Source organism: Liolophura sinensis, chromosome 6, assembly GCF_032854445.1.
Source record: "Liolophura sinensis isolate JHLJ2023 chromosome 6, CUHK_Ljap_v2, whole genome shotgun sequence".
NCBI lineage: Eukaryota > Metazoa > Mollusca > Polyplacophora > Chitonida > Chitonidae > Liolophura > Liolophura sinensis.
Window position 1 is genome coordinate 31,303,994 of NC_088300.1, and position 144,179 is coordinate 31,448,172.

Sequence of the window (144,179 nt, forward strand, 5' to 3'; positions counted from 1 at the left end):
TTTTGCATAATTGCAAGGTGTTCATTCAGTCTTAAAATTAATGATAAAATTAATCTTTTTGTGCAGCCCTGAAACTGACCAATCCAGCCAATGTAATTTTGTCTCCAAAATCAAACGGCACATATTCATAATTTGCAATGAAAGTTGCTCTTTCGTAAGTGAAATGGTTGAGGAATTACAGTACCTTTACAACTTCATGAATTAAGAGTTTCAAGGTTTATGAATGATCAGGTGGAGGGTAAGAGAGCCAGACGGCCACCAAGAAAGAACCAAAACAAACAAAAATAAATGTTCCCATGAATGCTGGGCGCCATCAAAATGTAACTTATGCCCCTGTACAGACAGGAAGGTTAACCAACAACACATATTGAAGAACTGCTCTGTATCATATCACACATCACTCAGCTATAGCTATTAAACAAACCCTAGTGTACCCCAAGAGGAAGGGTTATCCCCCATGTCTAGCTACGGACAACATCTGGTCATCTTCCTGCAGATTTGGCCTCGTCATCAGAGCTGGATGAACTGGATTCACTACTCTTGGGTGAAGAATCTTTCTGCTGGACAAATGCCAACTGTTAACAAAGGGAAATTCTAAATTACAAGCAAGAAACAAGGATTCCATGATTATGTCTTGATGTCCATTCCACAGCATTATAGTCATAGTGTAGCAAAACAAAAGAATCCAATGAGATTATCAAATTAAGTTTTGCTGTGTTTCACCTAAAGTTGTGCATTATTGATGGGACACATTTTGCTTAATTCTAACTGATTCACCTACATTATGAGGCCACTTAAGCAAATTTTTGAATTTTGATTTCTATTCAGAAAGACTTAAAAAGTGTTGCATCAAAAGTATTATTTTAAGGTCTTGCTTTTTTTTTTGAATTTTGATTTCTATTCAGAAAGACTTAAAAAGTGTTGCATCCAAAGTATTATTTTAAGGTCATGCTTCCGAAAGATACCATACATAAGGTGAAATAAGATAATGCCTAAATGTATAACGAAATAAGGTCATGCTTAAATGTATAATGAAATAAGGTAATGCTTAAATGTATAATGAAATAAGATAATGCCTAAATGTATAATGTAATAAGGTAATGCCTAAATGTATAATGTAATAAGGTAATGCTTAAATGTATAATGAAATAAGGTAATGCTTAAATGTATAATGAAATAAGGTAATGTCTAAATGTATAATGAAAATACATGTAGCCGAGATGTAGAGTGTTTATCAGCTTATTGCTTAACACCAGTGTCAAAGCTTGACATGAACCACTGTTGTAAGCACTCATTTAAATAAAGTATGGATTTCTGAGAAAAGAGTAAGTGCACCAACAAGGGACTGTATTGATGAATCAGTAATCAATATCTTCACATGTAACATTGTATTACAGTTTGTGTTTTTTTTTATGGGGGGGAAGCGGGGGGGACTCTGAATGGTTTGTTTCTTCAAAACAATATACAGACCTAATACCCTATTGCCAACTCACCCTATTTTCAGCTAAAGAGCATGGGGGGTAATGACAACATCACCCCCAAGTCCAAGCCAGAATGACCATCGTTCTCTTGTAATACATGATATACCAGGTTGGACCAGAAATTACCATTCCAAATATGCAGGATTGAACAATACTACACAGTTGTGGCCTGAATGACCTCAGTCAGAAAAGGTTCCCTATCATTATATGTGGATAAGTAGTAATTTTCATGGATAAGTGGTAGTCAAAATTTTGCATATACGAAATTTTCAGGTATGGTTAACATCAAGTTTAGCCCTATCTGAGTTTTATGAGCCCAACGAATGCTCAAGACAGGAGAACTGTCTCGACTGTCCGAATACTGACCTGACTTGGGATTGGTTTGTTCTGAGACTGGAAGACTTCAATCAACTTGTTCCGGTTCTTCACATTTAGGATGTCGGTTGTGAGTTTCTCTTCCGCTAGCTTCTCTATCACTTTCAGAATACCATCAGCATTATCATTATAACCTGAAAATGCAATTCATACAGGTGATGTACCTGGCATGCCTTGTACCAATTATGAGCTAACCCACTCACCATTCTCCTAGCTGTAGCAGTCTACTAGCCTTTGTCTGCCGAAGGTTTTAGGTAGCTGTGGATACTGTGACCAGTCAATCAAAACTTTCCAATCGGCAATCGACATAAAAAAAAAAGAACCACTACCATACTACAAACACACTACAAGAAGGCTAGTAGCACACTGCTGGTACACCCCACAAATACTTTTATCCAGGTTCATCGTAATGTATATTTTCAATTCATGGGTCTGTAAGCTAAAGAGGCTATATCAAAAATTTTCAGTAAAATATCATTTGCGCATCATATCAAAATTTCTTCATCAATGAGGAACAGCTCAATTTAATGTCTTTCAGAAAATATCCCACTTGTACCTGTACTATTTATAGTGTTAAAATAATTCTAAAATTTGAACAGTTATAAAGCATCATACATTATAAAATCTGACAAACATTACTGCACAGGCTTACTGGGTTATTCTAAAACAGTCAAAAATTATTTGGAATTGCGCTGATTGATCTCTAGTACATGTATTTAAGAAGAGAAATTTCTGGAACAACCAGTTTGAACTGGTAAAAAGTGGCAGTGGGGAAATCAATTCCACCCGAACATTTGTTTTAATTTAATTCACATAGCCTAATTCTACGCTAAACCTTTTCAATCACCTCTCCAACAAAAACTTCGAAACATTCTGAGAGAGTGTGAAGTGTACAGAAATAATATACACAGTTTCATAAAGCTTGTATCTTTCATGACACAAGCAAATCATTTTAGTGTCATATTCATAATAATTGTATGTATAAATTCCACTGGAAAAAGTGCACTAATGGTTGATGATTAACACAATGTGGTAAGATATATCTGCACAGAAAAATATATGTTTGATGATTTGGCTGGCATACAAACTTACTGTGTAACATAAGCAGATTCCTATATACAATTTTCAGGGCTCCCTCGTTCCCTTTGACAATATCTGCCACCTGAAGCAATTTCTCCTCCTAAGGAACAAGAATCAATAGATTTATTTATTTGATAGGTGTTCTACGCCGTACTCAAGAATATTTCACTCATACGACAGCGGACCCGGGGGAAACCCACAACCATCCGCAGGTTGCTGCCAGACCTTTCCACATACGACCGAAAAGGAAGCCAACATGAGCTGGACTTAAACTCACAGTGATCGCATTGGTGAGAGGCTCCTGGGTCATTAAGCTGCGCGAGCGCACTAACCAACGGAGGCCCCGGAATCAATCGAAGACACATGGATGAAAGCCATGCATGGACAAAGTCACATACAAATCATGTACAAAATTACTGTACAGCTACAATCAACTTAAATGTTCATAAAGTCAGTCAACTGGGTTGGGAACAAATGCTCAAAACAGGAAAGAGCCAACTCTAGCTATCATTCAGACGATTAAACATTACGGCAATAGGATTGGCAAAAGATGAGGGTTGATACATATACATTCTATGCATAGGGTGATTATTTGAAAACTTGATTTTGACTTTGTTACTGGAAACAAGAAAGCCCTGTTTTCAACAAGCAGCAACCAATATATGATGTTTAAAATAATAAACAATATCTTTGAGCTGTCTTTTCCTTTATGTATGGTCTATGAAAACAGTTGCCTACTGCATTACCAAATTATCTCAAAAATCAATATATACATACATCTTTGGTTCTCATGGCATGGCTGCACACATTAGCGACCCGTAACGTTTCCAACATCTCCGGATGTTTCTGTCATGACAAGAACATTGATACTGGTTGGCTGAAGTAAGAGTTTCATTTAAACAAGCAACCTCAAGGGTCAGTGTCTCTTAAGCTACATGTACATTAACAATAACTGGATCTCTTGAGTTATACAACATCATGCTCTCTACATGTGCTAAATTACACCTAATAAAATAGATAGGTACAGATGTCATTTTAGAAAGTGGATTAAGTAACAGTATTATCATTAATAGGGATTACACTTTCTGAATACAGCACAGATTCTAGTACTGAAATTTGGTTGGGACACTGCGGGTTTCGAACCAGCGACCTCAGAGTCAGGCACCAAATTGCCAGCAATATATGTCAACCATCTAGATCATTTGTGATCATCAGAGGGGTAATGCATGTTCGCTGTAAAGTCTACTGGTCAACTAAATGTACCTTCTATTTTTGTGGAAGGCCTGTTCTGTGCTATATTCAGAAAGTGTAATCCCTAGTAACGATAATACTGTTCAAAAACAAAGTAGCTCCCGAGGAATCTGAAAAGCTGACGAAAGTATTGTGGGTCCCATTTCGTCACCTTGTCAGTGATAACAATTCTGATTGCTGAGAAAATGCTGATTAGATACTCAATATTATTCCACTTTCTAAGAATAGTCAGATCCTTTCACAAACCTTTAAGATGGCCTCAGCTTTACTGGTATCATCCTGACAGAAGTATTGGCTCCACAGTAGATTGGTCAGTTTGAATGACTTCTGCTCTGCTGTTAGCTCAGCTAGCTTTTCAACTGTAACAAGAGATACATGGTGAAATCTGCATGAATGCATATACAGTAGTGAATGATAGTAAAAATGTTTCAGCCTTTAGTATGTTTGAATTAAATGTACTCAGGTGCAGTTTTGATCATAATGAAGTTTTGATCAACACAATGAGAGTGGAAGACATTCTGAGAGTGACAGACAGACATATAGAGTGACAGGCATACTGACAGTGACAGACAGAAGTGTAGCATTGCACACGTACATGTAGTGTGACAGAAATAAGTGTAGTGTGACAAACATACTGACAGTCACAGACAGACATGTAGCATTGCACACATACATGTAGTGTGACAGAAATAAGTATAGTGTGGCAGGCACACTGAGAGTGACAGGCATACATGTATTGATAGTTACAGATGTACCATGATAGACATCGCAACAGGGACAGATTGAGACTGACCGGCCCCACTAGCACAGCTCGTAAAAGCGTCCGCTTCGGGAGCGGTAGATCCAGGGTCAATCCTGGGTCAGGTCACACCTAAGACCTTAAAAGAGGAAGTTGTAGCTTCCTTGTGGGCGTTCAGCATTAAGGGGATAGTGCAACGACTGGTTGACCCATATCAGTATTATGGCTCAAGCGGGGAGCCTTCGGTAAGTCGTCACAGTGAAGCAGCACAAGATAAAAAGAGCGGTGGAAATCCGTCCTACAACAAGGCGGCACATTACATGCACTCTAAGGACTCCATCATCATCATCATGACTGAAATATTATTAAGTACAACGCTCAACCCCAAGCACTCACTCGCTCATACTGAGACTGACAGACTTTCAGAGACTGATAGACTTTCCTGAAATGACAGACATACACGTACTGAGAGTGACAGAAGTAGAAAAGCAGACATACCAAGAGTGACAGACATACCTCTTTCCATCAGTTGTGGGTAGTTCTCAGTCAGGTTTTGTATGCCAACCCAGGAGAAGTACATATCCACCTCGGACGGATTAGATTCTAAGTAGGACAAGATCTCCTCCCCACGGTTACTGAAAACATCAAAAACAATATAAATACCAATATTAACCAACTGATAAGCTGAGTCAAATAGGAGGTTACCTCCATTGCACCTTCTCATATACATGTTAATACATCATCACACTTCTTAACAGCCTGTTATAAAATCTGTCATGAAAAGTCACATCCCTACCTTATAGTAAACCTTGTAATTAATGTATAAGAATCTTTATTTACTTATTTATTTATTTCATTGGTGTTTTACGCCGTACTCAAGAATATTTCACTCATATGACGGTCGCCAGCATTATGCTGGGAGGAGACCGGGCAGAGCCCGAGGGAAACAAACGACCATCTGCAGGTTGCTGCCAGACCTCCTAGGAATCTTTAGGACTAGGAACTATCACTCCTGTAACATATAGGGGCAAAAACTCACCTGTCAACATAAGTATGGAGTAGTCTCCTTTGTATACCTCGAATCACTTCTTCAGGGTAACTGTGAGTTTTCAGTTCTTCCAAAGTCTCTATTTCACCAGCTTTAGACAATTCCAGGATAAGCTTTCCGATATCTACAATAACACATAAAGTTTTACTTACTGACAAACATACGGATGTGGTGCCTGTTGAAGAAATCTGCCTCATGGTGTAATTGCCAATGCCTCTACTCCACATAGTATTCACTTCACATCTAAAGGAAGCAAAATCTTTGCCTACACTGCATCCGTAATTTTTCGACAATCAACAATGTACTTCCTTGGATTTTCTCATGAAAGCTTGTAAAAATCAACAGACTGACATACTGTACGTACAGAAATTCCTTCCATTATAATCAAATGTACCCTTCTGAATTGGTAAATTATGCTGTCATAAACAGTTAAAGCCTTGTTCTACGTGGAACATGAATTCACCATGAATTGCTACAACCCTTTTAAGTCCTCAACATTTTCGCACATGAAAGAGCAATGTTCAGCGCGAGTCATGCACCTTTTACATATGATTTTGCCACGAAAACCACATTAATTGGGTTGTCCAATTCCAGGGCCTCACAAAAAGCCATATCTTCATCAGCTCACATAAAACAATTCAGAATATGCTTGAATTAATATCTTAATACAAACATACAGGGCGCCTGAGGACTTATCTAGATTCTACTGTACTTGTACCATTATGACAATGAAAACAATGCAGTGGGGCACCTGCTCAGTACTCACAGCCAGTAACAGGAACAGGACATTTATGAACTTTGTGCCAGTGTACAGCAGCTGCACAGTACTTTGTGCTATTGTACACCAGCTGCACAGTACTTTGTGCCAGTGTACAGCAGCTGCACAGTACTTTGTGCTAGTGTACAACAGCTGCACAGTACTTTGTGCTAGTGTACAGCAGCTGCACAGTACTTTGTGCCAGTGTACAGTAGCTGCACAGTACTTTGTGCTATTGTACACCAGCTGTACAGTACTTTGTGCTAGTGTACACCAGCTGCACAGTACTTTGTGCCAGTGTACACCAGCTGCACAGTACTTTGTGCTAGTGTACAACAGCTGCACAGTACTTTGTGCTAGTGTACAGCAGCTGCACAGTACTTTGTGCCAGTGGACACCAGCTACACAGTACAGTGTGTCAGTGTACACCAGCTGCACAGTACTTTGTGGCAGTGGACAGCAGATGCACAGTACTTTGTGTCAGTGTACACCAACTGCACAGTACTTTGTGCCAGTGTACACCAGCTGCACAGTACTTTGTGCCAGTGGACATCTGCTGCACAGTACTTTGTGCCAGTGGACGCCAGCTGCACAGTACTTTGTCCCAGTGTACATCTGCTGCACAGTACTTTGTGCCAGTGTACATCAGCTACACAGTACAGCGTGCCAGTGTACAGTATCTGCACAGTACTTCGTGCTAGTGTACAACAGCTGCACAGTACTTTGTGGCAATTGTACAGCAGCTGCTTTAATTTTATACAGTCATTAGCCCATTGCTGTATAGCTGTCGCAGTGCTGTATGGGTTGTTGCATATACTGTATTATTGCACTGTACTGTATTACTATTGCACAGTACTGTTTGGTTGTCACACAGTACTGTGTGACTGCTGTACAGTACCACAATCTTTAAAGCTGTATGGTATTGTGAAAGGACATTTCTGCTTAGTTCTGTAAATTGTCTACATATAAACAGTACTGTGTTGTGCAAGTTTTGCTGTGTCGTCGGCTTTGATCGCTTTTTTTTGTCTCACTTTGTTTTTCAATATTTTGCTTTCCTGATACAACAACTGCTTCTGCTCACATCTGTTTTGGAAAATCCTTACCCCGGAAATGTTTTTTATCCACCAGAGCAGAAATTAAGGTGGGTATGAATTTCTTTGCTTGTTTCTTATCATCAGATTGGTCCAAACTGGAAAACAAAGGGTAAAATGAAAGGTATTTAATAGTTAACAACTCCTAACTGCATGCGTCATCCCAACGATAGATATGCTAGCCATTTTTTAATGATGCATGTGTGCAAACAATGATACACAGTCCTGTCCCATTCTTCATTAAACACACACTTTGGTCAGTTCACATTACATGAGTGTTATTTATTTATTGACACAAACAGGGACATGAGCGTCATCGCCCATGTATTGTCACCAAGGCCCCACCAGCAGTGAGAGTGGAGAAATCAACAAATTCCCTGACCAAGGCTGGAAATAAATGTTACAGTGACATGGAAAATTTATTATTTAACCCTTCCAATATTAAAATTTAAACACATACACACACGTGTGCTTGTGTGTGTGTGTGTGCGTGTATATATATAAATATATATAAATTACTAATAGGATGTGTGTGTGTGTGTGTGTGTGTGTGTGTAAATTATAAATTTTATATTATATATAAAAGTTAATATATATATAAATTACTAATAGGATGAGTGCACAAAGTACATTTATGCTGAACTTTATTTATTTGATTGGTATTTTCCAGCATACTAAAGAATATTTCACTTATACAACGTTAGAGCCCATGGGGAACCCATGACAATCCACAGGTTGCTGACAGGCCTTGCCACGTATGACTAGAGAGCAAGCCGGCTTTACATCAAATGAATAATGTTTGAGCAGTAATTAATACAGAAAAGTTAAAACCAACTAACTCTTTTTTTATGTCAATGACTGCTGTGCATCCTCCATTCTTTATCAGAGCCAAGGCTTTCTGCTCCACAGTGCTAAAAGGAAACCTTTCCGCCTCATCAAACTCCTGTAACATACAATGCCATAATAATTATTTTATTCAACAATCTGAATTGCAAAGTATGAAAAAAAACACTTTCGTACCTGTCTCTTTCAAATGTTCACAGAAATTGTAAATATTCTCATCCAGTAATACTTCCCCGTTCAAATATGCATACAAACCGTACACATGTCAGTGCACCACTTTAAACCTTTGTTTAATGGACAGACTGAATCTTTTTTTTTTTTTTTTGAGGGTTTAAAAACAAGGATGGAGCTGAGAAATCCATTATCTGAGGGAAATGTGGAGCATCCCTGCAATTATTACTGCTGAAGACATATTCACGTGATCAGAAAGCCTGTTAACAGCAGGGAAATTATAAAACATATCAAGACTGGTGGGTTTTCAAAGTAAATCATAAACCATTTTTGGATTCTTGTTGGTTTGATTGTAAAACACAAAATGAAAATGGTGTCGCCTAGCTATGAATATGCACACAGGTGGAGCAATACCCTAATGCTTGAACCTTTTCAACTCCCTCTGCAACCAATTTTTAGTGTCATTTTCATAATATTTGTATGCATAAATTCCACTGTAAAAAGTATTTTGAAAATGTTGAAGCTTTACAGTACATATTTTACAAAGCTGGTATTCAGTGATTTACTATTGGTGCTTTACTTGGAGTACATGGACTTGGTCAAGATGAACTGACAAAGTTAACTCAGTTACTCCGTGATTGATTTAGTGATGGTTGATGATTTCATCATGCCTGGAGCTCAAGATTGTTTTCTGCCATGGGTTTTTTTTTTGCATGAAGACAACACTTATGCTACCTTTTAAAAAATCTTTTCATTGGGCATAAGACGACCTGATCAGAAAGTATAGTTTCGCGAATCTCTCTCAGAGGTAGGGATTTTCAAAAATGTAACATGGAGAGAGAAGTGAAAAAAATAATAATAATAAAAACCTGTGTACGTTTAATTTTCAACCTTACGCTGTGTTGCCACGTACATGCGACGGTTTGGGGTAATTTGTTCGTTAATTCTCCCGAGAATGGGAATTACATAATTGTGCTGGAGTGTTTACATGCCATTCTTTAATGCACATTTTAACACAGAGCAAATGGAACATGTCCCATCAGATGAAGGCATATTGCTGGGGTGGACTGACAGTTTAGCAGAATTGATGTTGTCAATGCATGGGGTCAAGGAAACACTATCTTAGATGAATGCGTCAGGTAACGCAAATGCAATCGCATGTCTATGGAAACACAGCATTAGCAGAGTTGTATTTTCGTTGTTTCTTTAATCAGCAAATTCCTGACCTCTGTGGTCACCTCTTGTGCTTTCTCTGCACTCATGTGCTGGGGGATGTCAAAGGGCACAGGCTGTCCATCCCCCTCAAGTGCCTTAGCCAGGTAGCGGAGAGTACGAGCCCTGGGCTGTATACCCTCTTCTTCATAGTCTATCAAAACATTCAGGGCTTTAGACCAGTCCTTCTCCAGGGCTGAAATACACATGTATACAAAGGTGTATTTAACTACAAATACAGGTATATTGGGGTTCTGTGATTGATTGCATATAGATTTTAATTGATTTCTTATTTTTCTCTGCTTAACACCATACTCAACAATTTTTCACATAATGATGGCCGTTAGCTGGATCAAAACAGGAGTGCCAAGGTAAAACCACCAGCCATGGATAAGTTACTGACAAACTTTCAGACTTATGACATACAGGCTTGGTGGAAGACAAGTGGTCTTCAGTGAATGTAGGCCTGCATGAATAACCCCACGAGGGAGGTCAACAGCTTACTGTCGTGAAGTTGCCACACACAATGCGAACAGGGAACTGAGTGATCGAGTGTCAGATTTTGTTTTCTATACTACCCAAATTCTTCAACCTTTACAGTTCAATTTATGCACACTTTTAAGTTGATTTTGAAGAACTACAAAAATTCTTTAAAACTAGATTGGACAATTTCAAGGCTTCACAAAAAGTACAATTTTATCAGTCTACTCAGAATACTGCCTTCAGAATATGCTTGAATAAAAACCTTGCAGACATGCCAAAATTTTGAAAAATTACAGTATATATATACCACTTGCAATACATATTCTTTCAACAACGGCTAAACGTCCCATTGGTTAATTACCATGGTAACGCAGTTTTTGGAACAGCATCTCATCTCTGTCAACAGCAAACAGATTCTTAGTGACCGATACCAAATCTTCTAATTCCTTCAGCTGAAACAGAAGGTTACAGAATGACATCATGTAGTGCAGCTCAAATACATGCTAGACAATTAAAGATCCAATAAAAATGATGACTACACAGAATCATTACACATTCATGAACCTGCACAGAAGGCAGTCATTTGAAAATTATCATTTCCATCTACAATATGCTAGCATGCTTTCATTTCTCTGTACAAGGGGCGATGCTGCTTTCTTTTCTCTATGCGAGTTCCTTCCAGGCCTTCATTTCTCTCTGCATTTTGCTATCAGGGTTTCATTTCTATCTGAATGCTGCTATCATTTCTGATCTATGAGCTGCTATCATGTTTTCACTTCTACGAGTTGCTATCATTTCTGTCTGAGCTGTTATTGTACTTTCATTTTTCAGAGCTACTATCATGCTTTCACTTCTACCTCTGAGTTGCTATCATTTCTCTCTGCGAGTTGCCATCATGTTTTCATTTCTCTTCACAAGTTGCCATCATGTTTTCATTTCACTTTACAAGTTGCCATCATGATTTCATTTCACTTTACAAGTTGCCATCATGATTTCATTTCACTTTACAAGTTGCCATCATGATTTCACTACTCTCTCAAGCTGCCAATGCCATGCATTCTGCACCTCCTTACCCGTCTTTCGTGAACAAACTGTCCGCAGGCTAACACCAAAACGTTCATCACAGCTCTCAGGCCAGGTGTCTGTGGGGGAGAGGGTAGACACCTAACAGTTAACACAGTTACACAGGTAACAGTACCAATGCAAGATCAGAAGTCTGATTTACATAATGCCTACTTTTAATCGTAACACATCAATCATGACAAACCATTATATAAACGTGACTAATCAATATCTTTAACCAACGCAATGAGCTCTGTGTTGATAAACTGTGTACATAATACTTATTTTGAGTCTTTGAGTTGAAAGAATCAAATGCAAAAAAGTATTACAAAACCATTAATTTATTAATGTAATTATTGTGCAACATAATGAAGACTTTTCCACACCCACACATTCGTGATCATATTCAAGTCTTTGGTTGATTTTTTAACACACCTTAAAGGGATTAACTTTAGAAATTACTAGACATAAATTACAGTACACTTACTTCAACAATCTTTCGAGCCTTTTTGATATGGCCACATTCAACAAAGGAAATCATCAGCTGATGTAAAACATTCATCTCTCCTCTAAGTGGGGTCAAAAGGTCAACCACTAAAAAAAATCAACATGGGTCAAAGTAAAACAACATTTTCATCATGCATTTGCCACAACAGTATCCAGTAAGATCCACAAGTGGTACACTGCTACCTCGTTACTGCTACGTCAGTTCAGCATACAGCTGGTTTGCTCACATCAAAATCAACATGGTTTTTTCATGTGTACACATTAACATCGAAACAATTCCATACTATTATTGTAAAATAACTGACCTTTTTGAAGGCGCTCCGGGTCTTCCTTCTGAATCAGCATCTTCATGAGTTCATTTGAAGGCACAGTTTTGGTGTACGTGGTGGTGATGAAGTCAAGGGCTTCTATAGCACCATCCATATCATCACTGTAACAGAAGCACGGGTAACAGAAGCACACGTTATAGAAGAACAGGTAACAGAAACACAGATAACAGAAGTACATGTAACAGGAACACAGGTAACAGAAGCACAGGTGACAGAAGTACAGGTAACAGAAGCACAGGTAACAGACATACAGGTAACAGAAGCACAGGTAACAGAAGCACAGGTAACAAAACTGCCCTCTTCATGTTTACAATATATCAGGGGTCAACATGTTTGATCACTCATTCGTGTTTAAGACCTCCAAATAAAAATGTCAATGTAGCATTAAGCCCTGATCATAAATCCATCTATTAAAAATGTTGAACCACAATTGGGTCTGGGTCATCACAAAGACGACTGAATCATTAAAATATTCATAACTACAGATGCATAAATGGTTCTTTGTTGTAAATCAAACACCTTTATGCTGTGTTGCAATGTTTCTAAATGCCGACTCAATTATGTACACTGAATACATTTCAGACCTTTAAATCATACAGGATGATCTTTTAATCAATGTCATGACTCCGAAGAACTCAAAATATCAAACATTTTGACCTCTGTTATCACATCAAAATTACAATTGATGACAAAAAGATGGATTAGAGGAAATTCAAAAATATTAGATCACCCTGTTATCTCCGGGGTGCTCAGTGTAAAATGAAGGGTTCGATCTGATTTGATGGACTGGTGTGAAGAATTGAACTCAGGAATATCAGAAAACTCTGTGATTGACGCATTCTGCATATTGCCCGGATTCCAGAGGTCGAATATGATGACACTATACCGTTTATATCAACCATTTTCTAAAGGACATGAACCACACTGATCATGAAAAGGACTCCTGGTATAAGCAAGCCTAAAAATTAGCAACAGAACAAGGACAATGGTATTTTGACAGGAACCAACTACTTGGTGCAGTAAAAAAACTGCCATATAAACAAAATAGTAACTTCTTAATTAAGCGGGATAGCTGGAACGTTTGTCAGTTATGTCCTCCAACAATTCCAAAATTATTTCCAGGCTTGTATGCCTTGAACATATTTTCCACAAGGAAAAATAAAACCCATAAAATAATATATTAAAAGTCTTAATAATATGTAATAAGGCTTTTTTTTATTACCAGTTATATGAAATTGCTCCTACTTTTTAATAAAAATGTCCAGGTACGTCCTCAATATAGAGGCAGTTCCACTCCTGACAAGTCCACCATCGAAAAACAGCTTGAGAAACGACCTGGCCAAGTCTGTTTGCTTTGATTCGCTCAGTGCATTCAGGATGCGAATGCAGTCATCTTGTAACATATAGCTCTCACTGAACTTCTGCTCGGCAATAGAGCTGGTGTTTTTTTCGCAATACTCTTGTAAATCAGTCAATGCTTCTGTGTACAAAACAAACAAAAAAAAAGATGTATTCACATAAAGAATGTAGAAGATACTCTAACAGGGCAAACCTTGCATACAGCTGTATAAATCCCCAGCAACCAGAGCAAAGACAAATGTTGTTCTGAATAAAGCACATGTAATTTCAATTAACTTATTTGTTTGCTTTTCTCAGTTTCTACTTGGTTAAGATCAAAAATTTAAACACACTCAACAAACAATAGAACCCTCTATGACCTTTATTTATTTGATTGATGTTTTATACAATACTCAAAAACACTTCATTTACCACATATAATACAACAGGAGCCAACATAATGGTGGGAGAATGAGCCAGATAGCGCCCAGGTGAAACCCATAACCATCTGTCTCAATGAGGCAAAATCTGAGATGGTTGACAAGCTGACAGATTTATTGATTGTTGCTTATCGTCATACTCAAGAATTAGACCAATGGCGCCAGGAGTGCATGTGATATCCACTGTCTGCCAGAGTACCTTCTGATTTTGGTTGGAGGATAACAAACGCTTTGAACCTTTGACAACCACATGTTGCCCCACTTTAGGCCAAAGAAGAATTCTTCAAACAATGCCAAAATAAAACAGTGTTAAGTTCACCTTCTGCTCTTAGATCCTTTATCTTCAGTGCAGACACATTTATTAGAGCCCGGATGTAATTTGAGTACTCCGGAAACTGGGTTTTTCTGAAAGGGAAAGTCACACGAGGAACTTATTTACCCATTTATTAAACAAAAAAATCCTATTTGCAAACTTGTGATATTGAAGTATTAAAACTGTTTGTAACTGATTGCCATAGTCAAGAATATTTCACTTGTTTGACTAAATTTTCAGTTCACTTTTTTGTTTTAAGAGAAAAAAAAAGGGAGGGGAATGTTCTGAGAAGTACAGAATGAATGTTGGCCTATGCCATGGAGTCACAAAACCATCTCAGATGAAAGTCAAAATTTCAACTGACTTTAAAATTGTAATTTCATACATAACAAGGTCAAAATATTGCTCGATAAAGTACACTCTGGGTAATGTATCGTAAAACAAATTTCAGATAAAATAACTCAAAGGAACATACCAAGTTTAATGATTTAAATTTTGACTCAAGTCTAAGAATGCTTCGTGAACACAGGGCCAGGAACACACATATTAAAGAGGCTATTTGTAAAGTGGACAAAAAATCAGACATAGTTTGACAAAAAAGTCACATTCACTGATCCAATCAAATTTTCTCTGTTTATCACGCATAGCTCAAATTAATGCCCTTCAGAAAATATCAGGCTCTTAACTTAAAAACGAATTCCGAGCAGTCAAACATGCGCAGATAAGGCTAATAGTTTGTGACAGGTAAATTATTTGGGCTATGCTAAAATATTTATATTTATTTTTTTTATTTAAATGGTGTTTATTATATTATTGATTTCTAAAGAATATTTCACTTACATGCCAGTAGCCAGCATTATGGTGGGAGGTAACCAGGCAAAACCTACTATTGCCTTGGTCAGAGTGTGGATGGAGGAAACTAAAGTAACTAGAGTTAACCACTGCCCTTTGCAGGGACAAATCTCCTGACAAAGCCACAGCTAAAGCAGCAAGAGGTTGATTTGAGGCTGTCACCTGAGTGGTCAGAAACAAATCAGGGTATACAAAAAGAACTTACAGTTGTGTGAGGTATGACTCTGCGGCCTGGAGATTCTCACTGTGAACAGATTCCATGAATGACAACTGTCTCAGCTGATAGTCAGAGTAGACAAAACCTGTGGCATCTAATGACGCTTTCAGCTCTGCGGCCTTCTCTGTATCCTTTGACAGAATGAAAATTACAAATAAAATGTTCAGACAAATGTATTAACAAATATGAATATCTCTATAACATAGTGTTTGGTCAATCATACATATACCATGAAATAAAGCTTCTGTTTTATTCCTACCTTTGTAAGTATAACCAGTCTAATATTAACTGTATTGAATGTCATCAAACTTCACTGAGGAAAAAAAATTTAAAAACAATGCATTTTTCAGCATAAAATATTTGACAATATTTTGCAGACGTAATTTCAGACATACCCCATCCTGACAATATTTTACAGACGTAACTTCAGAGATACTTCATCCTGACAGTATTTTGCAGACATAACTTCAGACATACCCCATCCTGACAGTATTTTGCAGACGTAATCTCAAACATACCCCATCCTGACAGTACTTTGCAGACGTAACTTCAGACATACCCCATCCTGACAGTATTTTGCGGACATCACCTCAGAAATACCCTATCCTAACAGTATTTTGCAGACATAACTTCAGACATACCCCATCCTGACAGTATTTTGCAGACACAACCTCAGACATACCCCATCCTGACAGTATTTTGCAGGTACAACCTCAGACATACCCCATCCTGACAGTATTTTCCCAGCAGGTATTTTTGCACAGCCTTGTTACCAGGGTACTTCTGCAACAAGTCCTCCAGATGTTTTTTCGATTTATCGCCCAGCTAAAACATATAACAGTACAGCACCAAATAAGACAGAGAAACAATCCATGCTAAAAAGCTATTTTAATAATCTTTAATGATCTTTATCATTGTTTACAAAACAATTTTCATCTTAATATCAAACAATAAATGTCACAACTGTTTGGAAGAGAAAGAAATAAGTTAAAATGAATGCCCAATTGGCCTGTCAAATGAGCAATCTTCATGTAAATATCAAACAATAAATCATCATCCTTAGTTACATTTGCACGGTAAAACCACAAAGTTTGTCCATCATGGAATTTCTTAACAACTCAATTCAATGCATTTGATTGATTGTTTTTACCTGCATGAGACTGCCTTGTTGCCGTGTTCTGGTTGACTGGGTAGCCAGGTCACTTCCAAGACTGTTCAATGCCTGTGTCATAAAGGGCAGTCATTTAATAACAAAGATAGATTTTTCTGATAAGTATATTGTGACAATACATCTACACACCAGAGAAGAGAATGCAAAAATCAAGGTTTTCAGTGAGAAGATTTTGACAGTTCGATCTAAAACACGAATACTCTTTGCCTATTTCAAAGCAGATTTTATCTGTTGAAAATAGAACAAAACTGAGGGCATGAACAAAAAGGCACATTCAAATTTTAGTGATGAGAATGAATGAAAGGATAATTATACCCTTCGCACAATATTACAGCCATACCTTGATGATGGTTTTGCATTGTGAGACAGAGCAGTGACAGACAGACACTTCTAAATCACATAAACTTAGCCAATAAAAACAGGGCTAGTGCTCTTATGTAACTCCACCTACCTCTGAGGCCTCTGGTGATAACTCGATGTTCAGACGCTTACACAGAGATTTCACTTCTTCAACATCAGTCTTGGGAATTTTCAATCCCTATTAACGTAATGAGCAAACAACACTCTGTTACTTTTCACCTTCATAGGAATATTTATTGATTTATTTATTCATTGGTGTTTTACGCCACATTGAAGAATATGCCACTCATACAACGGCAGCCAGCATATTATGGTGGGAGGAAGCCAGGAAACACAAGATTGTTGGACGACCTTCCCAGATACAACCTGAGAGGAAGACGGCATGAGCTAAACTCTCAGAGACAGCATTATTAGGAGGCCTCTGGGTCATTGTGCACTAGCATGCTAACAACTAGGCCACCCAGCCTAAATAAACTGCATTTCAGTTGCATACCATTACATAAATTGCTCCGTTTACACATTTCAGAAAACAAACACAAGGAATCGTAACAGTGTACAAACCTTGTTTTTCATGCCTAGAAACAAGGCCTCTCCTCCGTCTTTTACTGAAGTGTTCTGAAGAAAGTCCATGACAAACCAGCCATTCGTTTCCTGAGCCAGATTAGGGGAGGCACCCTCTTCGTTCGCAAACTTCAAAACCTGAGGAACAGAGACACACAACATTTTAACGAGTATCAAACAAACCTGCAAATAAATTTTGCAAGATCATGCCGGACATAACTCCAAAAAGTTACGTTATTTTCAAGGCAGTTTTTGTCCAATGCGATAATAGTTGGCCCCTGTAAAAATACCATTTGATGCTGGACGTTGTCCTTGGTATTTATGCATACAAATATTATGAAAATGACACCAAAAATGATTCGCTTGTGTCACTGAAGATGTAAACCCCATAAACCTGTGCTGACTATTTCTTTACACCCCAGGGTTCTTTCAAAAAGTTTCAAAATATTGGTCGTCTGGTCATTGAAAATGTTGAAGAATTAGGGTAAAACAACTTTTGTTACTCCACAAAGGAGTATTAAGGGTCCCTTATATTGGGTGAAGCATCAACCCAACATGAGGGTTACTGACCCCCATGTATCTCCATATCCTATTACATTATTATCCTATTACATTATTATCCTATTAAAGGAATTCATCTCTTAGTTGGAAATACACATGCCCACCATGTGACCATTACGTTTCAATGAAGCTGAGTATTTTGACTGATGCGAAATAAAATGCTATGCAGTACTCACTGGTCACAGAAAACCAATGAAATGACAAAATGGATTGATTTGTGGAGTGATTGGTGGAAATTTTGATGACATCAAACAAATTTGTATCACACATGTTTCAGCTAAACACATGTTAATATTTATTTAATTGCTGCTTTATAATGGAATTAATACTCGAGAAAATATAAAATTTTATGGTTGGAGAAAACCTGTTTGAGCGGTAAAAACAACTGATCTTTGGCAAGTCACCGGCAAATTTCCCTACTTGTGATGTGTTATCATGGTGAATAGCAAGCAATTCATGTAAGATCACATAAGAGAGTATTGTGGACCGCTTAATACCACCACGGCTCCAAAAACAATGGAAGCAGGGCAATCATTAGAATTTCTTGTCCAAACATAGGACAGATTCCATGAATCCACATCTCCGGGAGCCACAGCGATTAAGATTCATTTATTTATTAATCTGACTGGTGTTTTACGCCATGCTCAAGAATACTTTACTTATACGACGGCGGCCAGCACTATGGTCATCGGAGACCAGGTCGAGCCCACATGGGGGGGGGGGGGCAACCCACGACCATCCGCAGGTTGCTGCCAGACCTTCCCACTTACGGCCGGAGAGGAAGCCAGCATGAGCAGGACTTGAACAGCAATTAAGAAGCAAGTACCTTAACCACTCAGCTGCGACTTGCTTCCTTTAAAACCCAAGTATACCTTAAACACAGCTTCTAAGTCCCTAGTTCTTTTGTACAAGGGCACAAGGACTGGCTTTAGAGCTCCATACAATATATAACAAGGGTTCTTCTCAGCTGCAAAACAAACAACACACACTTATATATACATGTTAATGATAGATGTAGGGCTTCACAACAGCAAGGAATAGGATACAGGTGTATAATCAAATTTCAGAAAAGGTTTCTAATGTTGAATATTTATTTCTTTCTTTTAAATTTTATGTGCAAAGCCCCAGATAATGGTAAAAAAAAAAACAATTTTGAAATCCACCTGAAAAGTAGGTTAGCATTATAGACAAAAAAATGACGCCATGCTGCCCACTATATTTACACTACTGATTTGAATATTGTGTAACTACTTTTCATTTAACAGTTGTTTTCTGCTGAGGTTTAGAGTATTTACAGCCCTTTTTCTTAACACTACCTCAAGCATATGAACACTGGAAAGGTCCGTACATGTAGCCCAGTCATTTTGTTAAAAATGTCTATCATTTGTGATAGTAATATGTCAGCCTCCACTCATTAATTTTGATCCACACTTAACTTTTACAAAAATCGAATAAAAAGAAATTTCTGTGAGCTTTTCATATGTGAGTCCAAAGCTTATCATTTATGCGTTTCAAGCTTGCTGCCTTGGAATTTCTTTTATATGGATACAAAATCAATGCTGATTGGCTGGCAGTGGAGATTGGGTTTCCTGGGTTAAAGCCTACAGCATTGATTACACTTAAGTAAATGTGCCATACCTAAAATTCATCTCAGACTAGGCATAAAACAGACATGCATATCTCTCACACCAGCCGATCAGAATTGTTTCTATATCCCTTTAACAATACTTACCCAAATTATCCAAAATTTAAAGTAGCTGACAAGTAGCATGATTTTTCCCACCACAATTAAAGTGCATCTGTGTGCTAGAATTTTGCTATAGGTTTAATAAACCTTATTTATCATTCGTCGCATTATCAAGGATATGAAGCCCGCTTGATTTGAGACCTTCTGCTTCCAGAAACTACACCAGGTTGGAAGAGGTGGAGGATCTCCCCAAAAACTTCCTTTCAATTCCAGAATCTGCCAGATGGACTATTGCTGTCTGCCACAAGAAAACGCTAGGTCAATATCCTTAGTGGATGGAGAACATAACATGAATACCGAATGGTAATATTTTAACGGACTTACCAAAGCTCAGAGCTTCATCTACTCCTTTTGTTTTCAATAAGTTCATTGTTAATCCAAAGTTCACCATTTCAGAGTTCTGTGTCAGAGAACCAGTGTCCTGAAATGTAAGAAGAATGTAAAAAATCTCAGATAAAGGCTTGGACATTACAGCCAAATTACAAATAATCAGTGACTTAAAATACATGTTCACTTCTACTATCACCTTCTAAAGTGTAAAAGGGGCCTTCAGTGGTCTTGTGGTTAGTGCGCTAGATCAGTGCAATGACCCAGGAGCTTCTCACCAATAAGATGGCTGTGAGTTCAAGTCCAGCTCATATCTCTGGGTCTACCACAAACATGCAGATAGTCCGTTTCCCCTGAGCTCTGCCCAGTTTCCTACCACCATAATACTGGTGGGCTTTGTATAAGTGAAATATTCTTGAGTATGGCGTAAAATGCCGATCAAATAAAAATGAATTAAAATGTCAAGTTTCGCACAGAGTAAAGGATTCTACATAAAATACACTGATCTAGTACTGAAGGTTTCTCTTAACTTTCTAGACATGGCTGTCATTACTTTGTAGTCAGTGTTCACGTGTACCACTTTTTGGGACTCTTGTAGTCACTTGTTGAGATTGACCATTCATTTAATATTTCAGCTCTAATGCATGTCTTTACTGATTGGGTTAACCAGAGACAATCCACTCGGGAAAGTCTACAATGAATGTGCATAAAATTTCTGAAAATGGAAAGTGACAACAATCTTACATGTCCCAAAATGCCTGAGTGTATATTCTACACTTCATCTAATGCAAGCGATTGATTACCAGAGGGTTTATTACAAGGCAGTTTAGCTACCTGCAGCCGGCTACTTATGTAGAAAATAGACCAGTTAGCCGCCTACCTTGACCGAAGACTCCTATTTTACATTGTTTAATTCTCTATGAGGAAGCTAGCTGCATTAACAGGGCAGCCTGCTCAAAAAAAACATAATGACATTGCTCTGACAATGTAAGTTAATCAGTTGAGTCGTGCTCTCAACAAACTCCTAAAGAGATAAATGTTACATTCTACATTCCATCCAATGTGAGTCTATCACTGAGCATGCTCCTGTGGTACTCCTAAATGGACAAAACTAGTGTTTTATACTTCATCCATGTGACTCAATCATTCAGTCATGCTCTCCAGGTGCTCCTAAATGGAAAAAAACTAACATTTTATACTTCATCAATGTGACTCAACCATTGAGTCACGCTCTCCAGGTACTCCTTAATAAAAGTAATATTCTACACTTCATCCAATGTGAGTCAATCACTGAATGTGAGTCAATCACTGAGGCACGACTTACCTTTAGTTCTGCCAGAAGCTTATTCTCTGGGACTCCTAACTGGATAAATGCAGGGATGATGTAATCCTCGAGGGTCTGGTACTTGTCCTCTTTCCCCTCACACGCATCCCCCATATACTTTACCACAGCCTTCAGTTCTGGGAAAATCAAAAAACGAACGTAAGGACAAGGGTGTGTACAGCTGACAACATAGTACAGTTTAGTACTATACTTTTAAGACAGTACTGAAAAAAAAACCCGCACCATACTGGATAGCTCCAGGAACACATTCACTCGGTTATTATATGCTTTTTCAGCAATACATTATGCTAAAAACAGGACAAGATGCATAACATATAATTATTCACTACTATATTTATTCTTTGACATGTTAAAATGCGAGTAAACGACATATGCACAACAAAAAGTTTTCAGATTAAAAGGGTTACAATTTTTTTTTTGTACAAGATTTCCACCAAAAAAATTCTCTTTTTGATAAGAACATTTAGTCTTCAAAGTAATGACAATTTACACTGAGCATCCATCATATAACTGCTACTTGTACATTCTGCCGTGGAATAAATAATAAAAAAGATACCGTTCCTTGCAATAAGAATTTTGTACTTACTGTCTTTTTCCCCTTTATCACGATACTGACAAATAGCAGGCCAGAAAAAGTGGGTTCTAATTGTATGTCCCTGGAAAAAACATATGTAAACAGATGTATACATTGATGACGAATTTAGAATTTATTTTTTATAGGTTTCATATACAGACAGGGTACCTACTTTTTGACCACATTCATAAATATACAACTTCTTATCTTTATACACCTATCCATTCTGTTTTATCACATAGATACAAGCAATTCAACAATTTCTTCATTAGGTTCTGTCACTTTGTAACCTTTAACATGTTTAACCATATACAAATGTCATGTGGGACGCGAAGAAAAAAAACTACTTTTAACTTTATTTACTGTAATCAGATGACAAAACAATTTTACCTCCTTCTTCATGTAGTCTAGTATTTTCAAAGCAAAGTCTGCAAAGAGAAACACCAAACAAGTTCAGGTAAAGCAACAACAATTTTATTTAGTGTTTTACAGGCCAGCCGATGGTATAAAAATCCCATAATAGAATAAAAAAACCTAAAAATCCACCTTTTTCCCAAAATCTTCGTGTCTTAATGATTTTCCTAGTTTCAAGGCTTTCCAATAACATAATAATGTCTTCAAATTGGAAAAATTGCAAACATACTCTACATTTTTCACAAATTAGATAGCTTTCAAATTTCACTTCCCTTCGACCTTCAGGCTCAGCCATGGATTTAAGATATCTGCACTAATTCTCGTAACTACTGTCAAATGTTTTTTCACAGTGTCTTGACACAAGAAAGGAAGGAGACTTTGTATCGTCAATAACAATATCATTCTCATGAACAGAACTGTCCTGAAGACAAAATCCCAAGAAAAAGAGATATAAGAAAAAATAAATAAATTTATACAAAAATTTTTTTTAAAGATCTGGCTAGTTCTAATGGAGAAGTGGCATATTTTTTAATCTCGTGAGGTGGAACTGTTGCAAAAGAGGACTACGAGCCACAGTCACAGTCAAAAATGGATTGTAGCGTAACGTCTACACTGTTACAATGTATCATTTTCTATTGTAACGTTGTACTGTCTTTAATGTGACCTCACAAGATGAACTAGGAAAGGAACATTTAACATCAGTAAAATGATGTCAAGATTCTGCTGCAGGACGTTTGACAGGTCCCCACTGGTTTGAAATGGTTCTTGGTCCATGGTTGTTTTGGCTCTCCTGATTCAACACACTATACGGCGGATCATGAGAAAAATGTGGGTATGCCTTTGTAAACTTTGTGGTATACATCGGCTACAGTTGTGTCTGTATATCAAAGAACAACTATAACACGTTCTCAATGAATCGTTCCATTATGATTTGGTCATATGAGAGGCAAAGTTATGGAATTTCAGCAAACTTTTTCAGTCTGTGACGTATGTTCCCTGGGAAAGACTCTCTAAAATGAAAGATAAAAGCCAACCCTCACCTGTCTGTTTATTCAGGTAAGCCATCTGAGCTGTTATCGCAATAGTGTCACTATTAAACTCTGCCTCATTCATCTTCTGCAACATGGTGGACAACTTCTCAGGAGGCTGCAAAAGAGAAAGTATAAGTTAGATATTTACTGATAAATGTCCTACACAGTAAATTTCTTGGCTTCTTTTCTGAGTATAAAGGAAAAAAAAAGTCTGATAAAAGTCAAAACAAAAATGACCTGAAATTTACTACCTATAGCACACAGCAGTAAAACATCTAATGACAGGTAAAAATCCAAGCATTATACAAATAAGCATGTGCTGGATTTGAACTCACATCTTCACTCCTCAAGAGCTAAGATCTACTTTTAATAGTATACCGAGCCAGAAAGGGTCCTAAGTATGAATAAATATATCTGACATATACATGTATAATATTTTTTGCTCAATGTACAAACAGGGTCCAACTGCTGGTAAGTTTGTTTGTTCAACATTACTGTCAACATTACTCCAGTCATTTCAACACAATGGCTCCTCGAAGCGAGCTAGCTCTAGTAATGACACATATATGGTGCTACCTTACTGGAATACCACACCAAAGACACCAGGCACAACATTTCATCCAGTTACAATATACTGACTACATACTGAACAAGGCTTGGCCTATCCCCTTAAGTAAACCCCCACCATCAGACAAGTATTAACAAAGCCCATGGATCTCTTGACTTTCAGACTTACTATTACAACATGCATAAACGTATGTATGTATGAATACTTGAGGTTTAATATCGTACTTAACATTTTTTTTCAGTCATTTGACGACGAAGAGTCATTAGGCAGGTATGTATATATCATGTCTTCTTCTGGCCGGGCGAGTCCATGCAACCAAAGTGCTGCCACCACACCCAGTCACATATACTGACTCCGAGCCAACCTGTCACGGGGCAACCGCTCAAACCATTACCCCACCAAGGCGGTCAATATTAACAAAAGGTAAAGCCTATAACCCTTATTCATACATACAATGAATACATGCCATAATGGCTTTTTAAGCTATTACACACCCGTTCGGCTCTAACCATGGCCCGGATCAGGAAACGCCCCAGTTTTGCATCCCCCTTGTCATAGACGACAGGTTTGCCGATGGCCTCAAACACCTGGTAGGCCAGGTCATCTTGTGCCAGTGTGGCCAGGTGTATGGCACAGCTCATGGCCTCCGTGCTATAGCCGGGGAACTTCTGGATACTCGGCAGGATCTACACGATATAGAACAGGTAGACATGGAGTCAATATTTGTACTACAGTAACTCTGCTATATTCCTCTGGTTTAATAGAATGAGAAGCTCTTATCAATACTTTTTAATTAATTAATCTGACTGATTTTCATTTAACCAGCAACTTAATTAAATAACCAGGTTTGACCTCAGTTGACATAAGCAAGACAAAACACAATTTGTTTCCTTTCCCATGACACTAAATGAAGTCACCTCTTTTGTTTTGCAAATCCAGCTCATGCTGGTCTGCCAACAACCTGCGGATGGTCGTGGGTTTTGCCCGGTCTCTGCCCGGTTTTCTTCCACCATAATGCTGGCCGTCATCGCATAAGTGAAATATTCTTGACAAATGACATAAAACTCCAATCAAATAAATAAATCTTCTGTTTTGCCTGAATTATGCAATGAGAGAAAACAATAGTCCCCAAAATTATCTGGAATGCAGAGGCAAAAACCTTCAACGGTGAAAGCACAGAAAAACATTATTTTTCTTTCATCAGAAATAATCCCCAAAATGGCTCATGATACATGATACCCAATACCTCTGGCCCCATGTGACTTTGTTACCCTGTAGTTGTTATTTTTGTACCTCTGAAGCTTCCTTCGTATAACCGCCCTTAGCCAGTGTGAGGAGGACATCAAATAGAATGTTGGGGGTCAGGGTGAGTCCGTTATCTGCAACTTTCTTCATCGTTTCCTTCACCCCCTCCATGTCACCTTTCTCTGCATACCCATTGAGGAATGCTCTGTATGTCTCAACACTAGGCTCCATTCCTGCTTGTCTTAAAACAGGAAGGGAAGAGAATGTACCACAAAGACTGTCCTAATGTGAGTTTCGTTATGGTTTTTCTAAAAAATTTGGGTTTACAGTTATGGGGACACAAAAGCACTACCATGGCAGACAAATATACCCATGAACTCCACGATATGTCCCATGGTACTGGGCACCATGCCCAGAAACCATGAAGCCATCTTAGACTTAAGTCAGAATTTCAATCATCTAATTTGATATGTTCTTTTTTGCTATTTTAGATGTAACTTGGTTTAAAATACCTTACCCAGAATTTATGTTGTCAAGCAATGTTTTGGCAATGTCACGTAACAAATAAAAATTTTACAGTGATATGAAATTTTTACTTAAGTCTAAGCTCGTTTGTGATTCCGATGCCATATCTGATCACGTCCAACATGATACATACTGTATTTCACCTAAAGTTTAGCACAATTCAAAGTTACACATTTTGCTTAATTCTGACTGATTCATTCGCCTTTAACATAGGGGCAATTCAAGACCACTTAACAGTCTTTGTGAAGTCCTCGCCACAATATGGCTGAAATATTGCCGGGATGGTGTTAAGCCATAATCATTCATTCTTTGGGAAGTTTGATTAATTCTTTTATCACAAAGCCTTAAGTGCCGACATCAAAAGTATCATTTTAAGGCCTTTTTTGTTTACATACTGCATTTTTCTTTCATTTCAAAGCTTGAGCCAAATACAGTACATGATAAATGCTGCTACTGTTTATTCCAAACTCATGAACCCATGAACTCCTCAAGCCCATGAACCCATGAACTCCTCAAACCCATGAGCCCATGAACTCCTCAAACCCATGAACCCATGAACTCCTCGAACCCATGAACCACAATTAATTCAGGATACACTATTGTGTTTGACATTTTACCTGAGATATGCAAATATGTGTATACCAAGTTTGAAAGTTTTTTCAGATCAATATTTTGCAGTTTGTTTTTGAATTTCCTGTAATTTATAAACATACTTTCACTTTAATATTTAGTTTGTGTTTCAATTTCAACTAGAATGAATCCGGCACTTACTGCATTATATCCAGCATCCCATTGGCACTTTCTAGGTCACTGAAATGCAAACAACAATGATTCTAATTAGTTCTATAAATACATTTATATGTCTGTGCAACAATCATTTATCACAATTTCAGGTTTGCAGAATCTAAATGTTCAACAATTATTATTTATTTATTTAATTGGTGTTTTACGTCATACATCAAGAATATTCCACTTTTACAACGGCGGCCAGCCATGGGAGGAAACTGGGAACAATTATTATTAAAGGATACATGAAAAGGAACAAACATAAAACAAAGATTATGTTTCTATACTAAATGAAGAAAATTATGGTCCAGAAAAAATTTTTGTGTAAAAAAATTTTATTTTGGGGGTATTTTTATACCTGTTAATTACTCCTCTATATTACGCATATTTTCCGTTAACAGTCAGATCTTTTCAGAGACTACATCATCGTTGACCTTACTCAAAACTCAGTGAACACCCTCAAAGTGCCCCGAGCCCAGTGAACTGTGTCGCTACAGTGTGGGCAAGGTGACCTGCATATATACTGCATGGCTTCATCAGGCCAGATCAGTGCCCCCTTCGCGCTCCAACACCCGCCCCCATTTGATCTGTTTCCCACACCCCCGCCCTCATTTGGTCTGTCCCCGATAGAGTTCTTCTCAAACAGGATCATCGTTGACTTCACCGCTGCAAACAACTTAACTTCTGGACTGACTGCTGGGGCCTTAAGAAAATTGTACTTTGAAGCCATTTTTACCGCCCCCCCCCCCCCCCCCAACACACACAGAGTGAAAGTTTGATTGTGCTTTTACATGTCATTACACATGATAATCTGCATATAAAGAAATAAAACCAAAGGATTTCATGTATCCTTTAAATTAGAAATACCAAAGGGTTCTGACATACAAATGTATTATAATCACATATTCTTATGATACATATATTGAAAATTTACTGGAGTACTTACTTTGCTCTGAAGTGCCCCGTGATTAGAAAATTAAAAACCTGCTCATTGATGGCTATTTCATTTGTCTTCATGTGCTCCAAGATTTGACTAAAAACAAAAAGCAGTGGAATTTTATTCCAAACCAAAACATTGCACTGTATGAACAATAAATCCATTTCATTTTATGGACATCATTTGTTTTTTAAGTTAACTGAATACATTTATTTATTTATTTGATTGGTGTTTTATGCCGTCCTCAAGAATATTTCACTTATATGACGGCGGCCAGCATTATGGCGGGTGGAAACCAGGCATAGCCCGGGGGGAACTCACGACCATCCGCAGGTTGCTGGAAGACCTTCCCACGTACGGCTAACTGAATACAAATTATACATTTATAATATCAGTTACTTGATTATTCAGCGACAGTATATGAAAATATATGGTGTCTAACCCTCATTTTGAGTCCAGTACTGCCCTCATACTGGTTGTGCCATCATAACCGTGTAACAAATTTATCCTACACAAGACCAACCAATTCCCCACAAAAGGGCCACAGGCAAATCACTTCAGTTTCCTCATTGTTTTCATAGAAAAAAAAGGGAGATAACCTAGTCTACAGGCACATACAAGGAATAAGGGAATATAGACGCACCCACATGACCATTGATGTCCAATAAAAATGGGAGAATTTGTCTGATGTGGAATAATATAAAATACAATAAAATAAAAATCATTCCAATACAGACAGACCAGTTATTTTAGCTGAATTTGGTAGACAGTTCAAGATACAGTACCAAATAAACTCTTTAAAAGAATTCTCAGAATAAGTTGAAATCAGTGAGTGAGTCAAGGAGGAAATTCAAAATCATATCCATTTCCTGTATTTCAAGCCATGCAGAGAAGACAGCCATAAGCTTTACCTGGCCCTTTTATGTCCCCATCCTGACAGTATCTGGCCACCAGCCTCTGATAGGTCACCTGAAACAGAAGTCCGCATATCATTAATTGGCTTCTTCGGGTTTAACTGGCTTCAGGTTGAGCAATGTTTATACACCAGAATACATTAATAACAAAAAAAAATCCTCCCTGTTTAGCAGGAGGACCCACCTGTGTTTTTTACTCTTTCCGGGTTTTTTTTATGTGCTACTTATGTCAGCCATATTGGAATACATGTTATACACTTCATTACTGCTTCAATACGCTGGACACACCATTGCTCTGTTCTGATGATGTCATATGCACACCTTCTACCACGCTGCCTCAATGTAGCAGGATGTCACCGACACCAAATAAAAACAGCCAGGTGAACAAGTGAGTCTTTGCTGCAATCTGTGAAACAAATGTCAAGAAGAAGCCAACAAGACTTTTGTCTATGGCATTTGTTTTTATTACCATTATTTACGCTAGAAATCAAAAACTGGACATTTTAACCTTGGGCATCTGGTCCAATCTTCCTTACCTAGGTTTCACTAACAACCCATAAAATATGTTTTCATCACTGGTTACACGTCCAAACAACACTACACAGCAAATCATATCACTAGTTTCCTTTTGTCTAATCCAAAATCAAACATCTTTTTTCTTTTTCCTCATAAAAAAACAAGATTACACCCCCTTATTATCTGCAGATGTGATCTTTAAACCCTGATTTTGTTTTACTGTCAGCTTTACCAAAAAAAAAAAACATTGAAAAGTATTCCACAGTAATCTATGTGCATGTAGCAACAGCACCTTCAACAGGTGAAATGTTGTTATTTTTTGGTTTGACCTATCACACGTGACAGGTACTGACAGGTTCCCTCCAAAAATTCAACCTGTACCAGTTATATAAAAACATTTCTACTGAATTGTCACAAATTCATAGTGTGCTTGTTTGGTTTAAATTGTCTGCAATAGTTGCAAATCAACACTGAAAAATCGGCATCAGTACGGTTCGTGTTTGTATTCATATTACAAAAAGGGCCAAGTTTTTAACTATCATTCGATCAACCAGGTCTTTTTCTTTATTTTTAAGAGCAGGATCAGAAGGCTTAAGATATTCCGTAGATACAGTAGGTTTGAATACCCATTGCTTCTATAATACAGTCGCTCCCACTTAATTACACATTGGTTTAAGGAATATCTCACTTTGCTGCCTAGCAAAGTATATTTCAACAAGCTGTTTCACGACCATCTAACTGCAGATCGTTTTAATGGACAATCCTCTTAACTGCATGACCCTGTGCTGGGCCAGTCTGACCCCCTGCCCATTTATTTGAATAAACAGTAAGGGATTCACTCGAACCAGGAGATGAAATCCCAACTGAGCACCTGGTCATGACAAAACAATGCAATTCAGCACCTAGGTGACAACCATAGATTAGAAGCTAAGGCACAGACAAAGCGAAAATACCTCATGCTCGACGAAAGGGTCACGGCCATTAGCAAGATTGAAAAAGGGAAAATCTCAGATGGGAGTTGCTAAGATTTTGTGTATTACTGAGTCACAAGTGTTAAGGCTATATAAAAAAAAATGATTGACATTTTGTGTCAATCTTGAAAAAATGAAAACCCAAACCGGAACGGTAAGCATGATGGCAAGCAAGAGGGTGACAACTTGAGTGAACATCTTCACATGTACATTTACTGACCAAGGGAGACAACTCCACACAGTTACTGATAAATTCAGTTAAACAAAGAGATCAGTTAATTGCATAATACTTTCTTGCATTTACCCTATGCAATAAAGCGTGTCCTACTGGGTCAAGAAACGATCCATTTTCACTGACAACAATGGTGACTGCAATATGGGCAACAACACAAATTTCATACTTACTCTATTGGGTGTAACCTTATTGGAGTCCATAGAGGCAAGAAAATCAGTTGGTGAAAATTTGTGCTCATTTTGTAGGTACACTCGTAACAAGGCATTGTAATGCTGGGTGTTGTAGGTTGCTCCTACAAAAGCAATCATATGAAAAGCTAAGGACATTTTAAGGTCAATGGTTTAGGAGCATAAAAGTGTACAAAATCCACTTAATTATTTGATTCACACAAACACATATGCTGGATTGGTACACACAAACTAAATTAGCCAAGAATACCTAGACAGCGAAGGCCAACACGTTGCAGTAATACCACTAGAAACAAATTAAAATGTTTCTTCCTTACTGGTTTTGGCAAGACACTGCTATGAAACTGAGTTACTTAGCTTTAAGACACAGGTCTATCTTCAGCAAAAAAGCTATCAGATCTTGCAGTTCTGTCACACACCTAGAGAGAGCATCTTGTCCCACATCTGATTGACAATGGCAGTTCTCTCTTCAGGCCTGATCTCTGGTAAAGTTGTCCCCATACACCGTATCAGCAGCAAACTCTGGGTGTCTGTCACAGACCCTGTCACAGAAAATTAACATATATATAATGTAATTGTGATGCTATTTAACATTTTCTCCCACAATGGGGAAACATGTCATGGAGCATACTGTATTTCACCTAAAGTTTGGCCTTTTGCAAGTGACACATTTTGCTTGATTTTGACTGATTCATTCAATCACCTTATAGGACAACTTAAGAATTTTTTTGTGAAATTTGATTAATTTTTTATCAGTAAAACTTATGTACTGACATCAAAAATATCATTTTAACATCTTAATGTGCTGCTGAAAGTGAATTATTACAGGTCAAACTCTAGGTGAAATACCCAAATCAAAGAGATTAGCTGACTGAGGATTTTCAAAATTAAACAACAAATGTTTGGTCACACCTGAATAAATTTTCCAAACCTAAACTTCAGGTTATGCTTGGCGCAGTCTGGACTACCTCTCACATCAGCTAATTAGTGAATTATTCTGGATCCCTTGAATGACAGTGTTCACCCTGCAACATTATTTCGTTCATATAATGACAGTGTCTCACTGTAGTAGTGGAAACCCATTGTCAACATACTGGCCATGCTGCCTCATTTTGTATGCTACTGAATGCCGAAGACACCCGACATGACACCCCACTCAGACACACTACTACGTTGACACTGAATTGATCCAAGCTTAGCATTTATCCCTTTATAAGTAAAGCTAGGTGTAAAACGAGGCATATGCAAGAATGAAAAATATGAAATGTTACAGTTAGAGCAAAAGACCTCAAATCTGCATTTCAATACGCAAGCAAAATAAATGTAATAAACTATTAGTTTTGGGGCTGAAACTTGCATTTTACAGTAGGATATCATCAAATTTTCCCAACAAATTTCAAAACACTGTTCTAAGATCAATAAAACTCCCAAAATAGGCACATGTGCAAGGTAGTCATGAAAGTTTACAAATTTTAGGTCCTTTATTGTACTTCAATTCAACAATCACTCTGGGTCTCCCTTTAACAGTTGCCCCTCTATCAACAGGTCATCCACCACTGTGCACTTATGGTTACAGAAAATGTCTGGCATTTTACATCACTGGTAACAATGTGAATGAAAATATTCATGCACATAGTAAAATGACTGTTAGGTTTTCAAGTATAAAAAACTGGGCTATCAGAATAACTTCTAAACTTCTCAATTCAGTGTCAAATGGGTACTGATGTTATAATGCTGAATTGTATCCTCCTACTGAAAACATGATAAATTAAAGCCAGCAAGCAGAGCCAGTTTGGCTTGGCAGGTGAAAGCATTCAAAGCATAATGTAATTTTAATTTCAAAGTGGATATAAGATATTAAACAATGCTTGCCATCTTTTTCAATCTGCTCCATGACTTCCGTGACATTACTTAGGCTTAGTCGTCCATATCTGCGAACACTCTTATCTATTGCCAAGATCATCTTATCAACCAATGGCGCCCTTGAAGATTCCTGTGCAGCTGGGGCAGCAACCGCCGATGACACAGTTGTTGTAGAAGTACATCTAAAAAGATTATACATTGACAATAGGCGTGTTATTTCTTTCTTTGAATGGGCTGCATGAGCATGAAATTCTGGTTAGTAGCATGTGCTTCCGCAATCTGAGATTGCTTGGACATTAGGAGTGATAATATTTTGTTAAGCCATAGACTGCTCTCTATCGTCAGAGCGGGCTTCATTTAGAAATCTGTTGTGATTTGTCAAAGTGTTTGAGACAAATATTACCTGTCAATAAGTTTGTCAGCAACACGAGCCCAAGATTCTTTGGTATAGAGGCTAATGGTACTTCATTCCATGATTTCTGTCTCAGTATGCTGGAAACTTTAATGCGGCAGGTTGAACAATTTTCATTTATCATTATCATTATTTTAGGTTGTCACATTCTGTGACAGTTTCATGTGAAAAATGATGTAATGAGTTCAGAGAGGGAAGAATGATGAGCCGGAATGATGACACCCAACCCAGTCACACTATACTGATACCATGCTGTCTCAGTGGCCAACCAGTTATGTTTCCTTGCTGTAACCTCTCACTTTTGAGCCCCAGGCAAGGCAGCATATAGTACCATTTTTAAAGTCTCTGAGATGACCCGACCGGGGATTCATCCCGGGGTCTCCCAACTTCAAGGCGGACACTCTAACCATTATGCCACTGAGGTAATTAACCATAGGGACGTTTCATCTTGCCTTTTTTGTAAATGTGACATTTCTATTCAACTGTTGCATTATGAGACAATAAGGGAATGGGGTAATCATAATTTTGCGATCACATGAAAGAGATTTCCCCACAATGTTATTAAGCCATGGACCTATGCGATCAATTAAGACATTATCAATCTTTCAATGTCAGAAAGTGTGTCAGTTTCAATCCTACAGGTTATCGAGGGTGCAGATTTCGCACTTGTGTCGGATTAGTATTTCGTCAGCCCATTTGATCTGTTTACCTTTTGACAATATGCACCAGCGCATTGGTAGAAGGTACACGCGAAGATCTGTGGATTAAATGGAAACTTCGCGCCACCAAAGGTCGACGTGAATGTGAACATAAGACCCACACCGGCGCACGAGCACTCCGCATGAGCGCCGCCATCTTGGAAAAGGAAGGTTGTTATAAATACATGAAAGCCAACGAAATAAGGATCCAGAAAAATGGGACTAAAACAGCCAAACAGCTTGTGCTGAATTTCTCGAGCCAACGCTTTTTCCGATACTTCGCTCATTCACAGATAGTTGGACCTGTTGATAGTCAGAAAACGTTTGATGCTTTATGGTATATTTCATTTTTAGTTTTATTTATATGAATCTACAAGAAACGAAAAAAAGAAAGTCCAACCAAAAAGAAATTAACTGTTAAAAATTTTAATAAAATGTTATGTATATGTGCACGAACATCTGAAAACATACGTAAGCCTACTGTGACGGACTGCGCTTGTAGCTGTAAACCAGTGCCTGCATATAGCATAGGGACATCTAAAAAAAAAAAATTAAAGCGCCGATCATTGTAATTGTAATTTATTTTAAGCGTTATTTCGATGTAGGCCTAATTAAACGGCCTATGACTATGGAATTTGGTCTTCAAAACTGTGCCTAAATGTATCAGTTGTCTCAAAGACGACTAATGGACTAACTCCACTACTGGGAGAGTGTGGGAACCACTATAGATTGATGAATGTGTACAGTACCGACGTCGTACTTTGCCAAATGCATGCACACAGCTTTGTACAAACATGGGACTACATCACATGTACACTCAAAGGCCCTTTCTCAAACGTAAAGAATTATAAAGATTGTAGAAGAGTAAATTGTTTTAGAAACCCCAGGGCTGGTCTATGTGAAATATAAAAATCGAATAAAACTTGTGATTAAAATATCCTTCAGATGACGAGATGAAGCGTGTAATATAGGCCTAGGCACCTCATGAAATGGAAGCTGCTGATTAAAGCCTAGTATTATTTTTTTATTTTTATTTATTATATCTTTTGTTGTTGTTTTTTTTTTTGTTTTATATATCTGTTGTTTATATTTTTCACTTTGTAAATAAAATAACTCAATGAACAGGAATGTTAGAGAATCTCAACCCTAGGGTACATTGTACACTTAGCACATACTAGTAGCAGACGACAAATGCATGCTAGCTTGGACGATTGCATCTGTTCGATAAATTCTCTAGAGGCTGCGAGAAAAAAGCGCGAACCTAAATGAAAGCACAAATCTTGAATTTGATTGGATGAGTCTCTTTCTCTATGGGAAATTTAATTGGATAACTGAATACGCGCGAAATCGTTTCTAAAAATAGTTGAATCCCTGCCTAGAGTATAAAAGCCCTGAAAACAGTCGTCTGCTTTACTCAACTTTGGAGTTTCTGTCGAAGTGTTCACAGGGCTACTCAAAGTAACGACCGAAAGATGTCTGGACGTGGGAAAGGAGGCAAGTCTAAGGGGAAAAGCCAGACAAGATCTTCTCGTGCTGGTCTACAGTTTCCTGTCGGCCGAATCCACAGATTTCTGAGGAAGGGCAATTATTCCAGTCGTGTTGGTGCAGGGGCTCCCGTGTACTTGGCTGCTGTGATGGAGTACTTGACCGCAGAGGTTTTGGAATTGGCTGGAAATGCTGCCCGAGACAACAAGAAAAAGACCATCAACCCACGCCATCTGCTACTGGCCGTCCGCAATGACGAGGAGCTGAACAGACTACTGTCTGATGTAGCCATTGCCCGAGGTGGCGTCCTTCCCAACATCCAGTCCGTTCTCCTGCCCAAGAAGACGAAGAGATCCTAAATCACGTCTAGTCACAGTGGGTAACCACTAATTCCAACGGCCCTTTTCAGGGCCAACCATATCTTCCGAAAGACATCTTTCTTCCGAAGCACTGATGGCAAGCCGCAATGTAAATTATTTCTGGGTACCAGTTCTGGGCTACGTACTTACCGTATACATTATCTTGTATACTACCGGTTATTGAAGTAATTTAAATATTGTAAGTAAACAAAACATTCTAAAATCTAAGTACGTTGAAATTCAGTTTATTTAATAATACATCTAGAAAAGTAGGGTACATTTTGTTAACAGGGGCTTACATGTACTGTCGTGTAACTTTATTAATATTGAAACATCAAGAGGTTACGGGCACCCTCTGTTTCTAAAGTTGAAATCAAATAGTGCTTGTTTTCAGTTCAACTTTATGATTTAGAGAGTATAGTCTACTCTCTTTAGGCATAGGTCTTGTAGTCCAAGGATATACTAAAAGCAGAATGTTCTATAGTGAACAGAATATGTCGAGTCACAAGAGGGTTCTCTTTTGTAGTTTTTACTGGGTTAAATCTTGTATCTCCCCCTTGCACCACAGAAGGCAGACCTGCCTACTTGTACGAGTTTGGTGTATTTTGTACGCCAAACATGTAAAAAAAAATACGACCGTACGCCAAAGAAGTATAAAATACGCGTAGATGCCATACACGAAAGAAAATGAAATCCGAAGTCCGATTTTAGTGTAAGATCCACTATGTTAGCAGTCCTATTACAGTGAGGATCTAGTAGGGGACCCGTAACTTGTAAATTAATATAGCTGAAATGTTGCACGGAAAGGATTTCAGAATGGTCACCCGTATATTCCATCATTTTATGTCGACCCTTGTTGAACATGCTTTTTCAGGCAAAACTGCCGGCGATTTAATGTCTGGCGGTGATCTGAACGAAGAAAGCGGACAAAAATGTAGTCACTTGCAGTAAGAAATTCTTGAACAAGCACCCCTGATTCTCAGAATAACAGCGTCTCATCTGGAAAATCCACATCATAACATGATCAGTATGGGTCCTCGGTCTGGAACAGCTATCAAGCTCAATGGATTCAAGATTGCACCTGTCACAAATATTTTAGGGTATATATGACATTTGCTCAAATCTGCATTATATTTTTACAGCGCAATAAGCAAACCATAAAAATGCCTAATCACAGAAAATATACGGAACACATCAAAGATTATATACACTAGCTAAACATGCTGAATCCTTAGTAACCTCATTATCTTGAAGTAGAACATGAAGAATTTCTTAATGTCTTTTGTTTCCCTCTGGGGCACATTAGCCCCTTTTTTGGAGATTTCTGACATCTCTGTTTTAGTGACACAAGTAAAAGGTTATCGTAATTAAGAAGTTTTTTGCATTGGTTTTTTTATGTGAAGTGATTTTTAAGAATGGTTAAAGAAAATATATCTACCGCATTGTTGTCGCGATTTTATACACATAATAATTTGATTTGTACACGTAAACATGAATGTTTGTACACACTACATTCACTGGCAGGCAGGGGTATGCACTTTGAGAAGGGGACGTCACTCTAAATGCCATTTGTGGTCAGTAAGGGTGTCAGAGTAGCCCCCCTTGATTAGGTAGCAGAATACTATTAACGTCCGTGAACGTCCGTTGAGCCTGTAAATGACAACGTGCAAATGTGGACATTCTTTAGCATGTCATTTCAAAAATCTCTCCTTGACTTTTCAGGCTTGATATTGTTTTTAAGTGGGAGTGGCATGGACGGGTAATTGTTAGGGGCAGGGTTATCTTACTTATGTCATATCGAAAGGTAAACTCGTGAATGACGGCCTGAAAATGGCCTGTGTGCATTGGACGTCATGCCTGCTCAAGAACATAAAATTATCAATGTGATTCTCAAAATACACTTAAAGCAAGAGCATTTCAGGAATGAAATGTGGTCTGTATAGTAACGGATGTAGGCATGGAGCGGGCTGAGGGCTCGGGTATTCTTTTGTTTTTCACTCAATGTTTCTTAAATGTCACAATGAGTATTTATTTATTTGTTTGATTGTTTATCACCACGTGGAGGATACGTATAGCTCTCTTGGATTAAATTTGATTAGAAACAAATTATATGCTAGCATCTTTCACCATACATGTGGATTTTAATTATACATATACGCGCCCAAAGCATTCCTGACCGGCATCTTAATTGAGGTTGGGTAAATTGATATACTGTCGGTATCGGTTACGACGATTATAGATTGGCATGGAAACCGGGTGTAACTAACCATGTAAGGCTGGAAGTCTGTCTGCGATTTGTCAACTAGTATTTACTGACAGAAACTAATGATACATGAATAATAGGCCATGCTGATGTTTGCGGATAAAGAGGTTTAGAGCGAGATAAGAGAGAGTTGAAGAAGGGTACATGACGATATGTAGTGGAGAATCAATTGTTACGAGTTTCTTCACCTACTCAAACGTGCTTGTGGTAATGTAACAACTATCGATTCTTTTTCAAGAATTGCGCGGTGTCATTTCAAACAAATAATTAAAAAACCCTTATATCACCATTAGCGTCAACGAATTCCCTTTCGTGCCGACTGAGCTGCATTACTTGCATAGCTGAAAATAATACGTAGCATGGTTGATCTTTCGTGACGGTGTTACATGAAGTGTTAGTGCAACAACGTTAAGTTGGAGCCTTTAGCCAATGGGACACCAGTCGGCTGTACTCTATACAGGTTACTATATGAGCATACATTGAGTGACTCAGTCTATGATTAATTATGCGGGAAAGTAAAACTGAATTGATTGAAGCTTACATATAATTTGAGGAAGTCTGATAGTAGATACTTCAATTTCTGTCATACTGACATAACCAGTCCTCAAGATATCCAAACTTTTCGTAATCCAAATGCCACAAATTAGACCCACCATTTAACCTCAGGCAAAACTCTGTTTTGATGTTCATATTTGTGCCTAAGAGAACTGATGACGTCACTCTGTCTTTTCTCACACAGGCAATATTTGATGTATTTAAAATGAAGGCGAAAAACGAAGTTGTTCGAAAATAAATTTCACAATGATCATAAACCAATGGATCCTTCGTATATAACATTTTTATAATCGGGGCCGTAAGTGGGAAGGTCTTGCAGCAACCTGCGGACGGCCGTGGGTTTTCCCGGGGTTCTGCCCGGTTTCCTCCCACCGTAATGCTAGCCGCCGTCGTATAAATGAAACATTCTTGAGTACGGCGTGAAACACCAATCAAATAAATAAAAATACGTAAATATAACCGTTTGAACAAAGGATTGGCGTCACAACAAACGTTTAAAGTCATCCCAAAGAAAAATGCTGTTTGGTTTTCCCGGATAGTTCAGTGGGATATAGGAGTGTGTTAAAACATTCTGTTTTTGGGTTCGAATCCAGATCTGCCGTACGTTAATCGAAGGCGCATTGAGGTATACAAGTCGTCACCTTTCACCACACAAAGCACTAACTCTGTAGTGCAGGCAATAGCGTGACGTGATATAATATGCTGGGAATACATAGGTGTAGTGTGTAAGTGATATTTGAAGAAGTGTGAGGATAGGTCAATATCATATGAGGGCATGTATATGGGAGATTTGAACACGGCTGAGATTAGGTTTTGCTTCTTTGAACAGTTGCAATAAATGCATGCCTTTGTTGTATTTCACCTTCAGGGAAATTGCCCTCCAACTGCGAGTTTGAGTTTTGAATTTATTTATGCCATTGGAGGTTTACATCGTACTCAAGAATATTTAACATACATATATACGAAAAAAGCCAGCGTTATGTTGGAAGGAAACTGGGCAGATCTCAGGGACAAACCTACAACCATCCACAGGTTGCTGGCAGACCTTCGCAAGAGCACATACGACTGTAGAAGAAGCCTAGATGTGCGGGACTCACAGCAATCGCATTGGTGAGAGGCTCCTGGGCCAGAGTTTCGAATTGGATTTCACGCCTTGAAAATTGACTGTTTTCCCTGTGTCACTTAAAAATGATGACTGCCTAGACCTCTTTCAAGTTACCAGCTCCATTTAGAATTTAGGTATACATATATATTATTTCTTACATGGACCTTTTCCTTTGGGAATATATTATATAGTGTTTTGGAAGTAGGTATTGCGTTTAGCGTATTTATTAACGTTGGACGCTTATATTGACATGTACGAACTGACACAGAGGTATACCGAAGATGGAAAAGGAGATCTAAAGAAGGGTGAAGATGGGTCAGTATAATATCTATAGATACAGAGGTATGTGGAGGACAATGTTTGATTTATTTATTCTTTTATTTGTTTGTTTATTTATTTATTTATTTGAGTGGTGTTATAGTGGTGTTACGCCTCTCTCGACAGTATTTCACTTATATACAGCAGCCAGCATTATGGTGGGAGGAACCGGGCACCATTTAGACCTGAAGAACGGCGAGGATATAGGTCATTATAAAATGCTTGTATTTAGCGGTAGAGGATTTTTGAAGAAGGGTTATGATATAGGCCATATAGTATCCATATATACACAGAGGATAAGGAAGACCGTGAAGTTGTCTGAGTGCATATGGGTGATGATTGGTAGGAGGCAGAGTGATGGACCACGGTATAGAAATCGGGAGAGAAAAAACGAACGGTATATGAGTATGCAAGTAGACAGAGATAAAGTGAGTGAGTGAGCTCTTGTGGTTTAACGTCGTACTGAACAATTTTTCAGTCATATGTACGTGCCATGTGCCTCCTTGCTGCAGGACGAACTTCCACCACTCTTTTATCTAGTGCTGCTTCAATGAGATCACGTACTGAAGGCAAGTAAGCTGTCCCACCCGAACCATTATACTGATACGGGTCAACCAGTCGTTGCACAATCCGCGTAAAGCTGAACGGCAAGTGATCCCGGAAACTTCCTCTTTTAAGGTCTTAAATTTAACCCGACCAAGGAGTTGACCCTGGCGCTCTACCAACTCAGCCATTGGGGCAGGTGATAGAGATAGAAGGATTGTTTGGTCACCTTCTTTCAAAATATGACAATAAAATTTGAAAACAGGATTTCGAAATTGTTTTCGGTGGTATATACAGCTAGTATACAACGTAAGTGTTTTAACTTGTTCAAACTTTAATAACATTCCTTTAAAGTTTAAACATCCAAAACAATTTTGCTGTCTGAGGCCATTCCCGACTAACGATTGGCTAGTGAAATTCCATTATGATTCTTCTGCAAGACGACTAACGTTTTATTTACTTCTCCGATCGTTGTTCAGCGCCATACTTAAAAATTTACCGCATATAATGGCGGTATTATGGGTTAAGGACACCAAAGTGACCCGGGAAAACCACAGACCTGTGGTCTTTTGAAAACGAACTCTTCCTCCCCTCCCCCAACCCCTTTTCATTGTCAACAACGCCCCCATAAGCAGTGTGAGCGAGGAAATTCCTTGTTCCACAAATTAATTTTTCCAGGCCTGATTTGGACAAGCTGTTGGCCAATAAGCTCACGTTATATGATTCTGAACAGGAAGGCGACTTTATTCACTGGCCAATGCTCTCGCGTTCTTATTCTTCGGGAAGACTAGCGAAAAAACATATAAGCTCGCAATATGGATTCTTCTGAAAGAATGCAGATTACCAACTGAACAAGGAGTTCACGTTATGGATTCTTCCGAAAGTCCACCATCGATGGCCAGTAAGCACACGCTATGGATTCTTCCAAAAGACGACTATCAAATTGACCATACATTGAGCTCACGTTATGGAGCAGACTAGTGATTGACCAATGAGCTCGCGTTATGATTTTTCCTGAAGGCGATTAGCGATTGACCATCAAACTCGCGTTATGGATTTTGCCGAAGCAGACTAACGATTGACCAATGAGTTCGTGTCAGGCTTCTTTGGTAAGATGACCACAGCCATTGACCAATAAGCTCGCCTTCTTTCATCTAGCCGGGGCCTCCGTGGCTCAGTCGGTTGGCGCGCTAGCGCAGCGTAATGACCCAGGAGCCCCTCACCAATGCGGTCGCTGTGAGTTCAAGTCCAGCTCATGCTGGCTTCCTCTCCGGCCGTAAGTGGGAAGGTCTGCCAGCAACCTGCGGATGGTCGTGGGTTTCCTCCGGGCTCTGCCCGGTTTCCACCCACCATAATGTTGGCCGCCGTCGTATAAGTGAAATATTCTTGAGTACGGCGTAAAACTCCAATCAAAAAAAAAAAAAAAAAAAAAAATCTTTCATCTAGCAACTGACCAGCGAGCTCGCGTTACCGGAGCTTTGGAGAAGATATCTGGCGATCGCGTAATGTTTTCTTCTGGAAGACGATTAGCGACAGATCATAGAGCTGTGGTATTCAAATGCGATACTGCATAGTCCTCATGTGCTTTTAAACACAAGAATTGTCAGGTTTGCCATTATTTGTTTGTTTTGTTTTTAACATCGCTTACAGCATTGTTTCGTTAATATCACGACCATATCTCATTCTGCAGACAGAGTGCACAAAGAACGTTGAACCTTGTCCTTCATCCGTGCAGTCCGTCCATCTTCATCACAGTTCAGGTATGTATCCCTCCTATCCGCTTGTATGATGGACCCATTGTGTTTCTTTTGTTTGTTTCCTTTAAACAAACTTTGAGAAATCTTTACATGCTGAGAACACAGTGTGATAAAGTACATGTAATTCTATGAATGCCGATTCTGTATCGCGAGGCCCCGCGCTGCCCGTCAGGCTCGTTTGCCCTTACCCAAGCATAAAGGAACTGGATTGGGTCCTGAGCCTGTAGTTTAGCCTCTGTCTGCATCTACGTAAACAGCTTTCTTCCGCTACTGTGTGCTTTTTCCTTTCGTCGATGTCAACACTAGATTAAGCTCTCTCTGCTATTCGACCCAAAACCAAATCTTTTGTTTCGCAAACATATTTGTGAGCGTTTGGCCCCTGACGTTGAGTAGGACAGGCAAACATTAAGGCGAGTCGACTTGAGGGTCGTTTAACACGGTAAACTGTCTAACGGGCCTGCGCCGGGCTGGGGGCTTTATCCCCACGCTATATTGAGACAGTAAAGTTTAGACGGGGCTTGCCTTCTATTGAACAAGCTGTAGGGCAGGCTATCTATCTGACCTCCTTTTGCCCGGAGGTTTACGTCGACAAATATTTGAGATAATGGCTAAGGGATTAGGTTGCCGTTGCTGTTTCGCCCTCTCCCGTGCTTCCCCTCAGTCGCTGTTCTACTGCGGTCCGGATTAGACCGAAAACAACAGGAAAGTTCTCATAACGCACCACTGGTAATCTGTAGGACCTAACAGTAAGCAGACGCTCATTGTGCTTCCTTATATAGCTGCTCGGACCCATCAGACAACTTCTCAACAAGGTACGCAACTATTGGGTAAGTTTACATCATGAGAAGTAATGCTCTCGTAAACGTACGAGCTCTATATCTCACGTCAATACGCTACATGTATTCGTCCTTCTACCTGGACGATAGAATAACTTTTCTGCCACGTTTGCACTTCGATAAACATGGTTTAGCGCATCCACTTAAGCTGAAGGTGCATCCAAATAAGCTAAAGGCATATCCACATAAGCTTAAGGTGGAAAGACTTACTGGCGTATAAAGCCATTATATACGTATACAGCAGTGCCAAAGGTGTTTTTCTTTGCGTTTAGAATGTGTGTATGTACAGTATGCGTCCCATTATCTGGTATAGTTAGACAGTCTGAAGGAACGGGTTACTCCGATAAAACAAGATAACAACCATGTGTTAAGTTCTCCCGGACCATATGTGCATGATGTGGGTACAAACGCCTGTGCTAGTCTGGGGTCGGGTTGTTCAGTTATAAAGCCGTGAAATCGAAGGGTAGAACCTCAACTACAGAGACACAAAGCAGGCGATTCTGCCTTCTTGCTTCAGTTTAGCTTTGAAAGGCATCATGCAGAAAGTGCGTTGAGGCAGAAATCGCTTAGCAAATAGTATAGAAGCTCTTCACTCTTGGCTTGTCGGGATCGGCCCTGTGTGTACTTCACCGTGAATCTTTGGCTCTGACACAGGACGTCTGACACGCCGTACCCCTCCCCTTACACCAATATACCCACCCAAACCGGGGATAAATCCCGACGCACATCTATTACACCCCTGACCCCTGGATCACAAAGCGATCTTAGACTTAAGTCAATATAACTTGGTATGTTCCTTTTCGTTATTTTAGCTGAAATTTGTTTTACAATAACTCACCCAGAATTTACATTGCCAAGCAATATTTTGACGTCGTTACGTAAGAAATTTTACGATTTTAAAATTTTAGATTTACAATCACTTTACAATTTTAAAATGATTTGGAACTTTGACTTATGTCCAAGATCGCTTCTTGATCCCAGGGCCAGGTTCCCTATAGCGGAGACCCTGACGTGCCAAAAGACAAACGCGTAAAGGGATTTTCACATGATCAGTCTACTGTAGTTAAGCTGAATTATATATAGAATACGCTGTCAGTTTCATTGAAGTTGAGAAAATTAATGAGAAAATCAGAATGCCAATAATCATAAAATAAACAAGGGTTTGAAGTTCTTTCGGCGATGACAGTCCTAAATGGCTGTTCATCTCAGCGTCTGGTTTCACGTGTTGTACCTATGCGTAAAACATTCCTCTGTGAACAACACAAGTGATGGACTCATGTAAAATAGTGCCCATTTTTAAATAAACTGATTCAAATTTTTGTCAGATCCTTTCAAATGTGAATGATGTTTTTGTCGAAAAGGAACAATTTTAGGGACATTAAAACAGAGCAACAAAATAATCCACAGATATCAAGACGGTTAACATCATGATATAGGATCAAACAGAATTTAACACACTGAAGCAGATTTGATCAATTTCCATTTTAAGCCAAAGCATAGTGGAGAGTATACCTTCAAGGTTGTATGGGTTCGTGTATATAGGCTTGTAAAAACATACTGATAAGGGACATGAGCCGGCTTTATTAACTGGCATGTTTGGGTACACGAGTTTGGTTCTGAGTATAGAATGAGGTCCACTTCACACAAACATTCATAGATTAAATATCCTATAACAAGACATGAAAGGTTCAGGTAACTGTAGGTATATATATATAATGGGTAAACGTTAAACTGTTATCTGTATGCGACCAGAGTTTCGCTTTGGGCATCTTATATTGCTTGGGTTTTCACTTGACAAATGTTATAATTTGTCAGTCATACAACGCTGAGGAGTCACTAGGCGTGTGTATATATTCTGTGTCTTCTTAAGGCAGGGCGAGTCCATGCCGCCACTGAAATATTATGCCGAAGACACCAGACATGACACCCCACGCAGTCACATTTTGCTGACACCGGGTTAACCAGTCCTGTTTTCTTACTCTAACGTCTCAGTGTTGAGCGCTAAGCGACGCAGCAACAAGTCCCATTTTATACACCCCCGCCATCTTGTCCGTCTGTCCGTCCGTAATCGTTCCTGGGCGATATCCAATTGTTTTCCACGGCGAGTTTTAATTTTTGGTGCATACATAAATATACAGATGACGATATGTCGCGACTCACATTTGTTTATTTCCGCCGTTGTCATGGTAACAACATAGTCATTTTCCTTACATATACTATGTAAATAGATAAGATTTCGTTTCCGAACTATAACTTCAACTGTTTTCTGCCTACAGTTTTAATTTTTGGTGCATACATACATACACAGATGACGATTTGTCGCGACTCACATTTGTTTATTTCCGCGGTTGTCATGGTAACAACATAGCCATTTTCCTTACATATACTATGTAAATAGATAAGATTTCGTTTCCGAACTATAACTTCAACTGTTTTCTGCCTACAGTTTTAATTTTTGGTGCATACGTACATACACAGATGACTATATGTCGCGACTCACATTTGTTTATTTCTACGGTTGTCATGGTAACCACATAGCCATTTTCCTTATATATACTAAATAAATAGATATGATTTCGTTTCCGAACTATAACTTCAACTGTTTTCTGCGTAGAGTTTTAAGTTTTGGTGGATATTTTCATACACACATGACAATGTGTCGCGACTCACATTTGTCCAGTTGCGCGGTTGATACCAAATTGCCATTTTTCATATATATATATACTCTATATAAATACATGTGATTTCGTGTCCGGGCTACAACTCAACTATTTTCTGCGCAGAAACTGAATTTTTGGTGGATACCTTTCATATATATACTCTGTATATATACATATGATTTCGTGTCCGGGCTACAACTCCAACTTTTTTTCTGCGTAGAAATTCAATTTTGGTGGATACATGCATCCACAGATGACGATGTGTCGCGACTCACATTTGTCCATTTCCGCGGTTGTCATGATAACTACATATCCATCATCAACACCCATGAAGATTCCCCTTGCGTTATGCTCATCACAATGCCGCTGGTATTCTTTCACACATTTCAAACAAATGCATTTGTTGAGGCGTATGTTGTGTTCACCTGAACTCTTGTTAATGTCTTTAGTATGTCCCGATCCGGGTTTGAACCCAGAATATCACGACTTCGAGGTGGACGCTCTAACTATTAGGTCACCGAAGCAGTGTTATATAAAACCACTGCAATAGTTAAGGGGGATCTTTTCCCCCTAAGGTAATTCTGACTATATATTGTTTATTTCTACCTTTGCCATGACCTTTAATGAAGAAACTTGTTATGCATTGCACATGTATGGAAGAGAACAATATCAGTCCACCTTTGACCCGAATTTCCGCTATTTGCGAAACTTTTCCCGCTGGTTGTTAGGTCTTGGCGACAAACAAAATTCTCCCCTATTGGCTTCCGTATTTTAAATAGGACAGTTTATATTATATATGCCGCATGCATTAAATCATTATGAACTGCATTGTATAAAAAACAAGGCTCTTTCTCAAAAATCTTCTGCCTCTATTGTTAGCTTATAGGCGTTGTTCATGCATGTTTTTTCTCCCAGTCAATGAGATGCGCGGACCCAGGTCTACAAATAATAACGACGTGATACTTTGGGAAGTAAAAATGTCAGATTTGCCCCAAAACCTGCCATACGGCTTATCCAATAATTTAGGAAAAAATCATGAAATAATGATTCTTGTGAGAATGACTCTATATATAGTTTCTACATGTATAAGGTCGCATTAACAACATACAAACGGTAGAGTGGCTACTTTCGTTTTTTGGATAAACGCCTTCATTTCTGGCTTCAAGAAACATCTCTAAGTGTAATAAGTAATCGCTCTTCATTGGAAGAAATGTAAGTGGGGGTGGGGTCGGGTGGGAGTGGGTGGTACATAAATCTCCTACCTTTCAAACGGAGAAGTAGATAAATATATATAGTAGCTGCCGTTTTAAATAGCTGCAGCTAATTCTATTTAGTAACATTTTAAGCCTTATTATGTGGATTATAGTCTCGAGTTTAATTATAGCAAAAGGAAGAGAAGCTAAATTATTCATGCAGTTGTGAAGTGATTGAAGTCTTTTTTAAATTTTTATTGACCATCTGTCAGTCTGCAATGTAACTATATGCAGAGCCTTTATTCGATTCTTTTAAATTAATTAGTCTGACATAACAGGTGGGGTAGATACTCGGCTGTTTCCATGTGGGAAATTGGAAGCCGCATGCATGTACCGACATCTGTCATTTCAGAATAGGTGCTACATTCCTTCGGTTTCCGTGTTAAATGTTTTAGCGCTATTGCATTAAATATGTGGTATTACGTCAGCGAATTAGTTCGTGTAAATTTTTAAAACGCTTTTACCACGTGATATTTGAAAATAAAAGGGCCTTTACATATAACTTTGCAATATACTTGTACTTCAAGATTAAATTGACACAATCCAGTTACAAGTATGTATAGTTTTTATGTTTACACCCGAAGTATCTGAGGGATCGGCCCCGATAGCACAGTTGGTAGAGCGCCCGCTTCGGGAGTGGTAAATCAAGGGTTGATCCTGGGTCGATGGATCGATCCATAAAAGAGGTAGTTGTAACATCTTCGCTTGGCGTTCAGCATTAAGGGGATAGTGCAATGGCGGCTTACTTGCCTTCGGGGAAGCAGCACTAGATAAAAGAGGTGGAAATCCGTTCTGCAACAAAGAGGCACATTACATGCACTCTAAGGACTCCTCGTCGTGATATGAAAAATTGTTGAGTACGACGTTAAACCCCAGGCACGCTCGCACGAACGCACGCACGCACGCACGCACGACACACTTGATTGGTTAGAAGCATCCATGGATTCATGTTTAGATAGGAAATGTTGCATATGGTTTTTTGTCTGTTCTTTTGAAGTCTCTCCCGTGATTTTTATTTTTACTTTGTAATGATTATTTTGACAAGAAGCCTTAAACATTACTTTGAGCAACGAAAATTAAGACCTACTCCACAGCTTTGTCAAACTGTTTTTCTAAGTTCGTAACTTCCAAAGACATTTATTGGAATAATAAAGTTAGATATCTGTATCTGAAAAAAAAAACCCCAAGAATAACAGGAATTTTAGACGTATAATCTCTAAGATTTTTGTGTTTGCTAAAGGGTGGAAAACGAGAAATCGCGTATTGTGTGAATGAATGAGATTTCCTGCTGACTTTGTTAACCGAATGTAGGCATACCTCAACTGGGATGATATGCGCTAACGTGAGTTACCATTAGCATAAGACTGTAAAAAAAAACATTTTGGAATTTTCTAGAAGATCTGGGAAGGAATTTATATTCGACGTTAACGGAGACATTAACTTGAAATGATATAGCCTGCCACGACAGGGCAAAGATCATCTTGTCTAAACAGAGCCCTGTCTTGTTTCCTACGCTTCGCCCAAGGCAGAGCCTTCACAAATTCATACTGAGGTATTTGTTTAAATAAAATATCAACACGATCAAATGATGGTTGGATTGAACAGTCCGACGTGACCAGAATATAGCTTAGCGTCTACAAAATGGAGAGATTAACTTGTTGGAAGAGTCTTGAATATACATCAATTCGCATAGGCTAACAGAGGTGTGCGGGTCTCTAACAACCCGTGGGACAAGGCGGGTCCCTTAGTCATTGTCCCCCCTGAAAATCCCATTGAAATGGAGGAACGTGGGAGGCTGTTATAAGGCTTGTGTACTTGGTTAAACAGTCGTCCTCATTAGACGCTTAGCTTGTGGCTAAACACGTACGGGTATACCCCCGTTTTTTCAATTGGCGACTCTGAAACTCGCCTATTCCAACACACAGGCCTGTCTCTATGGGTAATATAATTTAAGACTATTTTTACAACACGGGGACAAGTGGCTTTTCGAGTGACAGCGATTCAAGGGTGGACTTTTTGTCGGGCACACGGAGAAGACAAATATTTTGAAAAAGCTCTTTTGTTGTCGTACAACACTGGTGAATGGGGTAGACAACTTGTAGGCCACTCACTATTCACATTCATTGCAGGTTTTCATGGATGGCCTCTCAAGATTTCAAGGGTGCATTGTGAGGTGCCGTGCTTCCCCGTTGTGACGGACCGAGGCAGGACTGCCTACAAGAAGACCGGGCTCTGTGAAAAAGAGGAACAAGGAACTGCTGCAGAGTAAATGATGGACTTAGCTATCTGACTGAGTCCTGCATCTCCGGGGGGCATAAGCGACAAAACCCCCGAGCGATTACTCCAGGCTACAGGCACACAACCGGTAGTTAGACTGGATCAAATTGCCCACTTGTATAAATGGGTCCGTCTCTGAGGGCCGTGAAAAAGGCGCCCCGTCCCTACTGAGCGTGTATTCAGGGCGGGTCGAGAGACTTGGACACCCCACCTGCCGTTCTAGGGCTTTCCTTCCACCCAAAATTTTAAAGACGGCAGACCTCCCCGCTGTATTAGGACAGGCACAAAAGCAAGCGATCGAGTTGCAAAGGTGGCTAATGCGTTTCTGGTTTAAACTTCTGACGACGCTAGTTTGATTCCTTTGGAACGCGCCACGGCCCCAGTTTACCATCATTTACACGGCAGCAATTGGAAGTTAAGCCTCAGATTTGTTTTGCTGGGAGTTAACACGACTTGGAGATATCTGACGCCTTTCTTCGAGTCAAGCTGTCGATAGATGTGGACAGTCGTGTTGGAACAGCGAGCCAATTAAACGCCTAGGCCTACACCCTTCTGGTCAGCTGGCCGAAATTACCGGCGTTAATGACAATGTTGTCTGCAGCCATATGTAATCAGGGAGCGCCCGACCAGACTAGACGAACCCTTCCCGAAATGGAGCTCTCATTGTGTCAGTTGTAATTACAGAGATACCGATCAATCAGTCTTTATGGAGCACTGACCAACTAAATTATCAGTCCAGAAAGAGGGTTTAAAATTCACGGTATTGGACCAGAACTGTCACAGAGCGGACAGAGCTTAAGCCGTGGAGACGTCATACCATTACACCAGCACAGTGTTTCCCAAGGAACAACTGGAGACAGCAGTCGTCTTCATGTACGAAAAGTTTGGAATATTATGAGAGTTTTTCACTGAAGCTTTGTGCCTTTTGTAGGAAACTTTGTGTGTGGTGAAAATTGGATGAAATTTAAAATTCTTCAAAAGATGTTGTTGGATGTGAAAGTGATTCATTTGTAATTCAAGTGAATTTTATAATCTCCTTGACAACGTTGTTTATATAGGATGTCGTGAATTTGTGCTGTGGATAGATATCAAACATGGATATGTTAATTGTTGCGAATAGCTCCCCTCCGGTTCAGGAACTTGGAGAAGTGTTCCAAGGAAGCGTTCACACCGCCACGAAGGCCGTCTGCACAGTTCTCGTTCTATTTGTGCTTTTCCTCGGCTGTTTTGGCAACGCTTTAGTCTTCCTGTCCGCATCGGAACTGAAGAAACTGCGGTCTAACTTCGATGTGTTTATTCTCAATTTAGCTATGGCGGATTTTTTAATGTGCAGCTGCCTATCACCGGTGTTTTTGTACGTGCTTTTCGCCGAGCCGCCCTACCCCCGAGTTTTCTGTAGTAGCTTCTTATTCTTAGGCTCCGCTTGTGGACTTCTCTCTTTGTTGACACTGGTCTCAATTGCGCTCCACCGCCAGGCCCGTGTGGTGGGGCAGACGAAAGGGGCGCTGACCTCGTGTCAAGCGGGGGTTGCTCTCGGCTTTATTTGGACAACCAGCATTGTCTTAGCCCTCGGAGGCACCATCCATGTCACCCTGAGCTGGCCGGAGACCCAGACCTCCTGTCAAATGATAGTCAACAGTCACGATCGTCTGGTTTACAACTTTGTCCTCTTCTTCATCGCCCCGGTTTCCGTCCTCAGTTTCATCATCATCGCTATGGCGTACACCGTCATCGCCTGGGCCGTACACAGTCAAAGTAAGACATGTAGGCCCGCGCAAGGACAGATGCCAAAATCCACCCGGTGGGATGTACAACAACGTCAGTCAACGAACTGTAGCGGGAACGTCAGGGATGTGAAAGCTAAGCGCACCAGTCCCCACGGAAAACAGGCAGTAGCTGGTCAGTCTCACCTGGATAAAGAAAATAAAGCGATGACCATGTGCTTTGTGGTGACATTGACTATCATCTTATGCTGGGGCCCGCTGGTCATCTCGCAGTTTGTAGAACTTTTGGTGGGTGAATCGATTATTCTGTACCAGGTGAAAATATGTGGGATTGCGTTGGTGTTTCTGAACAGCGCCTTAGACCCGTACATTTACGCTCAATACAGCAGCAAAACCAAACAACGTTACCTCAAGTGCTTCAAAAAGCTTTTGACTTTCGAATGTAAGAAAAGTGGCAATCGGATTAGACTACAAAATACGGTGAACGCTAGTCTGAGTGCCATCAAACAGAAATCATCCAACAATGACCAAGAGACGAACACTGTTCACCTTGCATCCCCAAAACTCCATAGAAAAGTGTTCATAGATAGGAGCGTGGGACCAGGCGTCCCCTTATCGTACAGAACGGTTTTAGTGAGCAGTCATTTAGTTCACCCCTATTCAAAGCAACATATGAAAAGCAAATCGAGCTTGGTTATTCAAGGATGCTGTGCCCAGAAGTGTCACTCTCAAATAGAATCGTGTAAACATATGGACTACAAACAAACAGCAAGGAACTGTCCGTGTTCGTCCCCACCACATTCCAGCTTTTCACCACAACCTAAACAGATGTACAGTGTTTTACAAACATAGACAATCTTCCTTTAACTCGAAATCCTGCACGCATGTGACAGCTTTCTGTCGGATATGCTGTATGGTCACTTTTTGTACAACGTAAATATAATTTATGTCTCAGTGATTTAACATAAGTTTGCTTTACGCAAATGTATGTTTTACCGAGAACTTTAAACAAATGTATGTTTTACCGAGGATTTGAAAGATATATATATATATATATATATTTATTAAAACATTTTCTGATACGTATCATCTCTAGGTTTGCTTTATTGGCCTTCAGATCATTGTAGAACGTGAAGGTAAACGTCCTGAATCATATAACTGATCTTTGTTTATCCTCGTATAACTCAAGAATTTTTCTTCAGCTAATCGATCAGTTTACGCGTGGAGGAAATTGGAATAAACCATCGACCTATGGCAAACTACTCACGTTACTTTCCTGGGTGCACCTTCTGAATGAAGCCGATTTGCATGAATTATTCATCTGTTCCCGGTTGTTCAAAAGTGGTTTAAAACTTAATACCAGTTTTAACTTTCAGCCAAGTCTTTAGTTTTGTACTTCGGCTAAACAAATTGCGTACCCGTATATTAAATATGCAGTAAAACACTTTGACTTCGGAGAACTTTATTGGCTGCTGAGTTTGGATAACATTTTAAATATAAAATATGACTTAATGCCAATATTAGCTAATACACTTTCCATAAACTGGTTTAAGGCGACATGTTCAAGAATTTTTCGCCTTTATGATGGCACTCGCGTTTACAGTTGGAGAAAGCTGGACAGAGCCCAGGGAAATTGCCGTCATTCTCAATTGCCAGGTGCCTCGCAAACCACCTGTGATATTCATTTTCACCGAATGTCAAATGCCAAGGACTTTCCAACGAGTTAATGACAAAATGTCTATAACAGCTAGATTCGGGATTTGTCAATTTTAGGTCTATAACAGATAGAATCGGGATTTGTCAATTTTAGGTTGCCATGGACTGTCATGGCTTGTCGTTCACCCGGTTCTCAGACATTCATTGATAAAAGCAGATCCTTCACCAAACACTTTATCAGATTCTGTTCTATAAGCAGAGGGCTACCTGAGAACAGCTAAACATACATATTTTGCACGAAACTGACATCATAGTGAAACTACAAAAGCAATAATCACTGTAGCGAGCTACCTGAAGGAATGGTTGAAGCCAGGGGTCTGAAGAAATAATGATGAGTTCAGAAATAATAGCGAGCACATACGGTATACCTTATTGTGGTAATAAGCACAATGTTTTTGTTTCATTGTTCACAAGAATAAGCAAAAACCTGCATTTATAATTAATACTCACGCACCGACTGTACGTGAAATGCAACTTTATATCGCGCGTTTATACATTTCTTCATCATGATGAATTACAGATCAACTAACGGTGGTTCCGCCATGCTATACGTGGGCCAACTTTTCTTCAAAACGGTTCGTTATTGTATGTAACACATGCATGGCTTCTGGTGCAGATACAAATCAACCCGCCCATTTTCCACAAAAAAAAAAATTTTTCGTTTTTATTCTGTTTTAGACAAAACTATTGTTGTAACAGCTTAATCTAGTTGGGAACATGTATTGCGAAAGCGGTGCTACTATACAGTGCTTGTTGATTTATAAATAGTATCCTTCCCACTTGGTAAAAAAATGCACGTTAAAGAAGTCATTTTCTTACGAGAGCGTTGCTTGAAAGGAATATATAGTCATCGGTGATAATGCATGGTCAGCGACATGTAGATTATATTGTGCGATATCGTGCAATAAGAGTGACTTTGTTTAACATGTCATGTTTTACTTAGATGTGACAAGATTTTGGTCAGAGATACCATTCAGCAGGCTTATGTTGTTTCACAGGACGCCGATAAGCATCTTGGGTCGTGGAGTGCTTGGTATCTTGTCGAGTGCGCCTTTGTCGACGGCCATGGTAAGTGTTTGCCCCCAGTGGCGACCAAAAGGGCTCTCTTTCAACCCTGACGCCAGAGTGTCGTGAAAGAGGAAATACAAGGACTGGGTCTAAAGGAGATTATGTAACACCTCTCATCCATGTAATTTCAGCGTTCCCTAAAGAGAGGGTGGGGTGATTTCTGGTTGAGTGGGCAAAAGGTGCACGTGGGAATAAGCTAACCGTTCGCATGCCCTTCTCTAGCAGCTGTCAGGTTGTACTGAGATATCCACTCAACTTCCCTAACCGCTTATAGAACGATTCTCGCTGGATTATTTGCTGGATTATTTGAATGGAGATTCATTGAGGTAACTCGATTTAACTCCAAAGAGTCGACAATAACATATATATATATATAAGTTGTTTAAGGTAAAAAAACAAAACAAAACAAAAAAACATGAATTTGATATATCCAAATGTCTGCTTAAAGGACATTATTGAAAATGTGCATATAATTTATATTTTTTCATTATAATGTTAATGTAGCATATTCAATCGATAAAAATGATACACGATCAACTCATAAACTAAAATCCCGCTCCCTCCCCTAAAATAATATACTAGGGTAGTGAAGAATCTTTAATCTTACTTTGCACTGACTGCAGTTTTTTTTTTAAAACCTTTGTTAAATCTACATGTATGTACAATCAGTTACTAGTACATGTACATAGAAGTAAATACAGACATAATGAAGCTTTGAAAGTAGCCGCTCAACTAACTGAACATCATAATTATCACTGACATTGATATTTACAAGCATAAATAAATGGTAAGATAGAATAAAGCCCTGCCAGACTTAACACCTACAGGCAAACCCTATAGACAAAATCTTCGCAAGACATGTTTTAAGTTTATGAGGACTGATATATGATGCATGTTAGCCTACTTGTTTAAAAAAAAAAAATGAAACTTCCTCATTGTGTCGTTATCGGCCAATAATTCTAACAAACCTGATACCGGTATTGCAAAATTATTGATTGTGGTTTTATCCTATAGCACAGTTATGATTACCGTACTGTCAAGTGAATTTTTATTTCTACAGAAAACCCTACATACTCAGGAGTTTACAATGGAAGCAGAATCCCTGCTTATACAAGAAACGAATTTCACGTATAGCAAGATAATGAATGCCATGCTGTAGTGCCCCATGTAAAACATTCCATTCAAATGCACAACTCCAGGTAATTTAACATTTTTCTGAGACATTTTCTACATAACATGTACTTGTTGCTGAGCACGAAATCTGAGCGAGATATTACCTGGCTAGGGTACAGAAAAGTCGATCTCCATTTCATATTTAAAAACTAATGTGCAACTATGCTTAGATATATCAGAGGGTCAGATTTTGATTAGCAGGGATTATGCCCTGTCAGCCATAAACAAACAAATCAGAAAATCTCAAACTTTACATAATATATTCACAGTTCATATTAATACATATACATAATATGTCTTTAAAATTATAAGCTTACATAAGAGACAGATACGTATTCCAAGTCACTAAATTGCACTGCCGTAAAACGATGCCATTTGCTTCATGTAGGATATTTTACATGTGTTGTTAAAACATAAAACCCCATGAACAATCACATAACCTTTCAGCCATAGTAAAGAAAATTAGAAATTCTTAAAATTAAGTGATATGCGGTTTAACATAAAATGTTAACAATACATATTAGTGGGTATACATAACATTTCTTCAAAAACCATAAGCTTTTTGTCTTCATATAAGAAATACATACGTATTGTCAATATTTATGCCCACTTTAATAAAGATATAATCACTTAAAAAAAATTAAAAGAAATGCAAATATACAAATACAAAATACATACATAGAAAGATCATCAAATATAAACACACTTACACTGAATATGCAGGAGTACATGGTACACAGAATGACCTCTGTACAATACGATAAGCTAGATGCTACAAACAGTTAAACTTGCAGCCTCTCACAGATGCCTAACACAGTGAACACTCATTTTGCTGGGCTTCTGGGCTCAGTTGTTCAAAACTGGTTTAAGACTTAATACCAGATTTAACTTTAAGCCAAGTCTTTTGTACTTAGCCTAAAAAAAAAAATTGTGTTCCAGTATATCAGATATGAACTAAAACCGATACTGTTATACGTTGAATTTGGAGAATTGCACTGGCTGCTGAGTTTAGCTAAAAATTTAAATATAAAATATGACTTAATATCAGTATTAGCAAATACACTTTTGAACAATTGGATCCATGAAACTGACTTTAATACACATTTTCGGACAGATTTCCAGTTGCATATTTTAGCATTTCTCCAAGGGCTCTCACTAAATTAGCTACACCATGGCCTTTATACAGATGCATTATAATGATACTGGCTACTTTCTGAAGTCAGGTACTTTCACTGAAAACAGCACTGGTGCTTTCTGCATGTAAGGAGTGGATCTTTGATAGCCTTCTATCGCACAGCAGTAAAACATGACAAGAGAGAGAATGTAGTTTTAACTATATACATGTGCCAGAAGGTTGAGTTCAGCACACTGTCATATATCCGTATGCTGTTTACTGATATTCACCATCATTTTACTCATCCCCAGGTTATTATGAAAAAGTTCATTTATCAAACTCAATAATGCCAGGCAGACTCAGATACTTGTCTGGCTATACCCAACAGTTTTGGCAAAAAATTGATCAGTGCAAATGCACTCAAAGTTTTGCTATTATTTTAGAAGAGCCCAAATACTTTCACAAAATATCAGCATCCTCTGAGCAAGTGTCAACATTTAAAAAGGCAAAGACAAAGGCTGAGACAGAGTGTTTGTGTTTTCTGACATGATGTTTTGCCTCATCTCTGAGACATCGGCGCTGTTCAAGATTTCTGTGCAAAATCTGCTAGAGGTAGCAATGATGTAAAGCGAATGAAGAGAGTGGCATATGCACTGTGAGGAGTATGCAATCACATGTCCAAGTACCCACACATACACATGTCTTCAAGTGGTTTCATCAAATGCATATCCTGTTCTAAAGCACATGTAGATTTCTGCCTATCGCCCGCACGGTACTTATTCTTGTTTACCAAATCTGAGTTCAGGGCCTAGCCAATGTACTAACACAGCCATCTTCCATGTAAGCTGCTAACGTAGCCATGCTGGATATGCCCATTTAAACTCCAAGCTAAGTATGTTTTACACTGGAAAATCCACCTTCGTACTATTTATAACATGATCTGGCTGTCTCCATCAGAGACAGGCTACATCAATTTAATTGTTGTTTTACAGGCATAATAAATCACTGTTCAATGTTGGAAAGTATTAAAATTCAAATAAAACACCTAAGTCATCTAAATTCAGTAAAATGTGGACTACCCCAGCAATTTTTCCCGCTGACGATATATTTACATGATTCGAAAAATCATTAAGAAACATCAGACAAAATTAGTTTTATTAATGTAGGCTCACCTGTGAAAAACAAAATTAAATTGGTTTGGCCTAAGCATGTTTTTTTCACTGGAAAATCTAGCTTTATACCATACCTCAGCAATGTTAACAGTATGTACAGGCTCTCTTTAAACGAAGGAGTATTTTAACTCAGTTTTACCCATTACTTTAATGAGCTGTACTAATACCGGAAAATCTTTGAACTATGACTTTTTGGCAGCTGAAGAATCTTTAGTCTCTTTGTCAATTCTCGCCTGTTCAGTTTTTACTGTAGTCTTCAGCTCCTCCTAAAAAATAAAAGAATCAATAAAATCTTTTCAATGCAGTTTTGTGGATTAAATGTAGGATTACTTTGAAAAGAAAATAATGTTACTTATACTCAGTATATTCTGAAACTGCATACATGCAAATGTTTTTCAGCGTGATGACAACTTTACATTACATATGTAAATGGCCTTAACCATATATTGTGGTTAATAATATAAAACTATATATAGCAAACTTGAGCACTCAGAATAATTCACTTCTGTACACATCTGATAAAACTTTCACTTCTGCATACTCCAAAATTCTATTATCTATGTATTGGTCACAAGTTTTCTGGTGAAAATCGGTGTTTTCATACAGTCCGGAAATAAATGTCTTTAGCATCTGAAGAGAGTTTCTTCAAATACTGTAAAGATCTTGTTAAGGGAGTAGATAACACAGGATGTATTTTTAATTAGTAATGATATGTAATGTATTAATCTCTTTATTTGATATTTATTTAAATGCCACACTCTAGATAATCCATACTTTATCACTAGCACAACAGTAGTCAGGTTTATGGGTGGAGGAAACCAGTGCTGAGAGGAAACCACTTCTCAGGGGAAAACTACACCCGTTGCTGGTGCCTGACAAACCCCCTGACTTAAAGCCACAGCTGAACAAGCAAAGGCTTGATTTGAGGCTGTAACTCTTCACTGGTACATGCAGGTGGCATAATTAGAATCTTATCCAACTTACACCCCAGCCAAGTAATGTAGCCAATGCCTGAGCTCCATCATCACAACTGCCTTCCCAAAACACATCCCTGAAACAGAACATGGGTACACTTTGTGGATGAAAAATACTGAGAGGGAGATAAAACAGGGATATAATTTGTGGATGAGAAATACTGAAAGAGAGAGAAAACAGGGATACAATTTGTGGATGAGAAATACTGAAAGAGAGAGAAAACAGGGATACAATTTGTGGGTGAGAAATACTGAAAGAGAGAGAAAACAGGGATACAATTTGTGAATGAGAAATACTGAAAGAGAGAGAAAACAGGAATACAATTTGTCAATGAGAAATACTGAAAGAGAGAGAAAACAGGGATACACTCTTGTGGATGAGAAATACTTAAAAAGGGAGAAAATAGGAATACAATTTGTGGATGAGAAATACTGATAGAAAGAGAAAAAAAGGATACAAGTTGTGGATGAGAAATACTGAAAGAGAGAAAACGGGTACGATTTGTGGATGAGAAATACTAGAAGACAGAAAAAAAGAGATACACTTTGTGGATGAGAATCACTAAAACATAGAGAACACTGGATACACTTTGTGGATAGAAATCACTAAAACAGAGAGAACAAAGATATATTTTGTGAATGAGAAATACTAAATCATAAAGAAAATATGGATACACTTAGTAGATGAGAAATCTTAAAACAGAAAACAAGGATACACTCAGCAGAAGAGAAATACTAAAACACAGGGAACACTGTGTACACTTTGTTGATGACAAACAAAAAAACATACAGAACAATGGATATACTTTGTAAATGACAAATAATAAACACAGAAAACATGGATACTCTTTGTGGATGAGAAATACTGAAAGAGAGAAAACAGAGACATACTTTGTGAATGACAAATACTGAAACAGAAAGTACACTGGATACACCTTCTGGATAAGAAATACTAAACAGAGAGGAGACCTAGGAATTCCCCTATGTGGAAGAAATGTAATAGAACAGAGAGGAGACCTAGGAATTAGCCTATGTGGATGAAATGTAATAGAACAGGGAGGAGACCTAGGAATTAGCCTATGTGGATGAAATGTAATAGAACAGAGAGGAGACCTTGGAATTAGCCTATGTGGAGGAAATGTAATAGAACAGAGAGGAGACCTAGGAATTAGTCTATGTGGATGAAATGTAATAGAACAGGGAGGAGGCCTAGGAATTAGCCTATGTGGATGAAATGTAATAGAACAGGGAGGAAACCTAGGAATTAGCCTATGTGGATGAAATGTAACAGAACAGAGAGGAGACCTAGGAATTAGCCTATGTGGATGAAATGTAATAGAACAGGGAGGAAACCTAGGAATTAGCCTATGTGGATGAAATGTAACAGAACAGAGAGGAGACCTTGGAATTAGCATATGTCGATGAAATGTAATAGAACAGAGAGGAGACATAGGAATTAGCCTACGTACATGAAATGTAATAGAGCAGAGAGGAGACCTTGGAATTAGCTTAATGTGAGAACCATTGCAGAGTAAAGACAACATTTTGCTGATGAGAAATCACAGCTGGGATCATTTAGTCTTTAATAAAAACACGGCTTTGTTTTTGCTGGTAATATAATTATATATGAGGATTTTCACAACTAGCTTTTGCAATTTAAAAACCATGCAAGTGGTATACTGAAACAGTTATTGAAAAAAGCAATTAAAGTTTCAAAGAAAACTTGGTTACTAAGTAAAACTGAAAACATCCCCACGAGATCAGTGACTTGAAGAAATATCCTAAATACAGAGAATGCCACGTATTCACCCTGCCCTTCGTTTAAGCAGGCAGTGGTGTTTACCAATCCTTATATCACATTGCCTAGTCAATGAAAAAAGGAGCTCTCCCCTCAAAATGACAAAATTTCTTTCTTTCCACAAAGGCTTAAATAATTAACATCTCACCTGTAATTGCCTTCCTTGTCAGCATTAAAGTCTGACCCTCCTCCCATCAGAAGGTCCATGAATGGATCCATCTGTCAGAAAAAAACAAAAATATCGCCCAATGACAAAGTTACTCATCTAGCCTTATTCTGAAAGCTCTGTTCATCTTTGAAAGATGCTTTGAGGTTTGTTTGGATGGTGGGAAGTTGTTCTACTGGAAAAGTAATAGTTTGTGATATTTATTTGATTTGTAAATTTAGGTAATTTACGGTAGTTAAGCAAAGCAATCTGAATTCCAGCTGATACTCACTATAAACAAAAATCACTACAACGATTTCTGATAATGAATCAATGGTCGGAGTTTAACGCCACAATGACAGTATTTCAGCCATGCTGTGACGTTTTCGATAATGACAAACATGAAATAAAATCACAACTCAATATCAATCATTACATTAACGCAGTCCAGTACTTGAACCTTTTTTTCCTTCCCTCATCCTTGTCATGATGTCAAGAGCTCCGGCCGTACGTGGGAAGGTCTGCCAGCAACCTGTGGATGGTCATGGTTTCCCTCAGGCTCTGCCCAGTTTCCTCCCCACCATATTGCTGGTCGCCGTCGTATAAGTGAAATATTCTTGAGTACGGCATGAAACATCAATTAAATAAATAAACAAAATGATGTCAAGAGAGATTTTTCAAATGCCAATAAGAAAGCTACCTCAGAAGCAATGGTGGTGATGTGTACTTGTGTATGTATGTCAATCTGGTCAAATCTTTTTCAACTGAACTAAAAATTCCTACCGGAGGAGATTTCTCTCGATTAATATAAAGTCTTGGTGTTGTGTCAGGAACTCTGCAATAAGGAAAATTGTCACAGATGATATGATTGTATCACAATGCATTAACAATTCCCACCACTTAAATACATTATCATTATGAAGAGTAACAGCTTTGTAAGAGCAGCAACAAGGGGAGATAATTTCAGCATCTCTGAGAAAATCATTGACACAAACATGCATTATACAGATGACCATGCAATTGAGGATGTTGTTCATTTCTGATTTTTTTAAAGAGAAAATAGATAATTTTCCTTAGAAACAATTGTGAAGTAATTACAGAAAATTGCTTCACCTGCTTGTGAGGGAGGCAAATGGTTGAACGACCAGGGAGGTTCCCATGATGATCAACAAATCACACTCCATCATATCCTGCCAAATACACAAAATATCCAATCATATAAACTTCATGTTCCACATCTGCCCATAGGCTAAGACACTGACAACTAAACATTTAAGATGCAACTTTTGTAACACATATTTTGTGAATTAAGACTTTTGCTATACGTACAGGATTAACAGACTGGTTGAATGGGCTGGTGAATATGTCCCTTAAAATTTCCCATTACACCGACAGTATCACCACTAATAGGCTGATTGTTGCTCAATGCCATACTTAAGAAATTTTTCTCTTATGGGTGGAGGAAAGTAGTGCCCAGTAAAAACCACCAATCTTTGGCAAACTACTGGCCAACATTCCCACATAAAGATCTGCTTGCAATGCTGGTGGTGTAAGGCTGTCTTCAAACAGTGCAAGAATACAACAACACCCCTACGAAAGTAGTCGACCCCTTATTGCCACCTTGGCCCCTATAAACGGTGAGAGTGGGGACATTCTATAAATTCCCCATCAAAGACTGGGACTGAACCTCCACCTTGTGTGAAATGAGGTTAGGAGTTTTCCACCTTACTCATTGAGCTACATCCCACCATAATCATGGGTGAAGAAAACCTAGAGGCAAGTAAACGACCAATTTTCCTTCATCTGACACACAGGTTTTCTATGGTAAAGAGAGTTCAACTACGTATAGATGTATTTGTATTTTATTTCTAATTCAATCTAATTAAATCTGGTGAGATGATCTTCACGACATGAGCATGTCATGTCATGAGCATCACTATCCAAACATGCTCTTGGTTGTATTAATGATTTAATCCTCATAAAATACCTCTGGAATAACTATAATAATAAGACTTAAATTAAAATGGGCTCAGCTTTACATGAAAAAATTAGCACACCCACCTTTTTCACACAATCAAAGAATCTTTTCGGCAGCGCTTCTCCAAAGAAAACAATGTCTGAAATAAAACACGTGACAAAAATAATAAAGGTACATCTTTATACAATTTCATAGCATCCATATGTAGTGTATTTTAAAATCACATTTACATTGTGTGATTAGTCAAATTCGACTAGTCAACTGAAAATAGGATAATACTAATTCATACAACATGTAGAATTCAACAAATCTTGTCTGAGGAAACAGAGCTTTTCCAACTTTCAATCCATCAGTAGAATTTGACAAGTCCATAGGATAAATTGTACTGTAAGAACATGGCAATAAAGAAGTGCAAATTTGGCTAAATCTGCAATGTCTCCCAGTATAATAATTTGTGTTGTCCTGCACCAAGGTCATTAAGTGAATGACCCACGTTAAATGACAAAACTTGGTCCAACCATCTGACTGACCTGCCGACAGAACAACCAGCTTACAGAGATGCTTAGTCGTTGCTAAAAATGTAATAAAAACTACGTACAACTAAAACAATGGGTATTAAATTAAATGGGAAGAATTATTGAAACAATATAATATGTACAAAGCCCACTGACAAGAGAATGTGATGTATAACCTGGTTTGACAACGCCTTCACACCCCTCAACATCACACTTTGGGACACCTCCTTTGAACACTTCATCTATAGAAAGAAAAGATGTAATACTGACATACAAGTACAAACAAATAAACTCAAAACATCATTTTCGACATAAATTTCACCATCAACAAAAAAATTACTGATGCTGAGAAATTTGAAATTTGGGGTTGACACAGTTGAAGAATTGATTTACCTGTATATTTTAGTGTATTATTGATCACTGACGATCATTGATCATCAATAGTTTGTACCTGGATCTACTGAATGTCAGAAACCTTGTTAGGGGCAGTGATTAACCCTGGTGTCTCCCACCTGACCACCTCTGAACGAACGAATGAATGATTAAATAAATTAAATCATAAATTCATTGAAGGTAAGTTAGTCCAATCAGAACCATTTGTGACATTAGCAAGGCTAGCTCTATATGCCTCTACACCTTCACTAATACTACGGGGCAGTGAAGGTGTAGAAATATGAAGAGCTAGAGCAAGGACAGGTTTCAAATGTACATTATGCAAATCACAAACTGTCAGGTACTAACTTTAGAAGACTGTCCTGTTATGTAGGAAAACAATAACCCCATATGTACACATAACATGATCTACCAATACAGAGCAACAAATACAAACTTTGTATGCTTCTGAAAGTGCATTTTGACCTACCAAACTTCAAAGTCATCAAAATAATACTTCTGATGACAACACTTAAGAACTTCACATAAAACCCTTCAGTGGCCCTATTAGGTGGATCAATCAATCAGAATTACACAAATTTTGCCACTTGAAAAATTCTAAAATTTAACTGAAATAGACTATATATAATTTAGTATCTAAAGTTGTCCTTATCTGTGAGTAGCTTTAAAAAACATAGTTTTATCTTATTTACTCGAATAGTATTTAACTCATGAATGATGACTTCTATACAGATAAAAATCTGGTTTTGTGAGTGAAGGAAACCAGGTACCCGAGAGGCTTCCCGACTAACAGCTGCTGCTGAAATGGGAAGAGATGGATTTTAGCCTGTGATCTCATTGGTCAGTGTTAGATGTATTGATCTAAACAGGAAAGCTATGAAAACATTAAAATCCAGAAAAATAAAAATATCATTCTACTTTGGATTACAAAATAAAATTGGTGTCTCATAATGCAGTCTTGTTGAACAGAGCTTGCTTCTAATACCCAACTCTGCATATAGGATTGAATTGTATAAGACATTACAAGTACCTGTCAAACCTACAGTATAGCTTACTTTTCATCCATGCCAGACCATACTCCTGGATATAGGATTGAATTGTATAAGACATTACAAGTACCTGTCAAACCTACAGTATAGCTTACTTTTCATCCAGTCCAGACCATACTCCTGGATATAGGATTGAATTGTATAAGACATTACAAGTACCTGTCCAACCTACAGTATGGCTTACTTTTCATCCAGTCCAGACCATACTCCTGGATATAGGATTGAATTGTATAAGACATTACAAGTACCTGTCAAACCTACAGTATAGCTTACTTTTCATCCAGGCCAGACCATACTCCTGGATATAGGATTGAATTGTATAAGACATTACAAGTACCTGTCAAACCTACAGTATAGCTTACTTTTCATCCAGGCCAGACCATACTCCTGGATATAGGATTGAATTGTATAAGACATTACAAGTACCGGTCAAACCTACAGTATGGCTTACTTTCATCCAGTCCAGACCATACTCATGGATATAGGATTGAATTGTATAAGACATTAAAAGTAACGGTCAAACCTATAGTATAGCTTACTTTTCATCCAGTCCAGACAATACTCCTTCCCGCAGGCCAAACAGTGCGAGGTGTGAAAGGTTCCATGAGCCTCTACTATCTTGTCACCATTTAAACCTGATACTCTCTCAAGGGTGTCAATATTCTGTACAAAAACAGTGTGCACAAGACGGATTTATTTATTTGATTGGTGTTTTACACCATACTCAAGAATATTTCACTTGTACTAAGGCAGCCAGCACTATTGTAGGAGGAAACTGGGCACAGCACGATGGGAAGCCAATGGCCATCCGTGGGGTTGTCTGCCAACAACCTGCGGATGGTTGGGAGCTGGACTTGAGCTCACAGCTCCCACACTGGTGAGAGGCTCCTGGGGTCATTGGGTCATGGAGGCCCCAACAATGAAGCAGAAAGCGTGTGGTGCACCAACCGCCCCCCCCCCCCCGATAATGAAGCCCCAAGAGACTGGGGTTATTTCATTGATGTGCTTTACATCTACAATCAATACTGAAACCGAAACAAATGAAATGGGTCTATTGCACAGTAATGCCTACAACCGTCATTTCCTTGATTCATCTGTCCTCCTGACTGTTTGAAATAGGCGGATTTTTACACTAAGCCACTTGAAATAAAGGAGATAACTGTGGACTTGTAAGCAAAAGCAGTTGCGTTACATTTGCAAACTACTTGCTTTCCTTTGTTCAAGAGGGTGAGTATCTATTTATTTATTTGATTGTTGCTCAACATCATATTCAAGGATATTTTACTTAAATGAAGGCAGTCAGAAATGTAGGTGGAGAAAAACCAGAATACCTGAGAAAAACTACCAACCTATACCACGTTACTGACAAAATTTTCCAAAATGTGATGTACAGATCCGCACATCACCCACAACCATCAGCAGGTTGCTGCCGGATCTTCCCATATACGACCTGAGATTTCATATTTACATCTGACAACTAAGTATTAACATCTGATAATCGTTGACACTGTGTACTTGGTACTTACCACCCTTACAAAAGTTCCTTATCAGTGAAGATATACACAGCTGTTTGTAATTTTCTGGGATGACTGACGAATAATAGTTAGAATATCTCCGTTTTCTTGACAATAAACTACACGTAAATTATGACCAGATTATCAATTAAATAATTGTAGTAATTCTTGAAATATAAAAGCGTTTCTCACAGCATGTGCATGTAGTGTCAGCTGTAAAGGGAGATAACTGACCTGTGTATAATGCCTCAGTAACAGCCCTTTGTCATCCAACATCTTGATGAAGTAGTGACACGGAGTTGGCTAGGAAAAAAACCATTAAATTTACATACTCATTTTACTAAGTATAGACTTAATTTAATTCACAAATTTATAAAGCTTTGCACTGTAAGGTGTACAGCTTGGTAAACAGAACAGCCATTTAACTCTGCCTATATGTAAGTATAAAATAAGTATTCCTATCGAGAACAGAATGAAAATTGATATAAAGCCAAATCTGAGTTATCCTTATATACATAGCCTGAGACACCTTTAAAAATCTTTGTTAAGGCTTACCTTGAACTGTCCAGGAAATAACTCTCTGGCTAGCTCAAAGAATGGCTCAGGACTTTCCTAAAAAAAGAAAAAAAAACCAAAACACACACACAAAAATTACTGAGGTTACCACTCAAGAAAGTACAGGTGTAAAACCAAGTTTAAGTGCGTATGAAACACTTCGCATAAACCTTGCTGTAAATAATAATGTTTAGTTATAATTTTGAGTGGTTCTAAACTCCATATTTGCTAATCAAACCAAATTTTCTGTATTTACCACAAAAATGTCACATGATTGCCTTTCTGTAAATATGAGTCTTGCACTTGTACAATTTAGACAGCTAAAATGATTTTAAAGTTTGAATATCTGTGCAATATCAAAAAAAGACTTGCTTTTTCAACTTGGTCTAGTGTTGTTTTCTCTAATAAGGAGAGAAAAGAATAAAGAACAACCTTGAAAAAATCTATGCTGAAAATGGCCTGTGGGTCTGGAAGGTTGTACTTCTGTAGGTTATCATAGAGGCCACTTCCCGGGCTGCGGAAATCGGGAATGCCTGCTGCTGTTAAAGACACATGAAGGCTAAGTAAAGAAAAATTGAATTTAATGGTAAATAAAGGTAGTGAACATAAAGAGACACAGACTGATACAATCACACCTGGTGAGTTGGTTAAGAACATGTAATCTAGCTTCAAAACACTCTTACAAGGAAGAAAAACTGTGAAAATAGCCTTATCCAGTCGTCCTAATTAGTACATATACCGGCATGCGAAAATTTGTTCTTCTCTGACCAACACATGATGTAATAACTGGAAAAGCGTCTGAAGTCAGTGGGATATCGTGGACATTCTCATGAGATACTCAACCTAAGTTTTCACCTTTGTTACTATACCATTTAGTGAGTGAGTGCCTGGGGTTTAACGTCCCACTTAACAATTTTTCAGTCATATGACGGCAAAGGAATCCTTAGATTGCATGCAATGTGCCTCCTTGCTGCAGGATGGATTTCCACCGCTCTTTTATCTTGCTTCACTGGGACGCCTTACTGAAGGCAAGAAAGACGCCCTGCCCGAGCCGTTATACTGATTAGGGTCAACCAGTTCTTGCACTATCCCCTTCATGCTGAACACCAAGCAAGGAAGTACAACTTGATCTTTTAAGGTCTTAGGTGTGACTCGACCCAGGATTGACGCTGGATCTACCGCTCCTGAAGCGGACGCTCTACCAACTGTGCTATCGGGGCTATCTCTTGAATTCACTAGACATTCTCTTTCTCTTTCACTGGTTGACTGGCAGTAACAATCAGTTGGCAAGGCGGCCAAAGATTCTGCTGAAAACATCTTTTTTCAAGTAGACTCAGATACATACAGGGATGCTGTCGACCACTGCGAGGCGTTTGTTCAAATCCAACACTTGCTGTGGCTTTGCGTTGAGGATATGAGTATATGCTCTTACACATGGATATGCATACTAATCAAACAAGAAAACTTTATCGCTAAATAACTTACAAGTAGAAATACCGGCACCAGCCATGGTAATAATTTTGCAGTCTTTCTTAGTTTTGATGAAATCTGCTATCCCTTCAAAATCCACAGTTTTCAAAAGTTGTTCTGGTTTTTCCGCACCAATACCAAGTGATTGTTGCAGAAGCTTAGACAGCCAGTCTCCTACAACAACGACCAAAAGGGAAACAGAATTATTACATCATATCCTTGGTTCACAACTGAAATCATACAGAATACCCTAAATGACTTCAAAATTCGAGTACATGGGAAGGTCTTACAGCAACTTGCGGATTGTCGTGAGTTTCCCCCCGGCTGAGCCCGGTTTCCTCCTAGCATAATGCTGGTCGCCATCGTTTAAGTGAAATATTCTTGAGTACGGCGTAAAACACAAATCAAATAAATAAATCAATCAATCAAAATTCGACCACAAAAGAGCATTTCTGGAGGCAAATAAATGTCAAGAGATATTACTTTTGGGGCTAGAATTTACATTTTCCCAGTAGGATATCACCCTACCTTCCAAACACCTCTCAAAGCCCCTTTTAAAAATCAACGAAACTCCGAGAATGTGGAAAAATGGGCAACTTATTCATTCAAGAAATGTTAGGTTATTTAGGGTACCTGTACATATAACTATTATTTATTTATTATTTATTTATTTACTTATTTTAAGTCTTGTTTAATGCCATACTCAAGAATGTTTCAGAAAGATATACAATGACGGTGAGTTTTATGGGCGGAAGAAACCAGAGGCCTTCGGCAATTAATAATGAACTTTCACACACATAAATGACACAGATCTGCACATGATATCGGTGGAAGACAAGTGGTCTGAACATCACACTACACACAGCCATACGAGTGTCACTGACCACGTATCACAGTGACCAAGAGGACGCTGTTAAAGCGGGGGAAATGTATACATTCCCTGTCCAGGCTGTGATCATGTCAATTGTTGGAACAGATAATTCTTCCTAGCCAACATGCAGACTTGCCTACACCTCAAACAGGTAAACCCAATCAGCCACATCATTGCCAAGTGTAAACTACATGCATATTGTACATGTCTGCTTAGCAAATGCTTATGGACATGCTTATAGTCTACACACTTACTGTAATTCTTCAAATTTGTTTTCTTTCGCTTACTACAATATGGCTGAAATATTGCCGTAATCAATTGCGCTAAGGCCGTAATCAATCAATTTTTTTCATGTTTGCAAGGTGTTTGTTCAAGCATATTCTGAAGGCATTATTCTGTGTAGACTGATAAAGTTATACTTTTTGTCAAGCCCTGAACTGGCCAAACCAACAAATGTATTTTTATCTCTGAAATCACACTTATTTATTTATTTATTTATTTGATTGGTGTTTTACGCCATACTCAAGAATATTCCACTTATACCACGGCAACCAGCATTATGGTTGGCAGAGACCGGAGGAAACCATCCGAAGATTGCTGGCAGACCTTCTCACATATGGCGGGAGAGGAAGCCAGCATGAACTCACAGCGACCGCATTGGTGAGAGGTTCCAGGGTCATTATGTCACGCTAGTGCGCTAACCAAATGAGCCGCAGAGGCCCCCTAAATTAAATTAAAATCCTGCATAAATTGCACTAAAAGTTGCTCTTTCATACGCGAAACTTTTGAGGATTTAGGGTAGTCAAAAATGTATGTTCACAGTTAAAAAATGCATCTTGTATTTGACCAGTGAAATAATGTCTTTCATGCAAATAGAAAGTTATCAGCCAATCATTACAAAGTTCCTCCTTACACTGTGTCATCAGACGCGAGTGCTATTGACACCTTTTTGACATGCACATCATTTAAGAATCAAGCAAGAATATCAACCTTTTTACATTAGGTTATTTTTGGACTGAATTGATAGCAACAAGATCTGCCCCAATATGTCTGCCAATGTAGCTGTTTCTTGTAAACAAGTCATCTGACTGGTGGTATATATGATGTGAATTGTTGCAGCATTCATTAGAGTATCCAAATGCAACCAAATCATGAAAATGGACGTGATGCACAAGCATATCTCTATGTGTACCTTAGCTATGACTTGAAGTGCTAATAACTGTAAGGCCCACCAAGATAAAATACTCAGCAGAACTCTTTCATTACCTACTCCTCCACCAGCTCCTTCCTCTTGGTTGCCTTGGTCATCTGACTCCCCTTCCTTGTCACTTGGTGCCTGCCCTTCCTTGGCACTTGGTGCCTGCCCTTCCTTGTCACTTGGAGCCCCTTTTGGTTCATTGTCCTCTGTCTTATCTGTATCTGGGACAGGAGTCTTAAAAATGTCCATATGAATAAAAGCGAGTTTTAAGTCCGTGTACATTGTACATGTAACCCTGTAACTTTCTTGTTTTTGCATACAGGTTGATACCTTTAAACTCATAAAGTGACTGGAATGTGTAGGTTTACAATTATACTACTGACACTGAGAACCAAAGATACCATATTCAATGAATTAAGTAAATTTTTATTAACACTCAATAATTCATACATAAATAAATAAATAAACACAACATGAGCTTTCACTTTAATAGGTGTTGTGATATGTGATCTTTAACAGAGGGGGACTCCGTGGCTCAGTTGGTTAGTGTGCTAGCACAGTGTAATGACCCGGGAGCCTCTCACCAATGCAGTCACTGTGAGTTCAAGCCCAGCTCATGCTGGTTTCCTCTCTGGCCGTACGTGGGAAGGTGGATAGTTGTTGGTTTCCCCTGGGCTCTGCCTGGTTTCCACCCACCATAATGCTGGCCGTCGTCATATAAGTGAAATATTCTTGAGTACGGCGTAAAACACCAAAAGAAAATTTATTAGAAATAACACAAAAGCAAATTTTACCTTTTTGTCAGCCATCTTATTCTAACAGCTTTATCTGGAAAGTAAAAATCAAACACAATTATTGAATGTATTAACTAAAACAAAAACACAAATTCCATAGCCATAATATAATATCTTTGTCATGTAATGAAATTGTACATTTGCTTTCAATAAGGTACTATACTCTTCAACCTTTAACAGGAATCAAATAACCAGGTATTAAAGGAGGACCTATGGAGCATATTAAAAAACACTTACAAGTCTAAAGATACAATCACAACACAACCTGCAACCTTTGTTCTGATCTAAGTTGGATGAGGTAACCTGACACCCATCCTGGACTCCATGTACTTTCAAACAGTTCAAACTAGAGTCTGAAGCAGTCTGGTATATAACATGCTAATGAATGAATGAATGAGCTTCATAGATATCATGTAGCCAACAATCCACAAAGCTTATCCATAAATCAATGAATGCTGTCATATAATTTAAGTGAAAAATTATTGTCAAAAACCAATAAAATACATAAATATATCCACACTAGTACTACATGTATGTTTATTATACATATTAAACACAAGTATATGAAGAACTAAAGACATGCACGTACATAGGTATATAAACTGTCAAATGTTAAACTCACGTCTTTAACAGTCAAAAACTCAAAACGATACAACTTAATGCAAACCCAAGGCAATCCAATAATTCAATGCCATGCACAAACTGAAAACTTCCTAAGGAAAATGTGACTTTGGCCTGTACTGGATTGTATGTTACTGATTTGGGGTCTCCTTAAGCCTTCCTGTTTGTGTTCATATACATTCTTAATGTGCATGGCAGCATTGATTACAGTGACTCATGGCCAAAAATATAACAGTGACTCTGCTGTAGACTTATATCAACAGCATGCACCTTTGTTTCGTATTATGCAATATAAATGTGCATTAAATGGACATGTACAATACTACATGCAGTTACATGTACACTATAGAATTAGTACTCTCCCATGTCATATCCTGTAGACTTTTGACTGAAAGGTTAATGATGGTATATTTAGCCTTAGCTGCATGAGTAGGTCCACACTTCTTCATAAGCTGTACAAGTACATGCAGGCCTATACATGCACACGACTTACACCAACCTTGTAACAAATACTTTGCTGTTTTATATATGTGTTTTCTAATATTACTTAAGGCACTCTATTTCTTATACACAAATTACATGTTCATGTATATCGGATTCAGTGTCAAAAAATTACAATTGCCTGTCCTACTGAGAAAGAAACTGGTAAACCTAGTCAGCATTAGCACTTGTTGCATTAGCATTAGCAACTACTCTGCCCACCCTCAACTACATCTACCAGATATAATTTTCTGCACTCAGCGCTGCAAGTACATGTATCTGTAAAATCTGGGACCAGGCCAAACCTTCTGAGGAAAAGAAGAACTTCCTTGATGTCTCTTATGAAAGAGCTATAAAAGTGTCAGAGAGCCCTTTAGGCTATTATTAAAATGTGCTTTTTGGGGCTAAGCTAACCGATCTTTCAAAAAGGGTCATACTCTAAAGTTTTTATTTGCCAGCATAAAAATTTCCGTATCAATCAATATTACTCTTTTCAGCTTTGAGTCTTGCCCCTCAATTAAAGTCTTAACCTCCAACAAAGAATTCTGTAGGATGGCATCAATGCTATTTACATAGGATATTCTTTGAGTGTAATTCTTTCTGAGGCATTCTCGTCTTACAGTTGACAAGGAAATAAATCTAAATACCCAGAAAAAGCCACACATGTGTAAGCAGTATACAATATTCATTACATACACGTATCCAAACGACACATATGCTGAGGAAAGCATCTAACCCTATTCTGCTGCATACTTCCTGGTTGTATATGTATATATATGAAATACACCATAGAAGGAGATTGCCATAAGTGTTTTAACTAAGTAGATTATAGCACCTAACCAAAGAACCAGTTTGTTTCAGTCCAAGTTCTTCTGCCTAGAGCTGAGTCATACTAGTTAACATACTGTCTGATGGCTTACCATGTTCAAGTCAGTGTGTCATGTATTAAACAATGTTTAGAGGTAGCTAGGTTACATTTCATAACTTTATGAAGCCAGTTGAATTCAGCAAAAATCTGCTTAATTGATTATAGATCTCTATTGTTACTTTCACCCAGTTAATCCATTTAAAGCTCGCCTTCTTCACCTTTTCAAATGCAATGCACTCTGAAGCCAATCTGTTGATAAGCAGTACGTTTGAATTGTACTCTTTGACAAAGTATGTTACTTCATGATTGATTATGTTGATTGGAATAATTTTGATTATAATGCATGGCTGTAGTGTTGATCTTATTTCCATTCAACCTTGAGGTCTTATACATGGTAAAATCTTTGAAAGGTATAACAAATATTTACACTCCAAAGAAAACATTTTCGGTAAAGTATTTCTGAGCATCGATGTCATTAAACATAAATTATCAGCAGGAAAAAAAAAGCAGCCTTCAACAAACTTCGCAGTTTTTGGTTACCCACAGTTCAATTAAATTAAATGTTGAGCTCTATTTTCAACAATATCTGATATAGGCAGGTAAATATCAAAAATTGCTGAAAACAGACCCCAACATTTAATTCACCTGGTAATGGGGTAGCCTACCGGTTTGATTTTTCTCTCACAAAATGTGGTGCTAGTATGAATTAGGGCTTGGTTGTTACATGATTTTGTTACGAGACGCAAAAACATGTTTCGTTCTGAGGTTTCACCTGTGATGTATTTGGCCTATCCCCTGTGACGTTTGGCTGTTGACGCTGCAGTAGAATGTCCAACGTCACTGAAATGACATAATACGTCCCACTTCGGACTTCTGCCGGTATAGGCCTACCACTGAACTTGGTTCCCCAGCTCAAATGTTCAATTCTGAAGTTTGGTGCATTCGCGGTAGCTAAAAACTGGGTACTTCTCCATGGGTTAGATTTAGAAGATAGAGGCTTAGACACTAAACTACATATGTACAATGGCATTTCACATACTTACATTTAGAGTATAACAACATTTACACTCACCATAAAATCAAACGTCAAAGTGTGCGCTTGTCAATATACTCGCCACTACAACGACTGTCGCGGCGCGTTCACTTCCTTCTCGTAACATCCAATGAAAATTAAAGTAATTCTTTAGCTGACCAACGGGAACGACTTTGGCGGAACTGTATTCGTGGACTGAAAGGTAAAATCGTGCGAAAAGATTATCTTTAAAATTAAACGTGTCAGGTTGTACAGATTGGTTTTTAAATTGAGAACCTTTCGGCCTTCTGCTATATTTGTAGCTGCTCGCTTTTTACAACCAGTTCAAATGTATTTACAGGACTGTTCTTTTCCCCAGGCTTGCCAGTGACAGCCAGTGCCCAACAACAACACTGTGTCATACTGATTCTGTTCATTGTTTGTTACTCTGTATGTCGTCATCTGGTCACAGAGGAGGATGACAATGCCACGGAGATGTTGATTTAACGGAACTATGCCGGTAAGTCATTATGGCGAATACTTTATTTGTTTATGTAACAAATGAATGTGGAATGTAAAGACTACATGGTAGCCTATCGCCACTTCTGTTTTGATGGTTACCGAACTAGCATAAATTGAACCATCGCCGCAAATGCGATCCAGCTCAAAGTCGAAGTTCGTCCCCGCACCATTCAATTTAGGCCAGTCTTTCTACAACTGCACTCCGCATGAAGCAGAAACACTGAGTAATCCTGCCACCTAATCATATTTTCCCTAGTTGAGGAATGTAACTCAGTGTATCAATCAACACAATGTGTTGGGAGAGTTACAGGGGAATAACTGCTTCTAATGTGTCTGAATGGCAGTAAGGCACATTTACCATCCTCACAATCAATTGATCTATTCTGAGTCTTGCTGAACGAAAAATGATCTATTGCAAAATAGATGCAAAACTTCAAAATTCGCAACAAAAAACAACAACATTTTTAGACGTTTCACCCACTGTGGCTGTAAGCTGCCTGTTACATTTTGATCTCTTGAGAGAACGAACAAGGCTGAAGCGATTAGCGCCATTTCAGGACAAGGGGGCGTGAACCAGCCAAATGGACGATTAGACTTGCCCAGTGTTACTGTGATGATTGCCATAGGTATTATCTCCCTTTAACGACCTCATTTTTTTCTGTGCTCATATCAATCACGTGACTTGTCTGTACGACTGTCAGAATGAGATGGCGGCCACAGTGGGTGTAGTTTCTGAAAATGTATTAATTTTGTGAATTTGTGCAGTTGTCATGGATCAATTTTTGTTCAGCAACATTCAGAACTGTTTTGTTGATTATGGGGACTACTCGGTTGACATCAATTTACACCAGGGAAGATTCAGTGTGCGTGTGAAGATGCTGTAAATGTGGCTTAATGTTGTTCTGACACATTAGAAGCAGTTATTTCCTGTAACTCTCCCAACACTTCATGTTGCTTGATACAGAGAGTTACATTCCACAACTAAATCCTTCCCACATCACCACTCTACCTCACTAGGAACGAAATACCTCCCACTCGCTCACCTGAACAGGTCATTGGCAACCATGTTGTCATCATCATAATTCACGAATAGCCAAATTCTGTGTGATAGTGACGTGTACCTTGTCGCTTTTGCAGTTGATGCATCCTGTACCGTGAACGAGAGTTGATTTGTGTAAGTGACAATGTGTTGTCAGGTGACCTATTCAGGTGAGTGAGTGGGAGGTATTTTGCTTCTAGTGAGATACATGTATAGCAGCAATGTGAGGAAAATATGATTAGGTGGCTGGCTACCTCAGTGTTTCTGCTTCATGCGCAGTTGTAGTGAGTGAGTGAGTGCTTGGGGTTTAACGTCGTACTCAACAATTTTTCAGTCATATGACGATGAAGGAATCCTTAGGGTGCATGTACGTGTAATGTGCCTCCTTGTTGCAGGACGGATTTCCACCGCTCTTTTATTTAGTGCTGCTTCACTGAGACAAATTACCGAAGGCAAGTAAGCCGCCCCGCCCGAGCCATTATACTGATACGGGTCAACCAGTCGTTGCACTATCCCCTTCATGCTGAACGCCAAGCGAGGAAGTTACAACTTCCTCTTTTAAAGTCTTAGGTGTGACTCGATCAAGGATTGACCCTGGATCTACCGGTCCCGAAGCGGGCGCTCTACCAACTGTGCTATCCGGGCCGGTCTGCGCAGTTGTAGTGACGTATGGCCTAAATTGAAAGGTGCGGGTACGAATTTCAAGCTTTGGACCAGGACAATGCATAGTTATTATATGCTACCAAATACATCTTTCAGTTTTTTTGACAAAGTCAATTTTGTTGTTAGAAATATGCAATTGTTATGTAGTATGCATTTGCATGGTGGTCAATGCTACCAGGTAAGGTAACTTCCAAAAAGGAATTCATTATTTAGGCAGGTGTAACCATCCAATTTTGAGCCAAGTTTTAACACATCAGAACATAAGGACATGTGTGTAAAATAACAATTGTTCTTGACATTCACAAATACTTGGGATTATCTAGCAGTGATAGTGTGTTTAGGATTCGTGGTAGTGACATGTCATCACTATAATCCTGGTGATGATTTGTCAGACTACAACTGAGACTTTTTGTCAGGGGGCTTGCCAGGATTATAAAATAACATGTTAAGTGTATATAACTTTGTAGTGAATGTAATGGTGGCTGTTATTGTAGTTGATTTCATATACATGTAAATCCGTTCATCCTGTCAGTGTTTGTATTGAATCCCTGTATATTGTGCCACCTGACTACGGATTCTGTCATACATGTATGTCAACATGTGTGGGACCAGACAAATTATATAAAAAATGAAAACTATATTAAAGAATATTTTCAACTATATTTATGTCTTGTACTGACTTCAAACTAATAACTGCATTGAAAACTGGCTCAGTCCCTTTCTTTCAGAAAGATATTTTTCACTGCTTTAACTGTTCTAAATCTACATGTGTAGAAACCTGTTTATCACATTCTACACATCCTTTTAAAATTGCTCTTGTACATTTCACAGAAATGGAGAGGGATACACCAAGATCTGAGCTTCTCAAAGCTCTTGAAACAAAAACAGAACAGCTGCATCGATATGAATCAAGACTGAGAGGTAGGATGCACTAATAGATCTGTGTCTTACATTTTTTCCATCATTCTGTGTTATTTTTATCTTTTAGTTATCTAAAATTTAGTATTATTGAACAATAATAAATGTGGCAATCCAAAACAAAAGATATATAAGGACATTCTTAAAAATTTCTTGTTGTGGATAATTCAACCCAATCAAAAAAATTATAGTATATTAGGAGGAATTTTCTGGATACTGGTGAATGGAACAGAAATTAATGTATTAATATTGGGACCAAATTGGGACAGAGTAGAATTTCCATTGAAAGCCCAATAAAAACTCTTGAGTAGTAGTGCCCCCTAGTGTTTTGAGGGTTGGTCAGGTTACCCTCAACAAACATATCACCAAAGGGTAAATCACTAAAAATGAATATTGGAATTTCTTACAAACATAAATAAACTTATTACATTGTTGACTAAAATATTACCTGGAGTAGCCAAATTTTTTGTGCTAAATATGCAGATCATGTCTTTTTTTTTTGTCTCCTGTGTAGACGATTATACATACAAAGGTATACTACAGTTTAATTGTTTTCTCTCTGGCAGATGTGGTTCATGCCTACAAGGGTGTTGTTAAGGAAAAGGAGGCTCTGGAAGCTACAGTTAAAGTTCTAAGTGAGGCACCCCAACAAAGTTCAGGGATAAAGAAACCAAGTCAGAGTGCATCGGGGGAGGGAAATGCCTCTGAGGGTTTCTCTGATCCTCTCAGTGTGCAGGTAAATTGCATGTAGAAAGGTATTGGACTGTGTGTATAAGGCCACAAGTAGATCACAGAGAGAGTGAGGATGGGAATGGTTTGGAAGCTGATTATGTGTTTTTTAAGCTTATGAAATCAGTATGACCCTTTGGGCAGATTTCAACAGTTGAAGCTTCTGAAATCAGTATGACCCTTTGGGGCAGATTTCAACAGTTGAAGGTTATGAAATCAGTATGATCCTTTGGGGCAGATTTCAACAGTTGAAGCTTATGAAATCAGTATGACCCTTTGGGGCAGATTTCAACAGTTGAAGCTTATGAAATCAGTATCACCTTTTGGGGCAGATTTCAACAGTTGAAGCTTATGAAATCAGTACGACCCTTTGGGGCAGATTTCAACAGTTGAAGGTTATGAAATCAGTATGACCCTGTGGGGCAGATTTCAACAGTTGAAACTTATGAAATCAGTATGACCCTTTGGGAAGATTTCAGCAGTTGAAGCTTATGAAATCAGTATGACCCATGTTGCATGTAGAAAGTTATTGGACTGTGTATAAGGCCACAAGTAAATCACAGAGAGAGTGAGGATGGGAATGGTTTGGAAGCTGATTATGTGTTTTTTAAGCTTATGAAATCAGTATGACCGTTTGGGCAGATTTCAACAGTTGAAGCTTATGAAATCAGTATGACCCTTTGGGGCAGATTTCAACACTTGAAGCTTATGAAATCAGTATCACCCTTTGGGGCAGATTTCAACAGTGGAAGCTTATGAAATCAGTACGACCCTTTGGGGCAGATTTCAACAGTTGAAGGTTATGAAATCAGTATGACCCTTTGGGCAGATTTCAACACTTGAAACTTATGAAATCAGTATGACCCTGTGGGGCAGATTTCAACAGTTGAAGCTTATGAAATCAGTATGACCCTGTGGGGCAGATTTCAACAGTTGAAGCTTAAAGGAGAAGAAAACGTAAAAACGTTGCCAAAATCACATGAAAGAGCATCCAAACTTATTTGCAAATATAATCTTTAATATTTTTTCGGAATTTTTTTTTTCAAGAGAAAAGGGTATTTGAAAATATTTTTGATGGTGGGCATTTGGAACCAACTTTTGGTATTTATCATTGTTGCATAATAATGTTCTAAATAGGGATGTGATGCTTGTCTAATAAATGTATTTAAATGTAAATTTGTTGTTTATATCGAAACATATGCATTCAACCTAAATTATGATAATATTTATGAAGATATTAAAAATATAAATATGATGGTTTAATACATTTGTTAGCTGAAAAGAACAAATTCTAGTGCAAAAAATATTTATTAAACCTGTGTGACATCCTCATTTATGACATATTAAACAAAGACTATAAATACCAAGAGGTGGTGCCAAATACCCACCATACAAAAATTATTTTCAAGTGTCTGTTTATCCTTAAAGAAAAAATATTGAAGATCACATTTAGGAATAACTTTTCGCACTCTTTCATCTGAACTTAATGTCATTTTTATGTTCTCTCCACCTTAAACTCATTCAAGACTGAGCACATACACTCGCATGAGGCAGCAACTATAAGACAACAAGCTTAAAGATAACAGGGAAAGATTTAGGGAAATGAACATTTGGCGATATTATGACAAATTTTCGGCTGGTAATATTCAGAAACTATAGTATGTTAAACAACAGAACAATCCTTCACAGTATATGTAAATCATGAAAATCAACAAAAGCTGGTTTTGGACTGTAATATGAGATTGTGGGGTATTTGTATTGATGAGAGTTTCTGTCAACTCCCTTGCTGATTAAGCAATTTTTTCACCGCTGTGACTGCGTGTTGCTGCGATTAAATAAATAAACTACTGCATGCATGTGGTCCCAAATATTTCATCTCATTAATCGTAAATGTGTGGATTTTCCCCAACTCTCTGGTCTTGGGAACAAGCCACTGACAATGCCGAGTAATTTATGGTGAGAATATTGTACATCATACTTGGTAATGTTCATATATAACTTGCCAAAGATGTTGGTGGTTTACCCCTGGTTTCGTCCACCCATAATCCCATAAGTGAAAAATTGTTCGGGTACGGTGAGAAATAACAATTAAATAAATAACTGACTATTATGTGTTCATAGCACACGAATGAGAATGAAGATGGGACAGAGGAAGTGTCGAGTCTGCGAGATAAAGTAGCCACTTTGTCGTCTTCCATCGCCACTTTGTCGGAGGAAAAGTCACGTTTGGAAGCCGGTTACATGGCAGAGAAGAAAAAACTGAGAGTGAGCGCTTGATATATTTTATGTGCATTATGAATACAGATGATGCTCGTTATGCTTTGTATAGATAATAGTGATCAGACTTCCATGCGGCCTTGCGTCAGCAGGAACTATTTTCTGTAAGCTTTAAATGCTTTACATCTGAGGGAGCCAGGATGCTTATCTTTGAGTTATTAGTACACATGATGTATTCGTTCACACCCTACCTTGGACATAGAATTCGTGGTTTCAATATTCATCAGGCCTTGTTGAAAGGGTCGAAGATACACGTGTGGGCATTTGTCCAGTCTAATGTTCGTTGAAGATCATTTATGTTCCACCAATTCGGTGTGGATGTCTTGAAGTCAGTAGCTGGTTCATCGATGCATGCATTTAGCATGGACTGTACATCCTCCGAAGTAGTTAGCCTTGTAATGCATGTTTATATAATGGATCTACCTCTATAGAGAACTATCTGGCCCAGGGACAAGGAGTAAATAAAAGTATTTTTATTTAACAACTTTAAGGGCATTCTATTTTATACCTTCACCATTCCTATACATTTGTATTTTTGGTGGGCTCTTGAAGATTTGACTCTGTTTGACAGCATGACAATGAAGATCTTCAGAAGAAATTTGATGAACACAAAGAGAGTTCCTTAAAGCTTGAACAAGAGAAGAATGCGGAGATTCAACAAGTATGTTTGTTTTATGATTAATATCTCTAGGCAATGTCAGTTTTATTTGGTGTTCTAGGGGCTAGCTGATGCTCAGATAAAAATACAACAAAAAATCCACTTATTTGATTTGTCTGATGTTAATGTTTAATATGATTTTCTGCTTTTTCAGGGCTTTCTGATCACAAAAATATCTGCTTCACAGGAACAGTTGCAGGGATAGTCCACATTTTCAACAAACTGTGATTTTCCAGTTTCATTTTTATTTTTGTATCCTCCTCCTGACATTGAAGAAAGATTCATTCTGCCAGTAAATTAAACATTAAAAAAGCATGACCTTAACTGGTTTATTTGATGTACTTGACAATCGGTGCTTGACCTTTCTGAGAATTCCTGCTTGGAAAGAGTGGTAAGACCTATATTGTCCATGTAATATTAGACCAAGATTATGTGGGTCAAGAAATATCATGGTCCAGTATAGCATGGGCAATATGGCTCTTTCCACTTTCTCCAAGGCGTGTTTTGAGGCAGCTACTTTCAAGCTTGAGTTCATGTATTTGAAAAGCATTTCAAGGATCATTTCTGATGGTTTCTAATTGTATATAGCAGAGTTGGTCATGCAGTGCTATTCGTTTGGTTTTCGTTTAATTGTCTCCATTACTGACTTGGATCATTTGAGCATAATTTAAATAATCCCTACTACAGGATAAAATATAAAATAACACAAGCTAAAATGATCAGTTTTTTTTTCTTTTTCATTGAAATTTGATCACAGCTGAAAAACAAGATTCGAACTCAGCAGCACGAGCGGGAAAAGGAGCAGACAGATCATGTGGTGATGCTGCGAGAGCTTCAGAAACTTCTAGCTGAGGAAAGGGCAACAAAAGAACAACTAGAGCACCAGGTAATTATGCAAATATTCCAATTGACGTGTGAATATCAAAGGTTACTTTATTTCACCAGAATTTTGGTATGTTAAAGAGCACTTTCAGAAGTACATAAAGGCCTTAAAACGATGCTTTCTATGCCAACACTTGAGTTTTCTGTTAAGAAATGAATCAAACCTTACAAAAAATTCTTAAGTGGCCCTACAAGGTAAATTAATTATTTAAAATCATATGAAATGTGTTACTTGCAAACATCCTTAACTTTAGGTGAAATAGTTAAAGCAGTATGTAACTATTCAAACAAAGGTGTATATTTCTTGTAAATATTTGGACCTGGTCCCAGTATCACCAAGCACTGGCAGCCTTACATGTATATTACTACCAAGATCATGTAATGCTTCCAGAATATCAGTAATATGTGCATGTAAATTTATGAGCAGCTCCATAGGGAGAGTTAATTATTTTAAACCAATGCATGAGCAGCTCCATAGGGAGAGTTCATTGTTTGAAACCAATACATGAGCAGCTCCATAGGGAGAGTTCCTTGTTTTAAACCAATACATGAGCAGCTCCATAGGGAGAGTTCATTGTTGTAAACCAATACATGTAGTGCTTACTGCCCAGACTCTGTGTGACATGTGCAGTCCATGCAAATGCTTAGTTCTTGTTAATACTTAATTGTGGTAAATTTTAAAAGTAAGCAGTGAAAAAAATTTAAATCACACACACACACACGGCACAGAATTTGGACACAAAATTGAGCATAGGAGAAATTAGTCTTAACCGTGAGATCAGTTAACCTTGTTCTGAGGTCAGTTTCCGCGTTAAAATGAAAGACTGAAAGACTACCATTCAAAGTATCTTAAACTTATTAAATATTTTTTTAGATTTTTTTTCAACCCAGTAAAATTTTAGTGAAACTTCATCTTGACACAGCTTCAACATGTCTCCATTGTTGAGAGAATATTTCTTCCGCTGCTTGAACTGTTGATACAGTAGGCCTGTCACATCATTTGCATGGAGCTCCAGTGACCCTGTTTAAATAGTCTAGTTGCAGATCCACTGCCTGATTTGGATCGTAGCGTCCAGAGTGGATGTGCTGGTGATTTTGTCCCCTGTTAAATGTTTTCAAAATTACATCCAGATTCGTGTTCAATTCTGAAACAGATGGAAATTAATCTAAGCACTACTGAGGCTGATCTAGGCATTCGACTGTCGCTGGATTTTATGCTTCAATTTTGTAATGGTGTTTTAAGATGAAAGCAGTGCTGACCCAGTTTTTGTGGACGTCATAGGTCACTTTATGGAGTGAATGGGTATTTCGTTGGATAAAATAGTCAAGATGGCTACCTTGTCTCACACCAGCCAATATTGTGTAATATTGTCCTTTCTTCTTCATGTTATTCAGTGAAATCTCATTAAAATAATAAAGTTTTATACTTTTTAGAAAGCTTGAGTATCCTGCTTTCAATTGAAATATGTTTTAGCCAGGTGCTGTCTTGTTCTTTAACTACTCTGAATCGTTACATTCATTACCCTGGAACCCAGTCCTTCTGCTAGTGTCACTTGTGAAATCTGGTTTCTCTCGGTTTTAAAGTAATCCTGAATTCTTTTCACTGGGAAATAGCAAAGGCCATAATGTTTTTAGTGGTTGCATCTATTTAGACAGTATCTGAACTTCGCAAACGTCCATTTTTTACTTACATGACCGTTGCTAGAATGGATTGGGCTACGCTTCCCAAACTTCGTCTTTTTTTTTTTTTGCGTCAATAGTTGCTTATAATGTCTTCTGTTCATAAAGTTCAGACGGTTTGAAATTCAATTTCAGTCTTAAAGTCTGTGATCAGTCAACAGTAAATGTTCATAGCAAACCTTCTGTTCAAATGCCACACCTTCTGGATATTATTTAAGTACCTGTCAGTGCTGAACCTCAAACTGTGGGTGTGTTTTAGCTGGATGAGGCCCGCGAACGACTAAGAGTGCGTGAGAACCAGCCAGACTTAGCGGAGCAATATGAAAAACGCATCAGGGATCTATCCAATGAGCTGCAGGTTGTGAGAAATCGTATGAAAGCTGCAGAGGATAAAGCTGACGAACCATCTCCTTTTGTCCTGGAGCTGCAGAAGGAGATGGCAGAAATGAAGGTTTGTTTGTGTATTAGCAATACTTGTACATCGTCAGTCTTAATGAGTTCTTAATGAGTAAAACTGCTTCAAGAAAGTGTCCCAATGTTGTGTTACAGCATTGCTTTGTTCTTTCATGTGATGCATCAAACTGTTTGGTGTATGTGTGCTCATGAAACTCTGAAAGATTCTGATAGTACACAAGCACTCTAATATTACTGCATAAAACGGTGTGTTTTAGTGAGGTTTAGACCTCTTTGTATGGCTTGTGAGATCTCTCATTGTGTTTTGGGGTTTGTTTCAAAACCAAAAGTAATATTGTATGACATTTATTGGCCTTAAAAAATGTATGTATTGGGGTAAAAATATACAGTATGTATGAAAATTGACAGTATGTGCTAATTTGCCAAGCTTTGGCCAGGATCTCCTATCACCTCTTTCAGCCAGTCAGGGATTATCTGTTTAATATTCTGTCATGATTGTAATTCCCACAGGCCATCTCTTTACCTCGTGCCATTGGCTAATGTAAGTCAAGGTCAAGGATGGTTGTGGGTTACCCCTGGGCTCTGCCCGGTTTTATCCCACCGTATAAGTGCAATATTCTTGAGTACAGTGTAAAACACCAATCAAATAAATAAATGCATGTCAAGGATTAATCTAATGGTCATCTTACGTGGCACAGCCAGTTATAAATTTAAATTTCATTGATAAATAAAATGTAATTATTTACCTGTAGACTCAGTATCGTATCCAAGTGGTTCAGGAACAGCGCAGAGCTAACGAGGCAGAGCAGCGACTTCAGGACGCGGGCAGACAGGGGGAGGAGCGAGTGTCGGGGCTGGAGGACAAGCTCTCCGAGCTGTCTGAGGTGGTCGGCAATTACGAACGTTTGCGCTACCAGGACCAGCAGGCCATTTACAGACTTAAGGAAAGAGTTACCCAACTTGATCTGGAGAACAGCGCCCTCGTACAAGCTGTCCATCAACCAGAGAAAGACACAGAATTGACCAATGAGGAGAATTTGGATGCACAAGCCCTCGCGACTAAGATCGTGCGTCTGAAAGCACTGCTAAAAGTGGCCAATGACAGATCAGAGAAACCTGTGAATTTGGAAGGTAAGTGGAAGGGATGAAGGATACATCGCGTTTTAGGTTACTGTGAGGATAGGATATGTGACGTTTTAGGTTGCTGTGAGGGAAGGATATGTCACATTTTAGGTTACTGTGAGGGTAGGATATGTCACATTTTAGGTTACTGTGAGGGTAGGATATGTCACATTTTAGGTTACTGTGAGGGTAGGATATGTCACATTTTAGGTTACTGTGAGGGAAGGATATGTCACATTTTAGGTTACTGTGAGGGTAGGATATGTCACATTTTATGGATGTGGAGGGTATGGTTTTAGGTTGAGGATAGGATTCATCACATTTTAGGTTACTGTGAGGGTAGGATGTGTGAATGTTTTAGGTTATGTCATGTACACAGTATTTTTAACTGTTAGACTGTAATTCCCAAAGAACTCACAACATTTCTTTTTTTTGACGTTCGTTCGCCGGTAAAAAACACAAAATTAAATTGGCATTGCCTTATACAAAAGTACATGTATTTGATTTCACTTAATCTTACTTGTATAAGTGTACAGTTGTATGTTTGTTTTGGTTTATCCTCCACAGAGGTTTTGGGTTCTGGGGTATCGGAGTGTGGTTTGTGTCAGCAGTACCAGGAGGACCTGAGGGTGGTCAGGGAGGAGTTTGAGAGGTACAAACTACGCGCTCAGTCTGTCCTCAAAAACAAATCCAGGGTAAGATTGTAGGGGACATTTATCCCTTTTTTATTCCCCCCAAAGTGTAGCCATTTCGATATTGCGGAATAAGAGCGTAAAAAATTACATTCTGAAGCTTTATGTTTGACAGTTATTGTGCTTTAGCAGCCGCATGTAGGTGGTGTGAATCAGAAAATTAATTAGTTAAGCTCATTAAGTTTACTGATCATTCTGGAGTGAGCTGAAACACAAGAATACATTCATTTTTTTGTTTGTAATGAAGGATGTTTGAGCATTCAAGGGGCCTCGCCAGCTCAGTTTGTTAGCCCGCTAGTGCAGCGTAATGACCCAGGAGCCTCTCACCAATGCGGTTGCTGTGAGTTCAAGTCCAGCTCATGCTGGCTTCCTCTCCTGCCGTAAGTGGGAAGGTCTGCAGTAACCTGCGGATGGTCGTGGGTTTCCCCCGGGCTCTGCCGGGTTTCCTCCCACCATAATGCTGGCCGCCGTCGTATAAGTGAAATATTCTTGAGTACGGTGTAAAACACCAATCAAGTAAATAAATAAATAAAAAAATAAATAAATTGATCATTCAGTTGAGTGTAGGAAGAATTTTATGTGTTTTTTTTTCAGGACCCAAGTAGCACAAAAACAGAGGACTCCCTGCGAGAACAGGTGAATGAGCTGAAAGAAAAAGTGAAAAGCCTCCGTCTCCAGTGTGATGACTGTGAGGAGAAACAGAAAGTGAAAGTGGAGGAGTTGACCAAGGCCATGGTCTCACTACAACAACGACATAAGCAGGAACTGGATCATTTGACCGCAGACCACAAGCAGGAGTTGAATGAACTGCAGTACCAGCTGAAAAAACAGCGTGAACGAACTGTGTCGCTTCTGGCAGAGAAGGCCCAGGAACTAGAACAACTACGAGCTGCAAGTTTGAGCAGACAAGGGGGAGAGTACTCTTCATCTTTACTGCATTCAACCAAGGAAATTGACTCACCCCAGCCAGTGTTGACAAGGAGTGTGTCTGAGGAAGAAGAAGCTGTGTCAAAGCTGCTACAAAAACCTGGACTTCTCCAAGGGGAGACAAATCTGTTACACTTTGCTCAGGAGCAGGCACGGCGAGATGTGGAGATTGCTGCTCTGCGGAAAAATAAACGCCAGCTAGAAAATGCACTCCGTGAACTCCAGCAGTCATCCAGCATGAAGGAAGAAAAATATCAGGAAAAGATTGAGAACTTAACTGAAGAGGTCCGCAAACATGAACGATATAAATCCAGAGAAGGTGCTAATTTGGAATATTTGAAAAATGTGACATTCAGATTTTTGACTTCAAATAACTTGCAAGCTAAACAGCAAATGTTCAATGCAATTTCCACCATTTTGCAGTTTAGCCCAAGGGAGAAAACAAAAGTAGAACATTATATGAAGTCCTGGTGGGGAACGTAGGCCAAAGTTTCATGAATGTTTTACTTGTACTTTTAGATTATCTTGATGTTGAAAACGTATGCGTTACAGACTGTGCAGAAAAAAATGAACCTTGGCATTGTGGTGCTCTGTTTATAATAATGGAGTTCATTTTAAAATGAAATTCTATTCCAGCTTGATTGTAAAACTACAGATTTATATTGTTCCACATTGTGTAGTAATTGTGGGGATAATCCCTGGCATAGCTGACAAAGACTTCCTATGTGACACAAGGTAAAGACGGACAGAGTATAGTGTACTTTATGCTACGGTACCTGTGATATATGGACAAAGTACAGTGTACTTTATGCTACGGTACCTAGGATGTATTGCTACTTGTAGGTGTCATATTGTATAAATAGGCTATGTAAGGCATATTCATTACCACCAAGCATCCATATTAATGTGGAAGGTGTCTTCAGGTTACCAATACACATGGTTCTACAGTTTTGCAGCTCATGAACTGAGATGGGGGTTGAATAATTATTAAACTTTTCGATTTTTATCTTCAGAAATTACATCTAGGTCCAAGGGTCCAATTCATTTTGCAAAACACTAGCTTGTTATTTAATTGTAATTTTATTCATTTCAGGTTTTTAATTTATTTTAAATTTATTTGTTCTAAGTTTAATATGAGAGTTATCCCCATTTTTCATTACAACATGTAGTAGTGCCATTTTAATTTTATTTCGTTCAAATTTATCTTAAGTTTTAATGAATTCTTGTGGCTCCCAGTTAAACTTTTGTGGTGTGTTATTAATTTGTGGTATAATTGACATTGTACTGTTAGTAATCCATGGATACATATGCTTGAATTGTGGTAGGTTGATTATCAAATGTCAGTTAAGAATGAAAATATCTTTTTTTTGTTTTTTCTTATCTGCCCAATAATAATGTATAAATGAGTATTTAAAGTAAAAGAGAGCTAAAATATGAGGTATGGTTCATCATACAGACAACTGGAAACTTAGTGTAAAAGTACTTTCATTTATTTTTTCAGATTTTTTAAAGAGTGTTTCGACAGGCATTCAGTTATTTGAATATATGGTAGACTTTATGAGCCATACTGACAGTATCTAGCAACTCTGACGTCACATCATCATTTTTTCCTCATGTTCACCAGAATTAAGGAATTTTGGGGAATAAGGAGTATTTCAGTAATCATTTACTTAAGGATTTAGAAAAGGGTTATTCCAACATTCAGTGTCGTGATTAAAGTCGGAAAACACTTCCTGTGACCTCAGAGTTCCTAACCTCTGATAGTATGGTCTATAGAGCCCACTTTAGAGTGCCTTTAACTCTTTTCACAAATATCTAAAAAAAAAAGTATATTTATGCATAGTTCTAAGTGGTCTATTAGTGATGCCTTCTTAGAGGTGTTTTTCTTCAAATAAGTGTTATAAATCAGTCATCCAGAAACCAAGAGCTGATGTCATCTCATGAGCATTGAACATGAAAAATTATATTGTTAAGTATACATGTACAAAGAATTTAGGTGATGTTCCATCCATAGTAACTGTCCCCTTAGTTTATGTACTGTTATACAATCCCTCATTTAGAATGAGCACCATGTAGCTTGTTCATACCACCAAATGCGTCAGTATTTTTACATGGGAACATCTGATAAAATCGCCCTGTTGGTATTGTTAATGTTCATAAAAGTGAAATGCTTGTAATAAAATCATGAATATGATCAGACACTGCTGGTATTTGTTAAATTTTTTTTGTTTCTTCATCCGCCTGCAGGTTATAATATTGTTTGGAAAAAACCAACAGAAAAAAGTACACGTAATCTACGATTTCTAACACAAGTACATGCAAGGGGCAGACACTGAACACTAGAAGGGAAATATAGTTTCTGATGTTTCACAGTTTTTATTTTACTGATTGGTATCCACGTGGAATAAACCTGTTTTTACAGGTTTTATGGTACATTTATATTCATAAGGATAGATATTTTCTCCTAACATTTCTGATTATGTGGAAACAGTAGTTACAGGTTATATTTTATTATTGCTAGTAGAATAACAGTTGCCAAGAAAGAATAATCCTGTACGTTTACGGAAAAGATAATATTTTTTGCTTTTGTTTTAAATGTATGTCTGACATAGGTAATAAAGAAATAGGCGCCTTTTTTCTTTAGCCCTGAGCATTTATTCATATTTGTGACCAAGCATCTATAGTTCCCCGTACAATGCCACATGGTCTCGAGGGCGTGGCTTTATACCTTTTCACTTTGCATGCTTATGCATACATTTCACAAGATAACCCTGAGGACATGCATTGTAAAATTTTTTGGACCCCTAATGTACTCACACTAACTTTCCTTAAAACATTCTGGTATCGCTAAAACAGGAAAATACAAGGTAACACAACATGAATCCAATCAGGATATCTCACAATACAATGATATAACACAATGAGCCCCACCCCGTCCCCAACAGCACACGCCACACCCGTAAGGTCAAGGTATTCATAAGCTGGATAGGTGAGAATGCCAAAAAAAAAAAAAAAAAAATTTGTTATAATATGGGGTTTAAAAATGGTACTTATTGCCCTGCAATGTTTAGCCCGTGAATATCCGACTTCTGTATTAAAGTAAGACTTATAAGCTCTGCGCAAAGAACAAACACATATGGCAACAAAGGACAGCCTTGTTTAATACCACTACGATTGGGAAATCAATGTGTGATGGAATAATTATTTATAACACTGCTGTAAGTATTTGAGTAAAGAATGACATTTCATCTCGAAGTGACAGGCCCAAAGCTGAATTTTTCAAATACTTTTTCCATGTGATTATATTCTATTGAGCCTTTTCTATATCTAAAAATAACAGCCCTTCTTCGTCCTGGTAAAAACAAAATACATCAAGTATAAATCTAATGTTTGGCCTATGTGTCTTCCTGGAATGAAATCTGTCTGGGAGTGATAAAATATGGTTGGTAACACCGTCTTCACTATGTGAGCGATTGCTTTCACTAAAATTTTGCATTTGTTTTTCAGTAAAATCATAGGTCTCCAATTCTGTTTTCTCTTTATTTGTCTTTTCAATTAATGTCATTATCCCTCGTTTGTTTGAAATACCGAGTTTTTTGGTATCGAATTTTGTCTGCTGAACTCGAAAAGATTCGTGACTGGATGACTTCAAACAGGCTATCGTTAAACATTAACAAAACCAAATGTATGGTCATCGGACCAGTATCCTCTTCTCGTAAGGACATTCCTCGGCTTTCTATGCAAGGGTCAGTTATAGATTATGTTTCCGAAGGTAAATTTTTGGGTATAATGTTTAACAGCAAACTTTCTTGATCATCCCATATCAGTTAGATATGCAAAATAGTATCTCGCAACATTGGTATAATTAACCATATAAAACACTTTATAAACAAACCAACTCTACTAATACTTTATAACTCCCTAATTTCCCCTTTTCTGAACTATGCTTGTGTTTTATGGGGTAACACTTATCCCTCTCATCTCAGACCCTTAGGTCTGTTACAAAAACGCCCAGTGCATTCAGTAACCCTATCTAATCGAGCACACAGACCCTCTCTTCAGATCTCTTCAGATAGACCCTCTCTTCTTCAGATAGACCCTCTCTTCACACAGACCCTCTCTTCAGATTTAGACCCATTCACTCCTCCAACCTGTCTCTCTACTCAATTCGAAATATGATCCCCGGCAATGGAACAGGCTACCGATTTCTCTCAAATCTATCGACTCACTTTCTCTGTTTAAGTCCAAAATAAAAGATCACTTGATGAAACAATTCTGACTTATTTCCAAACATATAGGCCTAAATGTCTCATAACCATGCACCACAGCATTTCTTTTGGCACGTTACACTGCTTTGTATTTTCTTAAATATGTAAAACGTTTACTGTGTTATTATTTACTTATAATTCACCTAAAACCACCACCATCATTTATACTTGTACCTCCTCGGGATAGATGAAGCCCTCTGTGACTTTATTCCCGCCATACTTTATTTTCCGTAAACATGTTTACTGTAAATATACTTATGGTGAATAAATACAATACAATACAATACAATACAATACAATACAATATAACTATCACCCGAATCGACTGGAAATACAAGTCGTTAATAACGGACCAAAATGTCCGGTAAAATTCACTTGTTAAGCCGTCACAACCTGGGGAAATAAAAAAAAGTAAATAGGGGCCTAGAGAATGGTGCATTCAGATTATAAATTACCTCCCTTTGATCACAGGTTCTTTTTTTTATCCTTCCATAACGAGGTTATTTCCCCTTGATTGCGCTGACAATGATTCTTTACAATCAAGTTAAGCAGAGACGCGATAGACTATTTGTGTTCGAATTATTTCTTTAAAAAAAAAATACAGTGTATCCTGATGCTTGGTTTTGACATGTTCTGATGATGTATATGCCTAGATGATGCATTGTTGTGAGCGGAAGAATGTACAAAGTACAAAGTACTCTACTACAGAAAGACTTTCTAGTCCAGTCCTTTTTCTCAGTTGGTATATTATACTTTACATACATCGGTACTACATAGTCAAGCTGTTTGCTTATATGAATTTAATTCAACAGCGCTTAAGACCTGCATGTTGTCTTCACTTGTTTTTTATATATTTAAAAGAACCCTACATTAAATTACATTTCGCCAGTGCATGCTGAATCAATCCCTTATTTCTGTTTATTTGTTTCACAAACTGCCTTATTTTATTATACCTCTGAACAATGTATATCCTGTAAGTGTTTTTTTTTCTGACTGGGACTGTTATTGTTGTTATAGATAACATAGCAATGACCTCAAAAGTTTGTATATCGACTTATATGAAGTAGTTTCTTTTAATTCTCTGCTATATCCCGAAATTTATCTTCAGTTCCAAGTAAACAGTTGATTCGGAAGGAAATGATCTGATACAATGGCTTTGTTATAAGTTAAAGGATGTGTGGTCAGCCATACATAGTAACTAAACATTGTATGTATGCATGCTGGGGCTCCCCATGCAATGACTAGATATATATACCATATGCGTGCAAATGCTTCGAACGACTTTCACCCTATGCTCTTTGTCCGCACAAGTTGTCTCCAAATGGATTTTTACCTGTAAGTTATGTATATTATTAATTTGGATTTTTGCACCACAGCAAATAGATACAAAATATAGGTTAGATATGTGCCATTATTGATTTGGCAGTATATCATTCTGACCAGTGATGGATTACTGTGATGACCCTCATCAGTTTTCGCATGTATGTTTCTAATTTATACATTCACCGTTCAAATAAGGAAAAAGATAAAATAAAGAAATAACTAAAGCATGTCTTGTAACGAAAATGAAACTGATGCTTGTAAAAAAGTACATGTAGATGGCAGCGTTGTGAGGAAAAGACCACTCATATATCTGCACAAACTTTCTAGCTGACGTAAGGCCGCAACCATGTGGATGGAGTCATTTAGGTTTAAAGTGATGCTTAGTCGTATAATTTATGCATTCTTTTATATTTCTGTGTTGAATACGTCAAGCTTCCGATCAGAAGAAGCTAAGTAAAAGCGCGTTGATTGGATATATATATATATATATATGCATCCAATCATCCTGCATGGTTTCAGCAATGATATTGTAATATTGCAAGTAATTTAATAAAATTGAATATATACATTTCCCCAAAAAGAAAACTTCGGGATATATGATAAAAACAATTTATCTTTCTGAAGAAGATTTACATTCTTTGTTTTGTCTATTCCGGGTCGTGGAGTTGATTACTGTGTGGGGTGAAATGAATCGAGCTTTCAATCCATGTTGTGACCTAACGAAGTAAATCATCAACTGATTTCTGAACTGTCTACGAAAAGCAAAACAGATGCCTTGCGGAAGGATCACAACTGCATTAGCTGAATCCAGGATGAGATGACACATGACATCATGATTGGGTTTGGAGGGAGGGGAAGGTGGGGGAGGGGAGAGACAAATAAACCGCTCCAAAATCCCCCCTCTCCAGGTTTCGTGCATCAACCCTGGGTTTCGGCCCTGTCACTTGGGACGCCCTTGCCATGTTTTATGACGCTGACCCTCCTGAATGTGTTAAACCATCCCCTGGACAAAGAACAAGACTCTCGGACCAGTTAACACTGGCAGAGAGATGGGAAGAAGAGAACAATTGAAGAGTGGACAATGGGGGTAGAAATCCAGAAATGAGTCACATTTGACCCTCTGGCTCCCCACTTCCCAATTCTTCTGTTCCACTATAAACTGACTCATTTGAAGCCCCTGTATGAAGTAGCCCAAACCCTGCCTTTTTAGAGACCGTTTTAACATTAAGCACGTCAAAATTCGAATAAAATTTTTCTTTCCACTTTTTTTTTTGACGAATTCGAATGCTTTCCTCGATGGAGAACGTCTTGAAACTTGAATAAACTAACAATTTATGTCAGTAGGCCTTTGGTAGAAGAGTAACCAGTCACCGGTGAGAATCCGTGAGTGACCAAGAAACCAATCACCATGGATGATTGTTATTTCTCGTATAAATCTCTTAAACAACTTGAACCAAGTTGTTCACCATGATGTTGTAATGAATACTTTTCCATCTTGCAAATATAACGGTTTTTGTTTGGAGGAAGAATGAATAATTTATAGCAGCCTAAAAAGACCAGATTTCCTAAGTCTTTTAAATTACATATACAACTTATAAGTATTAACATGAAATTAACAGAACATGAATAAGTTACTAAAAAGGTTCTATAGTTTGCAAGCTTCCATATACATACACCAGCTTTATATACTGCGTGTATCGGCCCGCGTATATTTTTACTTCTGAAATAAGGCATGCACAGAAGACATAGAATGATATAGATTTGCCCATCAAGTTTATGTTTTATATATACATATGTATTGGGTGGGCATAAAAAAATGGGCCGTACTTTGATGCTGCATTACTCAATTATCCTTTGTTCAAACCCTGTCAAACTTTAGACACTCAAATGGCATGATTTTGTTAATATACTGACCAATTTGCAAGGCTTGAAAGCTTGAGTAGTCTGTACACAGGGTTAAAATGAAAACATAGCCTCAAAAACGCACTTTCCGGCGACCCACATTGCATCACCTGTCATTTGTCATGCGTAGAGCGCGCGCTGCACCTGTGTGACACGCGTCAATCAAGTGTCGTCTGGAAAAATTGTCTGGCTCTAGTGTCAAAGAAACTCTTCTGCCAGATAGGCACAAGTTTTACCAAATCAAGATAGTTTTCTCTGCGATGGACAAGGAATTGATCACCTTTTCATTTAAAACAAAGTAGAACATCATTTTGAAATGTCCGAAACGTGCGTTTTTGACTCTTTTTTGATTTTGGTCCCATGAACAGAAATCTTAAAGGATGAAATTGAAATTTGGTCTGTATATTTAGGACATAATGATTTTTGTGTGTGTAAATTTTTAGAAGCCGACGTAAGAGAGTTTCGGAGATATTGAGTGTCAAAGTACGACCCATTTTTTATGCCCACCCGATATATATATTGAATATAAAGTTATGCATTTTATAATCTGTGGTGTAAAGTGTATATATGGACCATGCATGGGGACGAAATATTTTTTTCCACCATGGGTATTATTATATATTATGCAGCTGTTGTATTAATAGATCTTTATCACATGTACAGAGCCTGGATCAGACCGGTCTGGTTATGTCTAACGTGATGTTATTACAAGACAAACCCAGTTTCTACAAAGGTTAGGTGAAAAAACACTAGGTGTTTTCTTTATACGCATTTGTCCTCCCCAATTCAAGTATTCAGAGAATCCGCGAGTAAAGGATCTCTGTGTCTTTGTAGAAATTCCTGTCGGGTGACTTTTAAAGCAGACGTGTGCCGTATGTATTGTTATATATATACAACAACTTATATCTTCTGCTGTTTGTTTTTTACGCCTTTGTCTTGTTGTTGACTCATAACAGATTTTTATTTGTTGAATCAGAGATCATGGCCGTCCTGTGACAGATTTCACCTTGGCTCTAGTGACCGAGTTTTGGCTCTCCGTGACTCAGTTTGGGTGGAGACGCAGTTTTTGGCGTACACCGATAATGAAATTAACATGTTCTCATACATACGTCTGAATAGGGAAACAATGCACAAACATCGTCATAAATATTTACACTCATATGAAGAACATAATACAGGGCCAGAGACGCAAAGTTTGATATGGAATTAATAAAGTATAACAAAGTTTCCTTGTACAGGTTTGTGAGTGCGTGGATTTGTCTGGCTGGTCATTCTCATGCAACTGATCTCTCACTCCGAATAGCATTATCATATTTTTTGAACAGAATCATGGATTGTTTTGTGGACGGAATCATGAATGGTTTTACGAACGGAAACATGAATAGTTTTATGGACGGAATTACCAATTGTTTTGTTGATAATATCATAAATTGTTTTAGGAATCATTTTATGAAGGGAATCATGAATCATTTTGTGAACGGAATCATGAATGGTTTTATGAACGGAATCCTGAACGGTTTTATGGACCGAGTCGTGAGTCATGAATCTTTTCGAGGACGGAATCATGAATTGTTTAGTGGAAGGAATTATTAGCTGTTTTATGAACGGAATCACGAATCGTTTTATAGACGGAATCATGAATCATTTTGTGGATGGAATCATGAACGGTTTTATGGACGGAGTCAAGAATGGTTTTATGGAAGGAATTATCAATTGTTTTGTAGACGAAATCATTAATTCTTTTATGAACGGAATCATGAATTCTTTTGTGGACGGAATCACGAGTCATTTTATGGGCGGAATCATGAATTGTTTCGTGGATGGAATCACGAATCGTTGTATGGACGGAATCCGCCTATGCCCGCTGGTTGAGCAGCCTTGGAGACCTTGGATGCATATGTGCTTTATATACCACGTGCACTTGTATGCAGACTACCTCGGTTCAAAATATGCGCCAGCTAGCCCTTTAGCAAAGAGGTCGCTTGTTCGAATCCAGTTCTCGCTTCAGTACGGTAGCGCAGATCATCGTGCGAGGCTAGGTTTGTCAAGTATCTGGTAAGGTGTGGTGCATGGCGTTCCATGGGCTTTATCTATCTCAAATATTCTTCAGCATTGCGTATATACACAGGACAAATAAAATACAAAAGCTTTTTTTTGGCATAAATGAATAAATTTTACGGGCCAGTATATAGTAATGTAATGTAATTGATCCTTAAATACCAAATTCATCCGTTACAGATAAATCTTTATTATCGATGAATCTATAAATATGTGTATATATATATACGTCTAAACGCGTTATCTTTTCAGCTACATTTGTATTTGTACAAATATATACATGTATCCTCATACACAGCCTTATATGCAGTGAAATATATACATACTTCAGTCAGCAAACCACAATCTCATGCCTGCATGGAGTCCAGTGATTGCCTGCCTGACACGGGTCAGCTCGGTCCTCTTATGATAGATGGTGTAATGACTTGAAAAACACCCTGGTCACACGACCAAGCCCGGATGTTGATCGCTCAGTTTGGAATTCGGTTGTATCCGGTAATAGGGCTCGTGGCATACAGATAAAATTTACATCATGGCGCTTGTCAAACCGCTTCCGTCTATATATTATAAAGAATCACTTCTACATAATTTGTTTGTCCTGGTCAAACGACAAAACCCGGGTGTTGACTGGTCAGTTTGGAATTCGGTTAAGTCCGGCAATAAGGCACCTGACATACATGTAGATTGAGTTTACATCATGGTACTCGTCAAACCGCTTGCGTATTTATTGTACAGAATCAGTTCTCCATAATCTATTTTGTTTACATCCTGACTCCGGTTTAAAGAAACAATGTAATAAACCCAGGCCTCATGTACACTCAGATTTATTTTTCATTTAAGCTGCCGGCACTGCCTCTTTAATTTCTCTCTGTGGTGTTGTAAATACGTTATTCAATAAAAGCATAATTCTGTTCTCAGTCTTAATTCAAGAACACCAGAAACGTTCAATTTAAAGTTTCCAATAATAGGTCTATATATTTCATTTTGTTGAAAGTCTATATCATTACTTACTGATCCTTAGGTATGACAGATGTCTAAACCGAATCGGATGTGAAAAGTTGCGCTTGACGCAGTATACGAGGTAGGTACAAAAGGCAAAATTTCAGAATCCTTCATTCGATGATTGTGTGATTGATTGCTCATATGTATGCTTATACTTTTAGACTTATATATTTAACTAATATGTGGTTATGCATGACATTTTATGTATTCGTGTAACTGTTAAGTACCAGTTTGATTTTTAACTTTTGTCATGCGTGTACTTATAAAGTATGTATACAGAGGTGGCAATGCATGTGGAGCTATATAAGTATAGGGATTTATGATTTGCGTTAAAAAACGCAAAATCTCCATGAGACCATATAGCCATATATACAACATGCAATTCAGCGCAAATTATTTCGTACAAGGGTTAATGTTGAGATGTGGTTGCACATCATGTAACGGGCATGTTTTAACAATATATAGTACTCTCAAAAAATAATCTGTTAAATTTAACAGAAAGTCTGTTATAATAACAGATACTTCCTAGAATCAGTCAAACAACAGAATGTTATGTTAAAATTAACAGGTTATTTTTTTTTTTTTAGTGTAATGAATAAACCTAATAGTGTCAACAAATCTGTTATATGAACTGAAAAGAGTCGGAGTTTTTCTCAAGATTTGTCCACAAGTGTATTTTGCAGTCTTAACTCACGTGTATATCAAATTTATGACTTAATTGAAAGTGTTGGCATGCACATTTATCACAGCAATGGAAATGTGTAAACCGAACCGATACAGATAATTAAGGAATTGAGTTGCAAATTATCCTTGATGCATGGTCGTATATCCAACATATAACTATTGCTGAAGCTGACACATTTTGACCTCTTCGATACAAACAAATGAAAACACATAATAAATCACGGCCGAAAAACCATGCATTCTGGAAAATGAATCAGATGTTGTAAGCGAGAAGTCTGAAAGCCTCGATTTTTCCTGATTACATGGAGTTTGAATTTCGTAATGAACCCGTTAACGCTCTTCTCTTATTGTTAATAGATGGAATATGAAAACGACCCACAGGAAGCGAATTTGCAACAAAATCAGGTAAAAAAAAAAGATGCAAAGTGATATTTACCTTGTCAAGATAATTATATGCATATATGCTGTGAGTCATGCAGAGTGGTGTTATTGACTCGGCGACTACGGGGATGGAGCGGGGTGGGGTTGGGGGGAGTCTGGCTTTGTGCTTGCCACGTGCCCTATTCCAACGGCCTTTTACCTGCGCCAGCCTGCCATATATGGGCAAAGTGACAGGTGAGGCTTGGAGAGTTTCCAACAGCATCGCAAACAAGAAGAAAAAACTGGCGCGGTAATTTTTTCTTTGTTTCCACTGGGCGCTATGTATGACTAAGGGAGATTAGTTCAAATCACATCCCCGATTAGAGTTTTTTCCTCTTCATCCCCGTGTCCTCCCTTGACAACAGTTACCCACATCAGCGCTTTTGTTACAACTCGAGATATCGGACAAGCCAGGACGTCCTAATTATGTAAACTGTAAAATCCACATATTCAGGTGAGCACAAAGGGCCCGCCATCAGGTGAGATGGATGTATGACTCACCTGGCAGGTAACAAAGACACAACTCACCCGTAATCTCTTACTCTATACAATTTTCCATTCTCTACAAGAAATCTTTGTTATGTAACCAAAATTAAGTTTCATCATCGAAGATTGTGTCTGAGAAACATTTTTAGTAGTCTGCATATATTACGTGAAGCGTTTTATCTTCTAGCCCAAGTTAGCCTAGCTGGAAATCTGTATGTCCACTAGAAACTTTCTACTTTGTTCAAATTTTCTTAATACCCATGTGCTGATGTGGATTTGTAGATGAGAATAAAATTCTTTTATATTACTGAAAGGCATGATTTATATGCATATGAAGGTGTTGGGTGAACCTGTGTGTACCACTGAGACAACGCGCGGTCGAATAAAGACAGGATTATATGCCTATATAACTGTGCTGTGTGCTTGTGTGTACCACTGAGACGACGCGAGGAGTAATAAAGACATGATTATATGCCTATACAACCGTGCTGTGTACTTATGTGTACCACTGAGGCGACGCAAGGTCTAATAAGGACATGATTATATGCATATAAAACTGTGTTGTGTACTTGTGTGTACCACTGAGACGACGAGAGGTGTAATAAAGACATGGTTATGTGCCTATACAACTGTGCTGTGTACTCGTGTGTACCACTGAGACGACGCGAGGTGTAATACAGACATGGCTATGTGCCTATACAATTGTGCTGTGTACTCGTGTGTACTCGTGTATACCACTGAGACGACGCGAGGTGTAATAAAGACATGATTATATGCATATACAACTGTGCTGTGTACTTGTGTGTACCACTGAGACAACGCGAGGCGTAATAAAGACATGATTATATGCATATACAACTGTGCTGTGTACTTGTGTGTACCACTGAGACAACGGAGGTGTAATAAAGACATGATTATATGCATATACAACTGTGCTGTGTACTTGTGTGTACCACTGAGACAACGGAGGTATAATAAAGACATGATTATATGCATATACAACTGTGCTGTGTACTCGCGTGTACTCGTGTATACCACTGAGACGACGCGAGGTGTAATAAAGACATGATTATATGCATATACAACTGTGCTGTGTACTTGTGTGTACCACTGAGACAACGGAGGTATAATAAAGACATAATTATATGCATATACAACTGTGCTGTGTACTCGCGTGTACTCGTGTATACCACTGAGACGACGCGAGGTGTAATAAAGACATGATTATATGCATATACAACTGTGCTGTGTACTTGTATGTACCACTGAGGCCACGCCAGGTGCGTTACCTTTTGTACTTCTGTGCACCACTAAATGACGCGAAGAAGAAAAAAAAATATCTATTATTCATTTTTACGGAATTCGTACCTTTCCCCATCAGTGTTTTCTAGAAACATGCATGCTCGGTGTTTCATTAATATGTTTGCATTACCATTAAAACATTCCCACACAACCTTTTACTTCTAAACTATGGCGATTGTCAAAATTGTACTCTCCATGCATTGGTTCCTGTGTTTAAGATAGTTATCTGGGTATAAGTTCTTCCGAAGGCGAAACTTTAATTCTTTGTTCCTGCTTTTTCTGCTTACACGTAAGCATAGCATAACGAATCTTAATGTGGGTATATATTTTACATATATTATCTGATATAGTTTCATTTTTGAGAAAGAATTAAAACCGTCAACAGCAGAAATCAACTTAATCTCAAGTCGTATTTTGCCCACCATAAACATGGTCAATGAATTTTACTTTGTCAGACAGCTAGCTCATCTCCCATTGTCCTTGAGTTATGCCCCTTTTTGTACATCTTCTTTAAATTCTGGATTTTTTTTAAAACAGATGTTTTCACTAATGCGCTTCTTTTCTCTTCCATTGTACTTCACATAAAGCAAAAACGTCTGCGATGCATCAAATATCCGCTAAGATTGTAACAAGCTTGTTTTGGCAACCCTGTTAAAACCAGACTTTTAAAAGCGTTCTTAATTCGAAATCTTTTTCAAATATTAACTTCCTCAATTAGATTTTCTCAGATCAGGGCGTGGGGCAAAGTTCGGTAGCAAATGAGAGCGCGCGTTAACCCAGGCTGGAAGACTGGGTGTTAACGCACAGAAAACACAGCAAGAGGGTCAATGGCAATATTAAGACAGTTCTGCTTTAGTGAAAGTTTGCATGAAATTTAACAATGGGAAGAAAGAAACAAAGGAGAGACAATACGATGAGTCATTAATACCAGTGATTCAGGTCATTCATTGACAAAAACTGACTCATTCATGAAATGCACGCGCGCTCGAGGCCAGCGTCAATGAGTGAAATGCACGTGCATTCACAAACCTCATCAGCCAATCAGAAGGGCGGGTTGTCATCCAGTTTAACATATGGCCTGATGCTCTAAACGAAATTCGTGTTGTCAAACGGCCTTCGTGGGATTTAATGGTTTTAAAGTTTCTATTGTTATTAAACCAGCTTGAAGAAAGTTTTCTCCATGTTTTGAAAGCCGCCTGACTGATATTTTCTTGCATGTATCGGCTATGTACCACGCATTGTATACATCCATTAGACATTTTTATTCAGTGATCTTTAGCCACTTTTGATGTACGAAACCGATTAGGCCTATATATAATTACTTGATTATGCATGTTATATGCGGTTATTAATTAGGTAATATATTACTCTGGCCCTGTTAAGTGTGCTTAGTCCACGGCAACCCCAGTCTACACAAGTTTTAGCGTGTATGTTTCTATATGGCCGTTCCATAATATACCACTGTGACACTCCACTCCTTGTTTCTTGGCTTTGTGTTTGTGTGTGTGTGTGCTTTTTTATAAATAACGTATTTCTTGTAATAAAAATGAAGTGGATTTGTAACATATAGCTCTGTACGAAAAAAAATCATGGTTCAGTTTTGTGAGTTGGGCTAAGGGTGCAGGATGCTTGATCTTCTGGTGTATACACGAACAACGTCCCACTTGACCAGCTCCACTAGCTGTCCAACATTTTACATCGGTGTATTTATTAACCATTTACACACCTTATATGAATAGCTCTTTCAGAAATTCATCTCACAAGAGATCGTTGATACATGTATAGCAGTATTCCGTTTGAGATGATTTCAGCCGACTCACCATGTATACATGGGCGTGTATGTCGACAGCTTGTGAATCATACACGAGCTGGGGCGTGGTCACCCAATCGTCATTGAGAACAAACTCGTCAGTTGAGGATGAGCATGTTACGTCACGCGACGCACGTGCGGATGACAGGCAATGTCAATCCTGTTACCGCAGCTCAACAAAAATTTTCCGTGCTTCTGACCATATATTTACCTGAAATAGAACAAAAGTCGCCGTGAATTTGTTTTTTTGTCAGTTGCCTTATGCCTGTATTATACCTATAGGTTTTGTTAAACCACGTTTTTTGGCTTTTGTTTTCTTTTACACTGAACCTAAATGCTTCAATATGTGTGCGAATTATTTAAAATACGAAATATTTTACTAAAAATGTTCAGGAAATAATGCGGGCTTTAAATTTCACACCAAATATGTTTTAAATATTTTGTTTCTACAACAAAATAGAAATTCCAACACAGAAAAAATATCTTAGTAAATTTATTCACAACATTTGTCGTTTGCTTTAAATTTATTTCATATACGTATTATTTCCTTTATTTCTACAAATTGAATGTAATGCAGCTATTCTTTATCAATAAAGGTAACCTTTTTTAGAATGTATTTGTATAGACTTTTTATGTTTACATACGTGCTGTCTAAACTTCTTAATTATAGTAATAAACGACTGTATCGTGAAGGCTGTTTCAGGTTTGAAAATATTCTAATTATGTCTCCGAAGAGTAAAAAAAAAACGGAAAGTAAGAAAGAAGAAGCTAGAATTCAAACAAAGGAACAGCTGGTTGAAGAAAATTGTGAAATAGAACGGTAAAATACAAAACGTAGCGAAAAAATTCTCACGTAGAAAGGAAATCGAATCAAGTCGGGCAATATGAAGTTCTGAAAAAATATATTTTTAAGACTGCCAAGGAGAAATTCTTGTTTGTTTGAAGAGCTATAGAATGGCCAGAGTTTCCTGTTTCGAATTTTCCTGATTTCTTAATCATAATTTTAAAGACCGGCTGAGACAATGGTCAGTGTGACTCATCTGTGAGAGAGACATGAGGATCCTGAGGGATGGGGAAGGGGTACCCGGAGGGTTGGGGGTGAGTTTGGGGAGGGGGGTAGTCCATCATGCAGCCAAAGCCACTGGACAGTTAACATCTCAGCATGACTATTACACCAGGCCGTATCGCTAACAGTGCAATGACGATTCTGACAGACCCTGGCCTCTGGAGACTACGGCCAATTCGGCCCTTGATAATTCCAACAGATTTTCACCCCATAACCATGCCCATGGCACGCCCCTCCAACAACTGACGGATGAAGGACGGCTTCACTGGACACGGGCAATAAATTCACTAATCCAGATAAACCCGCCTGGTTCGCATATCTCCACCAGCCTAACTTTCTCTGCATAATACTCTTCGTCACTGAACTTCGCCAATACTTCAACATATTTATTTATTTATTAGTGGGAATTCTACGTAAAACAGCCACGGCTGCCAATATGCGGTATTTATAGTTAAATAAACAGTCTGAGGAAGGAACGATGTTTTAGTCGTTCATAATCAGTGTAATGGAGACTTTACATACGAAATTCGAAATGCACCACAACCAATTTCAGTCAGGTAGATGTCATGCAGGACGCTTGCATGGAGCTAGTGTGTTCTATAACGATAAATCATGAACAGTCGTGAACAGCCTATCTGTATAATCGCATTTGTAAATACAATCGTACATTTTCGAAAAACGGAAATCCTTGTGGATAGCATACACACTTATACACACTTGGAAAGCTGCAGATTTTTCACACATTCAAACCCTATAGATTACATGTTTACTTCGATTGTATGATACTTCCCAATCCCATTTTACAACACAGCTAAAGGGGATCATTTAAAAAAAATCCATAAGAATCATTCCAGATCAAAAAGTAGATCTCACGAGATAGAGATACCGCACGTGGACAAGACTGCGAGCGTGCACGAGGGTCATAAGATTGCAAGTATGGAAGACCGTTGCGGACATTGAAACACTCAGAAGAAAAGACAACAATATACCCTTGATTATCTGTTTAGATGGGTGTAAACAGACTTAACTCGCCCACTATTGGTTAAGGTTGGTAACATGGCGGTGCCTTCGGTTTTCTCAAACTGCGCGTTACATGCGGTATACATTTGATCTAGCGGTATTTTCTTACAAACATTATTTCTGCCGTATCCTTCACTGCAGCATAGGGCCCATATTATAAATACAGATATATTATTTCTTTATTTATTTATTTGATTGGTGTTTTACGCCGTACTCAAGAATATTTCACTTATACGACGGCGGCCAGCATTATGGTGGGAAGAAACCGGGCAGAGCCCGGGGGAAACCCACAACCATCCACAGGTTGCTGACAAACCTTCCCACTTCCTACTTCCCAGCTCTGCAGTAAAATGTGTATATACAAAAATGGTGTTATGTAAGAGAAAACATGCAGTCATCTTTTTTTTTTTCAATGAAGTCAACCAGATGCAGTGACCACTCTATAAATGCATAAATGAACTTTCACATGAGTCAAACTTCAAGCTCGCGTTCAGAGAGTAATCCTTACCTATAATTAATACGGAAGCTAATGTCTTTCCTGTATCTCCAACACTCTGTTAGGCCTCTATCCTACACACGTGCATACAGCATCATAAATTTACGTCATTATTCTCAAGGATAAAGCATCCGACAAGGAGAACACACTGATTTTATATTTCCTGTATGACGTTTTCGTTCCGTCACGATTCCTTTCAGCAACTTATTTTCAACATCGCTTTTAAAAGTGCCTTTTATCTATGCTCTGACGTCATGTACACCGCTACCAGTGCAGATGTACGTACTTCCGGAGAGAATAACCATGCTGTAGGCCCCATATACCAACGTTCTGTGCCTGGATGACCTTTTTCAACGCAGGTACTCGGTAAGATGACGGGTTCTGATTGAAAAATACCCTGTATATATACGCTGCACCTCACCGCATCAGTATATAACTTGTCAGACTTAGCGGATCTGTGAACTCAGGAAAGTACTTTGTGAGGTCATATGGCCGAACCAAAAATCGTGTCGAGTCAGTCACGTGTGCCCCTTTGTCTATGACAAATCTCTTCCAGCGGTGAAACATTATTCCTCTCACACATTTTACGAGTATAACCTCCCATCATGCCAACACATGGAATGCTCTTAACTACATGTATAGTAGTGGCCAGTTGACAACGTCAAACTATATCTTCAATCAAAATTAAGTTGAAACTAAATACTATATATAGTTCGAAGGTTTAGGCCAGACTATATTGCTTATATCACACATACAGACTGCCATCATAAAACGTATTTATTAATCCGAACAATTAAAACGGCTGTGTGGAATTTTAAAATTATGTGTATGTTGCTCTCTATATTCAATGTTTCTATGTTTTCAGCCCATCATGATTCATATTTTGCGGTCCGATAAATTCCCATGTTCAATTAAAAGTAGATTTAAACTCTACAATTAGTGTCATCAAAACAAATTGCACAGCAAAAGAGTCTAAGGTTAATACCCCTGGGGCCAATTCCACAAAGCAATTTCTGACTGAAGTCAAAATCTGAAATACGACCTCAAAGATTATTTTCAGGGTTTAGGCGCTAAAATGTTGTACCTCTCATCAATGTGTTCATAAGACAAATAAGTCAAAATTACAACTTGCAGCACCAAAAAATTATGCATCGAACAGTGTTTTTAAATTTTGACTTATGTCAAAAAGGGTTTTGTGGAATCCGCTTCTGGACAACATGATACTGATAAAGATGACGTCATTCTCTAAAAATAAAAATTAGAGGACAACTAAATCTTTCATAACGGAAATGGCTCCATGAGGAAGGAACACATCTACATGAGTCAACGAAACTTTCTCGCTAACGGAAGTCAGTTCCCCAATGATTCCACTAAAGTTTTTCCAGTGAATTAAGCTTTATTGACAATCCATCATGAGGAAAACGGCTTATCTGGTCTGACCACACAGTACCCTTCCTCTCGGGAACGAGAGGCAGTTGATAACATGATCCTCTCCTACAAACCCGCAAACATAGTGCTGATAGGTGTCCACTGGAATTTATCGCGTCAAAACTCATTTGCGCATGACAGCTGGAATTTTGAGTAATTTCCGGCTGCATGCATGTGGCGGAGAATCCTGTAGGTCGGGACTGATCATGGAAACTATGTTTGTGTATATGTCTATACATGGGTTTTTTTTTGTAGGCCTATGTAAGTCTACGAAGGCGGAAACTTATTTAAATTCAGTTTGAATCACCACGTGGATAAATGTTTCGTTTAATAATTAAACCTGTGCAACGGTACAAAGTTTCACGATTTATTATGTATTTAGTCACAGAAGAAAACTTTCACAAAACTTCGTAAGTCAACACTCTCCTAATGGTTTTCTGATAAATATGTTCTAAATATGTTTTACATACTTTGTTAAACAGAGAGAAAGCTTTACACACTAAGATTTATGAAAATGGACCCAAGACGATATCATGCTAATAAGGCGACATTATACCTTTTAAAATACATGGAAGAAATGAATGAGTGAGCGCTTGGGGCTTAACGTCGCACTTAACAATTTTTCAGTTATATGACGACGAAGGAATCCTTAGAGTTCATGTAATATGCCTACTTCTTGCAGGACGGATTTCCACCGCTCTTTTATCTAGTGCTGCTTCACTGAGACGCCTTACCGAAGGGAAGTAAGGCGCCCCGCCCGAGCCATTATACTGATTCCGGTCAACCAGTCGTTGCACTATCCCCTTCATGCTGAAGACCAAGTATCCCCTTAATGCTGAAGGCCAAGCGAGGAAGTTACAACTTCCTCTTTTGTGTATAATTACAGAATGACCAAATGATCATTGATGTCAACTTCCTCTTTTGTGTATAATTACAGAATGACCAAATGGTTACTAGCAAATTTATAAGTTTCAAAAGTTCAAATTTAAAAATTCCTAATACTTCGTTCACAAGAATTGTCTGAGAAATCGTATACCAAGCATGCGGAGGGAACACATCTTAGGTTGATTAAAGAAGCGACATGAACGAGCCTTGAATACAAACTGATCATGTAAGATCGCAGTATGACCTGTCCAGTCATGTCCGCTCAAACCTCTCTTGTTCTTCCATTCACGAAACCGTTACACGGCCAGGCGATCAGTTCCGCAACAATATGAAGACGGCTGACACAGTTCCGTATGGTATCGATTTTACCTGCGACTCTTTGAAACGCCGCCGACAGGTGCGTGACGACTGGAGCAGTCCAGCGCTGACCGGGGTCCACTTCAAGCTACCGAGTCTGTGCGGCACGAACTCTGTTTCCGTTCTGTAAGGACATCTTCCTTCAGACTACAGGTACAGTCCATTGTCATATCACGGCCTTCCATCGAGTTTTCAAACAATATCGATTCCTGGCTCAGCCCTTCATGTAAAATTTGCCTCACGTCTCTACTGTTGCATTATCCGCATTCAGATCTTTTACCTGTCTATTTTTTTATTGTTCGTCTGTGTATCCATTGTGTTTTATCCGAATTCACAGCCCTATTGTTAAGTCAGCCACATATTGGAGTCGATATGTTGAAGTCATGCACGTGCTATGAGCCATGAGTCAGCAAACATGACTCGCATGACCAACGTAGTCCGTCATGCCTGACCGGTGGGCGGATGCACGTGGTGTCCATTATAGAGCAATGTCCAGTTATTCAGGCCTACATTACCTGAAAAGAGTGTCATGGAACCCCGTATTCATGTATACCACATTCGAAATGTAAATTCATGATCACATCCAGGTTTACTTATTCCACTGATATCAGACAACACACTGAAAAGTGATGACATATGCAAATGTTTGAGATGGAAGAGAATCTTACAATGGCAAAGTGTCTTGCTGTTAAACATTCTCTTGCGATGGAAAAGGAGGTTGGGAATTCCAGCTTGAAACGTTCTGCTTCTTTTGACTCAATTATCTTTCTATCCTTTTTAAACTTCCTAAAACGTGAAGACCTAAATGTTCAGGACGTACAGATGTAGGAAACAATACATATGTAGCCAAAGCTAACAACATGATTACGCATCAGGTGATAAAAACTCTTTTTAGAGAGTAGGCCTATGCATGTTTCATTTAAACACCTTACGGTTGACATTTTCAACGCCACCATAAACCTATAGAAAGTCAAATTGATCAAGATCTATTTCTACTGACCAAACTGGTTGTCTAATGACCAATCTGCATGTCTAATGACCAGTTTGTATATCTGATGACCAAGCTCCATGTCTAATGGCCAAACTGCATATCTAATGGTCACGCTGCATGTCTGATGCCTAATCTGCATGTTTTCTGACTAAGGTGATTGTCTACTGAGCAAACTGTTTGCCTAGTGGCCAAGCTGCATGCCTAGCGACCAAGCTGCATGTCTAGTGGCCAATCTACATGTCCAATGACAAAGTTGTATGTCTAATGACCAAGCTATGTCTGATGACCAAGCTGCATGTCCAATGGCCAAACTGCATGTCTAATGGTCACGTCGCATATCAAATGCCTAAGCTGCATGTCTTTTGACTAAGCTGGTTGTCTAATGAGCAAACTGTTTGCCTAGTCGCCAAGCTGCATGCTTAGTGGCCACGCTGCAAGAATGCGACTGTATGTGTAATGACCAAGTTGTTTGTCTAATGATCAAGTAGTTTGTCTGATGACCAAGCTGCATGTCTAGTGGCCAATCTGCATGTCTAATGGCCAAATTGCATGTCTAATGGTCACGCCGCATATCAAATGCCTAAGCTGCATGTCTTTTGACTAAGCTGGTCGTCTAATGAGCAAACTGTTTGCCTAGTCGCCAAGCTGCACGCTTAGTGGCTACGCTGCATGTATGCGGCTGTATATGTAATGACCAAGTTGTTTGTCTAATGATCAAGTAGTTTGTCTGATGATCAAGCTGCATGTCTAGTGGCCAATCTGCATGTCTAATGACCAAGCTCCGTGCTTAATGCACAAACTGCATGTCCCATGACCAAAGCTGCGTGTTTAATAAACAAACTGCATGTCTAATGGCCAAACTGCATATCTTATGGCCAAGTTGAATGCCTAATGTCTAATGACCAAACGATGTTTGATTTGTTAGGTTAGAATAACACAGAAGCCTCTCACCAGTGCGATCAATGTGCGTTCAAGTCCAGCTCATGCTGGCTTTCTCTGCGGTGGTATGCGCGAGAGAATCTGACAGCAACCTGTGGATGATCGTGGGTTATCCCAGGCTCTGTCCGATTTCCTCCAATCATAATGCTGGCCGTCGTAGTATAAGTGAAATATTCTTGATTACGGCGTGAAAAAGCAATCAGATAAATGCCCTCAATACTTACAACGCCAAAACACAATCCAAATGAATGTGTAATGACGGCTCTGAATGCTGTGATATACACTGTTCTGAATAGCGTTATGTAAACGGTTTTGATTGACGTTATGCTGATAACAGGCTCCTAAGGTTTTGAGAGTTATCATGTAAACGGTTACAGCATGGTGTGGAGTAGTTTACAGTGAGTACAAATATCGATGAACTGCGAAGGAGCCCTTAGAGTGTATGCACGTGTAATTTGCCTCCATCTTGCAGGACGGTCCACCGCTCTTTCATCAAGTGCTGCTTCTCTGAGACGGCTTACCGAAGGCAAGTTAGCTGCCCACCCGAGCCATTATACTGATGCGGTCGTCAACCGGTCGTTACATTATCCCTTTAATGCCGATCGTCGAGCAAGGAAGCTTCCTTGTTTAAGGTCTTAGGTGTGACCAGACCCAGGATTGACTCTGGATCAATCGCCCCAGAAGCGGACGCTCTACTAACTGAGCCATAAGGAGCTCAGGTTAATTTTGATAATTTTTTTACTTTACGTAAACTCATGCATTTATGTATGAAGGCCCTGAGTACAAGACGATGGGCGTCTTTTTTGCCGCTGTTGACTGCGAATTTGTTCTTGTGAGTTTTTTTTGTTTGTTTGTTTCATTATGGTGCTTCTCTTGTCTTGGCTTTTTCCATATGTTTAGTTATTTTTCTCGCTTTGGTCGTGTTGTTCTTTTATTGTTGTTTTCTTGGGTTCATTGTCAATAATCGGTTGGTGGGAATATTCCACATTTCAGAAACGTGGTTGTAAAACCAAGAAAATGTAAACATTTTTTATATTATCTGGCCATTTTCCCCTTTAGCAGCTTTACTGAAGACACCACATATGTATTAGAGCGGAAAAAACAACCTCGCTCGCAGGATGTGTACGGGATACTTATGTCGCCATATACGTGTCAATATACTAACAGACTTTCCCTAGACTCAGGTTTTGACGAAGTTTTAACATGTTGTGTTCAGTTATTGTTGTGGCTACTGACACGGATCAAGATTATACGTCTATAGGAAGTTATGTAAAGTGTTGCCATTGGTTCATACTGCGCTACATAGGTCTATACGTCAAGATACTGACCTTTCTAAGATCTGTATTGCGAAACTGAGCAACAATATTAAATAGGCTTTCTAACGGAAGTGTACAGTCACAGTATTATGTTTCTCCATCTGTATTGACTTATATGGGAAAAAAGCCTCTAAACATATTAGTAAACGTATATCCGAGCCACTGCCTCTTACAGTCCCCCCAAGCCCACTCCCACTCGAAGAAATTTCAGATCTTTGCATCCATTAAAAAGTATCTGAATTAGACTAACGAACTCGCTTCACGCTATACATATACACATTGATTTTTTCAAGTTAACAACAGCTTTCAGTTGTTAGGTAATGTGGGAACTGGAATGTCCGGGGGAAACCACCACCTGCTGGCATGTATATGACTAACTTTTCCACGCGTGACACTTTACATATTTCCGTCCGATGTGCAAACTCAATGTGTGTGCCATATCAGTTGGTGAAGGTAAGTGATCTGCCAGCAAATATGCGTGCGGATAGCTCTGACTTCGGTTGCCGATTTTCCCATCTTATCTTCCACATTAACCGTTATGAGCAGTAACTAACTAACCGAGCTTGGTCCTGTCACCCCCGCTGTCCCCAAAATGTCAAAACTGTGTAGGTGACGAAAGCAGGTTTCCTGTAATCTTAACGTAATTCTGAATTTATATAACATTATATACATATATATAACCGATGACCATATATGGATATATGGTTGGGGTTTAATGTCGTACTTATAACTTTTTCAGTCATTTGACGACGAGAAGTCATTATATAGGTGTACATAAATCGTGTCTTGCCACCAAAGAGCGGCTGCCACTGTAGTATCAAGCCGATCACACCAGACACGATACCCCGCCCAGGCCAAACCGTCATGTTTCCTTGGTCTAACGTACCATAGCTGAGTACCAAGCGAGACAGCAACAAGTATCATATTGAAAGTCTTTGATATGACCTGATCCCGGTTTGATCCCAGGTCTCCCGATTTCGAAGCGGACTTAGATGCATCACTCAGATTCATTTAACTTGTCGCTAATATTCATCTCTCTATTCATCTCTCTTGCTGCTAAACTTGTAATTGATATGAGGTTGGATGTAAATAACATTTCAAAGAAAATGTAGTGAGAATGCCTTTTCTAATTCATAATGTTAAACTCAATTAGGTTGTTTTTTTTTGGTGCTGTTGTTTGTTTTTTTAGACTTCAATGAATATAGTGACGTCACCTAAGTTTTCGAAATGTATAGACCTAAGTATAATGTTTTTCGTAAGTCGGTGAAAGCAAATTTGGTTTTCTTCAATAGTAACAATTATGTGGTGACAGGACGGCTGGAGTGGGTGATACAGTAATGCCATAGTATTTTGTCTGTCCTGCGTTCAACACCACACTATATCCACCTCAACTTTGTCAACTTAGTTTTGCCACCTCTGCTTTCATTTTCACCTCAGAGGAACCAATCATTTGCCTATAAACTAACGTTCTTACTTAGCCTGTTGACAAGACATCTGGTATACGCGTGTACAAATCAATACCGTCGTGTTTTTTAATTTATTTATTTATTTATTTTTATTGAATTACTGATTTATTGACAATTTACACCGCACACCAGAATATTTGACCTTTCAAATCGTATTGGAGAGCACCAAATCTCTGTCAAGCTTCCATATGTTTGTCCACAGCCAAGCAATGCGGGCTGGATGTGAACATGCAACCTCATTCCTCCAGGACAAGTCGTCAGCACTGTGAGGAAGTCTGGAGCTCACGCCACCAACGACACATAAGCATATGTTTTCATGAACAATCAACAGCGTAACACGCGGAGATTCACGAAACCTGTGGTTTATATATTACCTATGTATCTCAGGGAGAAATTATTCGCTCGCAAGACACTATACAGGATGCATTACAATAAAGCTCCCTGTAGAATGAGATTTACAACCAGCCAATCGACGTTTGTTGGTGTAGAGCTATGTAGTACCGGTGAAAATCCGGTATGTGTGTAAGTTATTGAGGCAATGCTTCCTGATCCAGCTTTGACTGGTCCGTACCCGTATCTGTGACGTCATGATCGATTGTGCTCTTTTCCGTCACAGTTGTACCACCCAGTCAAATGCTCCTTCTACTGGTACCGACAGGTGTAGAATATACTGGACCCACCGGTTAAATTTACACATTTTAATTTCTACAGTATTCAGTCACATTTAACAACATAAATTGCGTTAGCTCCGACTTGTTTACATTATCCCTGAACTAACTCATAAGTTTGTCCACAGGCGGTTAGCGCTTCAGGATTTGACTTCCTGGACTACACCTGTTCAAGATTGCATGGAATGCTAACTTAATGTAACACTTTATTATTGCAGGAATATCGCTGTCCGAGGAATTGGAATTGTTCCAGCCGCGGCCAACATAGCATTATAAGGCTAAATGTTCGAATCTAGTTGGCGCAATATAAACTGGCTACAGCTTCACGGATTTCACGAGGTTTATGCCTACATGGCAAAGGACGATAGTTATAAGTCGGATTTCCTCTACCCATGAAAGTCAAGACAAGAAAGATCTCTCTTAACTCATGCCGACTACAATTACCAACAAAGCAAAAAAAAAGAAATAAATAAGTAAATAAATAAATAAAAATAAAAAAATAAATGATATATATTGCTAGCCCTCCGTACGTGGAAAGATGTATACATTCTGAGCCAAGTCAAGTACAGATGCAGGTTCGATCTTGGCCATAGGAAGGGAATTTATGGGTTCTCCTGTTCTCTTTGTTCAGGGATTATTATTCGGCGGGGCAGTTTGAGCAGTCTCGTATTAGTTTCCCTTCAGTATGTATAGCTTGCATATCTGTACGCCACGTATAGAAGTTCGTCAGTAACATGGCGAGGGTGGGTGGTTCACGCCACCTGTAAAACTACATTGTATCAGCAAATAAGTGAAGAATTCCTCAGTAGACAATGACCAATGAAACAACAGATTAATAAGTTTTCCCACAAACGTTTTGGTGGTAAAAACTTTTCAAAATCCAGAAAGTAATTTATAAAAGTATACAATGAAGGTTTTATGAATCTATGACTGACACGGATAATAAAAGTTTGCTTTAGCGCGGTGCACAACAAGTGAAGCCCATGTCCGCTGACAGAAACATTTAGAATGGCAATTTCCTTGGGCATATTTACTTGGGTTTACTTTGGTACCTGACCAGTCACTACAGGATCATGTGACTCAAGTTTAAAATGTGAAACATGTGACATGACCCTTTCCTAAACTTCTTGATTTGTCAAACAAAATAGGCATCCCGTAACAATGAAGGTAGTATAAATGGCGACCGCATTATGATAGAATAAATCAGCGGACATTACAAGATGCTTAGTGAGTCTCCTGATGTAAGGCCGCAGCGAATCCAACGTGAACTGGACCTAAAGTAAGACTGCATAGGGTCAGTCGGAAAGCCTCGGTGGCTGAGGGAGAAATAATGCAGTTCTTGATGAGTTAAACAAAGCTGTGTTACAAAATGTCTTGGAGTGTGTTATATTATTATATATGTGTGTATAGCACGAATGCTTTATATACAGTATCATAAGGAAAAGGACCTCTGATATCATATACTGATTTAATAATAGTATATTATTATACTTTCATACACGTATATTTTTGATTGTGAATTTATTATTTTTTATGAACAAATATAGAAACATGTATATGTTTATTTATTATTTGATTGGTGATTAACGCCATTCTCGTGAATCAATCAATTATCTCGGCGTTTATGGCTGATAGGAACAAGAAAGCTCAGAAAACCCCCGACCTTCAACGGGTACCTGACAAAGCTCTTGACAAGCAGCCGTTGCCAAACCAGCGAGTGCTGGAATTGAACACGCAACCTCTTTGTTCAACTCCATGCCTCAGGGCCGCCACGATTGATCTCAGCCAGCTATGTAGGCTCAAACATCTATATATAGGCCCACAATTTTGGAAGTAAAGCGAAGTTTGTGATCATTGCTTTAAATTTAGTGTCAACTCGTCACTGCAGAATCGTGACTTGCTAATGAAGGTTGTCCTTATCCAGTTTCGACCTGTTCTATCCTGACCTTGTGACGTCATCGAAGCGAGTGCGGTTGTCTTCCCCTTGTAATGGATCAATGTATGCCTACATTTGGGCTGGAGAAGGCGTGAATATACATGTATATGCACTATAAAATATGTACTCAGTCGGATTACGTCTTGTTTACATTAACAGTCAGTTCACAGTTTGCCTTCATCGTGAGCTATTACTGAATCATTCTGTATATGTATGAGTATGTGTGCTTGGAGTTCAACGTCGTACTTAACAATTTTTCAGTCATATGACGAAGAGGAGTCATTATAGGCCTGTGTACATATAATGTGCCTTTCTGTGGCAGAGCGAGTTCATTCCTGCCACTAATGGACGCTCTATCCTTCAGGGCACCGAAGCGGCCCGAATGTCAAAAGATAAATCCACATCTGCTTATTTAAATTTAAAAACAAGCAACAAAACCGAGTTTTAATTGAAAAAACTCCAATCAAATAAATAAATAAATGAATAGGCCTAAATAAGTATGAAAAAAATTTGAGCGAAGTGAACAAGTGAACATATTATACGAGTTTTATCTACATCTACACATTAAGAAAATGGTTGAAAATATGGCACCTTTTGAGTATCAGTAAAACTGCATTTATAACTTAGATGATATATGAGGTTTTTCCATTGTGGAATTAACGAGTGCGTAGTACTCAGGAGTTTGAAGCAGAGCTGAGATTATGGCTATTTTCTCCTTACTGAATTCCCTAGCAAGGGGTTAGATTTGCATGCATAAGTTGTGAAGGTATTGGAAGATGTATGAGGCTTGTCCTTATTATATGGAAATCTGAAGAGGACTTAAGTTTTTTACTATTTCTGCGGATAGAATTAATTAGACATATTCAGGGTATGAGGCTGTATAAGTATTCATTAAACGGGTATAAAGAGTTTATTCCCTTTACGAGTGGTGTGTGAATGTCGTGTTTGATGCCTAGATTCCCTTCACAACAGAGTTGGATCACATTTTCTAACATTTTAGGTCTAATTTTTTTATGATCACTAGCTAATGAACTTGGACTAGTTCATGCGAAACTGTTTGATCCGGTTTCAGATGGTTCTATCCTGAGCTTGTGACGTCATCATAGCGTGTGCAGTTTTCTGACACAGTTGTGAAAGTAGGTCAATCTGTACGTGGCCCTTTGCAATGGGAGACAGGGATAAATCAGGATATACATGTAGGCCTATATATTATAATATTTTCACTGGGTTAACGTCTTGTTGAAATTGTAGGCCACTTTACATACTGACTTCTCTGACTTCTAACAAAGTGTCCAAATCACAGTTCCGGCCGTCTACTGCATGGGGGGGGGGGGGGAGACAAGTTTCATTGCTAAATTTTGGAATCACAATCTCTCAAAAATATATAAAACATCCAACAAAGTTCTATTATCTAATCAGATTGTGATGACTGGATAGTGCACATGAACCCATGTTTTTATTATAGTATAATAACATTAAACAGGCGCACTGAGAAGTCAGGTGCGATGTGCGCGTCCTTTCAGAATTACAGCATCTAACAAACTCGGTATTACATATCAGAGCCGGGTGCAGGCTGATTAAAATGAAAACCTCTTTCACAAAACGGGACATAGAACGAACACAAACACCAAGCATGCATGGTGCCATCGTACATAGGCCCTCATCAGTGCTTCATGCATGCCACAAACCATGGATAACAGGATAGAATCCAGCTATCTACGGAAGGTTTATCATTTACCTGGCGTATGTTCGTCCTATACATCGGCCAACTTCAACTTGTCCCTCACGTAAAAAAAACTTCTCTTTTGTACCACTGCGATTCCTCTGCGACAATATGAACATACGGATAGTCGTGGGTTTCCCCTGGACTCTGCCAAGTTTTCTCCCACTATAATGCAGGCCACCGTTGTAAAAGCGAAATATTTTTGAGTACGGTGTAAAACACTTATCAAATAAAGAAATAAATCCAGGTGAAAAGTGATGAAAAATGGCCATGGCGTAAACACAAAAGCAATAAATATGTAAATATATCATTCTGGTACAATTCATCATAATGATAAAATAATGTTTCCAGTGCTGTTTCATGCCTTTATTTTCCATCGTTTCTAAGCACTGCGGCTTTAGTAAACAGGATTGAAGATGGAATTAAGGCATTGCAGGAGTGCGAAATCAACCAACACCACTAATATGGCTTTAATACTAATTGCAAAATATTTTTCGCAAGTTTCTGGTAATATAGCCCCGGAGGATCATTCGAAACCCCTGAGTAACCCATTGAGTCAGATGCCATGAACAATTATCAAACAACATATGGTATAATTAGTTCCCGTCAATTTACATTCCTAGAGAACGCAATTTCATCGGATCGTAACAGATTACACGAGTCGGAGCCACATTCCGTGTAATTGTTCGGGACCGTCACCAGATCTGTTTCATCTCCGCATAATTTGGAAGGCAGCAGACGACACCGGCTAGTTTTGAACACGTGATTTTATTCCTGCAACTTCCGTTAATCAAGCCACGCGCTGAATGGACAACCCTTGAAATGACCACGCCAACTGAAGGATAATTGAATAATTTCTGTCAAGATTTTTAAACAAAGCTTTAGCAACAATCAGTTACTTGTGGGAACAAAGCCCCTGGAAACTATGAGTCACCTCGTGTGGCTGTCAAAAAAATGCTGAGTCACTGTTTTTTGAAAGTAGAGGAAGACAGAATTTAAGGTTGACGGTTGAGAGAGATGGTCGAAGTGGCCATTGGTGATGCTTCAATATGTTGAAACTGTGCACAAAAAAAACCCCTACCATTTATGAGGACCAAAGCAATCAAAGTGTAAATAGAAACCAATACTGACAAGTTTTTAGGGAGAATTCAAATGGTGTATGACAAAAAGAAGAAAAAAGTAGGGAAAAAAATTCTCCCGATGGTGAACGGTTCAACGATCCAAAACCACTCAAACATGGTCGTCGGTGGCTCTGATAAAAGACTCGCTGAAGTTAAGCAGTGAGTTCAATATCGGAGATCGCCGATGGCAAAACTTCGACATAACAGTCCGCTCTGCGGCCTTTATGCGTCCATCATTTCTGACAGCGATGGGAACTAATTTGTGCCTTCACGCCATATGACACACTCTTCAAACTCTTAATTGATAGCAAGCTTTGAAAGTGACTTCCAAGCACAAGTCTTCTTCCATTGGTTAATTGTGCACAATGCATTACCAAAAATTCCAGCGATCTGCTTCAGCAACCAGAACTTAATGCTTGTCATTCCTTTCCATCACATACCTCCATGGTTGTGGGTCTTTATTTGAAACTATTAATGGAATACTGATACAGTAGGCTAACTTTTTCTTTTACTGCCTCGTAATAAAAGGATGAAAAGTCTAACAGAAACTAATTCTTCGAAGTTTTACACATTTTCCATATATAAAAATAACAATGGTTCCATGTGTCGAATTGATAAATTTTATTCTGTCCATGCAATGTACAGAATTTGAATGAAAAAGAAACGGATACATCATATCCAAGGTTCCTTATTTGATACTTGTGATGTAGATCTTAGTATTTAAACTGGTCATAAAGGATTTAATTGTAATCGAAGATAATAGTTTAAAAAGAGTATACATTTCTATGTATTCTATTAAAAATAAACAGAACGTTCTTCTCCAGGTAAGCCTATATACGTATTTCAGTGGTGAAGGGGTTGTATGTGTTCTTGAGTACACTCTGTACGCCGCAATTATCGTTATTGGTTTTCACAGTATCGTTTATATGTGTGTACCAATGCGTTGATTGACATGACGTCCGGCGTAAAAATTAACACTGTACTGTAACTTCACATCTTCTCATGCCTGCGCTTTTAATTTTTTCGTCTTGAAGAAAATAATTCAAGCGATTCTTTGTTATTCTTTCTCCTTCGTCGAATCTCGGCTAAAGGATATTAATTTGTATCTTTTTTTCCCAGAGGGTAAACACGAGCTGGAGGAGGACATGGGTTAGGTTTCTAGCCCGTCCCTAGCAACCAGAGAGCGGCTTTTTTTATGAGACTGTGTCAACCGTTTTAATAGCAATCATTGGATCAATAGGCTCGAGTCATCCCGGCTGACCGAGCTATCATCCGCCTACCAAACACTTAACGAGTTTCGCCATTTTAACACGCTCGTGCACATAAAACAATTTTCCTAGCCTTCGCCTCCTCTTGGCCTTTTCCACGTCATCTATCACGCATCAGTTTTAAAAGATAGACTAACTAGATTTGAGATGCTTCGTGGCTCTTCCACACAAACTGTAAAGATGGTTAACCAATATTTCTTCATGGTCTTTATTAGTTTCAAATTTTTGGCTTGTACACATACATATTGGGGGTAATGAACGTATATATATATTAAAACAAAGTGAACAACTGTGATCAAATTCCATTTTAAAATTTTAATGCAGTTAAATTGTATTGAATTAAACAATTAATTAGTCTATGCATCACATGGTATCAATGTCCATATATTATCAAATAGAAAATATAGATCCTTTGATCATAAATGTAGGTTAAGTCTATAAGATGTTAAAACACGCCTTACTGAATAAAAAAAACAAAAAAAAAACAGCGCAAATATCTTCTGGCAGTCAGTATTGATTATGTCAATAGACGTTGTATTCTCAATATATATATATACATATATATATATATATATATATATATATATATATATATATATATATATATATATATATATATATTGAGAGAGAGAGAGAGAGAGAGAGAGAGAGAGGCATGTATTAAATATTACCTCGACATTTGGTACAATTAATTATAACAACGTTAATTCTATACCTACAGACATAAGATTAATTGTAAAGTTTTTGTGCATGATTTTAAAGTTTGTTTGCAATATAAATGTAGCCATTTTTATATTCCTTCATGCGTGGACAAGCTTTTTGCCCAAATCTGAGATGAAATCTATGTCAGATGTGACGGTATACAGCTCTGTGGAATATCCATCTTAAAGGATTAATGTCCAGATTTATTATTTATTCACAATTAGCTACCCCTGTGTATATTGTTAAATTGAGTGTGAAAAAATATTGAAAAGGGTACATTAATCTTATGGCACTTAAAATCACTTGATAATGAGGCTTGTTTTTTTGCATTTTTTTCGCCAGCATTCGATAGGCTCCTCCAAATTACGTCATACAAGTAATGCATGAGCTGTCAGAGCTTCGCCATCCAGTTCAGTGTTAAAAAAGCTTTAAGAGTGACAACAAACATGTTGAATTTCTTCACGAAATGCTTTACTGTTTTGCATACATTTGTACCCTGGTGTTAGTTTTTTTCAAGTTTTCAGGCGATTTGGCCCTAAGGAAGGCGTGGATTCACAGCACAAAATGAAAAGAATTTGTACCCACCGAAAACAGCCGTATTTGTTCTCGTCATTCTACAGCTGAAACCTGCGACAGGAATACAGCGGAATTTTCACTGCAACACAGCGAAAACTAATAGATAGGAAATCTCTGTACACTGTAACACGCCTCATCCTCCACATTGGATTGTCGACAATAACATGTACCGGTAGTTGTCATCGTATGTAGGTATGAATTTTGAATCCCTGGGAGAATAGAATGATATTTATTGCGAAGCGGATACAGGAAAAGAATAGTAAATTAATATAAAATCTTAAAATAAAATACACACGAAATGTACAGTGTAACACAGGGTATAGCGTACCAGTCCGTATACTGCCAGTGCGGTTGGAAATGCCTAAACAAAGCTCAAATTCAAAATCTGAAATCTCAGAATCTGATGTCTGAGCTAAATCGGAACTTTAACATCGTCCATTATGGGACCAAATTGACACGGGAGTATATTTGCTTCTGTGTAGCTAGAAACCATCTCGAAAATGACATCGTGTTGATACGAATTCCCAGGTTAGACAGGCCCACTATATTTGGGTTGACCATCTATGCCCCCACCCGCTGAGCTGTACAGGGTGTCCTGCTGAGATAGGCTTGGGTAGTAAATGTGTTGTTTTGGGGGGATTTAGTCATTATTACGTTTGTCATTATTATCCCCCCCCCCACCCCGGTAACATACTGTTTAAACAGGTTATTATCTTTACAGTTAGGGCCAGTAGCTAAATCTGGTAAATAATCCTTTAATCTTGATCAGAAGCATCCGATTAATATCATATTAGATTTTGATTTCTCCAGCGTAGTGTATTTTTCCTACGTTGATAGCTGTTACATGTATTTGGTATTTTCCACTGCCCATCTGTTACTATAACAAGGAAAACTAAGCGATCACACCTCGTATCTTTTTATTTATTCGGGATTATCTCATATACTTCACTTAATCACAGATAAAATCTTTTGGGTCGGGGTCCTATTTTGTGTCAACAGCCTTTCATTCAAACTACATTTCAACAGTTCAGTCTATATACTTACTGGATTATACACACAAATGCTTTCTTGTGAGCTAGAAAAATGAAAGAGAAACTTAGGCGGGCTTGGCACCGATGACGTACGTATTTGATAAGTATACTTGTGGCTTTGCTGACGTCAGTAAAGGGAATGGTTAGGAGACTGAGAATGCCACGACTTGGTCGTCCATCGTTTTAAACCGTTAGCGCGTGCATATGTGCTTATAAGCCTGCATGGACGTCGCACGAAGCCAGCATTTCCTTACCATACATGTGACTGGATGCGCCTATCCCTATAAACCTGACCATCCAATTACAGAGGATGCGTCATATACGTACAGGCCTTAGTTTCGATTTACTAACGATAATGTTATTCTTATTCAATGCGACTCACTATAACGCGATGGAAACAATTAATGCGGTGCATATCATTAAATGTATAGCGAAGGATTGACCGAAGAGACTATGACTAAGTATTTTTTGTTCTGAAAATGCATGGAAATTGATGCAATAAGTCACACTATGTAGTGACTGTTAGTGAGGTAAACAAGATTGGGTTACACGTTAGTTTAGATATTAGTTTAGAGAAGATATTCTGATGTAGAAATCGCTGGGGAATTAAGAGTGGTTTCGTGATAGGTGCCAATTCTCACATCAACTATAAACATCCTGCACACTTTATCCCTATGGCTGTCATTTTAAATTATTTTAGTTATGGTCTATTTCGATAGAAATGTCTGGAACGGAGGATAGGATGTCTTAAATGAATAAACAAATACATACCTAATAAATAAATAATGTTTATAATAAGAAAGGCTATGTTACACATTCGGAATAGAAAATGTTACGTAATCATCTATCGTAACTTGAGGCTAAAGACCACAGTTGTGAACTGTGTCAGAATTTCTGTTTTCAGTCACCAGTACATTACACGTTATTTCTATTTCACAATGATTCCAATTTATTTGAATTAAAAAAACTTGTGTTGGTCATATGTAATTACGTCTCTGTATTTTGTAAAAATTTTTCTTTGTTTTCTGTCATAGAAATAATCAAAATTGACTATGTCTCATTATACCGGAAAAAGGCAGGATCCAATAATTATTTTCTGAACTATATATAAGGTGCTATTATACGTAAGAAAAACATGGGAGCTTTTTAATTTTTTTACATTACGTTGTGGTCAAAAATGTAATTTTAATAAGGTTTGTATCAGATTACACGCAACACCGTAAGTCACGATATACCGTAAGTCACGATGAAAGTTATTGCGATTTTCTGCAAGATTTGGAAGAAATAACAACTTCGTTTTTGAAAGATTGTAGATACAGCCAACACATGGTCTGAAGTAACATGAATTTATTAATCGATTTTAACTTTCATATCCCTTGCTTACGAATGTATCGAGTTTTGACGTAGTCTTAATTCGGGCTTCGTATATTAGTAAGTTGTATGGGTTTTGAATAAGTATACCAGTTCTTGATGGGGTCGATAATTGGATGGATCACACTGATGAAACTTGAGATTTCTTAACCCATACACTGACGCCGCCATTATCTGGACTATTCATCGTGGGCCGCATGTGTATAGAAAGAGTCAGCCACTATACTAGATTTTCCCTATGATGGTATCAGGGCGGTCCATGATTTATCGAGGTACTGATACATTTTAGTGATTCACGCCGTAATGTACTTAGCAAGGACGTGCCATTCGTGCGGGCAGCAAATAATCCACGTAGTTACCATGGCAATTAGTAGAAATTAGTGAGTCACTCGATCTTGGCCGGTAAAGTGTGCTTGTGCGGCGACAATCTGATAACCGGGCGGTCGCTCTTCCACAACCCTCCCTGCTCCACGAGGCTGTTCCTACAGCCTCCCACGAATGGTTGTAAATAAAAGCTGTGCCGGCATCTCGGCCGAAATCGGCCCTAAACCTGACAGTATTGATGTAGTACTGGTGTAGTATGTGCCTAATGACTCAGGCAATTTACCAACGTGACATAAAGATACCTCGTTAACACGAATCAATACTCTCTATTTGACCAAGTTAATAACTCTGTCACTAGTGTCCAGTGTGGAAACAACACAGCCTTAGCTTTCTCCCCAGAAATTATTTGCGGAAGTCGATTGACCGGAACTAGGACAGTACTAGATATTTGACCAATCAAATTGCAAATTTGTAATTACTCCATAGACATGATGTTCTTCCCAGCATTCAACAGGCAGTTCAGTGAAAAAGGTACAAGATTTAACGGAAGGCACACAAAATGAAATTCCGATTCATCTGTGTTAGCGAGGAAATGATTGGATTTTTATCTTTTATCAATAGTACTTCAGATGTCCCTAAGAATGCATGTACAGTTGAGAATAATATTTTTAGCACGCCCAATCTAAGGTACGTCAAAGCTATATTTCCAGGAAAAAAATCGTGGAAATATATACTAGAAGTGTTTCATAGAAACCTTTACAATTCAGCCTCACTGGAAAAATACAATCCACAGGGTTTTGCTTAATAACTCACCTTTAATAACTGATGCCGATGACCTTTACCTCCCTAACTTATTCAATCTCATTTTTCTCTTTCAACTTCCAAAAAAAAAAAAAATTAAAAAAGTAACAAAAAAAATAATAATAATAATGTAAAATAAAAATGAAATAAAATTAGAAACACTTTTAAAACATAATTCTTCATTAACATACTTGAAAGTTAACATGACTTACAATCCCTATAGCTAAACCTCAAATCAGGTTTAATTTACAAGTTGTTTAAAAGTACCTGCAAGAAATTTCATTGCTTAAAATCTGATTTATAATTTCTATAGATGTTCCCTGATGCAAGCTTCTATTTGACGATCATTGCGTGTAAAACTGACATTGACATCTGCAATAAAATAAGGCATAATCTTCTGCAAAGGAGGCATCCAAGCTTTCTTTACTCTTCATTGATTTTCACTAAGACCAATTAATTAAGGCGTAGAAGTAGTCGTGGTTTTTGCGGTTGGCTGACCACATCACGGGTCGAACGTATCACATGATATGCCCTAACACCAATCCATCCAACTGATTGGCAGATTAATTTCTTCTTTATTGAACTGTTGACCAATGGAAAGCAGAAGCCATTATCGTGTTGGATTGTATAACCATTTGTTCAAATGCATCGCTGCACAGGCCTGACCAGATTCGCACACAGCCCGGATATATATGATGGCAAACTTTTGTTTTCTGTCATAAGCGATCTCCACAAACTTTTTAAGATGTAACCTAAATCTTCCGTAAAAAGTATATAAATGTACATTACCGGTATTATCATCAGGGCTTGATGGTTTCTTCCTCTTTCAGCTACATGACAAAGTGTGTCAGGTACATGTAGCTTACGACGTGCTATCCTTATTTCCTCCAGGTTTTGACCAATTTCCTCCGATATTTTTCCATGACAAACTTAGCTTTATTTCTTAAAGGTCTATTCTGTTTCCTCCGGGTTTATCCTATTTCGTCCCGACTTTGTTCAATTTTCTTCAGGCTTTGTCCAGTTTGCTTCAGATTTTCTCCAGTTTCCTTTGGGCCTATCCTATTCCTAATGACTTTGTCCAGTTTCCTCCAGGTTTTGTCAAGTTTCCTTTGGGCCTATCATGTTTTTCAGGGTTTTGTCCACTTTCCTCCAGGCTTTGCTCTGTTTCCTCCAGGCTTTGTCCAGTTTCTTCAGTTTTTGTTCAGTTTCTTCCTGGCTTTGTCCATTTTTTTTAGTTTTTGTTCAGTTTCCTCCGGGTTTTGTCCAGTGTCCTCCGTCCTTTTCCAGTTCCTTCCATGCTTTCTCCGGTTTCCTCGGTGTTTTGTCCAGGCTTAGTCCACATGGTGAATCTGTCATTTTTCTAATATAATTTACCATATTACATGAGCTTGAAGGATCAACCGGTGACGTCAGGCTGTCACGTTTTCATCTAGATCGCATATGCACATTGCCATAGAGAAAACTTACATTTATATATACTATACACAATTATACATGTCTATATATGCGTTTAAAGCATGAAGAATGTGCGCACATATGAGATCGTATTATACCACCCTCCGTGTCTTCATAGATTGTTACCATAGCACGTTTGACCCCTTCGGTGACCTAATGGTTAGAGCCTCTCCCTCGGCGTCGGGAGACCCGGGATCCAACGAAGGTCGGGTCATACTTAAGATTTTCGGAATGGTACTTATTACTACCTCGCTTGGCACTCAGCTCTGAGTGGTTAGAGCAAGGAAACATGGCTGGTTGCACGGCGTCAGTATAATTTGACTGGGTGGGGTGTCATGTCTGGTGTCTTGGGCATGATACTTCCGTGGCAGCAGCACTTTGGCGGCATGGACTTGCCCTATGACAGTATATGTACACGCACTTTATGACAACTCGTCGTCATATAACTGAAAAATTGTTAAGTACGGCGTGAAATCCCGAGCATATATACATGGCATAGCACGTTTGTGTGTGTAAAATGTGCATAGCAGATTTCTGTAGTTCTATTTTGCATTCACCTCTTTAATTATCCCGATCTCAAAGGACATAATATAGGTAGCCACTGGCACAATTAACCCAAGATGTTATTTCCATGACGCTTAATCGCTGTACATTTTGGCTATGCACGTTAGCCTGGAACCGAAACTATATAGGATCAGAGTAGTTGAAATGCCTTTGCTATTGACTCGTTGGTCACACTGACGTTTCAATGAGAACACAGAGCCTTCAAGATTTCCCTCATCTCCAGGTTTCTCGGGTGTTTTATGCGTGGGACTGCACCACTAGAACCGTTCAAATGGTCTTGCATGAAGTTTTTGGGAGATCACCTGTCTTCCACCAAACTATGAAATTATTTAAGTTCCCAAAGGCATGTGGTTTAATCTCAGCACTCCATGCAGTGCCTACACCTGTGAAGCCATCTTCGTAGTGGTAAATATTATTAAGTGCGGCATTCAGTATAACTCTGAACTTGACGCCCAGAAATTATGTTGATCTTCCATTTTGATAGGCATTTTCTAGACGAAACCAACCTTGCACCCACTTATACCAGATGTGTACCTATTTGCACACGTGTGGTTGTGTAGCTATATTAAAAATAGCTTTCAAAACATATTAAAAATGAATGCACATAAAGATAATGTATGTAAGGTGAAATTTTGCTACAATTATTGTGTGCCCGTTATACACATTTTGTGTATTTTTGTACAGAATCTTAAAAAGCACAGGCCTCGTAATACAATAACAGTTATAAGGTTTTCTTCTGGCTCTAAATATATAATTTATAATGCTAAATTTAAACAACGATTTACTTAAATTAAAATCCCTACTTATTTTGTTTTACAATAAAATTGTGATCAGACATTTTTTATTTCGTCTTATCGTCTTTTTTTTGTTCAGACCATTAAAGGAATGTACTGGTGTGTTGTATTAAACACTGCATGCCTGACCGAAACAGACGACGGCCTGCCGGAGGCTGTGTGATTCTGCTGAGGTCGTTATATCTGACTCAACCCGAATTAAACGTGACTGTATGCATGCCTTCATTCCATGGCATGACAAGCACTTTATAAAGACCCTCTGTTTTGAGCTACGTTGAATTCCCGGCGTGCTCCCTCCTTGCGACTTATACAGTGAGCTAAGGTTATGGATAAGCGAATTTATTTGAAATTGTGTCATTTTTTTTAGCATAAAAAATCTACAATGACTAACATATCTTACTATAATCCTGTTTTATAAGGAAATACGATCATTACTTGTTTAATTAAAATTCTATGAGATGCGAAACAAATAAAGGCTACATAACAGGAATAGGAGATCCTACAAGCTCGAGACGATTGCAAAAACAACGAGAATTTCTTAATTCTTAGGTCTTCCATCATTAACATTGAAAATACCAGTGTGATATGACATACCTACTATATATAGTGAAGATTTTTTTTTTCGTTTCAATTCTTTATTCATGTAAGAGGCCCTCGCTGTCCAAGTAATTGCTTCTGCCGTTAATCCATTTGGACCAAGTTTCCTGTGGTTTGACGGCCGCTTTAAGCCAGAATATTCGTCAGGTAACTGACGGTGCGGTGGCAAAATTTCAAAATATTTAAAACAAACCTGATAATATCAGGAACATTTATTTTTTAGTATCGGTGTCATATTTTTAAGTTTCCAAGAAGCACTGAAGTATACCCTTTAAATCTCAATTAAATTGAAATTTTTGCTTTGAACAGATCAATTAAGTAAACTTCCGTCATTGAGAGGAATTTACTTTTCGTGGAATCTCCCTGAAATAGTCGATCAGCAACGATAAGCAAAATCGTATTTACGATGAAAAAAAGAGAATAAGATGCGAAAAATACATTTAATTCCCCGGACATCATAACACCCAAGCACACTCCTCATTTGCTGAAATTTCAACTGTACACCGCTTTGACCATTGATTAGTTCATAAATTTCCGTAAAAGTGGGTGTCTTATATATTGCTGACACATAATATGCTTCCTGTCTTGGATAAATAACTACAGTCATTATTTAGGAAAAAATAAACAATTTAAAGCTACTTTTGGTATAATGTGTCAACAGATGTGCTTTCGGTCATTTTGTGCTTCGAATACATTATTGGCTTAAGATCATCTGGGTCACCTGTTGGTGTTGTCCTGGCAATTTCGGTAAGAGATTTATGGCGGCTTTCAACAGAAATGGCTTTCTGGTGTCTTGGGCAAAGTGAGGGCTTTAAGTCTTGGAGGACATGGTCAAGAGGGGATAATTAGAGGCTGGTGAGTCATAGCGCAGTGGTCAGTATTAAGTTATATCAGGAAGCGAGTTGAACATGAGAGCCTTTCGGCCGCGGGCCCACCAGGACTTGTCACTTTGTGAGGCCAAATTAATTTTCTACGTTCCAGCCGACAGTGCTATTAGTGATACCGAATAAGACTTGTATTGACCACAAAGCCTTTGCTACACTGGGTTTTTCTGTAGAAACCCCCTAGGGGTACCGTGAATACAAAGACATTTAGTGACCGTCTTGAAAGAAAGTGACCAGATGAATTGTCCGACGCAAATAAAAGCTGCTTGGTCTCTGAGGGATTTTAACTTCCCCTAGAAGGCAAGAGCCGCCTAACCGAATGACCATGACCCTTTGTTTCTGTATTAATTGTTATACGGTAATTGTGCAGAATGCATTACCTGGCCGTATAAACCAGCCCGGTCTGTAAACCAGTGCGGTTCAGCGACCGCGCTAACGATACCGCGTGGCCATTGGGACATTTTCCCACGCCACATTGTCCAAATAAACCACATTAGCGGCGTTGCTATGGTCACTTAATAATTGACAACTTTATCGGAATATTGATCAGTTTTTACCTGGACAGGTAGAATTATACCGACTAGGAAAATGACCGCGTTTTTATTGATTAATGTGCAATCGCGCGCTGTATAGGGAGGGAGTGGTCCATATAACTTCTGGTGGCAAGAGTCAGCTAGATATGGCGGTGACTGCATGAGGCTATTACTCAGACGACACGCTGGAAATACCGAGCTGTGCACGATATGTGAAATCATACTTATTAATAACACACTAAGTATGTTTCAGTACAAGTACAAATGCAATAAAAACGCATTTCCCTAGTTATAGTGTACACGTAATACCCACGATAAGACCTACTCATTTTGGAATCGTCATCTTTGATTTTCATGAGTAATGGTAAATTTCTTTCATATACTGATGAGTTATAAATGAAAGCACGTTTTAGAATTTCCGTGAAGTATACAGGGATGTCAACTTTGAAAAGTTACAGTTTTCTAATGTTTGTTTATCTTCCCTTTATAAATATGCCCCGCATGCATCATGACAAACTGTAAATCGAAGTCTCTTAGAAATATTCTGGCAGAGAAGGAAGAGGTACAAAGATATAAAAATTAAATAAATAAATAAAAATTACGGACTTTATTTACTGACTGCATGGTTTTTCGTATATACCCCATGCACGACTACTTCATTGACACGTCTGCAAACCAGCGAATTCTGACTTCCATAACATTTCTGCTATAGAGGGCTGACGACGAAGTCCGAGAGAGTCCTTAGAGCATGTACGTGTAACATAACTCCGTGTTGCAGGACGGATTTCCACCGTTCTTTCAGTGCTGCTCCACTGAGACGACTTACCAAAGGCAAGTAAGCTGCCTCATCTGAACCATTATACTGATACGGGTCAACCAGTCGTTGCACTATCCCCATAATGCTGAACGTCAATCGAGGAAGCTACAACTTCCTCTTTTCAGATCTAAGGTGTGACCAGACCCAGGATCGGCTATGGGCCAATCGCCCTCGAAGCAAACGCTCTACCAACTGAGACATCGGAACCGGAATATCTGAATGTAAAATGTATATGACGAAGGCACCTTAATCAATTTATTCACTTTCAAGATGGAAAAATTTTAATACATTAAACATTGGATGTAGTACTGATATTCACTGAACGGCAATAATTTGAACCATTCTTAATTGGTAAATGCATAGAGAAACTTTTGTTTAATTAGCTAACATGGTTTGACTCTTTGTCATAAAATCTTCGGTATGGAATCGATGAAGGCCAAATATTAAAGTGTTGTTACAAGGAAATGACTGGCGTGCATTCTAGATATCACAACAGGAAGAGAACTTGTTACTTGTGATAAAAATCGGCAAGTCACTTGAGTTATTATTTTATTTCAAGAGTCACAGGTGAAATAAATTTAAAGAATACAATATTTCATTGGCCAAAAATAAACGGTCTGCTGGGAGCATCCAATAATGCAGACTTTTGAAGACTTTTCATCTAACGCGAAAGTCCAAAATACATATAGCTGAATTTGAACGACATATACATCATTGTTAAAGTTGAGGTGGTCTGGGAAAAACCAATAACAACGTGAAGAAATGTTAGGACTTCTTAGATAGAAAAACTCCAAAATACAGGCAGCTGAATTTGAACGAAATACAATACTTCATAGCTCCTTACACTAAAAAGTAATGCATACGGAAATGTTATTGTATGTTAAATGTGATGACAACATAGAATTTTGAGTAATTCTAGACGAGTGACGTTTAATAAATTGTAATTAACATCACTGCAATTTTTTTTACCTCGTTCTGCTGGAGCCGGGGTGGGGGTGGGGTGGGATAATGGGGTGTAATTTGTTACTATTTAAGCATTTACATTGATGTGTGACCATTGCTGAGCTATCACACGGTCGTGGCTCTTCTGGTTTAAATCCCTGTTCTGTACGTCTTTAATCATATCTGTGTTCTGTGATGTATGTATACATGTACAAAATACAACCGGTGCTGATGCATAGGTGCCTTAAGAATATATACATTCCGAATAAGGTGTACCAGAGGTTACATTTGATGTTGAGGAATTCATTCGAGCTTTAATACCATTTTTATGCCGCATGACTTGTTGCGTGTGGTATAACAGCTACAACGCCTATACAACACATTGCTCCGTTCCATCATCTTGAAGCATTGTTATCGAATGGCTTGACAGCAGGATCTCTCTTGTAATGGCACCATCGCCATCCTTGTCTCTTCCATATTGATTTATACGTTCTGAGACACTTAGTCTTTTCCAAATCTTTCCGTGTTATTAGTAAGGTGGACTTTTGCCTCGGCCTCTTTGGTTGATGTATTGCTCCAGGCTGGATAACAGCCATGGTGCCAGCGAGTGCCTAATTTACCATCTCGAAGCGTCAGGCTGGACAACAGATGGTGTGGCCAAAGCTTTTGTACGAAATCTCGTTAAAGCAAACGCTTTAGGCAGTCTACAGAGGTACATATATGGCTACAAACATAGTGCTTAAGCTTTTACAAAAATAACTAGTATCAAACCATGAAAAAACACCTCCCGCAATGCCACCACTATGTTTCCTGACAATGTGGGCTTTCAGGACAGAAATGATGGTTTCTGCAAGAAAATTTAAAAAAAAAAAATGAGGAAAACGGTCATTGTTGTTGAAGATTCAAATTCTAAACAGTGAGTGAACATATCCCTTATAACTGAATCTAACCTTTTTCTTCACAGGAATTCTCGGTTTTGACATGTGATAATAGTTTGATACTCTTCATCATGCTTCGACCTGATGTTCCTTTTTTTTTAATGCAAAGTACTTTTTACGTGAATAACTCAAAGTATGCACACCCGTTTATATATACATGCTTATACCATGTGCGTTGGGCTTTCCGTGGGATATTCTGTATCCACGCTATAGCTCCTAAGTTCGCGCATGAAATGTGCATCAATTACGTTGACGCACTTGATATAACACAAGGGCTCGTTATGACAAAGTTATGACGCATAGAAATGTACACGGTCGTGGAGAGGGCCGCAAGGGGGTTTATGATGGCAAGGAGTAGGGGGGCAGGGGAAAAAGGGGTGAGTAGAAAATCGAAATAATAATTCCAAGATGGAGATAATCCGAAGATCAAGCAATGGTCAGGATAGAATCTTTGGTAAAATGCCGTAAAGATAACAGTATAACTAGCTCGCTAATACATCCAGTCTTTACCCAAAAGAGGGCATGGGAGAGTCGGAGATATTTCTTAATGATTAAGGCATTGCCAGCTGGTTTAGTGAAGCGCCCGGGGATGATGTATGGAGGCCTGTTCGACCAATATGACATGGTTCTCAAAGGGGAACTATCCAAGGGCTTTGGAGGTGGTATGTCTGGCATCTCAAGCCGCACTATAGTCGTAGATAGGAAGATATCCTTAGCGTACCGGCGTCAGTCCGTGCACCAGGACTGTCATAAAAACAAACTTTGGGGGTTCCTAGCATGTATGAAAGGTGCACAGTACCCATAGCAACAAACATCTCAGCATTTATTTAGGGAATTATTCTATCAATGTTAAAATATTACCAGGAAATGCCGGAAGGGATACATAATATGCAAACGACTTCAAAGAATTTCGCATTGGACGGTTTGGCCTTATGCGATATATAAGGAAATTTAAACATCACTTAAATAAATAAACTACACATGCATTACCTTGGTTACAACATATAAGCATACAGCCTGTCCATATATAAGAACTAATTGTGGGTTTGCAACATCCACGTAACCACTGCAAAGAATTATTACCATGCTTTCAAGATTTGACGCCTTAGCCTACTGCAGATACTTGAAGTTTTGCATCACTGTAACCCCACAAAGGCATTGAAGGTGTATTCTTCTTGCAAAACATATCCTTAAATTACTCAAGCATGCACACAAGTATATTTATTTAAAATAGCTTTTGTTTGACAGAAAAGGTAAATTTTCACATTATAGATGGAATTTATTTTTGAATGCCATCCAAATAATAGCTGTACATATATATCACATGATTATACACGTGACATTTTTTACGATTATAATACACCTGCAAAGCTGTCAAAAACATCCTATATTTACTTCCAATGTTGATGCGGCAGTTGTCAATCAGTAAGTAATGTTATTATGTATTGCTGGGTATCAAACAGCTCGTAGTGGTTTGTCACACCAATGTGCGTATACGGCCCGGAACAGCGACGAGAGGACTTTCCCACGACTTGTATGAATGCAGGGGGGGACAAACTAAAGTGACATCGGACAAGCTCAGTTGAGTCATCGGAGAGAGGGCTAATTCAGGGTTAGTCATCCTGGGTGACCATGAGAAGAACTTGGGGACAGTATTACGGGGTAAAAGGGAGGGGACACGGGTTTTCGCTGTCTCATTCATCCGACTTGGAACAAAGGAACGATCCAAATGGCCAAAAACAGCGAGCAACTGTCGACGGTGTTACACTGACAGGAACAACAAATGCAGCCAAAGAAATTGAGAAATGTGATTAAACGCATTACTTAATTACGAAAGTGCATTAAATCGATGTCTCTACATATATCAAAGAGAGATTAACTGCATCTTCGTTGAAGTTATAACATCATCATCATTAACAAATGAAAAAATGATTTGAATTTCACATCATCACATTTTTCTTGTATACTGTAAGTATTGAGCTTTGCTTCTTTTTGACTACTTTTGAAACTATTTGATACATTAAAATGAATAAACAGAGGTATGTTTGGTTCACGCAATGCTTCGCAGAAAAGCAGTTATGTGAAAGTGAAATTGCGAGGAAAACAAAGACTATAAAGGGCTGCTTTGCCAATGGTTGTAATGGTGCAAATACTTATGACGAGGATATAATAGTAACACAAAACTATGTGGTTTGATAGACAGGAGGTTACTTGATACATAATGTGGAAAAGTCCTGGTTTTGACACACGATTACACATGGTGGCCTGTCATTTATCATACAACCAGGCGTTTTCCCACCCTTCCGCCAATACAGATAACTTCAGCAGAGAGCAATGTTTTTTGCACGACTGCCATAAACCATCCCTCAGTTGAGTGTTGAAAGGCGAAATTATTTGACAGGTTCAGGTTGGAAAAAGGGAAACATGGCAAAGGGTATTGAAAGCTTAGGTTTGTTCCAAAATAAAACAACTAATTTTGGAAAACATTTCTTTGCATAAAACGAGAGAATAAGAGACATGAGCAAAAGGAACAGAGCCAAAAAGTATTGCAATAAACGTGAGTGATGGAAGTATATTATGGTATGGCAAATATTCCTTTTTTTTTCTTGTTCTTGTGTGAACTTGGAGGACGGTTATAGTTAATCTTATAACCCAAAACAGTTTTCATTACAAGATCACAGGAGATTAGAGAACGAGTCTTGAGATCAAAGAGCCGCTACATTCACAGATCTCCGATTCATTTTTGTCCAATGAAATCAGCGCTTTAAAGAATCATTCGAAGCCAATCGGGGATGGCCTCTCTTACAGCGCTGTAGCTCACCATGAATGAACCGTCATATAGTTACATGTTGCCCGTATGATGAATATTTTATAAGGCGTGTTGTGTGAGTCATATATGAGAATTCCCTTGTACTTGAACCTTTTAATATGACAGCTGGCAAAAGGGTAATCACAGACAAGAGATTGTACTGGAAATACCAATACCCTTACCCCCTGCCTCCCTGGACACGTCTCTTTGCCTGGGGGCCTCTTCCCTACCCTACCCCTTGGGAATAAAAAACATCTCATTTTGTTTTGTTTTTTTTTGCATGTAGGATGTAGCTCTTCACGTAAGCTGTTGCAACAATTCTTTTGCATATTAATCTAAGTAATTTTTTTTCTCTATACTTGGTCTTTAGCTTGTGTGCATAAATAATTTATCACTTTTATCACTTTTATTTATTGACTGCACAAACAGTTAATAACGAATACGGGGAGAATTATAACTATTGAAGACGGAATTTCGGAAATTCCTACATAACTTTCCTTTTTTTAATAAAACTTGCTTCCTACCAGGGAAATGTAATTTTGACTGCATGAAAATATATCTGATGACAGGTTCTACACTGTCAAAATAATATGAAATAAGATCCGTTGAATTAAACCTTGAAACAAGAGTGAAGTTAATTTTGCAATTCACTGGGACATTTATAATGTATATGTATGAAAAAAAAAGTAATGACAGAATAGAACTGTTTATAAGCAACTTTCATGCAGCGGCATTTAAGGGTGTGTTGTATAAAATATGTTCTCGTTTGACAAGCTAATTTCTTTTCTTTTTTAAATTATTGTTTAAGGCACCCTTTTGGTGAGAGAGATTGTTACGCTCTTCACAGATTAAGGGTCAGCACTAAGAATGATTGTCACGCAACCGTGGTGTTACTCAAGACATTTCAGTCCAGTATCGCTTCTCAGTAATTAATGAAAATATTAATTACACTTTGCAACATTTATGCGGTAGAAGGAGTTCACGGCGTTTCTTGGTTGTCTCATTTGCTTTGACAGTACCCCTAGTACGCCGGCTCCTAGACATTCACACGGGGCTTGTGTTGCAAATGGTCGCCATAGGATCTCTCGCACCAGATGACTCACCAAACTTGTGACGTCATCAAAAGAAGGGTAGAGTGACTGCCGGCGAAGTTTGAAAGAATGATTCACGGCTGAAACCTTTTTTCTCTTTTCTCCACCCTTCCAGACTGGGTGCTGATGGCAAAAGGGAATCAAAGGACACTTTTAAAGGCGATCGCCAACAAGGCCAATTTGGCAGCCAGTTAGTCCATGTTTGATGGTTGACAAATGGCCGATTTGTCACCCTTTCTATCACAGGCGCGTGAACAGCGCATGGAAACTGCCATATCTTTTGGGGTTTTCTCCTCCATGGTCTAATAAAACAGCTTTTATGCTGCAATCAACACGAAATACTCCTTGAAATACCAAGAAAATGCGATACTTTTTTCATTAACGCGTAACTATACTTTGTCGCCAACAGTTAATCAACAAGATTAAAATTCCGCACGGGTTTTGCTTTGTGATCCACAACACGCATTGTCCATGGGGAAGTTAAAAAATTACACCTTTTTCTTTCTTTCTTTTTCGTTTTCAGATTAATATGTCAGTGTGCATGTATTGGGAATTATAAGCTACGTTTGTGGAGATGTGGCTTTCAATCGAATTCTTCGAAGGAAAAATTTCATGTTTCTGTGGCGAATCTCCCTGGATCTCTATACCGGCCTTGTCGGGTTTCTAATCAAATACAGAGAGTAAGATCCGTGATGAATTCCGTCAACCGTACGGAGATGTTGGCGTGTAATCTTATAGCAACCCCCCTCCTGTCCTAACCACTGTCCCTGTATTTGACGGATTCGCACAAGGAGTTATATGTCCGTGATGATAGTCCTACAGATCGCTTTGTCCATTTGCCCGGGGACCTTTATGGTTCAGAATGCAAACGGCGCAAACAGGAGATAAATAACCCCATCCATTTCCTGCTTATAATTACCCTTGTCCACCCAAGCACAATACCTTTATTATCGTGGAAACCATACTAAGAACAGGTGTTTATATGCCGTGTACAAAGAGAATTCTTGTGTATGCAGGACAGCGAAATATGATCTGCTAGAAGACGAGGCATTTCTTTGAAGATTCCTCATTAATTAAAATGCCCATCGTGTTCTTGCATGCATGGGAAAAGCAGGTGCCTGTTTTTACCATTTTTAACATCTATCAATCACACCCATCATTCGTATTTATAGCATGAATTATTTCTTATATAGACCTAACATGACTGCTGTTTTACGGCCTACTAAATATTTCACTTGCACCATGCTGGTGGTTGGAAGAAATGCTATTAATATATAAAAGACTATAGACACGATGTCATAAAGCAATAAGGGGACACATCAGGGCTGGATTCGACCAGGAGTATAGTTATTTATTTATATGATTGTTGAGTTACGCTGTAGTCAAGAATATTTCACTTATACGACGGCAATCTTTAAACCAGGACTAATACATAACACGTAAGGTCGACGTTTCATATCATAAGGCCAACAACAGTTGGTCCTGTGGTATAATTCTCCCATCCATGTTCGCTCTTTGTTTACTGGAGTCCAGTTTGTAATTGACCAAAGGGGAGATTTATCAAAAAGAGGAGGAATTTCTCCGGCAAATTTAGCGAATTTTAGAAAAAAAGGAGATACTTGTTACAACAACCCAACTAGGCAATCTTTTGCACATCTGGTTACTCAAACATCCACTGCGCGTAGAACGGTATTTACAATGTTCATGCTTGCAATTAAATAGCAGATATATGCGTGATTAGATGTGTGACTATACTCAGCTAAAATGTAAAGTCAAACGACATGAGCCGATTTAGAGTTTGATTTGTCCAGGATCTAAGTGTCTCCTCTTCTGATACAGAGGGTTTACGGATAGGATTTGAGCCGTATTCTATACTGCACATGCGCATAAGAGCCACGTTACCAGCGCGGATCTGAGCTGCATTATTTAAGTGTTGAAGGGTAGTGATTTGGAATAGCAAATAGCATAGGGTACAACCAATTAGCGAACTCTTTACAGTAAAAGAATGACGGATGGGAAAGTTATTTTTCTCTTGAGAATGACTAAGCGGGCTTAGAGTGACCGATGGTCAAGGGAAAACTTAATTTTAGCGGCAGCCATTGATGGACAGGGTCAGCACTTCGGACTTCCGGACCAGAGAGAGAAAATTAGCATGCCGCTGGTTTGAACAATGGTAGAGGAACGTCCAATGTGAACAGAAGACAGGCAAGCAGTTATTTCACATTGGGAATCTGTTCCAAGAAAGCAAATTAAAGCCGAAATTGCAAACATGTTTTGTACAATCATGCCGATTCTTCAGCACGAAATTTCCAGATCAATTTTCTGCGTATGCATGATCAGTGATTTTCGTGCCGAAATACCGGTAACCGTGAAAAAACAAGAGAGAAAAAACAAAATAGCATGACTATCCACACTAATGCACAGCTCTGTATCATGTATGTTAATTAAATTCCTGAACTCGTGATGTATAAAGGCTTGTACTATTGTGAGGATGTTTATGTAGAAAAATACATGGAAAGCGAGAATATACTCACAAACTTCAGTTTACCACACACACACACACACACACACAAAAAATAACCCAAAGGTCTTCCAGAATTTTTTTGACATTTTTTTTTTCTTCCTTTTCATACAAGAAGGTAATTTATTTGTTGATGGAACTATATTGGCATTGCTTTACTCGATCAATAGGGATCTCAAAAAAAATGATTCATGCAGTATTCCATGGAGCCCATATTGTTTCATGCTTTTTTTTTCTACGTGTTTAGATATTCTTAAAAGTAGCACTCACGGAAAACTTAACCACATTAGTAAATACGAGCTATTGGTGAATGGTATGTTAACTTCTTAGTAAATGTAACGGATCTTAGCAAATTTGCCAAGAGTTGCCTTAGAATTAGAATTTCTTTCCTCTAGGGATGAAAAAAATCAAGCGCACGATAACGGTGTCTTTGAATGTGACGCCTAAACTGGCTTTGCACTGGTATTATAAGTGAGGCCATACAATACAGCCATTCCTGAATACCATACTATATAACAGGTAAATGATTAAGTGACCGTGGTGGCTGTATCAAAACCCAGTTAAGCATTACTCATCATTTACAGCGACACGGCAAACAACGAAACACATTGTCAGTGTAAGTATGTTTTTTACGGTGTACTGATCAAGATTACTTAAACGCTTTCGTGGAAGATTATTCTTAAATCCTATATAAAATTATACAAAGCATACCAAATATACACATTGCTAAGTGTATTTTAATTAAAGCACAGAAATCAGCAGCAAATCTTGCCCTATTAATATGTTTGCTTTGAGCTTTAAAACAGTTAAAGAACTAATTTCAACTATGTATGGGCCTATACATCTAAAGTGCCTGACTAAAGACGTTTTGTATGGACATGCATATGTATGAAAGAGAGCGTGATCAATTACACCAGGGTGTAACTATCCACCATATGAAACTGAGAGAAACTATATGGTACTTGAATGCAGATTAAGTATCCGGAAGATGAGACACTGCGCATGGCAAATGTGATTTCCGGTCACGCCTTACATCTTGGCTTATAACAAAATACACACAAACGTAAGAGACGGGGAGTTTTGCTGGAAGCAGATATACTATATATATTGCATATGTAAGAACTTTGGTCTGTGCTCATAAGTAGAGTATGACGACGATGCACTAGCTTATATTAAGGCATAAATAAAGGCGATGCAACCAGACCCATTTTATTTTTAGCTTGCAACGCATAAACACACACAGTCCTAGAATTAAAAAATATATATACAGTTGATGAGGTTACTTTCAAATATACATGTAGATGGTGGAGTGGTGTGTGTCCTCAGGGTTAAATAATGAGATTAAAGGATTAAACAGCTTACTCATAATCAATCATAGAGAAATATAGGGGAGAGAGAAGCAAGACGAAAAAATAAACCATACAATATTTTTTTTCGTGTCCTATGATGTACAGGCCGGTCGTCTCAGTATAGAAAAGACAAAAACAAATGTTTAACCGCGGTTTTGTAATCTGTACACCCGACCCTAAAATAAATCCCCTGACTCAGACAGGTGCATGATAATATAGATGACGGACAAACAGAAAGATAGTGGAAGAGTCAAACACTCCAATAATGTTTGTTATATTTAGGTTTTAATATCCGCTTTAGGTTTTGACCAGCTGTCTAATATTCGTCCCGACACGCATGAAGACCTGCATCAGTCGAATGTGTCACGTGTATATAAATGAGAATTCAGCACCACGAACCAGTTAAATGTAGACCAGACATGTGTATATATCTATTTGTCACGTAACGGGATATACCCAATAAATCTAGTTCGTGAAAATATGTGATCACCAGTATACTGAGTACAAAAGAAGACAAATATAAGCCTTTTTGTTTATTATTTACAAGCATTCTTAGATCGCCGTGATTTCGCTTATTTCAAAGCACAAATGTAAAAATATGTATTGATTTAAATCACGGTATATTTCTTCTACATTTAAAACTAGGTTGTTTAAAACATATTGCAATTAGTATGATTATCAATACTGAAGGACTGTCGTTTTCCCAGTAAGTATTACAACTTGAACTCGTGTGATTTTTGAAAATTTCTCATTATTTTAGTATACACTCCATGCATCGTGTTTAGCTTTGTCTTTACGTCAGTCTTCAGTTTATACAAGGGTAAAACAATTTACGCAGTGCAAGAATTGTACAGGCTTTCATGCTGTCTTGACTGCTATAGGATGTAGTGTGATATACCCTCAGGAATGTAAACATCCCCTTAAAGGGGAAGCTTTAATATAGGCTTGAGAAAAACTCCTATTTCATAATACTTAAGCTTTCATAATGCTTAATACAGAAGCATTAATTAATTATTACAGGATGTGTTTTTATCATATAGTACAGCCGATATATTGCCAAATTAATGTTTCAAATGTCATGTTTATGATTTTACCTTGTATATCCTCTTATTCACAAGCCACAGATTTTTTCTTGTCATGAATTAGACGATCAACCAGTCAAAAGCACCTTCACATATAAAATGTAAATCTTTCCTGTTTTTAAATTTGTGAAAATATGAAATGCACTCGCTGTGGAGGGCACTGAACATTTATGTGTAAGGAAAACATTGGTTGAAATGTGAGCCCTTGCCAGTACTTTCTTCTACGTACAGTAATACATGTAAACCGTATACCCTGCTTTGTTTTCTCCTCCAGGACGTCTCTGCTGGTGCATGCGCACAATCGCCTCTTGATTTAGTGACAAAGCAGTCATACGAAAAACGATTTACGACTATTATTTGCTCAGGTATATAAATGTGTACTTCTGTTCCTTTACTATGATCTGTTACTACACATGTACTGTGTACACAGCATATGCCATTGGCGTACTGTGTACTGCATGAGAAATAACTAATAATTTATAGGTGTTTTGTGTTCATTTTGACTTCATATTGGGAGTTAAGAGTTTCTTAGAGACGTGTACTTACCCGCCTATAGTTAATTAATATAAATGTATCCATTTGACTTCATATTGGGAGTTAAGAGTTTCTTAGAGATGTGTACTTACCCGCCTATAGTTAATTAATATAAATGTATCCATTTGTGCTAGGTACCGTACACACGCCTGAATGGTTCGCATTCATCCGGCCGATTATATTTTATGTACATGCCAATACACCTTATCGAAGCGAAAGTGTTTCTCTCTGTCACTGTTATGTGGGTGTAAAAAAGTAATACATGAAAGGGAAAATGTTGTGTTTAACGTAAGAAATGGATAGATTTCAACGCATAGTCCAACTGTATAGCACAGGTTCAGCACGGTATTTTTAAGAGTGGAAAGGGTTCGGAATTGATTTTTTTTTTTTTGATTGGTGTTTTACGCCGTACTCAAGAATATTTCACTTATACGACGGCGGCCAGCATTATGGTGGGTGGAAACCGGGCACAGCCCGGGGGAAACCCACGACCATCCGCAGGTTGCTGGCAGACCTTCCCACTTACTGGTTCGGAATTGAGGTATGCTAATACCGCATATCTCCAGGACCACTGTGCTGGCACCGTGTACGGAGGGTGGAGACAGAACAGCACAAACTGCATCATCTTGTCTTATTTTCTGATTTATTTGAATGGAGTTTAGCGCCTTATTTAAGAACTTTCTACTTATACTACATGAGAGCCAGCAATTCACCAAAACTTTGGCAAGTTACTAAGAGTTACTGGCGAACTCTCCCACTTGTAGAATACGCCTTTGTTTATGGAAGGCAAGTGGTGGTCAGCGATTTTCTTGCAAGACCACACAAGAGAGCGCAGTAGACAGTTCGTTGCCATGTGGAAATAAGCCCGGGGAACAATAAAAACCAGGGAATCTAGAAAATTCCCTGCCCAAGGATGGGGCTGGACCCACGTATGGTGTGACCAATAGCAATTGGAAGCCAAGCTCCTAGACCCATGGCCCCATCCATCGGCCCTGCTACACCCAGTATCTCTCTTGAGACGGCTGGACCACCGGAAAGTCCGCATCATACTTCTTGCCTGCAGCCAAACACCAGCTGGTGGTAAAGTCAACAGGAGGGGGAGGGGTCAGTGTGGGTGGGGGGGGGAGTAGCACAATACAGGGACGGGGCCGGGAAGGGTGGGGAATGGGTGGTGGAAGAATTCCTGCAGATTTCTAACATGGTGAAGCTATCGTATAGCTTAACTGGATAGAGTAGCCGAACTGACCAGAGAACACGCAATTTGTTTCCAATATACAAACCATATCATCGTGCTCTGAGATACACAAACCTTATCTTGACCTTAACTGTGACTGTGCATATGTTGCAAAAACGGTCTATAAACCGTACGTCCCATGTGTAAACAATTAATAAACAATATATTACATGATTTATTACATCATTCAAAAAGGGGCATATATGATTTTCTTGTGCAATTGCAGTGATGATTACACTGCAACTATATATGCCATATATTAACTCTGTGCAGTTTAGTTTACACGTATATATGTGTAGAACAAGTTCGTGTTGATGGAAGCTGATGCAAAATGCATTACATTCAGATTATTATGCGTTTTCCAACAATTGTTTCAACAAACATTGTTTCAGCATAACATTTACCTGTAATTTCTAAAAACAAGTCTTTGGTGCTAATATAAGCCGACATTGAATCTGGTAGTGTATGTAGTATTACGTATATAGTTTAGTTCGCCCCCCTCTAGCGCCTCATGTAACCAGCAGTAGGTAAATAGCAGTATGAGTCATAGGTACTTTTACCCACTGTCCATGAACCAGTTGCATCTAGCCTATCACGTAAATCGATTCTTGGCATACTTCCCTCTCAGTTGAGCCTGTCTTGTACCATTATAGAGTATACACAGCCTTCAGTGCGCTTGCGCGTGTAGATCGAATTGTCATTGCATATCGGATGCAAACTATACAGGCTGACAAACGCAGAGCTTTGGAATATCGAGTTAGTCAGACTGCTTATGTAAACCTGGAGAGACAACCATTGTATAGTATAAATAAAAGTGATCCGTAATTCCTGGTGAGGTTGCCTAGCGTGGATAAACAACTTGTGGTGACAAATAGATGTGTATATGTACTGCATCTATGATCAACAACTCTGCTTTGCTCTATGTGCGGAGGGGGGATTCACAGTTTATGTTTTAGTGAACTGTCAACATTTCTTTTTCCCCAAGTGCGTGATGAAAAGGGATTGAGGGGCGGGTGGGGATGGGGGGGGGGGATGGTTTGGGATTGAACATTCGTTGCCGATCTACTCACAAGAAGAGGAGACAAGAAAATCATCGTAAATAATAAGCATTCATATATCATGATTTCATGTGTACTTCTGTGAACATGGCATGTTATTATTTATTCAATTTAATTACATGTAATCGAGTACGGCGTAACATACCAGTCAAATAAAATAAATACATTCATTTATTTGTTATTTAACGACAAACACTAGAATTTTTTGCCTATACGATGGAGCTCAGTTTTATTGGGGGAGGAAACCACTTGTCCAGCGTGAACAACGGACCCTTGAGCAAGTTGCAAGTTAACTTTTCCACGTGTGACATACTGGTATAAACATCACTTGTGGAAGACAAGTGGTCTTTAGCTAACGTTTAGGAGTGCTCAAATGGTGCCACTCGTGGATTAAGTAGACATTCAGCTATACCATTGTGGGTTTGCATATAATAGGTAACGGTATCTATAAATATAAAAATACTTGCATATCCAGTTGAGCGTATTCTAATATACAGAAAGAGGACGTGTTACAAAAATTCAAACATACCTGCTGAAATTTGTTAAACGATTAGATATTAAATAACTACAGATATGTAGTTCAGGTATATTCACCTTAATGCTGACAATCACAGATTTTCCCCATGGCTGAAATACTGCTTGTGTGGCGTTGGCCCCAATCATTCATTCGTCAGTGACAGAATGAACAAGGGCACGTGATGGTAGACTGATCACAAATAGCCAGTCAGAAAAACTGGGCTGAGTCAGAGATATATGTTCTTAAGGCGAGAAAATTTGAATAACCTAAATGAATGAATGTTCAGTAGACTTTATGAATATCCATTAAGCAAAACTTAAAACGCAGCTAAGACACATGCGTTGGCGTATGGTTTTATTCCGAATATAATGACCATTTTGTTCGTAGTGTCTTAAGTCATCGAATCCACTTTGGTGCTGTTATGACTAATGCTATACCCTGTTTGGTATTTTATTACACCCGGTGCACGAGGACTTCAAAGGGTGGAAACCTACAGGTATGGAGCTGTAATAAAAAGACTTGACGTCCTACAGAATTGGACGGTTTATGTACCATAAAACCCCCGAATGATCGTTTTGTAGTTACACAATGTTTATCGACATCGAAAGGACTATACCAAACATATACATGACCTTCATGCACCCAAATATAGGTGGAGTTCTTATATGACTTGAATATCATATAAAATGAATGACTGTTATAGTTGTCAACTGACAGTCATACGTCTACTCATTTGAATGGCAATAAATCAGAGAAACCTTATCGCTGTTTTATGGTCCAGGTAATTTTCTGTATCCACAGGTAGTCAGTCAAGTGTCATTTAAACACAGCTAAAATACCAAGACTGAGTATCAAGGTATTGTCGTACAGACACGACGGGGTAAATCTGCATCGGTAGTAGATATTCAAAGCGTATAGGGACTGAACGATTAAGGTACTGAAAATAAGAAATATCGATAAAGCAACTCCATGTATTAGCAAGTCGTCTCAAAACATACATTTTGATTTGTAACAAAGTTTTCGCAATAATATTTTATTTATCTCTCCTGTGTTTCTTAATATTCTGGTGTTTTTTAACTTCATCTCACACCTGCTCATTTTTTTATATTAAGAGCAAAGTTATTGCCATGAATATATCTGGACGGCGTTTATATATACAACACTACATCATTTCAAAATAGCAAAAGGTGAAAGTGCAACAACCTAAAAGTGCAACGGTATGCATTTCTAAGGAAGTGAAATGCTGCCAAAATATGGAGTATTGGTAGCCTTAGACCCACATGCTCTATTTCCGGTCGTATTCAACAGACCTACTTGTGTCATTCATGACGAATCGATGGTGCCGATTCAGCTCCTTTTATTTACATATGCAGTTCTGAAATTGATTTTACGTGGAGTAGTTATAGTTTCACCTGAATAAACAAGTGACGTTGAACGGCTCTGTGTATAAGTTGTGTTTGACGTGGAGATACTATCTTGCCTCCCCCACAATTGGCACTGTATAGAAAAGGTTTCAACTCCTTACCCTTCTATAACTCAATTCTTGTTACTATCCTTCTGAAAAACTGGACAACACAGAATTGTTGGATCAGCGAGATATATTTCTTTATAGCAGTCAGTTTTAATCTCTTTTTACAATTCAAAATTCTATACAGTTATACATCACACCACAGAGCAATAAGCCTGCATATCAAAAACAAGGTTACGTACAGTTGTACTAATACATACATAAAATCAAGTGAAACCAATTATTATTAATTTCCAGTCTTCAAGAATATAAAAAACACATTGCGACAGTACATACGTGTAGCATCATATTCAAGATAAATTGCTTACCTGGACAACACAGAATTGTTGGATCAGCGAGATATATTTCTTTATAGCAGTCAGTTTTAATCTGACGTACTGTTTCGACTTCGGGTTTATATCTACTGTCCAACAATGCATTGCAGTCCAGGTGGTCTAGGTTGAGCTGGTTGACAACTACAGGTAGTTCCTCTCGTGTAACCAGAACCGGTCCTACTAGATGCGAGTGCCAGGTGTACT

At 38.4% G+C, this 144,179-nt stretch overlaps 6 protein-coding genes across 8 annotated transcripts; 3 read left to right on the forward strand and 3 right to left on the reverse strand.

Annotated features, from left to right (window-relative positions):
• Positions 1-232: 232 nt before the first annotated feature.
• Positions 233-27,833, reverse strand: LOC135468471 (leucine-rich PPR motif-containing protein, mitochondrial-like). Of its 2 annotated transcripts, none has more exons than XM_064746750.1 (31): positions 27,751-27,833; positions 26,790-26,828; positions 25,542-25,734; positions 24,743-24,934; positions 23,690-23,795; positions 22,626-22,663; positions 22,248-22,317; positions 21,641-21,777; positions 20,314-20,410; positions 19,115-19,209; positions 17,682-17,819; positions 17,212-17,298; positions 16,740-16,811; positions 16,313-16,414; positions 15,578-15,720; positions 14,527-14,612; positions 13,675-13,909; positions 12,406-12,530; positions 12,081-12,187; positions 11,605-11,673; positions 10,893-10,983; positions 10,075-10,244; positions 8,662-8,765; positions 7,835-7,920; positions 5,966-6,098; positions 5,443-5,561; positions 4,434-4,546; positions 3,714-3,782; positions 2,949-3,036; positions 1,848-1,990; positions 233-575 (listed from the first exon to the last, which is right to left on the reverse strand). In XM_064746750.1, the coding sequence occupies exons 1-31, from the start codon at positions 27,819-27,821 to the stop codon at positions 483-485; spliced, it is 3,411 nt and encodes a 1,136-aa protein (XP_064602820.1). In that variant the 5' UTR covers positions 27,822-27,833; the 3' UTR covers positions 233-482. The 2 variants fall into 2 exon arrangements, with proteins under 2 accessions (XP_064602820.1, XP_064602819.1); XM_064746749.1 differs by having other exon boundaries at positions 10,063-10,244.
• A 784-nt stretch (positions 27,834-28,617) lies between these two features.
• On the reverse strand, positions 28,618-33,648 carry LOC135467089 (leucine-rich PPR motif-containing protein, mitochondrial-like). Its single transcript, XM_064744850.1, has 5 exons — positions 33,550-33,648; positions 32,438-32,610; positions 30,985-31,107; positions 30,548-30,669; positions 28,618-28,710 (listed from the first exon to the last, which is right to left on the reverse strand). The coding sequence occupies exons 2-5, from the start codon at positions 32,526-32,528 to the stop codon at positions 28,618-28,620; spliced, it is 429 nt and encodes a 142-aa protein (XP_064600920.1). The 5' UTR covers positions 32,529-32,610; positions 33,550-33,648.
• A 1,321-nt stretch (positions 33,649-34,969) lies between these two features.
• Positions 34,970-35,439, forward strand: LOC135469369 (histone H2A-like). The gene has a single exon (XM_064748000.1). It carries the CDS (start codon positions 35,011-35,013, stop codon positions 35,380-35,382), a length of 372 nt encoding a protein of 123 aa, XP_064604070.1. The 5' UTR covers positions 34,970-35,010; the 3' UTR covers positions 35,383-35,439.
• Positions 35,440-42,609: 7,170 nt separating this feature from the next.
• On the forward strand, positions 42,610-51,697 carry LOC135468819 (probable G-protein coupled receptor 75). 2 transcript variants are annotated; one of them, XM_064747260.1, is made up of 2 exons: positions 42,610-42,735; positions 48,802-51,697. In XM_064747260.1, the coding sequence occupies exon 2, from the start codon at positions 50,044-50,046 to the stop codon at positions 51,523-51,525; it is 1,482 nt and encodes a 493-aa protein (XP_064603330.1). In that variant the 5' UTR covers positions 42,610-42,735; positions 48,802-50,043; the 3' UTR covers positions 51,526-51,697. The 2 variants fall into 2 exon arrangements, with proteins under 2 accessions (XP_064603330.1, XP_064603329.1); XM_064747259.1 differs by having other exon boundaries at positions 42,625-42,750.
• Positions 51,698-56,710: 5,013 nt separating this feature from the next.
• LOC135466642 (NAD-dependent protein deacetylase sirtuin-2-like) lies at positions 56,711-69,604 on the reverse strand. The gene is made up of 13 exons (XM_064744241.1): positions 69,445-69,604; positions 67,323-67,481; positions 66,270-66,376; positions 65,838-65,894; positions 65,517-65,585; positions 64,308-64,431; positions 62,503-62,568; positions 61,895-61,950; positions 60,947-61,023; positions 60,617-60,668; positions 59,837-59,907; positions 57,901-57,967; positions 56,711-57,182 (listed from the first exon to the last, which is right to left on the reverse strand). The coding sequence occupies exons 2-13, from the start codon at positions 67,345-67,347 to the stop codon at positions 57,099-57,101; spliced, it is 855 nt and encodes a 284-aa protein (XP_064600311.1). The 5' UTR covers positions 67,348-67,481; positions 69,445-69,604; the 3' UTR covers positions 56,711-57,098.
• Positions 69,605-73,334: 3,730 nt separating this feature from the next.
• On the forward strand, positions 73,335-86,445 carry LOC135467997 (GRIP and coiled-coil domain-containing protein 1-like). The gene is made up of 11 exons (XM_064745989.1): positions 73,335-73,374; positions 73,531-73,671; positions 76,207-76,296; positions 76,860-77,029; positions 79,144-79,287; positions 79,871-79,960; positions 80,715-80,843; positions 82,779-82,970; positions 83,686-84,064; positions 84,623-84,750; positions 85,342-86,445. Exons 3-11 carry the CDS (start codon positions 76,209-76,211, stop codon positions 86,155-86,157), a joined length of 2,136 nt encoding a protein of 711 aa, XP_064602059.1. The 5' UTR covers positions 73,335-73,374; positions 73,531-73,671; positions 76,207-76,208; the 3' UTR covers positions 86,158-86,445.
• The last annotated feature ends 57,734 nt before the right edge of the window (positions 86,446-144,179 follow it).

Excerpts from the sequence above, each read along its gene's own strand:
- LOC135468471 (XM_064746749.1), bottom strand. The coding sequence starts at position 27,821 with ATGAAGACAAATGAAATAGCCATCAATGAGCAGGTTTTTAATTTTCTA. Across the intron at positions 24,935-25,541 it reads ATACGAAGGAAGCTTCAGAG|ATCCTGCCGAGTATCCAGAA; the intron begins GTACAAAAATAA and ends TATATCGTGTAG. Across the intron at positions 3,783-4,433 it reads AAGCTGAGGCCATCTTAAAG|AAACATCCGGAGATGTTGGA; the intron begins GTTTGTGAAAGG and ends TTGTCATGACAG.
- LOC135467089 (XM_064744850.1), bottom strand. The coding sequence starts at position 32,528 with ATGATCTTGGCAATAGATAAGAGTGTTCGCAGATATGGACGACTAAGC. Across the intron at positions 31,108-32,437 it reads GGAGCAGATTGAAAAAGATG|GGTCTGTGACAGACACCCAG; the intron begins GCAAGCATTGTT and ends TTTCTGTGACAG. Across the intron at positions 30,670-30,984 it reads GGACAAGATGCTCTCTCTAG|GAGCAACCTACAACACCCAG; the intron begins GTGTGTGACAGA and ends TTGCTTTTGTAG.
- LOC135469369 (XM_064748000.1), top strand. The coding sequence starts at position 35,011 with ATGTCTGGACGTGGGAAAGGAGGCAAGTCTAAGGGGAAAAGCCAGACA.
- LOC135468819 (XM_064747260.1), top strand. The coding sequence starts at position 50,044 with ATGGATATGTTAATTGTTGCGAATAGCTCCCCTCCGGTTCAGGAACTT.
- LOC135466642 (XM_064744241.1), bottom strand. The coding sequence starts at position 67,347 with ATGGCTGGTGCCGGTATTTCTACTT. Across the intron at positions 64,432-65,516 it reads TACTGAGGCATTATACACAG|AATATTGACACCCTTGAGAG; the intron begins GTCAGTTATCTC and ends GTTTTTGTACAG. Across the intron at positions 57,968-59,836 it reads GACAAGGAAGGCAATTACAG|GGATGTGTTTTGGGAAGGCA; the intron begins GTGAGATGTTAA and ends GTTCTGTTTCAG.
- LOC135467997 (XM_064745989.1), top strand. The coding sequence starts at position 76,209 with ATGGAGAGGGATACACCAAGATCTGAGCTTCTCAAAGCTCTTGAAACA. Across the intron at positions 82,971-83,685 it reads AGGAGATGGCAGAAATGAAG|ACTCAGTATCGTATCCAAGT; the intron begins GTTTGTTTGTGT and ends ATTTACCTGTAG. Across the intron at positions 84,065-84,622 it reads GAAACCTGTGAATTTGGAAG|AGGTTTTGGGTTCTGGGGTA; the intron begins GTAAGTGGAAGG and ends TATCCTCCACAG.